The following is a 142,690-nucleotide window of genomic DNA, read 5'->3' on the forward strand; positions in this document are numbered from 1 at the left end:
GATCGAATCGAAGCTTATTCCGAAATTGTATGAAGTTCTATTTGTAGTTTTCTAACACATCGACCCTACAATACTAAGTTCAAAATATTCCCGATAAATACCTCTAATGAGGTCAAAGAGAAAAAATATCTAAAGTGCATATCTATACCTCTCGAAGAGTATGATATGATGATCAAACGTTCGACCATGTGCGACTTATAAAGATCATGCGTCTTTGGATCCGACTATCACATGTCGATCAGATCTAATTGACAGATGACTATTATGGTTGACCAATCAAGCACATGTGGCCACGTTTTAACTTGCGTCTTCATCATGTCAGCTTTCCCCAATCATATATATCAATCATCACTGTGGTGTGCGGTAACTAAAGAAAACGAGGGCTTCTTTTTTGTCGTTTTAATTACAATTAGGAACTCAATTATCGATCGTTACACCATTCGAGAACCTCCAATAATGGAGGAATTAATAAATGGTCGAGTAAATGACATGACTAATGGAGTAGAAAGTGTGAGAACCAAACAGCATGACAGCCACATAATGTCGGAACAAAACACTCTAAAAGAAGACTCGGTTGGTTCCCTTATTTGATTCAAGAAGCAAAAATCATGTTTCAGCTGATATATATGCGTTTGCAGTCCTGCTGCTGCTTCAGTGTTTGACAAATTCCATATACATATGGAATTTGCTGGAAGATGAGTGCTTCTTCGACCATTAATCTGTGGATGTGCATCACAACATATACTGGAAAGGAAGAACAGTTGCTTATATAGAAAGGAAAGCAGATTGATGCTGTGAAACACCAGGAAATAATGTACTTCCAAGAGTTCTTCTAAGCTGTTCATGTTTGCTAGTGCCTTGGGTACTTGGGCTTTGCAGCATCATTCTGCTATCCTTTGTCGTTTGCTGCCTACAGTTTTCCAACCACTAGGCAGAAAGATAGATTGGAAGAGAAAACCTTCAACAGAGTTCACGGTAGAACTAAGCAAGCAGCCATTGTTTGTTCTTGAGTGACACAGAAGGGAACTCTTGAATCAGGAAAGTGTTTGATACTGTTTCGCTTCCTTCATCCAGCTTTCTCGAGCTATCAACAGCTCATGTACGAAACAAATATAAGAGAACAAGAGATGAAAGGCAGTAAAGCAACAGATACGACACGGTTTCTTGTACCATTCCACATCTTTATCCATGTGTGGAGTTGCAGTCGAGCATCAAAAGCTGTGGTAGGCTCTTGCCCTTCACCCAAAGGCATCATTCTCCATCTTATTATTCACAAGACATCAGCTAAGATGGAGCTCTGAGTCATCGAGCTTAACAATGCGATACTCGCTAAAATCCTGGAGTTGGATATAAGAGGGCGAGGTTTTCTAAGAGCAAAAGCAGCAGGAGAAAGGCTGTCAGGTGTTGGAAGTGAGTGATGGGATCCAATGCATGACGTTGGTGTTTCTCGTTTTGGGGCGTGAGGTTGACAAGCTCCCAAGTAAAACCCTAAGCAACCCAAAGTCCAAAACCCTAGCCCTAGCCACAGTAGATTTGGACAAAGGTCACACTGCCACTGTAGTTCCACAGCCCTTCGAGTGACCACTCCCAGAGCTTCATGTCAGATGCCACACGTGCCATTAGCTTTATGTGTTTTCCCTTCAAACTCTAATTAATATTTTTCAAGCTGGAGACAAATAAGACTGTAATAATTGCATTAAGGATTTCTTACCATCGTTTAGAAGCCGAGTGTTATATATATATATATATTGTGTTGTTTGACACCCTTGCAGAATTGGCGTGATGATGGATCTACACATTGACGCAAGGAAATGTTCATGTAGCAACATTGCGATTAGGGTTAGATTATATATGCTACAATTCCAAATGCTTGTTTGTGTATTTATAGCTTTATCAGATCATGTGATATGTCAGTGGTCGTACTAAAGAGAAAAGAATTATATAGAAAGAGGATCATTTGCACTACAAATACTACATGTTGTGATTCTTGGAGACATCAGTTCGTGTTCGTGTTGTATCTAAATAGCCCATCAAATACTTTGTAGAAAACAATGGTCTAAGGACACCTATCAAGATCTAAAACTCCTGAAGACTACAAAAACCAGTAACTACTCAGAAAGCTTATGGATCATTTTGAGACCGCATGAGTAACCACATAATCTTCTTTAAGCGTCAGAATGAGCGCAGAAAGGAGAGGAAAGTGTTGCAGAAGGAAGATCTCGGAGGCAAAGTGGAAAGCGAATCAAAACAAAGTGATGGAAGATGCCACTTTAGATAGACCACCACGAGCAGTCTATGCTGACAAATTAACTCACATATTCATGTTTTAGAAGATGTGTATCAGAAGATACAGATCTTCTTGGGAAGATCTACAAGAATATAATGGTTGAATGTAGCAAAGGAAGGAACAAACATGATGGTATTCGTCAGAAAGAACATCAAGGAAGAAAAGAAAGATCACCTCCGAAGGCAATGACAAGGCAATGATGAAGCTCTTGTCCAACTTCCTCCTGTCAGAGAGAGAACGAAGTAAAGCTAGCAGAAGACAGACTGAAAGAAGAGTTGGTCAAAGCCCATATCACTACACCAATCTGCTTCTCCTTGCCTCCTCAGAAAGCAAAAAAGTAAAAGAAAGTGAAGAACACATCACAAGCCAGCAGAACTGTGCACGGATCTCAGAATCCTGCGGCTACCAGCCAAAGCAGTGTGTGATGTCGGAGTTCACCGAGATGGATGCATGGAAGCTGTGATTGGGGGGAATGAAGCCTGGTCCGAGATCTCGAAATATAAGAGAACATGTAAGATCTGTAAATCTCAAACTACTACAAATGCCTCGAGCCAGACAACATTCCCCTCAAAGGAAAAGCTTCCTTTCTCCTTCTTTCTCCCCCTGAAGTCTCGGCTTTCATTCTGAGGATGGCTGTGGGGAGATAAACCTGAGAGAGGGTGGTGATGATAGGTGATATGATTACATTAGAGAGAGAGAGAGAGAGAGAGAGAGAGAGAGAGTACCTGATGGCGTTTGGAAGGGGAAGATAAGTAGCAATAAAGGAGGATGTGAGGGGGTAAAGGAGAGTAAAGACAAAATAAATGGCCCAAACCTACAGCTGGGATTCAGAGCTGACCACGAGCTCAACTCCTCTCTGTCTCTCTCTGTCTCTCTGCACTCGGTATGTGATTAATGTGCTTCTTCCTAGGGATGTGGGACACCTGTTCATGGGCCGGAATTGGGCCAAATTGACGGCCCTTAATGAAGGTACCTTCAAACTTTTCTTTTGTGGCTCAGTATGTCTGGATCAAGAGGTCCTACAACTATGTTTGAGAAAGTAGAATATACTAATCAACCCAAGAAAACTTGCTCTGATTTGGAAATTAGAAAGCTATATTCTTTAGTATATATTATAGTCTAGAAATTAAAAGATTAGTCGAGTAAATGGAATAACCATTTATGGCATATCCAAACTATATATTTGGGAAAAATACTAAACTACATATAGCTGATAATTTGTCCCTTAATCTCATTTCAAATGATCATATAAGAGCAGAGTCAAGTAAAAAACATGATGAAAGGTGAGATGGATAACATAGTCATATCAGTGTCGCAAGTCGACGCTTCAGGTCTCATTCAACTTCAACTGCACTGGATTGGGAGACTTGGGAGATCACTAATGGGCTCGCATGTCTCTGCACATGAATACTATTCATGGATTAATGATTGATGTTTACCCTAAAAAAACTACAAGTCTCTTGCGTTGTTTAATAGAGATAATGTCTGTGGAGTTCATGCAGAAGTTTAATGCACATTAGTTGCTCGAGTACTTGGCACCTGACTTTGCATGGAACCATGCAGATAGAACAGCCTTCGACCTCAACCTGCATCAGATCATGAGTACACTTGTTTCGTTAGATTGCATAGAAGTTTTCATGCATGGCCATGCTTCTGCAGTCTTCACATATACATACAAATTTACCCCATCATGTTTTCAACATTAATTAGATCATACTTGATCTTTTTTGGCTAATGAACAATATGATTTCAGTTGCTGCAAAGTTTCACATGGCCATGAATCCTCTCTTTGCAACACATCCACCATCTAATGTCACATAATATGGTACTACTATAGGGTAGCAGTGTAGGTGAAGGGGACGTCCTTCTCTCTTGGTCTCTTATCCTCGGATGGGAATCCGAACCTACACCACTGTTCTTAGGAAAGCTTCCACCGATCAAGTCATCTCTACAAGGAGCCATTGTGCATACTTGGAGGAAAAGCTGTGGGGAGTAGTTGAAAAGGAGGGATTAATGTTATGTCTGAGGAAAGGGCCGATTGAGGAGTCAGCACTTACCATCACCCTGCGTGCCTTCAATGGCGTTGGCTTTTGGACGCACCGTTGCAGAGATATATTAATTTTGATGCCAACGACCAAGCGTTGCACCTGGAAAACGAGGCTTCTGTAGCACAACCAGAGTGAGAGAGAGAGAGAGAGAGAGAGAGAGAGAGAGAGAGAGATGATGCTGAGGCAGGTACAGATGTTGCGGGCGACTCGTTCAAGCCTGTGTAATCTTCCTTTATAATAAAGGTCTCAAACTTTTGTTCCAACATTCATGAATGCCGTGATTTGCCCACTTTGTTAGGTGCTGATGCAGACAAAAAGACACGGTGCGCTATGGTTATTATAGATCGATATATATATCCAGGATATTACCACAAATACTTGGCATCATAATCTTATCCTGTAGTACTGGAGTGAAAGAAACGAAGGCATGCAATGTGGCAAACACTCCATCGATCGATCTTTTCAGCAACGACATCAGCTTAATCTGTAAAATTTGGTCCTCTACCCAAAAGATCATAATTGTTGGTGACTGTGTCGTTGCCGCGGAGTTAGCACGGTTTGATCCACGGGTCGATGTCCGGAGTTCTCGATCGATCGGGAGAAGTGTTAGAGTCGACTGGATTGAGGGTCGGGTCGTCGATGTCATCTTCTGGGAAGGCGTCTCTCAGTTGTAGAAGTACTGAAGTCGACCGTATCAAGAGGATGGGACAATGACACCATCTTCTGGCAAGGCGTCTTTCGGTTGGGATGGCTGTGCCTCCGGGAGTGGCCGAGCTCCTGCACAAATGCCCTCATCGGGGGGTTCCTTACTTTGGCCCCTCGTAGATTAAGTTAGTGGTCGCTTTTTCCTCTTTTTTTCTCTGTCCCCTAGCTAGATGCCGGTCATGAGCTTTTATACTGTTGTGCGGGGATCGGTCATATGCGGATTTGGCATGGCGATCGATCCCTCGAGTGACGAGATGGTACCGTTGTGCGGCCGCCGCTTGATACGTACGGAATGCCGTCATGCGGCATCATCCTGAGCTTTCCGGGATGGGACTTACTAAGAGGGTGCCTCCTTGTACGGGTCTCAGCTCGGGGAGGGGAAGCACCCCCTCGTGCTGACTTGGCAGGGGCATGATGCGGTGCGGATCGTGACGTGATTGGAATCCAAAATATGCCTTATCAATTCTCCCCCTCCCCCCACCGAGGCATGCCACGGGGTCCTTATAAAAGGGCGAGGGGCATGCCTGGTTCGTAGAAGTACAACCTGTGAATCGGTTATTCGTGATGGGTGGGTAGACTGATCTGTCGTAGGGCGACCCGATGGACTGTGCTTTGCGTCTTGGGCAAGGCCGGACCCATTGGATGAACGTCCAAACTGGGACACGGGTGGAGCATCCGAGCAACTAAACTCGGGCAAGGATTGAGCTGGCGAGTCGCTGGTCAGCGGACCGAGTAGTGTGACTCAGGCAGAGACTGAACCTATTGGCTGAACAACTAGACTCGGGCTCGGGTTGGACTGGCGAGTCGTTGGTCTACGGAGCGAGCTGCGCGACTCGGGCAGAGACTGAACCTGTTGGCCGAACATTTGGACTCAGGCTCAAGTTGGACTGGCGAGTCGTTGGTTGGCGGACTGAGCTGCTTGACCCGGGCAAGCGTGAACCTGTTGGCCGAGCAACTGGACTCAGGCTCAGGTTGGACTGGCGAGTCGTTGGTCGGCAGACCGAGCTGTGTCACTCGGGAAGAGGCTGAACTTGTTGGCCGAGCAATTGGACTTGGGCTCAGGTAGGACTGGTGAGTTGATGATCGACAGACCAAGCTGTGCGACCCGGGCAAAGACAACCTGTTGGCCGAGCAATTGGACTCGGGCTCAGGTAGGATTGGCAAGTCATTAGTCGACTAACCAAGCTGTGCGACCCGGCCAGAGACTGAACCTTTTGGCCAAGCAACTAGACTCAAGCTCATGTAGGACTAGCGAGTCGCTAGTCGGCAGATCGAGCTATGCGACCCGGGCAAAGACTGAACCTGTTGGTCGAGCAACTGGACTTGATCTCAAGTAGGACTGGCTGGTCGAGTAGGCGGACCGAACTGTGCGACTCGAGCAAAGACAACCTATTGGTCGAGCAACTGGACTCGGGCTCAAGTAGGACTGGCGAGTCACTGGTCAACAGATTGAGCTTCGTGACCCGAGCAAAGACAACCTGTTGGCTGAGCAACTGGACTCGTGCTCAGGTAGGACTAGCGAGTCATTGGTCAACGGATCGAGCTGTGCGACCCGGGCAGAGACTGAACTTATTGGCCGAGCGATTGGACTCGAGCTCAGGTTGGACTGATTTGGGTGACGACCACCGACCGGCGCATCGAAACGCATGTGCAGTGATGCACGTGCAGTGGCACACGCACGTATCACAGCGCGTATGTGTCATAACGAGCGGGGCAACAGAGGTGCTGGTGGGAAATTTCCTATCACGAGCGGGCTTCTGGCGGGAAACTTCCTGTCATGAGCAGGCTTTTGGCGAGATCTTCAAAACTAGGGAATCTGAGGAGATCCAGGGAGTTATGGCGGGTTTAAATGCTATGATCATCTCTTCCCTCGGGGAGCCCAAATGTTGGCTTTAGGGTAGCGTGTTTCTTCTTTATAAACCCTTGACTGTGGAATGTGGTGGCATTGCTCAGTCATTGTTTTCCCTACTTATGCCTCGGATCGCTGCTCGTTGGTTTGAGGTCGGGATGTCTTCGTCTTCGTCTTCCCCCTCTCTCTTCGAGTCGATTGATTTCCGAGATCAACAGCTCGGGTTCCGGTAGTTCTAGGGTAGAGGTGATTAGTTCTTCGCCGGGTGGCTCAGTCCTAGTAGATTCGAAGGCCTTTGCGGCCCTGGCATGATGTTGACTCGGTGGTGCCCGAGAACCTATTATGTCCGATTCAGGATTGTTACAGTATCCCAAAGAATTATAGACTTCATGCTTCACGTCTTGGTCAGCATCCTTATGACCCATTTCCTAATGGATTCGGGCTGACCACGGATGCTTTAGAGGTGGGGTTGTGCTTCCCACTGCACCAGGTCATTGAAGAATGCCTCCACTGGTGGGGGATCTCACCGTCCCAGATGACATCGAACTCCTGGCATTATTTGGTGGTTTTTCTCGGGGAGTGTCAGGGGGTAGGGATCGAACCGACCCAAATCCTCTTCTTAGCATTCTTTCACCTATGCAAGGGGCGGGGCGGGTATTACCTGATCCCTAAAGTGGGTTTAAGATTAGCGGGGCACCCTCCAACAACAAGGGGTGGAAGGCCTGTCATTTCTTCATGAGTTATAGTCGAGGTAGGGGTTTTGCGTTGGGTGGACCTCCCGGGCTATTAACAACGTTCCCTCTTTTCTTTCGCACGAAGAGACCGAGGGCGTGGAGTGATTGAGAGAGATCTTGTCCTCCTCTCGGGCCATTAGGGGAATGACCAAGGAGTGGTTGGTTGAAGCAGGGTTAAGCCTAGCCAATAGGGGTAAGATCAGATTCGTGTCTGGGGTGCTCCCTTTTATTTTTTCTTTTTATGATGTCTTACTAATTGTACCTTTGTTTCACAAACATGGTGAACTTCTAGATTCTGAAGGGGATGCCTCGCACTTTGGCCGTGGTGCAGCCATCCCGAGAGTGCGAAGGATCCGACTCCGAGGTTCCTTCAAAAAAAGGGCACATCGACGTGTGGGTCGAAGTCACCTAGGGAGCCGGAGGCGGGTCAGCCGAAGAAGAAGGCTAAGGTCGACACCTGGAAGGTTTCGGAAGGTATGGCGAACTGTAGAGTAGCAACCCTGGGGATGGGTGAGTCGGGTGGCAGCCTCCAGGGGATGGGTGAGTCGGAAGGTTTGGACGATACCACCAGCCAGACTGACAGTACCGTCGCTTGACATAGTTTGAGAGATTATGTTTGTGCAGCATTATCGCTTGACACAGTTTGAGAGATTGAGTGTCATAGACTGGGCCAGCTATGGGTCACTGAATGAGCCTTCCACTTAGCTCAAAACAGCCCAAATTCAGGCCCAATTGGTCCCTAATTGAGTTAGCATTGTTTCACCCCAATACCAACTCAATTAGACATAAACTAACTCGATCTAAACATAATTAATTACAAACATGAATCCTATGTTGTCTAACATGTCATTGGTTCATCCGACGCTTCGTCCGATCTTTCAGTGCGTCATCCTCTCCTTCGGCGTATTGCCCAATCGGTATGTTGACTCCCGTAACTTTCGATCTCCTTGGCGCAATGTCCAATCCTTCGGCTTAATACCCGAACTCATGGCATGAATACCTTCTCCTATTACGTCGATCAATCCTCTAGCTCGACGTCCAATCTCTTGACATGTTCCACTCCGGCCCAACGTCCGATTCCTCCTACTTTAATCGATTTATCTTTTCTGATCGAAGTTAGTCCTACGTCACTGAAAATACACATTAGATCGTAAAATCATCAATTGATTTCATCATCAAAATCCGATATTCAACAATCTTCCCCCTTTTGATGATGACAATCAATTAATGATAGAGGTTAAACTAAACTCCCTTTATCAACATGCCAATTGAGATGAACCATAAATTCAAATTGAATTCAAGTAAAAATAATTTTAATCATGAACATTTCAACATTGCATGGATCAATAATTATAAGTTGAAGTATTGCATGTATAATACCAAATTATCATGTTAATTTTTAAAATATAAAATCATCATTACATATAAGATTTCAAATCATCATTTATAATTTTAAAATATCAAATTATATCATACCATGTATGATCATCATAACTTCTCATTGTATGCATTATCATAATATCATGAGTGTTTCATGCATAATTTCACATTATAACTTCTCCCCCTTTGTCATCAACAAAAAGGAGAAAAGTGCAACTAGTAAATTTTTTAAATATGTAATCTAGTAAGGTAGTAAGTTTTAAACATACAAACTAGCAAGTTTTAAAGATATGTAAGTTTAGCAATTCTTTACTTCCTGAGATAGACAAGATAACACTTTTGCTTCTCTTGAAATTGCAAGCTAACAATTCTTGCTTCTCTTTTGAGAAATGTAAGAGAGCATGCTTACTTTTCTTTACGATATTTAAGCTAGCAAGTATTCAAGCTAACAATTTAGTAAGATTTACATCACTTTAGATCATGCAAGCTAACACGTTAGCAAGTGTTACTTCTTTTTGAAGTATGAAGGCTAGCAATTTTTGCTTCTCTTGAGATAAGTAAGCTAATACTTTTCACTTGAGATGCCTAAGATAGCAAGTTTCTACTTCTTTGAAATATGCAACCTAGCAATTTTGCTTTTTTTGCAATGTGCAAATTAGTAATTTTTCCTTCCTTTTGCAAGCTAGTAAGTTTTCTTTCCTTGAAATTTGCAAGCTAGTAATTTTTTTTTTCTCCCCCTTTGTCATTGTCAAAAAGAAGGGAAGAATATAATGTTGTAATTTTTTTCCCTTTATATTAATTTTTAAATCATGACAAAAAGATAAATTTAAATCAAGAGTGATGAGGTATACAATTTATAAATATAATGGAGTATTATACATAAAATTCAAGTCATAAACCTTAAGAAGTCAAGTGACATATCATGGATAATTTGAATAACTATCCTCTTTAATAAACAACAAAAGAATCGTAGGAGAATAAATAATGAAAGATCTTGATTCATATAAAACTCTCAAGTTATAATTCCAAGAAATCAAAAGATAAATCATGATTCATTTGGATAATTCTCTTTAATAAAATAAAATAATCATAATGAATGATATAAAAATCTCAAGATCATGGTTTGTTTGCATAATTTTCCTCTTTAGTAAATAGTAAAAAAGAAGAAATCATAGAGGATAAAAAAGATTTTGATTCCCATAAAGATATAAGTCAAGAAATCAAGAGAAAGTTTATGATTCGGTTTGATAAATATGCTCTTTAGTAAATAATAAAAAGAAATATAGGAGATCAAATAAGAGATCTTTATTCACAAAAAAGTAAGTATTAATATCGAGAAATCAAGATCAAGTTCATGATTTGGTTGGAAAAATCTCATTCAAATTCAAATCATCAAAATTATTTTCATAGTATAAGATATTCATAAAATGACATAAATAGATTCATTAATCTCTTATTGAAAACTCGATAAGATTTTAAGGATAGAGACATTTTCAAGAATAATGCATTCCCCTTTTTTATGTGTTTCAATTTATGTGATTTATTTCATACAAGCATGCATTTGTATTTTATGTCAAACAAAAACATATATCATCCTTTAAAACCGAAAAATAAGATTTATCACAAGAGTCATCAAGATCAATAAACCATAAATCACAAAAAAATCATTACTTCAAATCATCATGCATCATTAAATCATCAAGCATGATTTCATTAAACATAAAATATTTTTAATCAAAATCATTTTATTTGTTATAGTAATGCATTTTCCTTCTTAAGTTAATCTAACTATTCATACTTAGTGGAAGGAGTTAATATGCAATCATCATGCTCAATTTTGATCCCCCCCCTCCCCCACAGCATTTTTTTCCATTTTATATACTAATTTAAAAACAACTCATAAAATGCATCAAGTAATTTCATAGAAAAGTAAAGAGGTTTTGGTTGAGTCACTTACCTCACTGCTAAAAGCCACCAAGGCGTAGTTTGCCACCTCTTATTTATCGACTTGCTCCTTGTCTTTGGATGCACTCGAATCGTCCTAAGTCGTTTTGAGTGCTTTCGTTTTTTTTTGTAGCTTCTTGTTCACTTTCGGATATTCGCTTTTGAAGTACCCGACCAACTGCATTTATAACAAGTTATTTTATCATTTTTAAGTTTATTTTATTCTTAGATTCTTGTTTTATGAACTTCTTTAATTTTATTGTAAGGAGTTCAAGGTCATCATCACTTGAGCTTTCGCTCGAGTGGACTTCTTTTGTTTTAAGTACCAAATCCTTCATATTTTTTGGAAGATTATTCTTAAGTTCATCATGTGCTATACATATCATTTTATAGGTCATCAAAGACCCGATAAGTTTTTTAAGCGGAAAGTTATTTAGGTCATTTGCTTCTTATATTGTCGTTACTTTAGGATCCTAACTTTTTGGAATAGATCTTAGAATCTTGTTTACAAGTTTAAGTTTAGAAAAACTTTTACCAAGTGCTTTTAGATCATTGACGACATCCATAAAACGAGTGTACATGTCTCCAATGGTCTCATTTGGTTTCATGTGAAACAACTCATAGTTATGAACCAAAAGATTAATTGTTTACTCTTTAATTCTACTTGTGCCTTCGTGTGTGTGACTTCGAGTGTGTGTAAATATCATGTGTTGTTTCGTATATAGAAATCTAATTAAATTCATTTTTATCAAGAGCACAAAACAAAGTATTCATTGCTTTAGCATTCAAGGAGAAAGTCTTCTTTTCCAAATCATTTCATTCATTCATTGGTTTGGAAGACTTCTCAAAACCGCTTTTAACAATGTTCCACAACTCAAAATCTATATAAAATAAAAAAATTATCATTCTAGTTTTTCAATACATGTAGTTCGTCTCATTGAACATAGGAGGACAAGTGATCGAAAGACTCTCTTGATTGCTAGTAAAAGCCATTTGTCTTAGGTGTTAAACCAAAAGAAAAAAACCTTGGCTATGATATCAATTGTTTGGATCGAAATCGACACTAAGAGGGGGGAGGGGGGAGGGGGTAAATTAGTGCTTTCATAAAACTTACGTCGATTCGAAAACTCATTCAACGTAGAAAAATCATTTCGATAAAGCCCAAATCAGAAAGTGTTTAAACTTGACTTAGAGCAAATATAAAGTGAAGTGAGCAGCTAAGTAAGCAATAAAAGTAAGTAGCAAAAGAAAAGAGCATACCAGATTTATAGTGGTTAGATTGTCTCAACCTACGTCCACTCTCAATTCCTCTTCACTTAATGCCACTGGCTTTCGCTACCAATTTCTTTCCGATGGGCGAAAATTAACTACCCTTACAACTCTTTCTCCTTTTGGTAGGCTCAAGAGAGAACCTTTATAAGTTTTACACCTCTCTTAGAATGAACTCTAAACTCTAAGAGGTGGAGGGGAACACTCAATACTTTTTAAGCTTTTTCAAATCTTTTTCATTAAGAATTCTTTTCCCCTTTTAACCCTTTTTTTCTTGCTTATCTAAGTAAGAAAGAGTGGGATATTTATACACTCCAAATAACTTCAAAAATTGAGTTAAAGATAGTCTCATCCCGTGTTTCCCGGGTCCTGGCGATACCATCGCCTGCAACATTGTCATTAGACGATACCATCGCTTGACATAGTCTAGGAGACTATGTCTGTGCAATACCATCGCCAAGTTTGACAGTGCCACTACTTGGGCCAACTATGGGGTATTGAATGAGCCTTCTACTTAGCCTAAAATATCCTCAATTTTTTATCGGTACGTCGACCGATCCTCCGGCTCGACATCCAATCTCTTAACATGTTTCACTCCGGCCCAACATCTGATTTCTCCTGCTTTAATCGATTTATTTTTTCTGATCGAAGTTAGTCCTATGTCACTCAAAACGTGATTAAATCGTAAACTCATCAATTAATTTTATCATTAAAATCTGAGATTCAATAAGTTTTGGATTTAGTAGTTGCATAAATAAAAAAAGATAAATAGTTTTATAGTATATTTACTATTACACATTAAGGATATACTTGTTGCACCCAGAAACTAAGTCTAAAATCAAGGATCTTAAGAATATGCTTACGAGAGAGTTTGAAACGAAGGACTTGGGTAATGAAAAAAAATCCTTGGCATAGAGAATCATCATGACAGAGCTACCATGAAGCTATATTTATCTCAAGAGATGTGTATAAAGACAGTGATGGAATGATTTAGTATATTATCTTCAAAGATCGTTCATATTTCATTGGCCACACACTTGTGACTACCAGAGTCTTTATATCCCTAATATAAGAAAAAATAAAAAAAATAATTTTTTTTTTTTGTACAAGTGTAACGAACAGTTTAAATTTAATATATGTCATGGTATGTACATGTCTTGTTCTTGCTCAAATAATCAGCGTAGTGAGTTGATACATGAAATTCGTGGGAAGAGCTCATTAAGAAATTATTAAATAGATTCTTCTGTATCTTTGGGAATCCAAAAAATATATTTAATTTTTAAGAAGAAATGAAAAAATAAGAAAAAATAAAAGAAATGAAAAAAGTATTTTTTACACAAGTGTAGCGGACAGTTTAAGTTTAATATATGCCATGGTCTGTACATGTCTTGATCTTGCTCAAATAGTCAGCGTAGTGAGCTGATACATGGAAATCATGGGAAGGGCTCACTGGGAAATTATTAAATAGATTCTTCTGTATCTTTAGGAATCCAAAAGAATATTTAATTTTTAAGGAGAACTAATATCAAAAGGAGTTTCATTACCACCTATGCATGACAGATAATTGAAAGCCACGAAGGAAACAATTTAGTTAGAAAATTTATTTAAGGAATTCACGAATCAGAAAGAAGACGTCATCATGCACAATGATAGTCAAAGCTCGATTTTTCTATCTAATGACAAAATCAAACATATTGATGATGCAACGTATCAGTTTATTCGTAAAGTAATCACTAAAAAAGAAAATTATTCTTCATAGAATCGTTACAACTCATAACCTTCATTTAGCTAAATTCGAGCTCTACTTGAATTTGATCAACCTATGGGACATTTTTGGGGGAAGAGAAGATGAATTTTCTAAACTAAACTATCACCAATTTTTCGTCCAAGGAGGAAAATTTGTGGGAATTGACTCAAACTAGAGTCAAAATTAAGGATGTTGACCTCGCATGGTCCTCACCTCGTGTTGAAACCAACAGTTGCTTGTGTTCCTCACTATAGATGTAATGAATGCATGGTCGATGAGGAACGAACGAGGAAGGCAATGAGACGTTGAGCCATCTTCCTCTTCACTCGTGACATGACGCCCTACGAGCCCTCTAATGGCCTACACGTTCTCTCTCTCCTGTAAATAAAGTTTCGGGGGAATGGCAGAGCAGTAAGCAAGTTTCTCATGAGAGATATCTCCCACTACCAAAGTTTCTCATCCTCGTCTCCGATGTCACATCTTCTCCGGTGTGACCTTTGGTCATCGATCCAGCATTGTGTTTATTGTAGCGATCGTACCGAAGAGAGGAACCGAAGTTAATTATGGCCAACATTCGTCAACTTTTGATCGATAAGGATAATTTTAGAATTATGATATTATTGTTACGTATTGGGACAAATTCTTTAGGTTTTCTCTGCATAGGATAGGAATGACGTTTGTGTCAAATCATATTAAAATACCTATGTTTGTTCTATGCCTTTCTAATATATATATTTTTATCAACTTGATCGTTATTTCACCACTCCACAGCCTACTAATCCTTCCTACAAGTTTCTTATCAGCAGAATGAAGCCCCCATGCAGTGAGTGATCTTGTTGGTTTGAATTTAGACTTCGTTCAGCTGATTTAGCCCCCATTACATTACATGTTATCCATCAACAACAAGTCGAAGAGGTTGTCCTTCAAAGCAGCCTATCAGCCATCACAACACTGATTCCCATATGTTCTCCTAATTTGAGCTTCTCGGTGTCAGTGGGAGTCCCCATATGTTCTCTAAATCGGAAGCACGTAGGTGCGTGCCAGGAATAAGTTCTTCTTGCTTTAAATTATTGTGCACGGGAGACAGGAATATGTTCTTCCTGTCTGTCGCGGACACCTCTCGTATAGCATCAATTAAAAAGTATCCACTGCTTCCTACCAGAAGAAAAATATCAACACCTTCCGAAACTTGTTACATCTATCTTTCTTATGTGTTTATTTTGATTTAGATATGTCTAAGCCATGAAAGTTGTATACGTAGATGCTATATACATTCATTTTTCTCCTTTGCATGCACCCCAAAAAATATTGTTTTTCTTTCGGATGAATAAAAAGAATTTGGTCATTTCTAATTCGACATCCCATTTTTCATGTCAAAAATCTATTTTAGACTATTAAACAAGTTATTATAAGAGTTGTACTATCAAAAAAGATTATTTTGATACTTAATAAATATCTCATGAGCAAAAATAATATTGTATGTCATGGACTTTCATTAGAAAAGATTTAGTATATCATATTTGATTCCAAGAATATTGGTTTTCTAATATGACAACATATATCAAGGAATTATTGAATATTTATGATTAGGATCTACGTATCATCGGTCTTTAATTGGCAGAGAAGATGCATGACACTCTACCCAAGAATGTTATTAGATTAGCATATCAATCTTCAATCTCCATTCGATACTGTGCACAAAATCTGATGTAATTATTAGGAATGGGATCTGCATTTGAACCTTACATTCTTCCTTGGCAGATCCGGATTCAAATCCAGGATTGATTAAGCCAATAGATATGGACATATATTCTAGTGATTGATTAATCACCCTAACAAGCTTTTTCTAGGAAGCATTGTTCGTATGGTACCTACCTCTTTAACATATCCAGGATGATAAATATATCTTCTCTGTTCTATAGGAAGCATGGAGCGTTGACTAGGTAGGTGCAGACAACATTTGTTTGACCACAAGGAAGACATGTTCTTTTGGCTGTTGACTCTACTCTGCAGACATCATCATCTTGTAAGAAATTAGACATTGTTTGCTGGTTTTATCGAAAGATTTCCACCTTCATATGCTCTCTGTCTACTATAATAAATATGCAGAGCTTCTCACTCTTGTTCATGTATGTTCTCTCAACTGCTCACATAAGGTTACAGATGCAGGGATTCATTCGATTGCACCAGTAGATTCGATCACACAGTCTTCCGATGAATAATGTACTGCATTTGCAGACACCTAATCGTTCGCTCCTTCCTTGGGAATGCAGAGGAAAGAACATTGAAGTACAAACCCTGCTCTCGTCTGCTGTCTCTTTGTACCAAAGAGTTTAAAGAAATGGCAGTGGTTGGACTGTGTTTCTTCGATGGATTCATTCCCTCACAGATTATTCGACATATAATATGTACTCAGACCTTATGCTGATTCCGGAATTGACGTTCAGATTCTGAATCTATAATTTTAATTATTATATTTTGATAATTATAATCCAACCCTATAAAGATTGATTTCGGAATCAGAATCAGAATCAGAATCAGAATAGTTTAAAATAATAATAAAAATTATATATATTAATTGTGAACCAAAGGTTTATAATTTGATTTGAAACCAATATAAATCATGCTATCGATTCGATTTTAATTCCAGCTTGCTTCTTTATGATTTGATTGTGATTGTGATTGTGATTGTTTGTTTCTAACTCTACAGCAAAAGTTGATCATCACTGAAAGATAATTATTCATCACATGAAGCTTTAATTATCGTCACCACTGCCCATCACTCTATCCTTCGTACCCTTCCCTCTCTCTCTCTTTCATTATTCCAATGTGACCACCATATCAATTCGATTGGATGAAGTGTGTAGCTCTCTATCAATATATATACTCCCACTGCCACTCTCCTCTATTACTCCCTCTCATCGGCCTCTTCTTTTGTGCCCTCTCTTCACGATGCATCTCGCCTTGCTCATAAGCCTCGTGTTGGCCGCCGTCTTCTCGTCTATTATCTTTCTTTCCTTCGCCTGCGTTAGGATGTTCCGCAGGTGGAGGATACCGCTCTGCTACTCGTGTTGCGACTTGGACGACTTGGAGCTCGGTCGCGTCGCCGACGGACCGGAGACCGAGACGGAGCAGGAGAAGGAGAAGGAAAAGGGGACGGCCGTTTGGCGGTTCGGGTGGGCGGAGATTGAGTCGCTCACCGGGAAGTTTGCGGCCGCCGCCGTGATCGGCGAGGGCGGGTCCAGCACCGTCTACCTCGCCCGCCTCGGGGACGCCTCCCTCGGCGCACTCAAGCTCCACCGCCCCAGCGAGCGCCTCTACCGGGCCTTCCGCCAGGAGCTCGACGTTCTTCTCCGCCTCCGCCACCCCCACATCGTTCGCCTCCTCGGTTACTGCGACGACCGCGGTTCGTGCCTCTGCCCGCCGCCCATCTCATCTTCTTCTCTCTCATTCTCTCGACGCTTTCAACGTGTTTGATGATTCGTTCATGGTTTCCCTTCCCAATCGCAGAAGAAGAAGGCGTGTTGGTGTTCGAGTACGTGCCCAACGGCAGTCTCCACGAGAAGCTCCACGGCGGCGGCGGGGAGGTGCTGCCGTGGGCGCGACGGATGACGATCGCGTACCAGGTGGCGCAGGCGCTCGACTACCTACACGAGGGGTGCGACCCCCAGGTCGTGCACGGCGACGTCAAGGCCGCGAACGTACTCCTCGACGGGCGGCTGCAGGCGAAGCTGTGCGACTTCGGGTCGGCCCGGGTGGGCTTCTCGGCGGCAGTGGCGCCGCCGCGCTCCGCCGACGCCATGGTGGTGGGCTCCCCCGGCTACGTCGATCCTTACTACCTCCGCTCCGGGATGGTCTCCAAGAAGAACGACGTGTACAGCTTCGGCGTGCTGCTGCTAGAACTGGTGACGGGCGCGGAGGCGTTCGACTCGGAGAGGGAGCGGCAGCGGCTGACGGCGGAGGTGGGCCCGGTGCTGCGGGACCCGGAGGGGCGGGCGGCGGAGGCTGTGGACGCCAGGCTGGGCAGCAAGTACGACGCCGGGGAGGCGAAGGCGGCGGCGGCGGTGGCGGCCATGTGCGTCGGAGACAACCCTGGCCTCCGCCCCTCGATGGCGGAGGTGGTCAGGATGCTGCGGGACGCGGCGTCGTCTTCCATCGCAGCCGTTGCGTCAAAATCCGACGGCAAGAGCGACATGTCGTAGAAGTCAAACAATAGAAAAGAAACGCCGTTCTGATTCGTGCCTTTCGTCGTCTCAACTTTATACAACGTCGTCTACACGTAGGAAATAGGTGGAAAAATTGTATGTATACTACGCAGTTGAAGTCAGCATATTCCCGTTTGACTTTTTTTGTCGTTTCTGTGCCTTCACTCGCCTCCTCTCTTCTCCTTGGAAATAACATGATGTGGCCTCCTCGTTGCCTCATTTCCTGTCGTTGTCGGCAATCACCACTGGTTGTAGTCAATTATGTATAAACGTCAATCTTGGATACCTATATGCTAATAAGTTCCTGTTATCGTATAATTAATTCACCATGGTGACATGATTATGGTGTACGAAGACATGATATGATTTCAGCTACGCTAAGTGATACTATGTTAAGGACATACACCATCATTCAAGAAGCTGGATTATAGGCGTACATGTAAAATATATCAGTCGATCGTATCCATAAAAGGAGGCATTATGGCTGCCATTTCTTCATCAGCTACACGAGAAATAAATGCAGGATGATGCCTGCTACGAGCTCCAATGACAAGTATTAATCTCCACCCATCAGGTGGATCTTTTTCCTCCGTTACACCTAAGAAACACGCTCATCGATCCCCTAAATGATCCATAGAGAGATCAAATAGCGGGCAGTGCTAAATAACAATAATCGCGATTGATGGGGGAGAACATCCCACGTTGGTTGCATGCTGACATCGGCTGTGGTACCTCTCAATACATTACCCTTGTGTCCATTGGCAGTAAGGGTACACTCTCGTGACTCACAAACATCTCTCACACTCGCAACAATGGCGGAGCAGGTGAAACGGGCATGATCGATTTCATGCTCCGTACCTCGGAACGACGACCTACATCTGATGCCTGTCACCAAAAATCCTAAAAGCTTGCTGGTTTTACTCCGAGAACGGACAGGAAACAAGCTACTTGGAGATTGAGAGACCCACCATTGACGACGGCTAAGCTCAAAGCACAGGAAGTCTTCCTCCTTTCCAGCTGCTCTTTCACAGCTGGAACACCGCGAAGCGTCGCTTTCCAACTTAAAACTCTCGGCGCCACCCTTGAGAAGTTATCTTCTTCATCTGTCCATGGGGAGGGAAGCTGATGCATGTGGCGTACATGCGAGCACATGGTTTTCTCTTCGGTTCCCATCCTTGAGCTTTAATAATGGTGCCACAGCAGAGGAAGCCAAGACTCGAGCAGTGTTCCACTCTTGCTCCTGCCATCTAATCACTCGGCCCACCTGTCATGTGATGTGTGGTATGACTTGCAGCTCACACGGCTCCAAAGCTCCCTGCTTTTAAAGGCTACGAAGATGATAAATGATGAGGAGCAAAAGCCATCTGCGTAACGTGGAAGGCTTCCGTCCGTAGTGAAAGTTCATGTGGGGTTTTCAACGATAAGCCACTGTCAGGATCAAAGGCATTCACGTGCTTCTTCCCCGCTTCGCATGCCATCACGAGACTGCTTCCTGCGCTGGATTTGCTTTATCATTTGGATCCATTTGCATTTGGCATATGAAGATGGATATGGAGGATGCCATCACGAGCTTTATCACTTGGATCCATTAGGCATATGAAGATGGATGTGGAGGGGTAGCCGAAATCCGACAGCGCCATCACCGCGTCGCCTTCCACGTTGCCCAAAAGGGTGACACATGAACGAGAACTCCACTGGAAGATGCTGCAAACCAAAGAGGAACAAATAGAAACAGTAAACCCTTGACATAAGCTGTTAAGAAACACCAAATCAAGTAACAGATACAGCAAACTTCACATACAAGATTGCTATCAGTTGCCATGGTATCAAAGAGTAGGGGAAGGTAACAATGAAGTGCCGAGCCTCTTTGCCCTGTGGGACCAACTGGTAGCACACTCTTGTCACCTTTGTCTTTCTACATCAGTGCTCTTCTTTGGTGCAATAACTCTCTCTTCTTGGTTAATGCCATTGCTATTTTGCTTGGTTTCTTCCTCGCAACTGACACAGTCAGATCATGTAACTCCAAAGCACATGTTTCAACTACTTGTATCTCTTTTTAATACGGCCGCCTTCCCGCGGAACAACTGTGTCCTAATTTCCTCATCTTGCAAAAGCACTAAGGACTAAAACCAGAAGAATTCATCAGTGCAAGGCCATCAATGCTGTTGAGCAACCTGAGAGTATCTAAAGACCGTCCATCTCATTTGTGCTGTCCCTTTGGTAAAGCCAGAGTTCCTAGAAGAAGAGTTTTTGATGGAAAATATTTCTTAAGAGTTTATTCTAGGTAAAAAAATCAGCTAAAAACAATCATCAATTAGTTGGCTAGAAACTCTAGGAGTTGTATGAAAAATTGAAAGAGTCTTTTGTTCTTTTTAGGTGCTAATCTTAGGACTCTATTTCTGTATCAAGTGCACCATTTTTCTTTTTCTCAGCTATAATAAATTAACTTAAAAATATTTAAATATATTAGGAGTCACATTTTGAGTTTTTAAAAGGCATACAAGTTTTTTAAGAGATTACTCATGGGAATCATTGTCTTCGTTGATTATACACTAAGGCTTCCAAACCCCTATAAATAATGGAGCTTGTCAATGCATGAGAGAAACACGAGGTAGACACCCTACAAACCAAACTAGCATATCACAGTGAATTACTAAGTTCTTGCCCAAGTGCCCAGGTGAGCTGAGACGAGACGAGGCCCGAGAACCCGTCTATTGGGTTGGATGGGCATCTTCACTCAGGCACGGTCCAAGCAATCACCTAGGCCCAGGTGCTGGGTGGGCCGAGCGATTGCCTGGTTCAACTTAGGCTAGGTCAAGCCTAAGTCAAACCAAGGTTTGATTGAACCAATTATCTATCGAGACTGAGTCGAACCAAACACAAGAAAACTAGTTTTGTTTGAACCAGTTATCTATCGCAGAAAGCCGAAAACCACGTGCCAGAAAGAACCCTAAGAGAAACTCTCTTTCCCACTACATTTTTGCATAGTGACAGAATTCCTCCCATTGGCGAATGAATGACAATAGCAGCCTTCTTCCCTGACAGTGTCTTCCTCTAACAACAATGGTAGCAAGAACGCCTTCCTCTAACGACATTGATAGCGTCTTCCTTCGATGATAGTGGCGGCGTCTTCCTCCGACAACAACGACGGTGGCTTCTTCCCGTCTCTCTCGATATATCTCTCTCTTTCTCCTCCTCCCTTGATCACTTGTACTAAAACTAATAACATAAATACACACAAGATCTAATTGCATCATGTCACCCAACATAATTAGAGCATTTCTTTTGCAAATGATGTGTTTGTCCAATACAAAACAAAACATTCAAAGCGCTTCACACAAGGAAAAGGAAACCCTTTACTCATTATTCATCCATTGAAAATACAAAAATATATAAAGCACCATATGCAACAAGAACATCTCTTTTGTGCATAATGCATCAGTTATACCCAATGTCACTAGCGCATCCTCATTATAAGTGATATGTCCATTTAAAGTAGAAAAGCATCCGACATGCCCAACATGACTAAATCCATTTAAAGTAGATACAACCCTCTTTATGGAACTCAGGCTATTCGGGCTATCTTGAGAAACTCGAAAAAAATAGCTCCATTAACTTCGAGGGTGCCTCCTCGCAAAGGGGGTCATAGTGACTAAGCCTAAGTGACTATTTATCCAAAACACATGTCTCCTCAAAGTCATAAGACCACATGTACGGGGGCTAGCAGTTGTCCAATCTTAAAAGGTCAAGGAAGTTGGTGACTTGATGACAAGAGAGTTCGCTACTAAAGCCCCGATGAATGATGATCTTCTTGTATATTCTTGATAAACTAATATTTATATATAGATGTAGGAGAATTTGTTTAGGAAATAATACTCCTTTAACGTCTATTTATCTGCGATGACTTTTCAACATGATAACAAAGAGACAGAAGGCTAATCTTTGAAAAATTTCTCTCTAATAAAGAACATGGTGTCTCGTCCATCATTTGCTCTATTACTCCGTATGGAACAACAAGATGAGCAGAGAAAGTGATGCTTGCCAAGTAAACTCATGGGGTCGGTGTAATATACAGATCATCACCACAAGCCTTCATTCCAATCCATGTCTTAGTCTACTCTGTTTCTTCTCCACCATGGAGTGAGCTGCTCAATTCAGCAACTCAGCCGTCCAAGTCTTTGTTTTCAGAATGGTGAAGAAACAAGTCTGATACTGTACAAGTTTTTAGGTGCTAAACTACAAACATAAATGAGATGGGAATTAATGGCGTGAAATGATATCTTTTGACTATGTTTTTGATGAGATGGGATTTGGTAAATGTGAAAATTTTCTGACCCAATCACTTGATCTTTCTCTCATATTGTATATGAAACTAGATATTATACATTAAAGAATACAAGGTGTATACAGACATATCTTATTTTCCAAGAATTGCCATGATATGGAAGCTAGAGAGAATATAATTTTTTTTTAAAAAAAGTAAAAAGAATAGGGTGGTAAAAATTTCTCAGAAGTAACATCCCTAGTCCTAACCATGAATCATTCAACTCATTCAATCACTAATTCTCAAACTAGTTTCTCTTCAATCCAATATTGCTACTATCATAATAGAAGCCATATGGCCTTTCATTGTCTTCAATGTACAATTACTTTAAAACAAGAACTAGAGAATCAAATCGAGGAAGTAGATCAAGTAGTTAAGCCCGAACCATACTCCGGTGATGAAAATGAATTAGAAATTGAAGAAGCCCATGTTAATGTTATCCGCATCATTCTCTCTACTGCTAGTGATTCCAATGAAAAAAATAGCACAAGTAGCTTCCATATTTTTATCCAAAGCGGGGAGAGAACTTACAAGTTTGTTATACATGGGGGTAGCACTATGAACGTAGTCTCAAAATATACTATCAAAAGACTAAACCTTAAGGTAGAGTCATATTGGACATCATTTAAAATAGCCTAAGCTGGCAAAATCACTTTACGCATGATTGAGAAATGCTTGTTACCAATCAAAATGGGTGATTACAAAGATGAGATTTACTATGATGTTCTACTAATAAATGTTGCCCAGATTCTTCTAGGTCGACCTTGGTTGTATGACTTTGATGTTACCAATCATGAGAGAGAAAACATTTGTCTTTCGGTACAAAGATAAAAACATTATCATGCAACCAACGAAACCATTGAAAAATGACAAATCAAGAACTCTCAAATCCCTTCCACAAGCCCTAACCACTAAGGATCTCCACTTATAGAGATCCCAAGTCTTTTAAAGTAGAGAGTTTAAATGACAAGTTTTATGTGGCCACCATTGCTACAAAAATTTCTAGTCCTTACACTACATTTGACCTAACTCATGAAGTTAAATGTTTGTTAAATGAATTTTTTGATGTCATATATTTGGAATTACCTCCTAAACTGCCACCCTTATAGAAAATCCAATCTACTATTGATGTTGTCCTAGAATTAGCTCACTCCTTCACTTAACATATCATAATAAGATTCAACATCAAATTGCTTTGAGCAATTCAAATTACAAACTTGTTGTCGATGCATATTATAAGAGTCAAGAGTTTCAAGTTGGTGATTATGTCTTGGTACACATTCACCCGGAAAGATTCCCCAAAAATTCACTTAAGAAGTTGTATGCCTGAGCCATTGATCCTTTCCCCATTATTTAAAAACTGAGATCTAATGCATATATGCTTGATTTGCCTTCTGACTTAAATATTAGTCCATTTCTCAATGTGGAGGATTGAATTCCATATCATGATAATTTTGAGCTTCCTTCTCTATCTACCAGTGTTCTTGTAAGCAACATTTTTTATTTCGCACCGTGCAACCCGATACGGGTGAGATGTACCGATCCGCCAGCCTATCGGCATGTGTACCGCTCGCTACCGATACGATTCTTCTTCCTAGATCTCGGAGTCAGGGTGCAGAACCCATCATTTCGATCATAAGAGAGGAGCAGGAGTAGGAGAGAGAGAGAGAGAGAGAGAGAGAGAGAGAGAGAGAGAGGAGAAAACAAGGGGGAGGGGTGGGATTGTGTGTCTTGAGGCTGGATAAGTGCGTGGGAGGGCAGCGGAGCTCGTTGGGAGGGATGCGGTGGCGACAAAGGAGGGCGACTAAGCGATGGGCTTCGACGCGAAAGGTGATGGGAGGATCGGGAGAGAGAGAGAGGGGTGGGGGGAAGGAGAAAGCGAGGGGGAGGGATGGGTTGTGCATCTCGAGGCCGGATAGGTGCGTAGGAGGGCAATGGAGCTCATTGGGAGGGAGATGGCGGCAACGAAGGAGGGCGACTAAGCGTTGGGCGTTGATGCGGAAGGTGATGGGAGGAGCGAGAGAGAGAGAGAGAGAGAGAGAGGAAAGGAGAAAGTGATGGAGAGGGATGGGGTTGTGCGTCTCGAGGCCGAACATGTGCGTGGGAGGGTGACGGAGTTCGCTGGGAGGGACGCGACGACGACGAAGGAGGGCAACCAAGCGGCAGACATCAACATGGAAGGTGATGGATGGAGAGGATCGACGAGGCCCAAGGGTTGGATGGGGCCGATCCCATGTCTTATACCACCTTGTGGGTCACGGGTCCTAACCGATTGCGTCAAGTCAACTAACCCGCATCTGATGGTCGCTATGGTTGAACCAACCCGCATCCGCTCACTAGAATCTTAGCATATCGCTCGGTACGCCTCGGCATACCACTTGGTACTCTGGTACCGTACTGTACCGTACCGAGCAAGGCTCGATACGTTAATATGGTACGAGATTAAAAACCTTTCTTGCAAGTGATAATCCTCCCAAAGTACCGACTCTCCCATGACACAAGGATAACATAGAGGTTATTCTTGATGACCACCTAGTTATGTCTGCTACTATCATCACACAACACTTTTGTCAAGTGACATGATTGTCCAGCTTCTTATGCTACTTGAATTACTTTGAAAGAACTTCGTGACTTTGTGCCAAACTTATTGGACCAGTATCTTGCAAGATCACTCGTCGGGATCGAGTTCTTTTCTACATGGAGAGAATGATGGAGAACCATATACCTTTATAAAGGATTTCATAACAGTTTATTCTACAGAAAGAAATCAACTAAAAAATTATTAATTAGTTGGCCTATAAACTCTAAGAGTTGTGTGAAAAATTAAAGAGTTTTTTGCTCTTTCTATGTGCTAACCTTGGAACTCTACATCTGTACTAAGTGCACTCTTTTTCTTCTCAGCTGTAATAAATTATCTTAAAGCTATTTAGGTCTCATCGAAATCACATTTTGAGTATCTAAGAGACATATAAGTTACCTAAGAGGTTACTCTTGGGAATCATTGCTTACATTGATTGTACTAATACTCCTAAACCCCTACTGGAGCTTGTCAATGAATAAGACACTTCAGATTTGAATGGAAAAAAATTATATCCTCTCTCTTCTAACTTCTTTCATTCCTCTCTAATCTCTAATCTCACTCCTCTCTTACTCTCTCTCTCTCTCTCTACGTCTCTCTTTCTGTTCTAAATCAACTTACTATGGTGGAAGGAGATTTCCTACTTTCGACATCTTAAACTAATCTCACTCCTCTCTCTCTCTCTCTCTCTCTCTCTCTCTCTCTCTACTTCTCTCTTTCTGTTCTAAATCAACTTGCTATGGTGGAAGGAGATTTCCTACTTCAGGTATCTTATGCTTGATGCATTAAATTCGTTCATGAATTTTATAAATGAGCCTGTGCCAGATGTTCAGGTGAAAGATAACTGGTTGAGATGTTCACAAGATGCAGCACATACTAAAGCAGAAGTTAGGATTGATAGAATCAGGACAGTTTAGAGCTTACTGCAATAACCAAGCAAGTTCATGCTGCTGTCCAAGTATACAACGATCCACTTGTTATCTCAATCAGAAACAGGTAACCGAAGCTCATTGATCAAGTCTTTATGACATCTGCAAGATCCTTAGGCTTAAGTTCTTTCAAGTTCGCTAGGATTTCTCAAAATATAGCAGTAGAAAAAGCATCCACTGTCCATCATGTAATTGATTCATATTAGTCCAACTGCTATTTGAATAAAATCTGTTCTTCAGAATTGCAAACATAAGCAAATATGACAATTAAAGTATCATCAGAACCATAGGTCTGCTTTTTTTTTATGAGGCGTATATGGCACTTGCCTTAGGCATATGCCTTCTCAAAGTCATTGAGGCTTAGTTTAGGTGAGGCAGAAGATTACAGCCTCAGTGGGCCTTGCACCTTAGGCATGTTCATCAGCATTGCCAATGGACTGAAAATCTCTATTTATGTTACCAGGGACCAACAAGCTTGATAGAGCAAAAATTTCAAGAAGCATTAATTTGAGCATTCCTTCAAGTCTAAATAAAATTTGAAATTCTCTAGTTGATAATAGCCTCCATCAACGTTGCTCCTACACCAATACCTTATATTTTTCAGACATTTGGCTGCCTTGCTTAGATTCTATGCCCAAGTAAAGCACCCGAAATAGTAACCTCATGTTATCTACTGCTAGAACAATGTCGACACTCGAAACTTGTTGATATTAGGCCATCTTTTCAAAATTTGCAAGCAATTCAAACCTAGGAGACCAAGATATATAAATTTATAAAGTGACAGTTCCAACAACTTTGGTGGATTTGCAAGTTTGGGCTAAATCCAGTTTTTAATGGTTTTGGCAATTTGAACTGGGACTGATAACTTTTAATTAAAAGATGCCACTAAATAATAAAAATTTTTAGTGGCAAAAAATAATCAGGATATATTTTGGTGCTCCCAGTGGTTTTTATTGTTTAAATCAATATGTACCAGTGATTCCCAATGGTTTTAACAAAAAATGTTCATCCTGGATATAACTGAAACTTAGATGATATCTGATTCTGGGACCTGATCCAAATGATCAATCTGTATTGGCAAGGACTGATACAAAAACCTCAATATATACCATTTGAAACTTAGAAGCCAATGGAAGACAAGTCCACTACATGAGCATATGGAGATCCTGGAGCACTCATATCATTTATCCTCCCTAATTACGACATCAATTGCAAGGCCACAACCTAATTAAATTAAATTGAGTTGGATGAAAGCCCTGACCATGCTAACACCTGAAACCCCCAAACTCACAAACTCCACCTGGTCTCATATTAGCCAACACTCAAAAATCCGATTTTGAGGACCGGGGTGTGTTAAGGATGGTCCGTTGATCATCCATAACCAAAATGTGATCTAGTCTATCACCGAGAGAAGCGCCTAATGATCACACGGAGCAATGAATCCCCAGAAAAACCCCATATTTCTAATCAATTTCCTCGCAATGAAATCTCGGATACCTTGATCAATCTATCCACGATTGCCGATCCACATTTCCACCGTAAGGAACAGATCCGCTGAACAGGTAAGACTCAAAGGCTTCCAAATTGAGGGCGAGAGTTTTCGTACCTGAGAAAGACGCAGCCGATTGGAAAGAAGCAGGAGAAGAGGATGGGGGTCGGCATCGAACCCTCACGATCAATCTCCACTACCCCACAAAACTCCTTTATGATCTGTGGAATTCGCAATCCGACGGCCCATAATTATTCTCTTGTTTGATAATGCTACTCCGTGGATCGGCTATTTAGCACAAACATAGAGAAGCCGAATATACCCAATAATTCAACAACACGTGGAATATTGGTATTAACGTCTGCCTTATGAAGCATTTCCATTGATGTATTATTGACCTTTTTTGTCAACTGATGCATTATTTCCACTACAGAAGTTTGTTTAGGATAAGAAATACTAACAAAATTGTATTAGTTTATGATATAACAATGTAGAATACATCCAATTAATTGAATCCAGTGTGACAACATCATTTGGTTCACTTTAGTTTGCTGCTCTTTCCACTTCCTTCTGTTCTTCCCTCCCCTCGAACTTAATATCTTTTTTTTTTTTTTTCTCTCTTTGGTGAATGCATCATTGTAGCTTTATCAACAGTGTTTTGTGACTCCTTAATGCCAACATAATAAGTTGAGGAAAGTGTTATTTAGATTTAAGTGTCCTGAGTGGACGACTTGCTTTGGACGATGGTGCATGCAATCATTGCAAGAGTCCACAGCCTCTCAATCTCTTGTGAGAGGAATATTGGCATTGCAGCAATGACTCGTACAGGGACGAGCAGAATACAGACAAAGGCAGTAAATGATACATCCTATTGGAGGATGAGGTTGCATATGTTCTTGATGTTTGCCGGTAAAGCATTCAATCGAAGTCTGTCACACTAAACTTAGATTTGGAGGAGCAAATACGAAAATAGTAATTATATCAAAAGAAAAGGAAAAGAAATTAATGGGAAACCAATACAAAGAAAAGGTGAACACCATCACCCACGCCGTACGCCATCTTTCGGCACATCAGCCTTTGTGTGACTCATAGCACACCTCCCTATGATCATTGCAGCTAGTAGAGCTGCGAGTTACTGAAGAGGAGAACACAGATATATATATATATATAGAACAAGCTGTAGCAAATGCGACGTCTAGGCTGTGCTACATCTCCATCATCAAAAGCAGTCGACAGGGAAGGGCCAAAAGAGCTCTTGGATCAGTGTGTTTTAGACGAATCATCCATCACCTGGTAAGCAGCAGGCAGTCTCGCTGTCCATTCGAAGCTTTTCAGGTAGAAGATGGTGGTAAGACCCCCCCACCTGCTGCTGCACATTGCTCGCCATCCAGGAATCATCATCACACCATGAGCTTTCCTCCGAGCTGCAGGTCATGCATCATCCTCTTCTGCTACACTCTGGTGGAGAAGCTGGGAATAGTTGAAGCACGCAAACAAATGTAATCCGGTGGAGAAGCTAGACGATGGAATCTGCGTCGGTCTGCAGTAAGGAGGTAATTTTAGAGTTACCGTGCTATCACATGCAAAATGAGTTGTGATATCATCTTTACTGCTCATGAGGTGACTCTTTTATGGTGGATTAATGAGCTCCAAATGAATTTTAACGTAGAAATTTTAGTTAATAGTTTCACCGTGTATAGCCCAATAAAAGGAAGAAAGATGCTAATAGTAAATCCAAAGCTACAGAAGCTAAAGAAACATACAACCCAAAGCAGCTAAACCGCTACCAATAAACAAGCCGTTACAGACAAACTATTACGGAAGTAGGAGTCCGACATATAGACTCGAACCGGAATCAGAAGGAAACCACGGGGGGCGCGGCCGCGGTGATGGGGTCCTCTTCCTTCTTCCGGCGCATCTCGAGGACCTTGCGGTGGCTGTTGGAGTGCATGTGGCTGACGAAAGTGGGGCTGCAAGCTGGTCGATACTCCGGGAGGAGGCGGCCGGACTTGAACCGGACGCCGCAGGCGTTGCACAGGGTCTTGGAGCCGAGGGGGCCGGCCCGCCACTGCGGCGTCTTCTGGGCACCGCAGTGGCTGCACCGCCGCTCGCCGATGGCGGCGGGTGCGGCGGACGGCGGGACCTTGGGCTTTCGGCCGCGCTTCTTCGGTGTCTGCTTCATGCGCGGCGGCGGGTGGTGGCCGTAAATGAGGAAGCTTTGGTCGAAGCCGCCAGCGGGCTGGTCGTGTATGAGGAGAGGGGAGGAGGATGAGGTAGAAGAGCAAGAGGCGGCGGAGGTGGTGGTACTGTTGTCGGCGGAGGAGAACGAGGAGGTGTCGGCGAAGGGGACAGGGCCGGATTTTGACCAGGCGGCGGTGGCGCTGCGCGAGCGCTTGCTCCGCTTGGCCTTCACTATGCCCATGGCTTCCGTAGAGAGGGCGCAGACGCTGGGGCCCAGAAGGAAGGGCCGTTGACATTGCGGTGCGGCGGTGCGGGGGTGCCGGTTCTCATGCCGGGCGAGGGGTGCAACCCCAGAGCACGGCGGGGGGAACTCCGTGATGGAGTCGTCTATGATGTAAGAAATCCATTCCAGCTCTTCAGCGTCATGCGCCTGCAGACGGCAAAACAGCAGCACTCAGAATGCATCAACAATCTGTCCCTCAATATAAAAATCCCAACTTTGAACCCTTCCGAAGGAGAAGACTCACTGGAAAGATATCTGAAAGAGGCGGCGGCGGCGGTAGCTCGAAGGAGAGAGCCGAAGAGGAGGAAGGAGGGGACGAATACGAGCTGCAGCGCTCCGGCTCCGTGTGCTGAGCTCCGGCTTCCGTTTCGAATTTCCCGCCCACTTCGGCTTCATCCGCTTTCATCTCGTCTTCCGCGAACTCTCCAAGGTTGAGGAGGTCGTCGACCGCGAAACCCTCGCCCAAATAGTTCCCCCGCTCGACAACCCAACATGCCTCTTCGCTCAAAACCCCTTGGTCCTGCAGCAGCTGCTGCGCTGCGTACATATTCTCCATCCTTAAACTAGGCTTCAGAGCTTCCATGTCGGTTCCCTCCTCTACCTGCAACCCACCAAACTTTCCTAAAACCTCCATTCTTAAACGCCGAAAAGAAGAATAAAACACGAGAGGTTCGGACTCTAGGATGAAATTTAGCAGAGATGGAAAATAAAAGAAGAAAGATTCCATCTTTACCATCAATTCCAGCAAAGATGAGATTTTTATCATGTTTCCTCCGGTTTCAACCTACCTGAGAGGAGTGGGAGCAAGCGGAGGGCGGGACAGGCGCGGGCCGGGGAGCGCGAAGGGGCAGCGTATCGAAGGAACAAGGGCCGAAGAAGAGAGACGAGGCCGCCTCGAAGCTGGATGAACAAGGGATGAGCGTTCGGCGGTGCATTGAATGGCTGCCACAAGTCCGTGGGCGGAACCAGTGCCCTGTTCCTCCTCGTCCCCGTTTACCCTTTCTACTACTACTTTTCTCTCAGTTCAATGGCCAACTCAAAATTCCAGGACGCGCTTGCTTCTTTATGTTTCACCCGCTCTTGCCTCAGAAACTACTGCTAATTCTAATGTTCCTATTGGAATCCAGTGACGAGCGGTGAGACTTGATTCAAATGTGAACTGTAGTTCATCAAGATTAGCGTTCGATGTTCAATTCTACCCATCCTTCTGCATCTAAACCACGGGAGTGCCACTGCCAATGGTGGATTGGTGTCATCTCCGAACCGTGTATATTATTATCCGGACAAAATAGGAGAGAGAAGGAATCAAATGCGGAAGCGAAGAAGAAGGCCAGCGTTGCGCCCCGAGGCTGTCTTCATCCTTTCGAGCGTCTGCTGCGGTGATGGGACTCCATTCGTACTCCTGCAGCTCTTCATTACCCCTACCTTGTTCTTTTCCACCCCACCCCCCCATCCAGTAATTTTGTTCCAATTTCGAGGGCATCGTAGTAAGGACATCTCGTTTCTCCTTTTTGAAACTTCTATACATGAATTTTCTTTTCTTTTTTGAATAAATCTCCTTCGATGACGCGTTTTGCTGGCGCGACGGCTGGCACTTTACTCGTCATATCGTTTTGACTCGGCTTTCCTCCAGTAATTTTACTCCATTGCCACTTCGCTTCGACGGAATTCCTCGTGGACGAGGGTCCTTTAGACGGGGCAGGCAGGTCATTTTGGATAAGAATGAGAATAACTTTGAACCGGGCGGCTTATGCCGAGTCAAACAAAGTGTCACGTGGTGGGCGGTCCGAGTCGATTTCGGAACCGGCGGCTCCATTTGGTCCACCCACGCCAGCGTCGACCCTCTCGAAGGACCGCAGGTGTTCGAAATTTAAACGTCATCAGCAGTAGGCTCACGTGTAGACACGTGCAGCGCCAGAAGATAATATTATCTTATTTTATTAATTTAGCTAATAAATATGTTAATAAATTCTCGTAAAATCTTGAGTTTAAATTTCATCATTATCATTTATCTCTTATCTAAAAAACAAACCACGTTTTGAAGTTCATCCTGCAAAATGGGCTTATAGTTTATCACCAATCTTGATGCGCCAAGCATCATCAGCGTCGCATCCTACGTCCGGTGACGTCGTGACTGGAGACGTAGACTCCACGCAACAGCCAGACACGTGTCTAGTCCGTTTAGTTACCCCGAGCTCGGGCCGAGCGCGCGTCACGCGACCGTTGCCCGGGCAGGTGGACCAGACGCCGCCCAAATTAGTGGCAAAGTGGCCCAATTCACGTGAGGGGCGGTGGATATTAAAATTGAACCAAACCCTAAACAAATATTGGAAAAAGGATTCAGAGACCAAATCTCACATGCACCTCTTCCCAACCCCTTTTCACATGTTCCCTCGTGTCAAGCTTTTCGCAATCGATTAAAATAGTAGCATATATTTAAGAGAAGGATATATTTGATGATTCACATATATATATATATATATATATATATATATATATATATATATATATATATATGTATGTTAATTTTGAAATAGTTTGGAAAAAAAAATCCTCGTAATATATAATATGTACAACGCCTAAATATAATCCGAAGGTTTGTGGACATGGAGCCTCTGCGCGGATCCAGATACCCGGAGCCGGGATCCGAAATATAACGGGTTTCGGATTCGGATCCGTTGGATGGTCGTTCAAATCCCACTCCGGGTCCAGTATCAAAATTATCCTCAGGCGCCGGCCTAGGGATTCCTCGCAACGCGCTCGGCGTCTTACCTTGCGCATCGCCGCCTCCCCTGGTCCTTCGGCATCAGCGCCAGGCCGTCAACTTCAGAAGCAGCCTCCCCTAGGTGCTTACTCTCCCTCTTCCAGCGCCGCTTTCGCCGTCGATGCCAAAGCGTATGCCTTTTGTTCGTCTTTGAAATCTCATTCTAGGACTTCTGTTACAGCAATTGGCAGATATGGTCGTGTCTTGTTTGTCTTCTAATCCGTCGAGGATTTCCTGTTGCGTGACGCCTATAAGAGCATCAAATTCCTTTTGTCGGTCAGCTTCACCATTGCCCTGCAATCTAAGATTTAAAGACAGGATTACACTTTTGTCCTCCAAGGACAGGTAATGCATGAATGATTTTCTATTTTTTGGGAGCCATTAATTTCAATTATTCGAGTAGATTTCTTAAAGATGCCATCTTTTGCGCCAGCAAGTATGGAACTTCTCTAACTCAAGTGTACATTTTGAGAAGGCCTCGCATAACCAAAAAATTGGTGCATGCATCTTTTGGTGATATGGCTGAAGATTCACCTTGTAAGATGTCTTTACCTTTCTTCCTTTGTTGCTTTACGGTTCCTTTTTGGCTTGAATTCGACATGTGGGAATATGTCATGAGTAATGCAGAAATCATTATGCTTGTCCTAAGTAGGCTTGTCTATTCTATCATGAATAGCTTGATATTTTTAATTTGTAATTCTTACTTTGTGAACATGAATTCCACATGGTGGCAGCATATTGCGAGTGACGCAGAAAACATCCAGCTTCTCATAAATGGTATCTTGTAATTGGTAGCCTTCCTGAATCTTTATGACTTTATCTGCTTAATTGTGAGTAGCTTTATGTGTGCTATCTTGTAATTGTTACTGTGTTGAAACAGTGTTAGATAACTGCTCTAACGCATTATCTGCTGTAGGATGATTTAACCAGCTGTGATTGTTCCATTTTATGCAAGTGTTGCCTAGTTTCCAATATGACTATATTGGACTATGTGGATATTTCATCGTTTTAAACACTACTATCAATCCTCTGTTCAATATGTAGTAGCTCGATTTTATTGAAGTAGTTAGGTTGCCTAGTTTCCAACGTGAACGTTATGGACAAGCCACAACAATGTGGATATTTGATTTGTTAACACCAGTATCAATCCCTTGGTCAGTATCTAGCATTGATAAAATAGGTGTGTAAAGCTTATTTTCCTTCCTAAAGCTTTCAAAGAAAGGAGACATTTGTAGCTGATATGGACTGTGAGAACCTGGTGCCAGAAGTATAAATCATAGATTTGTGGTCTATTATCTTGTGTACATCACTCATTTAATCTGTAGTTCCGGTTGAGTGGTCTTATGCTCTTTAACCAACGTCTAATTATCTCTTTCTGCAGCTGTCTTCCCTAGGATTCATGTAAAAGACCCATATAAGCGGCTGGGAATAAGCAGAGAAGCATCTGAAGAAGAAATTCAGGCTGCTAGAAACTTTTTAGTGAAAAAATATGCTGGACATAAGCCAAGTGTCGATGCAATTGAATCAGCCCATGACAGGATAATTATGCAGAGCTTATATGATAGAAGGAGTCCAAAAATAAATTTGAAGAAGAAAGTAAGGGAGGTTACACAATCACGTGTTGTCAAGGCTGTCACAAGTAGATTTGAAGCTCCATCCATGAAAATCATCTTGAAGACCGCGGCTGCATTCATTGTTCTTGGAGTACTCACTGTTCTCTTTCCAACGGAAGAAGGGCCAACACTTCAAGTGGCCATTTCGCTCATAGCATCCATATATTTCATATATGACAGGCTTAAGAACGGCTTGCGAGCATTCTTATATGGGTCTGTTTTCAGTTTCATTATTGAACTTTTGTGGATTCTGCATAGCATGATATATAATAGTCTTAAAAATCAACTGTTTGGTGACAGTCTCTTTAGTACCTTTCTTCTATCTATAACTTGTTCATAAACTTAGATGAGAAGATCTGTTTGTTTTTATGTTAGTTGCAGGAATTATATAGTGTTTCTGCTCTTGACTTTTTAGATTTGACATAGTAGTTTTGTGACACTTCATTATGTCACTCTTCAGCATGTATCCAATAGAGATGTCTATGTGCACTATCGTTTATTTGGAAAGAAATCTCTCTTGGCACATGCATTACCTTATAGATTGTTTTGGTGGTAAATCACCAGCTGAAATACTGAATATTATGGCTTAAACCTTTTATATATATCGAGTGTGACAAATTTATGACAAGTAAATGCATTGTTAAGTTTCAGTGTTAGGTACGCTATGATCTCTTGTCCATTTATTCGAGTAACAAGCTCTTTTTTCTTTTCCACTTTCTTGGAGGGATAATGTCTTTATGCGAGTGTTTAATAGGATATATTTCTATTATAAAAGCAAATATCAACATTTGCATTCAAAATGTTTGCTTTTAATAAAAACAATTTTCATCTTGCAGAAAGTTCCTTGTTCGATGTTTTTTGTTGAAAAAGCATTTTCTTTTGTACTAAATGGATCTGTTGATTAAATTATTAATATGACTCTCCGTAACATTTATTAGATGGTAAGTTAAGCATGGAGATGTGGATCGTGTAATATTTTGGACATCTGGAAAAAAATAGTGTTTTCTTGGGGAGAAATATGTAAAATCAAAGCACAAATTCTCCGTCATTATAGACACCATGGTTTGAAATATCGAGGTATTATTGGTAACCAGCTTATTATAAATAATTAATTTTCTTTTTGATGTATAAAGATGTGTTGTGCCATATGTATGTACTGGTCTGATAAGGATCTAGTATAGGTACTAGCAAAATATTTTAAACATTAAGAAGCATCCATTGTTGGTTTGTTTACTTCTTCATAGATATGTTGTGTAAATTGATTAACGTATAATAAATTAGTGATAGTTTGAAATATGCTTGTAGGCCTCTTCAAGTTGTATAGGTATAAGAGAAATTGACCTTTGGGTTTTTGAGGTAAACCTCCTTTGAAAAATTTTGCTCTCATAAGACATATCTTTCAGATGTGATGTTCTCCTATCTGTCCTCCCTTTTCCAAAATCTCTTTGCCATGCTGGAGGTTTAGACAAGTGTAATAATTCTATTATATGGTATATTCTCTATATATTGTTGTGTGGTGACATTTTTCTACTCAACTAGTGCTATCTGCCACATTTGTTGTAGACGTAACTTTCATGATATTGGATGTTTTGCACATTTATCCACCTACTAGTACAAAGTTTCTCTCTCCCATTAATGCTGACTGTTTTAGTCATGCAGGATTGGAGCTTTCTTTGCTTCATGGCTATTGGGCACATTCTTGATGGTCTCTGTAATGCCACCATTACTTCAGGGCCCTAGGAGTTTGGAGGTGAGCACTTCTCTGTTGAGTTATGTTCTTCTCTGGGTTTCTTCGACTTATCTCAGGTAATTATGTCATTGGCATCCTTTTACTCCTAGGGAAGTGAGTAAATATACCATCATGCGGTTCTGCACATGCAGTGTGCTCATTTAATTTTGGCTGTTTTGGCTATCTATAAATGTGGTTTTTGCTCCTAGCATACTCTTAAACATGATTAGCATGTCAGCTGTTTTTGTTGTAGTTGGTCTTAGATATGTACATTTACCTCCTTGTTTCTATGAGTTATCAAAATGCGTCCTCCATGCCTTTGCGTTACTGCCATAGGTATCCAACGACTTTGTTTCACTTTTGTTTCTCTTTCTGCATGGAAGAAGGAAATTAGAAAATGGTGTTCTCATCTTTAAGATGACCAATCTTCGTAAGTTCCTTAAAGACTGAAATATTTCGTAGTTTATCTGAGGGTTTGATTTGCTTGACTTAGTTTTGCCATAATTGAGCGACAGAAGTTTTCGGGTGCAAGCTATGATGAGGTTTCGTTTGTTTTCTCATGGTGGTGTTGGTTCCTTTGCTAGTAGATGAGTTCTGAAACTTAACTTGGATTTGTTTTGTGAAACTCTTCTGTCTCTTTTGAAATGTGTTATATATATATATATATATATTGTTGCCCTTATTTAATATTTGTCTTTGGAAGTTGATAATGGAAAAGAATCAAAAGCGTTGACTTTTAGCGGCTGTTGTGTGGCCTGAATTCACCCGCACGCTTCTCTATTTAAATAAATTATTTGTATATTAATTAATAAAGCTAGTCGAGAATCAATGAGGGAAAGGAATTTATTCTGTTATTTCTTATCCTAATGTTCAGTGAGAAAAGAACAATACCAAGTGCGGCAGCCGATGCCTTTCTTCTTCTTTGTTCCAGAGAGCCAGGTCTAATCGCTGACCACACCGCACGTGCAGCGCAAACGTATACTACTAAGCTTGGCTTGGCGCTGACCTCACGCCTCAGTTCATGCATTGGGATTTATCCGGAGTCTAAGACGCGGAAAAACCAACCGTTTTGACTTCGTAGGGGTCGGCTTCTCATCCCGTTGCCACCTCGACGCTTGGTGGCGAAGGAAACGAAGCCCTTCCTCTCCACCAAAACCACACGAGGAAGTATTCCTCTGCGTCCCCCCTTCTCTCTCTCCATCTTAAATACTCGTTAGCCTCTCTCTTTGCCGAGCAGCTGCAACAACGTCGTCATTCCTCCAAGTATTGTTGAACATCTGACTATGTCCAACGTTCCCAACTCTCTCCGTGATTCCTCCCTCACCCTCTTCCGCCTCGCCATCTCCAGCTCCGATCCTTGGCCCTTCTCCCTCTAGCCTTCGCTCGTCTCTCTTTCAGGGCAACACCAACTAGGAGATCAGAAGCCATCGCCGTCCTCGCTCGCTGGGCTTCCTGCAGCCTCGCATGCCGCGCCTCGGTGCTGCCAAGGTGAAGGCGGCCGCGGAGATGCCGCCCAAGGGGTGCATGGCGGTCAGGGTGGGGCAGGAGGGCGAGGAGCAGCGGCGATTCGTGGTGCCGGTGGCGTACCTCGACCACCCCCTCTTCGCGGAGCTCCTCGACACGGCGGCCCAGGAGTACGGATTCAACCAGAAGGGGCCCATCGCCATCCCCTGTGGCGTCGACCACTTCCGCCACGTGAGCGACGTCATACACAGCGATCAAGGCGGCGCCGCCGGCCGCCACCGTCACCGCCTTCGTCATTTCGCAGCGTGTTTTGGAGCTCGATGAAGGAAAATAAAATTTATTTTTGGGGGGATTAAATTTGTTTGCATATGCTTTTCAAGTTAACATTTTTACAAATATAATGACGTGCGTAAGATGGAGATAGATATGAACCTTAATCAATATATTTTCATTACATTAATTTATATATTAGATGTTATAAGATATTTTTAATCATTGAATGTCTCAATCCTATTAGGAAGGATAATATTTAGAAATATAAATCATGATAAAATTATAATAATATATTATTATAATTTTAAATTATTATCATGATTCTCACGAATTATGAGGATTGTAATCTCAACATAGTTTTCTTCATCATCTAAATATTTTAGATTTATTATTAATTAAAAATTATATAATTATCATATTTTATAATCTTTTATAAATTTATGTTCACTATTAATGAAAATTTAAGTTATTCATTTCTTTCTTATCATAGTTTTATGCTCTAACAAAATTTTCTTTCTTATAAGTATATATATATATATAATTTTTTGATATAATCGATAATATTTCCTCTATTAGTCGCTATCTTACGTCATTCCAAACTCTAAATGCTTTTGTCTTCGTTAACATTGGAACCCAAGCTCCTCTTAAAAGTTCACGCTCATAAATTACACCTCTTGGCATAATTAATTTTATTCTCTTCTAATCGGTTAGATGATCTTATGGATTATATAAATGATATTATCATTTGCCGTCCACCTACTATTAAAAAGAATAATCTTTAAGCTGTCAATCATAAATATATATTTTTTAATCCATTAATATCATATTTTGGCCTACTATCATTGTTCTATGTCTCCTCAAGTCATTCTATATGTTACCTCTATAAAGCACTCTCACGAATATAGTCAAAATTTGCAACAATATATGTTAATCAATTTATGACTATGAGTTGTACTTGTAATAGTTTTATATCCTTTAAAGAATTTATTAATATACCTTCATAAAAATCTAGGCGTATCTTAAGCGATGGTCACCATCTTCTAATATTGCTTTTATCATCATCGATTTTACTAATAAAATTAATTCTAATAATAAAAGAAAGATCCACAACTAGTAAAATAACTGTCCAAATAATCATTCTCAAGGTAACATGCAAGTCGATATTGCTAAAAAATATTGTCCTTATTATTCCATAGATATTTTAGCCTTAATATCCATCTTATTCTAAATATTCTTCTACATATCCTACTCAGTTTTTATTACTACCATCATGTGCTTACTCTACTCTATTGTTCAATTCTTTTCAACCCCATTAAATTGACTTTGTTGATTTTAAAGCTTGTTATGTTTGATTTGAATAATTTATCTAAAGATTATGATAGTTTAGATAATATCATCAGAGGTAATGATAAAAATTTCAAAATAAGTCATAATTGTTCTACAAACCTTACTCTTCCTTTTTAAGTCTTTTTGTACTTGATATAAAGAATATAATATTTATCTCTAAATTATGTTCTAATAATATTTTTATTAAGTTCTAACTCTTTACGAAGAATCTCAATATAAAGACACATCTCATGCAAGGGTTGAACAAAGATGAAATTTATAAGTGACCAATTATTGTACAATCTTTATCCAAATCCATCTTTACTTTAATCCCCATCAAGGATCCGTTTCAAGAATGACATAATCGATTAGGACATCCTTCCTTTTTAAGGTTTTAAATCATATTGTTCATTTTTATATTTTACTTTTATTATTATCCTCTTGTTATCCATTTTCATATCATTCACATAAATATAATAAAATATATAAAATTTTATTTTTTATATAATCTCTTATTATCTCTCACAAGTAATTCACCTTTTGAACTTATATATTCTAATATATAGGGTCCTTCACCAATATAATCTAATGATTCATTTAACTACTTCCATTTCATAAATTATATGTAATTATTTTCCATGAAGGAAAAATCTAAAGTATTTTTTTTCTAAATTCAAGCTTATTATTGAAAAGTTCTTTGAATGATCTATTATTTCTTTTTTTTTCGATAACGATGGTGAATTTCAAATGCTTCATAATTTTCTTGAAACCAATAAAATCTTTTATTTTCTCACCCCTCAAGATACTCCTGATTGTAATGGGATTATAGAATGTCATCATTAATATATCATCCAAACACGTCTCATACTCCTTACTCAAGTTTATTTATATCTTCAATTTTAGTTTCATATATTTGTTACATCAACTTATAAAATTAATCAAATGCTCACTCTAATTCTTAATATGGTTTTACTATTTTATAAACTATTTGGATATAGTTTTACTATAGTAAATTATGTATTATTAAGTATATATGTTATCGATGATTAAAACAATAATAAACTGTCATATCAAAATCATGTGTTTTTCTTGGATTTTAACTAATCAAAGTGTCTTTAAATGTTTTGATCCATCAACTAAAACAATTTTTATGTGTTGTCATGTTGATTTTGTTAAATATAATTTTCCTTATAAATCACTTTAGTCTTCTGTATTACCATCCAACAATTTTATTGATTAGGTTCCCTAAATTCATAAGCCACTTTATATTATTATTCGTTAAAATATCAATCCCACCTATAAATCTATATATTTTATCCATAAGAACGAGTCGGTACTAACAAGAGGGGGGGGGGGGGGTGAATTAGTATAACGGTAAAAATTATATCAATTGAGATTTGAAACCATACAGAAAAGTATAGTGGATGTAAAACAAGTAAAGAATGTCAGTTTGTAGTAAATATAAATTGTAAGAAGTGAATACAAACCGAGTTATAGTGGTTCAGTCGTTATGAACTATATTTACTCCAATGATTCCTCTTCTATCGAGGCCACCGACATCCATTAACGATATTCTTTTAATAGACGAAGATCAACATCCTTAAAACTCTATTCTCCTTTTGCAAGCTCACGAGAAAACTTTTTACACCCCCTTTTTACAAAGCTTCCCTCACACTCTCCTTTAGAATGTTCTTTAAACTTTAGGATGAGGGACTTTATACTTTACAAGAGATTTCAACTCTAAAAACATAGAGTTTTTCTTCACTTTTCCTATTACTCTATGCAGGAATAGCTGGGGTATTTATAGACCCCAAATGACTTCAAATCTTAGAGCCAAAATTCAAATCCCTGAAATTTCAGGGTATGAGCGATATCACCGCCTGCACTAGGCTGTACCACAGCCTAGAAGACTGTGTCTGGGAGGTATCACCACCCAGACTAGTAGTACCACCGTTTGACATAGTCTCAGAGGCTATGCCACGATGGTGCCACCTGTTCGAGCCTTTAACTTGGCCTAACATAACCTAAATTTAGGCCTAACTGACCCTTAATTTGGTTGGCTCAAATTTTTTCTAATTATGTACTAACTATGAAATTTAAGACATATAATAAGCTAAATAAGTCCGGTAAGTCTATGTTTCTTCCGGTGATCTTCCGACGAACTTCTAACGATCTCTCGGCAATGTTCTGATGGACTCTCAACAAGCTCTTGGACTTTACAGTGAACTTCTTGGCAAGTTTAGACAAGCTTTTTTGGCAAGCTCCTGGACTTCACGGTCAATTCTAGCAGAACTTTCAACGAACATCCGGACTTCCGACGAACTCTTGAACTCCCAACGAAATCTCGTTCTCGACTCCGAGACTTCATTTTGCTTTATGCCTTGATCGCTATCATAGTTAATCCTGCACAATTAAAACCTACTTCGATCTTAGACAATTATTACAAAGCTTGAATCATGTTGTCCGACATGTCATTGGTTCATCGACGCTTCGTTCGATTCTTCGACGCATCGTCCTATCTTGCGGCCTATTGCCAAATCGGCTAGTTGACCTCCGCAACTCCGATTTTCTTAGTGCAATTTCCGATCTTCTTGTCCCGATCCCCGAACCCATGGCCCGAAGCCTTTTGTCGATACATCGACCGATCGTTCAACTCGATATTCAATCTTCTGACATGGTTTTCTCCGACCCAACATGATTTTTTCTACTTTAATTGTCTCTCCCTGATCGAAACTACATGCGTCACTCAAAATGCAGATCAAATCATAAACACTATTAATTGGTTTCATCTTCAAAATTCAAGATTTAACACCGAGAACCCACTAATTTGGGTTCTATTTACTCTCTTTAGCTTAGGTCCTTCCTCAACTGTGCTTGATCAATCATAAATTATCTCATACATCTAACTTCTGCATTTGAGTGTCACACATCGAGAGTACTCATACTAAGGCTTGATTTCAGTATCCCTTTTCTAAATTTTTCATGTCCAATATGTTCTAGAGATTCACTATCCCTACACCAATATCTTATATTTACTAGATCCAAAAATCAAGTTTTCAAATAAAATAAATATTTTTTCTTTACATAAAGCATTTGTAGAAATTTATTTTTGAGCCTTCTATTGTTAACCATGCCTTAAAAAAATCTTAAATGATGAGCAGTAATATCTAAATAATATAATGTATTGTTACAAAATTATACATGAGACTTAGTCTAGTGTCATTCAAATCAAAACCTTATTGAGTGCAAATAATTTTTTTTGCATCAAACAAAATCCCTATTGGTCCTTTAATAAGTATAAAGTAAAACTTGTTACAAAATGATTTCATCAATATTATGTCCAATACTAACCTAATTCGGTTATAAGAAGATTAGTTGGTGCATTAATTAATATTTTTTTATAGATCTATATATTTTTTATTCAAAAATAATATATTTATCATTATCAAACTTATCTTCATCTTAACAATCCTCTAGCTCTCACTCCCCATACTATGCTATCTTTAAACAAAATTATAATTTTTTTATGACACAAATGCCCAGTACAAAATAGGATAGAGTTCAAAATAAGCATCTTATAATATGTTAAATCAATATCAACAATGAGTAGATTATTAATGAAGGATATTTATAGATTATACTCACAATAAATGATTCATAATTATTTGATCATAAGTTGATGCCAAAAAAAATCAATCATATCAATCATACATAACACATAATTATTCAAACATTTATTCTAATTACATGTCAAAATGTCAAATAATAAAGAACACATCATATTATTGCTCATCACATAAGAAGGGTCAAATTCATATCACACATCATGCTTTCTTTTTTTTTTTTATTCCATCTTCTTTTTATATCACATGTCATATTATATATATATATATATATATATATATATATATATATATAGTAATAATAATAATAATAATTTTTATTTATTTAAAAAATAAAATACTTACGAAACTCAAAAGACATGTTAAACTAACCCCACCTTATGGATAACATTTTTGATGGATTTAAATATTATTTCACATGTCGAGTCACGAGTTTACTATGCAAAGGATATATTTCTCACAAAATGATAGCACATTAATTTTCACATAATATTAATGAAACTAAAACTATTTTAGCAAAAAATATTTTTTTCTAATTCTCTTACAAAGGCTACTACCAGATAAAACATGTTATTGTATTGTCTTCGTCTCGATGTACTTAAAACGTCACTCCTTCGTTGATCTAAAAGTTTGTCCTTCTTGAAATCCATAATAGCGTATACGCATATGATAAAAGAATTATCAAGAACTTAATTTAAAATTAAAATGATATATAATAAATATAAATGCTCAATCACATATGTCTCATGTCAGCAATGTATTATTATACATCTATAAGGAAACCAAAAACATGATTCATAATTTTTGATACAAGAAATAAAATTAAATAATTAATTATTTGACTATATCTCATAACACAAGTCATATAAAATAAAATTCATCGTAGGACGTGTCAAATAAAATAAAATTTATACTTTAAATATACGATACATCATACTCAAATAACTCAATAAATGTATGTCTAGTAAAAAATAAAAATTAAAAAGACACTAAATCATAACTTATGTTTGCATAATATTAAATTAATAATTAACCACAGTAGATTTTATAACACATGAAATATGAATATTTTATTATTTTATAAAAGAAAATTAATATTTCAAACATAAAAAATAATTTCTATGTATGGCTCAAACTTAGTCATTGAATGTCACTCAAACCCATATTTCTTATTTCAATTAGTCAAAACAAGCTCATACGACAACGACATGCGTATAAAGCTATATAATGGAACACATTTATACGTACACATGTAAGTGTGTACATTCAATTATACACAGACGTGCATATGCAAGGAATCAAATTTCAATTACATCAGTAGATACAAACAGGTATTCGTCGATCCAATTTAGTTGTCAATATTTAATTTATTATTATTATTTTTTTCTCTGTGATACTTGCACTGCATCAGTATTATCTTAGTCTCCTCCGTAATTAGAGCACGCTTTCTTTACCTACGATGTATTTAGTTGTCACATCCTGAATTTTTTTTTTGTTTGACTTCAAGAGTCATCCAAGTGGCTCTACCTAGCGGTAGAGGAAGATCTGCTCTCCACTGGAATCTGATTTAGTACTAGAGAGAGGCTGCTCTGAAAATAAAAAACAAAGAAAATTCAGCAACGCTGAGTAGGAACCCCAAAAGTCAAATCAAGATGAATACATGATCAAAATTCAATCAATCATCCCATTGGCATATATCAAATACCCGAAGGAGCACTCCCCCAACTACGGATGGAGAGGTTTTATCCTACGGGATGAGTTTGTATTCTCCCAACAGCGAATGGAGGCAAACTCATATCACACTCCCAACAGCGGATGGAGTGGTGTCCCACACCCGCCAAAGTGGGGACACGTTCCTCCCAATAGCGGATGGAGTGGTGTCCCACACCCGCCAAAGTGGGGACACGTTCCTCCCAACAGCGGATGGAGGAACCGTCCAGCCGCCACGTCTAACGGCCCGCTAATCCCCGAAGGGAATCGCCCTACCTGCTCTCGGCAGGAAAATAATATAATCTCACACTGGTCATGTCCATTTCGGGATGAAATAACATATTTAAAACATCTCTTTCAAATATCATCAATATCAAATAATATAAATTAGCCCTCAATTGACTTGAACTCTAGTTTAATCGATTCAATTGAACTCGATTTACTAGAGCCTAACTGAACTGATCTCTAATCCTTATTTAACTGGTCTGGAACCACCCTAGACTAGTATAATTTAGACTAGATTAAATTCAATTTAGGTTAAACTAACTTGAATAAGTCAATCAATTCGGAATCACCCTGAATTGATATAGACTAATCAAGTCTAGTTTAGTTCAATCAATATTTGGGCTTAAGTTTAACAATAATATTGGGTTAGATTGAGCCAGTCCATCTACTAGTCATGTGCATTATACATGATTGAGCATGCATTACATAAAACTGGCCCAGCCTTGGCCCATGGACTAGTCATAGCATATACCCATTAACAATATAAATAAAAACATAATAATGCATTAAAAGATAGATGAGGAGAAAAGCTTTAATACAAAGAAATAACATTCTCAATTTGACTAGAAATCATAAGACATTAAAAGAGGGACTAGGAGATAAGTTTTAATACAAGGAAATAGCTTTCTAAATTCAAATAAAAATCATGTTTTCAACACATAAAATTTCAACATATTCTAGTCATATTTTAAATCATTCAGAATAATATATTTTAAATTTCAGATCAAAGAATATCAAAAAAAGTGATTTTTGATAACATATTTTAGTTTAACAAGATTTTAATCCAGATAAGATTAAAGATAAATTGTAATACAGAAAATATATCATATAAAACATATACCTTTTTAACATATTTAATTCTATAATAAAAACCTTAATCATGGGTCAAAGAATATTTTGAAAACTTTAACTGATTACTTAAATACAAAAAAATTTGACATTTAAAGAATTGATACATATTTTTCAAACTATAAAACTTTCAAAATCAAAATAAAAGCTAAAACTTTTAAGAAAGGTAGGGAAACCTACCTCTTGTCAATAGGGTGTAACTCCTCGTTCTCTTGTCAACAGGTGTAACTCCTCGTTCCTCCCTCTGCCAGGCTCGACTAGGTGAGGAACGAATGAGAGAGATCCCTCCCCTTTAAATAGGAGGAGGTGAGCCTCAATTAAGGAAAATAAATTTTAATTTTCGTATTTATTTAATATAAATTATTTTTATTTAATATACTAACAAATATGATATCATCATATTTGGAATACTTACTAGTTATTTCCTTAATTCATATCAACAAACAAGGAAGTAGATTAAGATTTCCTTAAATTATAATAACAAGTAAGGAAAGAAAATCAATTCCTAACTTAAATATTTGATGTGATTACATTAGTTTTTCATGGTTCTTTATAATTGAATAAAATCTATAATATAACTAATTAGATTCTGTTGAAATATTTTAGCCAAGTTATACTCAAGTTATACTCGATCATAAATTCTACCCAAAAATATCATATTTCAAAAATTAATCATCCTAAATTCATAAAAAATAAAAAATAATATTGAACATACTATCATTTCACCCTAGTAATTTTAGAAAAATTTAGATAGATTTGATAAAAAAAAAATTTAACAAGTTACACGTGATCACCGATTCAATTGAAAAATATCCTATTTAAAAATTTATTCACCCTAAAATCATAAAAAAAATACTAAATCTCTTAGAATCATGTGTTAGTAGTTCTGGAAAAGTTTGAATCAGTTTGATGAAAATGCTTTGATTATACTCTAGTTACACTCATATTACACTCATTCATAAATTCATCAAAGTTTGACTCAATCCATTGTGATCAAATTGAAAGTTTGACTCAATCCGATCCGATTTGACTTGACCTAACCCGAACCATGATGCTTAGACCGGACTAAACCAGCCCCGTGGATCTATGCTTGAAAAATGATGCAAAATATCTTATAATAATATGCTAATAAGTCTAAAAAAATTTAGATTAGCTTGATGAAAATTAACTCGAACTATACTCGAGTTATACTCGATCATAGTTTCAGCACATAAATATCTTATTTAAAACATTAATCATCATAAATTCATACAAAAATAGAAAAAAAACGATACTAAACATATTAATATCTCACTCTAGTAGTTCTAGACAACTTTAAATATATTTAATGAAAATTCAAAAGATTATACTTGAGTTACACTTGATTATAACTTCAACCCAAAAATATTTTACTTTAAAAATTAATTATTTTAAATTTATATAAAGATAAAAAAAATTATACTAAACATATTATTATTTTATTGTAGTAGTTTGGAAGAAATTTGGATAGATTGATAAAAAAATTAATAAGTTATACTTATCACCAATTCAACCCAAAAATACCCTATATAAAAATTTATTCATCCTAAAATCATAAGAAGTTAAAAAATGATACTAAATAACCTAGAATCATGTGCTAATAGTGAAGAAGTTTCGATTGACTTTACACTTGTATTACACTTAGGTTATATTCATTCATAAATTCAATAAGGTTTGACTTGATCGATTGCTTCCAGACTTGACTTGAGATAATCTAATTCAAACCACGATACCCAAATCGAATCAGATCAACCTATAGATCTGTGGCTTGGAAACAAGAATTTTCTTGAAGATGGTCTATTTCTTTTTCAATATAAGTATATTCATGACCTTTTTAATCATACCAAAATACGTAAGATCAATATTATCACTATGCTAATATCTATAAGTATTCCACTTACCTCATTTGATGGAGCTAATTCTAATAACACTATTTAGTATCATCGAGTTGTTGGTAGTCTATAGTATTCGATATTCACTCGTTCAAACATTATATAATATAATAAATAAGTTATCTTAATTTATACATAAGTCTACTTTCAATCATTGGATAGCTATCGAGCTCTTCTTGGGTATTTAAAGGGCATTATTGATTATAACTTATTTCTTCAAAAAGACTTTCTCTATTATTTTTTTTTTTTATGTCAATTGAGTAGGTAATAAAGATGACATAACATTTATAAGTATTTATGCTATATTTTATTTTGTGACAATTTAATCTTTTAGAGTTTCAAGAAAAATGCTCTATTACGAGATCTTTTATGAATGTTAAATATTGGGTCATTGTTTTTATAATTATTGAATTTTGTTGGATTAAATGATTGCTATAGAAATCATTTGTTAGTTCATATATATATATATATAATATTTCACTCTCAAATGAAACATATAATTTTTAATTTTTATTTTGTTCATAATAAGAGTCAACTATGCATCTCTCATGTCTTATCTTTTAATCAATTTATAAATATTATTATCAAGTATTTTTCTTACTAGTAATTTTTTTTACTCAGCCCAAGATCGATATTTCTAACGAGAGCATCATCTAACGTGATATATCAAGAAGAACAATATTGAGAAGTATAAATTTATGGACTTATGAATGAAGATCGATATTACTCCATGCTATGATGAGTTCTCGAATCCATCCACGGATAGTTTTTTCTTACTCGAGCCCTTTCACCCTGTCCAAGTGCTAGGTCAGTTCTGAATTTCATATCAAACAGATAGATGGTAAAATGAGATTCCAAACATAATATGATCCATCCATTTCTGAATGACAATCAAACATAATCTAGAATTAATCCTGCACTGCTATGAATTAATCCTGTGGGCTGTGGTGCACTGCTCCGAGTTAAAAGTGGAGACCGAAGGCAACTGCAGAGGACCACCACGAATAGAAATGGAAGAAGCTTCCATCGGCACTGAAGAGAGCAACAGCGCACGAACGCACGCACCAACGCAAGCCTTCCTAAAACGAGAAGCCGGAGATGATCATCCTCCATGTGCAGAGAGAGAGCACAGTCCATTGATGCTGCCATCTCTCTTTTCTTTCCGCAACAAAACAGAGAGCGGAGTTACATCTCGGAGAACTTTTGTGGCCCTTTCTGAACAAGGCAGCTTCCTTCACGGATCTCACCAACAGAGACGTAGACGACGCACATCCCGATGCGTGGGAACGGATGTACGTTTTGACATGCACTTGATGCATTGTCATGTGTCGCAGTGCTCGACACGATGCGTGTCCTCATCCTATATATAGTTGTCCCCACCAAACCAATTACCTGCTCGTCTCTCTCCAATTCACCATGTCTTCTCCGGTGCAGAATCGCACCGCCACCACTCTTTCTCCTCCTCCTCTCCCCCCACCACCTCCGCCGCCTAACAATTGGGGGCCGTACTCTGGCGCCAAGGACTTCGACGCCAACATGGCTAGCATCCTCGTCGTGCTCGTGTGCGCCGCGGCGCTCTCCTTTGCCCTCCACGCCGCCTTCCGCCTCCTGCGCCGCCGCTGCCTCCCCCGGTCTGCGGCCCAAGCGGACAAGCCCGGGACGGCAACGGCCGCACCGCAGCAGCTCCTCCCGGGGCCCGTGGTGTTCTCCGTGAGGGCGACTGCGGTGGCGGGCGCGCCGGAGTGCGCCATCTGCCTTGCGGAGCTGGTGGAGGGCGACCGCGTCCACGTTCTGCCGGCCTGCAACCACGGGTTCCACGCGCAGTGCGTCGAGACGTGGTTCGTCGGCCGCTCCTCCTGCCCCACCTGCCGGACCGAGTGCCGTCCGCCGCCGCCGCCGGAACCGTGAGATGGCCACACATGCACAGATCGAGATCGGGCATGCAGTAGCTTTTATGTATCACGACCGAGTGCTCCATCAATTAGAAGGAGTTTTATATGCTGTTTAATGTAATCGGCGTTTAGCACGGAAACCAACTCTGAAATGAATCATAAACAGCATCATCATCATCATCATCATCTCTTCTCTCCTGCAGCATCAAACCACACAGGCACTTACTTTTCCAGGCAGGGGGAAGGTCAGTGGGTACGCAGCGAGGAATTCATGAAGGATGGAGGAAGGCATCAACTTTTTGTGATCTTTTACTGCAAGTCAACTCTTTTGGGCCTTTGGATGGTGGGAAAAGGTTTCCGCATGCTCCCCCATCAAACCAACTCTGGTTCTTGATATAGCCAGCCAAAAGCAGACTAAAGAAAGAGAAGGAGAAGACACCTTGTGAGGCCGGTTCCACATCTCAGTCACCCACATCGCCACTCTCCCATGGAAAGATAGTAGCCATTAATTGTGACTGTAAAGCGTGCATGTCGGTGATCGTCTTTCTTCAACCCATCGACGCACCAAACTCGAAACCTCGTGTAGCTTTCTCGGTTGATCAGCTAGCTAATGGGAAGAACAATTCCTCTAATCACACACATTATTCTCCTCCTCAGCTTTTATCTAATATTCATGTCAATCTTAGATATTTCAAGGGCCATAAGGGTATAAGATCCAATATCACCCTATTTGTATATCCTCAACGTGTATTTTGTTTAATGATATGATGCTTGTAATAATAATAATAAAACAACTCATTCAAAATAAATATAAAATTTTACTCATAAACATCTTATTGACATCTTCCAACTTGACCAATCAAAAAATTAATGTTAGAAAATCTTTAAAAAATATCAATCAAGGAGAGGCATTTTCCACTTAAGCACTTTGGTGCTATGATTTGATTACTTATGAAACAAACATTCAATAAGCTCATAATCAACATAGCTTCCCCCATTTACTCACAAAGGGAATGCTGAAATTTAGTCTACTAAATGTGCTCTACATGCTAAAAGAATGCATTCATGTCCCATTAAAAGTGGGAGTTTATGAACTAATATGGTTGTAGCTAAGTATGCTTTTTGTTTCTCTTTGCAACATTCCTAATAATAATAATAATAAAAAGAAAGGTTAGGAGTCGGTGATTATTTCTTCGTGCTATGAGCAACCATGCTAGTGGATTTACTCATATCATAGCCTCTAGTGCTCCATTAACATATTTTTTTTGTTGGATAGTTGACTTTTTGATGTTCCACAATCTTTAAAACCCACATTTTTCAAAATGAGATCTTCTCTTGATCCACATAATGTTTATAATTTTATTTTGTATGGTAATTATAATTTATATTTATTACGACATGCTTTTGGTAATGACAGTATTTATTTGGTAATCTGATAAGAAAGAACAACCATCAACCAAGGTATTTTGTTCACTAAGAATTGTGGCTCTGTTGCTATGTCTAATCTTTCGCATGAATTTTGATAGATTCTTACTACTCTTAGAGTGGCCCTTTTGCTAATGGAAACTTATTCTTATTCTGTCCGTGGAGATAATTTAGATATTATTCAATTATTTCTTTGATATGAGAATGACTTTTAACCTCAATGAAAAAGGGGTTATTTGATTAAGAAATAGAGGATTAGCATAGTAAATAAGTGTCCAATAAATATATATATATATATATATATATATATATATATATATATATATAATTTAAATGTACTCGTTGTGTCGATAGTGGATCATCGAGCCTAACATACAAAAATAGAGGACCAGCAGAAGAAGAATATACCACTTTCTTGACATTGGGGTTTGGTTTATGGATAATAATGCCAAAGAATTTTGGATATCGAACAGTAAATTGGGATCAAATGACATTAAATCCGCACACTAATTAAGGGGACAAATTTCATTATCCGGTCTTATAGATAATCGGATTCGAGTTGGAAACCGTCTGCTTGAATCCGACCCGATAACACGACTCACACACCAATCAATCATTCCATGCATTGCCAATCAAATTTGGGGGCCAATCAAACGATAGATTAGACTCCAAATCAGTCTTCCCCTCCTCTCTTCTCTGTTCCTTTGTATTCAGCTAAATTAATATGGTTTCCAACATATTATACGCACATGTATAAATCACGTACACGACGCTTCCACCCGATTCCCATTACTCCATCATCCTCATCTCCTTCTCTCTTCTTCTTCTCCTCCTCCTGTTACTAGTATTGCTATAATTATGCGGTCCTCCTGGCGCTGCCCCCCCGCGGCTGCGCCGTTACCCGATGACCGAATCTTGACCGCCGGCCCCCTCCCGGATGACCTAATCTTGGCCTGAAACGCCGTCGCCGTTCCCTCTTCATGGCGTCGCCGTCCGAATCCGATCGGAAGATCATCACCAGGTTCCTCCACAAAACCCTCCACGCCGTCGTCGCCTCCCGCGTCCCCCGCCTCCACCACGCCGCCGCCGGCCCCGCCTCCCCCAAAAACGACCGGTGGTTCCACCTCGCCCTCGATGACCACTCCTCTCCCGCCGATCACCATGGCGCCGTCGTGGACCCCTTGGTCTTCGACATCCTCCTCACCCGGCGCGGCTGCTCCGATGTCATCGTCGAGCGCTGGACCGCTCGGTGCGTCCCCCCGGCCCCCTGGTCCGCCGCGTCCCCGCACCACCCCCACGATGGCTCGTTCCTCCGCAGGACCTATAAGAAGTGCACAATTCTGCTCAGATCCATCTATACGCTGCTCCGGCTCCTCCCGGTGCACCGGATCTTCCGCCTGCTGTGCTCCTCCAGTCAACCTTCCAACTATGACCTCTGCCACAAGGTCTTATCCTTTGCGGCGCCCTTCTCCAGGGCGCAAGAGGCGGAGTTGAAACAATACAGCTTCGCGCCGGTGGAAACCATGTTAGGCCACCTCGTCGTGTCGGTGCAGTACCGGCCGAGCCTCACCAACTTCAATCTAGAGGTCTCCTTGCCGACACCGCCGCTGATCATCACGGATTACGTCGGTAGCCCGGCTGCCGATCCCATGAGACCTTTCCCTTCTTCCCTGCCCGATCGGATGTCCCACCCGATCGTGTATCAGTACCCGCCGAGAGGCATCCGGACGGTGGCGGCTCCATCATTCGACCGCCCGCATAGCTGGAACAGTGCGTCGATGGTGCACCATCCTCTGAGCTCGGCTCCTGGGCCTCCGGATTCTGAACTACTGCCTGGGCATTATGGGCATCTGGTGCCAAACCAGCGGTCATCGATGGAGAGGAAGGGAAGTTCAGGTTTTGGCGAGTTTAAGCTCTCCCCACCGTGCTCGACGTCGCCCTCCCCTTCTCCTCCAACACGTGTTGGTAATTCCCAGCTGTCTAGACTGCATTCGGAGACATCACCAGTGAGCATACCATTGCCAGCGACAGAGAACAACCAGATGCACCGCAGTCCCAACTTCTCAGATCCATTCAAGAGCCTTTTCCCTCCTCCATCTCCAAGGAGCACAAGGACGGATCTCTCTTTTCGGGAGTCTCCTTCTAAGAGTATATCCTTCAGAAAACCTGACGTGTTTAGTCTAGGAGATATCCACTCAAACTTGCATATGCATGCTGCTTATAAGGTACATGCTACCTTCAAATGTTTTACATTGTTTCTATGACGTGTTTTTCAAATTTAATGGAAGTTTATTACCTGAAGTTGCTGAATCTCTCTCTTTAGATTATGCACAGAAAGATGCTTGAAATTTTAGCGACCACTAATGGAGGGTTCTCTCGATTTTCTATTATTTAGATGCTATAAATTGTCAAACAATAAAACCAAGAAGATAAGGCACTCCCTTCTATTATTTCTTTCTCATTCAGAATGGTAAAACTTGGAGCAGTGTTTGTTCAAGTTCAATTTAGGAAAATAATTATAGTTTTGCTTTGTTGAATTGCATGGAAATGGGTTAGAAATTCAGACTTCATAGAATTTCTGAAGCAATTGATGTCCGTTGACAATTATTCATACTCTAAGGTCAATAGGTTTGATTGATGTTGATATTACAGCGCAAGGGGACTCCTAAGTTGGTCTAAATACTAGGGTGTTCCTATCCTTGACCCTAAATCTTGGAATTGGCTATTATGATGTATGTAATGGTGGAGTTAGCTGGCGCTATTCCAGGAATAGGTGCTACCGCTCCTTCCTAGCCTCTAATTAGCTTTTTAGAACAATCAATTTCTTTCGTTCCAAGTCTAACATTTCTTGAGCCTTCTACGCCTTCTTGAGGAAATTGTATGTTATCAGGACTGGCAAATTTATTGGGAATTGACTGAGAGATCACTACCTATTCCAGGAATAGGTGCTACTGCTACCTACCTTTCTGGTTTCTAATTTATTGGGCATTGACTGAGAGATCACAACCTATTCCAAGAATGGGTGCTGCTGCTCCTTCCTAGCTTCTAATTAGCTTTTTAGAACAATCAATTTCTTTCGTTCCGAGTCTAATGTTTCTTGAGCCTTCTACCCGTTGAGGAAATTGTATGTTACCAGGACTGGCAAATTTATTGGGCATTTACTGAGAGATCACTACCTATTCCAGGAATAGGTGCTACTGCTACCTTTCTAGTTTCTAATTAGAACGATCAATTTCATTCAATCTAAGTCTAACATTTCTACAAAAGTTTCCACCTATTCTTTAGGAAATTGTATGTTATCAGAACTGGCAATTTTATTGAGCCTTGACCGAGAGATCACTGACTGATTGCCGTCTGAAGGATATAAGATCATACTTAAGCAGCGCTTTCCTAGTCAATCAATAATACTTCTCAAAGTGTTCTTGTAACTTCTAAAGTTGAAGAGAGTTGTGAGATACTTGTGCTGGTCCAAGGTACCCAAAACAATTTTTAGAAATGAATTTTACATTGGAGGCACCATTTAATATCATGTTCTAATTTGACTTTCACCACATTATATGCTACAATAAATCATGTTACTGAGATTCAGTTTTATCATTGTAATGTATGGCATTTACCAGATTAAACCACTTCTACCATGGGCCTAATGTTTACATTATATTGCAAATATGTATACCATATGCTGGCACACAATGACTCAATTCCTCTTCTCCTTTTTAGCCAAAACCATCAACTTTGGGCAAAGGCCAAAATACAACGAACAGAGGAACATAAGAAAGATTGATTTGAACATAATTTACCTCATTGATTCCTTCTACGAGCATAAGATCTTGACCATAATTTTTTAGTATCTAGCTGGCGGATCACATGATGTTGTTGTTTGATGGCAGTATTCTCTTTGAGGATTAAATGATAGGATGACTGGGGGCTGAGATTGTGGGGTTCCATTGTGTCATCGACGAGGAACTTATAGAGCTAAAGGCAAATACATCTTGAATCTCAATATTTGTGTCTGTATGCATATTTTAATTCGTGGAAGCCATGTCTTTACACTAGAATCATACTTTTATCTTATAGCTTTTAACAAGTCCTAGGTATCTGTTATTTTATATCACATCTTTTACTAAAACTTTCGGTACAACGGTGCACAATTGCACAGAAAATTGTACTATGCTTTAGTATGTCTTTATCAAGCTCATCAAGTTATACACAGATTCTCTCAGATTTCTTGATGAAAGCTATGTGATCTAGATATGAATTTATTTCAGCAGCAGATATACCATTGGGCAGGATTAGTTGTAGTGGCAATGCTTTTGTCAGCAAAAGGTTCTACCTGAAACCATCATTTTAGTGCAATATTTTAAGCTCTATATGAAATTGCTAGAGAAAGATTCAAAATACCCCAGGAAATTGCATGGATACAATGATACATGTCTATTGTGCATAAACTGAGAGCAGTAAGGTGATAGTTTGATATAAAATATCTATTATCTCAGTAGAATCATAGGCTATCGACCCAACTTCCTCTAACAATTTAGCAGACTAACATTTAGAACATCCCTAACAAAAGATGCATCTTTTGTCTTTGATAGCCAAATTTTCCTATTGTGACTTGAGCATTACCCCAAATTTGTTGACTACCTTATTATAAATGGGCTTGTAATTGTTACTCCTTGAAGATTCTGGTCTGTAATATTTTGTACCCTCGTAAATTTGATTGAATGTACTCAGCCTAGAATTACTTGAGTTAGATAGTTTGTTAAGTTTAAATATTTATTTATTTTAAATTTGTTTGTCTCCTTTTAGGTAATCAAGGATGGTCGGGATGATTCTGGAAGGTTCTCTGCTTTGTCTTCTGGTGGTTCACCTGGGTATGGTTTTTCAAGTTCAAGCCGACAGTCAATTCAGGATGATCTTGATGATGAAGATTTCTCTTATCCGTTTGCTTTTGACGATGTTGACACATCAGATTCTCAAACAAGGTACATCTCTATTGTTGTTTCTGATTTGTTTGTTATGGTGATTTAGCCTATCTGAAGTAGACAGATTATGAGTCATTTTATTGACTATTGCATCCTAATAGACTAACTTTTCCTTATCTTTTGATTTGATGCCCATAGCAAATATAAACTGGTGAAAATGTTCTCTATAGATTGATTGGGATGTTTCAGGGATACTGCATCATCATGAAATTATTAAAAGGGAGAAAAAAAGTTGTTCTGCTGTATCAGAGGGCTAGTAGTTTTGGTTATCTAAAAAACTCAATCTAACACAAGACCGATAGAATATATAGAACTAGAGTCATCTGATGTTTAGTTTTAGTATCAGCTGTTCTGAGCTTTTATGGGAGGCAAGAGTGTTGTATCCGTTTACTAGGTTCTTTCCAATTTTGCTTCCTTAATGATTCAAGAAGATTTTGAACTAGATATTTCTACGATGGTACCTTCTCATACAATGCCTATAACGCTATGAATTTTTGAAATTGGTTGACTTTAGAGTTATATATTTATGTAGAAGTTCTTATTAGCTGTTTTGGCCTATTTGTTAAAAGAGCAATTGATTTGGTCAGTTGAACCACTGATAAACTTCTGCTCAACGTTTTAGATTTAACACTGTGGAATCCTCAGTCCAATTTTGTGATATGAGGCACAACAAGTGTTGTAGTTGACTTCCTTTTCCTTCTGCGCAACTTCTGCTGATTATAGTTAGATATGCAGAAGAAATAATATGCAAAATTAGCAACATATTTTTTAATCAAATGTTAATGATTCTTTACTGATAATTAATCTATTTTGTACACAATAAAAACTGAAGTTAGTGAACAAAAATATGCTATTATTAATGGTTCAGTGTGACCTTATTTAGGCTACCAATTTGTTGATGTGCAGTTGCATCAACGGGGGATCAAACTCAGAAGGGGAGAGGCATCCCTTCTGGCTGGGTTATGTGGGATTGTAGATGGCTTCTAAGTTGTTACCTTTGCTTTTTCTGCCATATGATTTTTGTCCCATACTATTAACGTCTTCTTATGGAATTTCACTATATTCCCTCTTCCATCCAGAAGTTGATAATTATGTGAATATTCATTCGGTGAGTTAGGTTCTGTGTTTAAACCAATGTCTGTGAGACAGTGAACTGTTTCTTGATAGTTACAACTTACAATATGATCCCTACCTTCTGAAACCTGCCTTGGAGCTTGAGTTCTTTCTGCATAACATGAAAAGAAGTTGACATGGAGTTAGAAATTTTACTTGGGTGTGTAACATACTGTGCAAATTGGAAAGCTTTGAGCTTGTTTAATGAGAGCAAAATCAAGTCTGGAACTTTAGTGAAGAAAATTTTTTTAGTATTATGTAATGCTGTCTCTCCACCTCTGCAGTACTTTGTGCATTTTGACACGAGCATACTTGTGTGCTTATATATATCTGAGGATGATTAGTGGTTGCCAGATGCCAAATTAGTAGATAAACGGAACACATAGCTGAACTGTGCAAATAACCATATGGGAATGTGCAAATATCCATTAGATTATTGAATGCAGGTCCAGGGCAGATGACGAAACTGTACGATGAATCATGTAGGAATGTTGCAAATATCCATTAGATCATTTGAACTAAAGTGCTGCATATAGTTTCTTGAACCCGAATAAGAGACCCAGAAATCACTGATACCTTGAATCACCCATTTGACATCATGGAAATGAATAGGAGAGGCAAGACACATGGTGTTTAAAAACCTTGGCTATATATAACTCGAGGACTGGGAGGGGAAGGTAGACAAACAAGGACCTACCGAATGCAGTGCGCCAAAGTCACTACAAGTTGGGATACTTTTCATAATTTAACCAGCCACTTTGTAGAATAGAGTTGTCGCACAGGCTGATAAATCCACATGTTTGTATCTACTGGCTATGGCATGTCTGTATTATAATTTCAATAGAGAGATATTTTTCGTGCATTAACTTGTTAATTATTTTTTACATTTATTGAAACTTGAGTAATTAAATTTGACCTAGCATTGGAGAACTTGGTGGCAATTCATAATCAATGACAATATTACATTTGCCTTGAGTGGATGGATAGACGGCCTGTCATCTTCTTGCATCTTATGTCTTGTAGATTTAGCAGAAAACTGATCCAAGATCTGTGTTCTTTATGCGTTAGGCAAGAATCTTCAGGTGGTTGTACATTTGATCCTTGCCATTACTTCCGTTCATGTTTGATCCTTGCTATTATCTCATATGCTGACCTTTGCCCTATGGCTTTGTGTGCAATATTTCTACTTGCTGATAATCCAGTTTTTATAAAAGTTCATTTTCTTTTCACTGACAGGAGTCTTGATGGTAAGGAAGCATCAGAAAATTCTGGTTCTCATAAATCACAAGAGGCAGCTGTTGGCATTCTCGTCCACATGTTGAAAACCGCAGCACCACTGCGCCAAGATCAGAGTTGCTCGATGCAGTCTTTGGAACCAAATGGAGAAGCTAGCATTAGCAGTTCTGTGATGTCGAGGAAAGCATGTGATGCGTTGGAGGAGCTCCAAAGCTACAAGGAGATGAAAAACTTGCTACTTTCTAAGAGTGGAGCTAAATTACAGGACTCTGTAAAACAAAGAAAAGAGAGTAGTGAAACCTTATCCTAAACTAAGATCGATAGACAAACAGTTGCTGATCATACATAGGTGCAAAGTCGCAGGCACAGTGATCATTATCAGAGGCTCCAACCTTGTACATAACAGTCGAGTCTCGGTTGCCTTGCCTTCTTAACGGAATCACAGGCTTGCATCAGATATATCTCCTAGAGACTCTTCCTTCCTCTCACATAACAGAAGATTATTCTCTATCTGTAAATAGACCGTCTCATGCCGAATGGTATGTGTTCATTTGTGTAACTTAAAAAAACTTCCAGTTTGTCATCACCATCATACCTACCTAACCCCGCGAGCATACTTGCTTCATAATGTTCCCGTCGCTGAAACTTGTGGCAGGAAGTGTGTATGTGTGTGTGTGTGTTATATATTATAGCAAACGGTATGATTGCTTGAGAATACTGATGTGTTCCATTGTGATGGCTGATAGTGGTGGTTACCTGTTGGCATGGTCTTTCCCTTGCTGTTCCTTTATTTCGATTGCTAGAATTTTTGTTCTCGTAGTGCTTGCTATGTTTGCCGATGCCGATGGGTGAAATCAGTTCAGCTCGTGTATGAGCATTCCTCGGTATTCTCTTCTTCTATAATAATGCTAGTACACAAAGAAACGTTACATATCGTAACGTGCCATACTGTAATAATTCATCGTGTGCATATTCTCCTATAAATGCTATACCATGTCATATCCGGCTACGTCTGTCGGTACCATACCCTACATAAATCTTTTTGTACTTAAATAACGAGTTCTGTGGCTTTGGTGTTACGTTTCACCGCCATCAATCACTCTACGCATATTGAATCAGTTTTTTGCGGTCTCGCCCTTAAAACGTTTTCGTACATTATTAGCTGATTCCGCAGCCACATTTTCTCTCCGAACGAGTGGTATTTTTTCCTGGACAAAAAAATCATGTGGTCCGTCAGACAAACGAAACACGATAGACGGGAAGGAAACATTGAACCCGAAAAGTCCATGAGGGTAGGAAAAGTATTTAACTCTATTTAGTGTATATTTTGTTTTTGTGTTTAGGTTGCAGACTTTGAACATCACCTGAAGATGGGATTAATCTCAAGCCAGACATGACTTGAAAACCAATTCAGATGATCAACAAGGAAAAGAAACAGAGTAAGTTGTTTCAGCTCCTGAATTCCACGAAACAAATAAGTAGCCGTAGTCTAGTCGTTACGAGTTTACCTTTCATTTGATCAGAACAATCTGGCGGAGGTGAAGGCCACTTGCAGGAGTGCTGCCTTACACCACCCAACGAAGAAGAATTCAGCCTTGCACACATGGGGTGACTTAGCAGCCAAGCCAAGCAAAGATGACAACGAACAACATAGAATCATAATGCTGCTAGGAAAGAAACCAGATCAGATCACTGCAGCATTGACCACCACATCGGAATAGGGTTTAGGGGGGTTTATACAGGTTGACTTGCAGGCACCTGCCCAAGAAAACAAACACAAAGCAATTGGAGAAATACTTAAAACACTTGTATGGATTAAACTGGCCATGTATCAACAAAGAAAATGCAATAGGTTTTAGCAAATTCCTGAGCCAAAAAACAAAAAAAACAATAGTATTGCTACAAGTTACTGCTAGAAAAACCAATAATTATTATGTTTTGCCCTACCCTGATTCTGTCTGGTACAAGATGAGATGTAAGTCACAACAAAACTTTACAACTGGATTAGTTCCAGCCACTGAATCCAATGATCCAGCGGAGTTGCAGACCGACAATTTGACCCCAGACCAAAAGGTTTATAACCAAAATAAAGTAAAATAAAATCCCCCCTTTCTACAACAAAAGGAAAAATATTATGGCAATACCTCAACTAAGGGACCTAAAGCAGGAGCCCCAAGGAATTTGACATTGGATGCTATTATACCAAACACAACGAGTTCACCTTTGTTCTGCCAGCCCATACGCTTAACGGCCCTCCATTGTTCTCTATACATAAAGATTTGCTGGGGCTAAAAAAATTCTATTCTAAATGAACAACAATAAATTAAAAAAAGAAAAAGAAAAACAGATGGTACAGCTTAAGATCTCATAGTAATCCTGCAAGCATAGCACCAGGATCATTATATGCTACAGGTGTAACCGGTGATTGTGGTTGTGATGGTGCCACAACTGCAGATGGTGTTTGGGTGGGGATGTTGACCAAATATTCCTTGATACGCTCCTTTAACCTATTAAATGAAATACCAATCTTAGACCACTAAATTGAGACCAAAGCAGGCAAAACATGAGAGACATACTCAAACGTTAATGTTGGATCCCCTGATGCTATAGTTATCCGAAGCTGGGTTCTGTCTGATGGATCTGTTTCAACTCTAATCTGAAAAATGTAAAAAACAAAAATCAGACCAAACAGTGAATGTATGGAATATGAAATAAGTAGAGCAACGAAACTAAGGTACAAACAGCTAAGAAAATGGAATTGACCTCTAAATAGAAAAGAAAATTAAATATTAAAAGAAAATGAAGGAAAGGGCCAGATTTAGATGAAGTCTGCCAATTAAATCAGCTTGAGAAACAAAAGTAATAGTAATGGAGTTTTTATATTCTGTTCAACTTTATATAATTGGAAGATAAGAGGCATGATAACATCAGATGGGGCTTCTCAGAGAATCATGGGTCTGACCGGAATGCAGTGATGAGGCAAATAGACTGAATAGTTGTTTCTGAACTTTTGGATGTTCTACTTCTAAAAAGTTTCAGATATTATGGAGCATCGCCAGTAATAATAATACAGAATTAATCAAAGAGACTTTCAGCTTTCCAGCATTTGTTTTATGAACAAAAAAACAAGAGATAACAAGTAATAAAATATCAATCTGAATGGTATTATTTCCAGAGCTAGGTTAAGGTATCCTGTTATTAATTTAGTGTCGCAAAGAAGTTGAATTAGAGCAACAAAGGTGGATGGAAAAGTGAAGCGACAGAAATCCAAAAGACAAGAATACATAAGAAACATCATTGCAACGTATATCATCAGGCCTCGAAAAGGTAGACTGAGTTAGACAATGGCAAAATACAAAGACTAACATGTCCGTAACATGACACATACAACAAACAGCAGCTCACCGCAAGAAACTGTTAAATGGCCTAAGACAAAACTGTAAGAACTAGATAATCTCAAAGCAAAAAATTTCCGTATAAAGTATTTGATTCAAATTTACTGCAACCAAAGGAGCAGACTTCACACTCATGTATAGAGCTTTGTTCAAAAAATGACATGGGTTCCAATATTAACAAAACAAAAAACCATCATCCTTACCAAGCAAAGCGTGGCCCTGGTGCTCTCTGAATAGAAGGTAGTGCAGGCGATCAGATTATTTGGATTTGTATCCTGAAGAGGGAGGCAACAAAATTTTATTATCTTGAATATACAAATGAAATTGAAGATACAAAAGAAAGGAGACAACTTACAATTCCAGGGTTGACTGCCAAATGAAGGCTGGTAAACAAGTTTGCCATTTCAGGAAGAGATAAAGGTTTTACACCTCTAAGCTGCACAAAAGCTCCAAAGATTTTCATCATAGTACACGTATCTAACAACCGCCATCTCAATGTATAATTTAGAAAGAAGGGAAAGAGAAAAATCACATAAAAAATCTTGCATGAAAAGGAAGTCACTAATCTTTCCTGCCTCAATTGCTTGGTTTTGCTATCAGAAAAGTTTATAATCTACTGAGGACTCACTTCAAACGGTACTATCATGCTTGACAATCTGCTAAAAGCTAATGAGGCAATATATCAGAAGCTAATAACCATCCGTGTACAGAAAAGCATTTCATATAAATCAATCAGGCCAGGCACATCAGTGGCCATTATTAAATACCAAGGAACAATGATCTTTGTCGCAAATCACAATCATAATATGGATCAGTAATGTGCTAGATTAATAATAATGGCATTATCATTTCGGTAGTAAGGATTGATCAAACTTGAAACTTAATATATGTTTACATTTCCGCATGTAAGGTGATTGATGTGTTTTGCTTTGATTAGTTTTCTTTAACAGATGTTTTAGTTGATTGTCAGTTAAACAAAATGACTGCCTATACAATAAGCAATTTCATAAATCAAGATACTGTATCATCAAACCTTTACAAAACTTTGCATATAAATGATTTCATTCCATAGTCTGCAAATGTTCAGAATGGCTTAACCAGAGTTATCAGAAACTTCATAGTCGACAAATTGGGACCCTTGCTCAAGTGGTATGATCAGTTAATATTTAGCCAAATTAGGAATCTTTTTAAATTCAAGAACTAACATGATTATCTTTTACACCATACTAGTGATCCTTACCAGCATTTACACCTCACTTTCTTTTCAGATTACTTTGCTTCGTAAGATTAAAGTATGTTCTTGAGGACTTCTTGGCCCTCATAATTGCATATTAACATAAAGTCATCATAAGTCAGAATGGAAAAGAGTCTAACTATACAAAGATATCTCCCACCCGGTTTTAGATGGAATAATTTAAATGTAAAGAGGGCCATGTAAATTCTAAAGTTGTCTGCTCTGTTAGTTCCTCTCTCTCTCTCTCTCTCTCTCTCTCTCTCTCTCTCTCTCTCTCTTTCCCATTGTACATCCATTAGTTCCTCAGCTTTCTTCCATCTTTTTCTTATATCCATTAGCTAGCCCTCTTCCACATTTCTTTCTTTTTTCCTTTTCTAAATATCTGTCTTTGCAAAACTTTTCTACATCACATAGGTCTTGGCTGCCCATTCAGATTGCTGAATGTATGTATTTATCTTTCTTATCACGACCTTGGTATAATAACTTTATAAATTCAGGTATTCACCTAGATCTAATAGTGACTGATAAAGGCGACTCACTTTGTTTGAGGTTAACCACAAGCATCTTTATTCACTATCTATTACACAAATTACAAAATATCACCCTGTTTCCTGTGGCTGGACAGCATGGTGCTACCAGTGAAGTCTGTGTAATGCAGCACAGTACCGCAAACTTGCTGTTTATGTATCATTGGCATGGTACATGATGAGTACTTACATCCTGTGCTTGTAACATGCCAGCAACATGGCGTAGGATGCATGCACAATCATTGATTTCTGTCAAGTACTTATGTCAAACAGAATGAAGTATGAGCATGCACCCATGTCAGATAATTAGTGAAGTCTTGATTTGGCATTTGTGTACCCAACCACGAGCATGCAAGTCAAGTTGAGCACCTTACAGTAAAATTGGGTCACAAAGAATTAATACAATTTCAAGTGCAAGCATACCACTTCTTGAAGTTTCAAAGGTGGTCCTGACAATGATTTCCACTGGGCAAAAAATTCTTCAGCAGTGACTGAAATAGGTTGCAAAAATTTGTTTATCACAGCCGGAAGTCGTAGTTTGACATAAACCTGAAATGAAAATTAGAAATGGGTTATAATATACTAACTCTTGAAGAAAGTATTGTCTTGTCAGGAATACCAAAAAAAGCAGAAATTCAAGGTGAGAAATCAGACCATTGCAGTTCCAAATTTATAAGAGAAATCAAGGACAGCAACATCTCTGCTTGCTCGAAGGTTCACAAATTCAAGTGGGCATTGCACCTGAAACAACCAAGAGAAAATAAGAAACATGAAGCTCTATTACTTTAAGAATGGATACTAAACTACTTCAGACCTGAGCTCGTGGAGGGACAGTCTCAGGTACCAAGGAAAGTTCCATCTTTAAATGGGTTGGGGGCAAAATCAGAGCTTGCACTGACACAAGAGGTGAAGTGTTTTTGTTTCCCAAGAAAAGTACAATATGCCCATGATGAGCTTGCCACTCCGCTTTTATTCCGATCTAAGATTAAAAAAAAAGGCAGAAGTTATAAAAATGTAAAAAGGGGAAAACACGAAAAACAATTGAGCACAAATAATTTGCAAGACTGCATTGTCTAAAATATATAAGGCACAAACAAGAGCTCATTGGAGCTTATGACCATTTGCAAGTCAAACTAATTATCCACTTGCTTGATGTGCGAATGTACAAGCAAGTCTGTTAAGGTTCACCCTGTCAGGCTAGAATTAATCACTTGTTCAACATTTAGCTACTCAATGCCGGGAAGTACAGGCTTTTCTCATTATAAAGCTGAGATATTTTTTTTTTACTTCAAATAAGGAGTTCATAGTTATGGAGCCAAGCAAATGATTCCCACAAAAAAAAATTACTTTACTTCTAGCCCTGGATATATTCTTGACATCTCAATTTTAAGTTGTTAGCAGGAAACCTGTATGTGCGGGTCCTCGTACAGTACTCCGCTGTCTTTCAAGCACAGTTCATTGAACCTTTCAGCAATGTTCACAATTGGCTGCAGAAACACATTAACAGTTACAAGATGAGCACAAGAAAACAAAGAAAATGCTTGTTTAGACCTAGTTATGAATTAACTATTCATGTAATTGAATTCTGTGGAAGCTGTCGTATGAAGCAAAAACTTTAAATCCCAAACTGATACTGGTTTCAGTATCCAGACAAGCGATACAATATCAGAACATTGAATAGTACATTGACATATGCCACCTTGTATCAATGAGAAGAAAATTAATAAGTACCAAGTAGTACAGAGTCAGACCAATATGATTTGATACAGGTCCCCGGTTGGACCCCAATGCGTAACAACAGGTATTTACCAGTCTGATTGGTATTTAAAACCTTGCTTTGAAGAGAGTAAGTGATGACAAGGTTGCTCTATGGTACCTGAATTGAGTTTGGCTGATTGTCAACAGTGGTTAGTGCCAAGGATCCAGCTGCTTCGGGAGTTGCCTCCACTACTGACAATAGATTTTGGTTCCTTTGCTCTACTGGAACAGCAGTGGCTGGAGAACCATTTATTGCAAGAGGACCCAAAAGATCTCCAAGGAGATCTGCCGGTGGGACATCTTGAGGAACAACTTCAGTGATAACCCCATTCTCCTTGGTCATTCCTTGGTCTTGAAAACTGGTTTGATCCTGAGTACTAGCTTCCTGAATATGTTGCCAACACTTATTGAAGCTCTATTTATCATAAATGACTAATAAAGAAAGGTGCATTCTGACCATCTTTCCACTTGGCATCCTAACAACGCCAAGCTGGCTGACTGGCAGGGATCCTTCAGTAGGGCGTTGATCAGTTACAACCAGAGCATTTGATGTCTGTTGTTGACTTCTTATTCTAATTGCACTTTGCTCTGCAGTGTCGACTTCAGCAACCTCAGCCTTTTTTAGCAAAGCAGACTAGTTTGGACAAATGTAAAAGGACATTAGTCCGGAAAGTGATGGTCAGTGGATCTTCTGGTTAAAAAAGAAACAGAATACTATTGACTTCTGGTTCAAGCAATCATATGCAAATCACTAGAGTCTACACCTCTACCTGGCGTTCTGGAAACTTGGGCATTTCAGCCAATACATCCACCAAAGCTGCCCCCTTATTACAAAGTGCAATATATTCAACAGCTCTTTGCTGGATTTCAACATCAATATAACTCTCATATCTTGCCAAAATGGTCAACATGGTAAATTTTCAGTTCATGGTGATGACAAAGTAAAATTACAGGAAAAATAAATTTATAAAAAACAAATAATGCATGCCATAAGAAAAGGATCATTCTCACTTTCTGAATATTGACCAAATTTGTTCTTGTAGTTCTGGGTCAGGAGGATGGTTGTGCATCAGGATTTTGGCATATGTCGAAAGAAGAATGGCAACAGTACTTGTCCTGAAATGACAGAAATCTTACTTTTGTAAAACAATATGAGATTGACATCAATAGTTAACAACAACAAAATCAGTGAGCTTACGTTACTGTCGGAAGCTTCTCATTAATAATAATGAAGATTTCCTTTGGAGTACAGCCAGTTCTTCGAGCCAAAAGGTGGTTGTACTCTCCAAGAAGATAAGCACTAACCTGATGCATGAAAAGTTGGCCAAGAATTATGCAAATAGTATACCATGCTTCCGGTAACTTTACAATAGCCATCTAATTTGATAACTTGCATATAAATATCACATCCAGGAATTTAGATACATTGATATACTGTCGGAAGCTTCTCATTAATAATAATGAAGATTTCTTTTGGAGTACAGCCAGTTCTTCAAGCCAAAAGATGGCTGTACTCTCCAAGAAAATAAGCACTAACCTGATGCATGAAAAGTTGGCCAAGAATTATGCAAATAGTATACCATGCTTCCGGTAACTTTACAATAGCCATCTAATTTGATAACTTGCATATGAATATCACATCCAGGAATTTAGATACATTGATATGGTCTCAGGTCATGAAAAAGAATCTGATCATGTCATAATGTCCCATTCTAATTAGCCAACACATTCATGTAATGAACTAAAGCTCACTCTAAACAAGGTAGGTCGGTGAAGAAAGATGTGTCTCAACAGATTAGTGATACCAGAGAATTAGAGGAAGACAAAGGAGGGCTTTGTTCAAACAATAACAGAGGATTTGATACCCACTGGTTTAAGTAATGATACTGCCATTAGCAGCTCTCAATAGAAGAAAAGGATTTGTGTAGCTGACTTCAGATAATTAGTAACAATAGCTTCTTTTACAGTATTATCCACTCTCTCAAATCAAATAGATACTTCAATTGTTTTGATTCCTATCCCTTACTGCAAGGATAAAACAATGGTATAAAGCATATAAAAAAAACAAGTATACTTGTAACAGATTTGTTGAATACGAAGCACGTTATGGTAAATAAAATCATCAAGATGTTTCCCATGTGGAAGAAGCTTTTATAAGTCAAGTTAGGTAGCTTGAAATTATTCTAATTCCTTGAATTTTTATAGTAACACTATAGCTAACATGATTATAAGTCATCAATAAAGACCAATTTTTTCCAACAAAATGCTGTCGGTTCTTCTTTTGAACTTCTAGATTAGGATTGAAAACACAAATCAGAACAAGACAAACACCTTGACCATTGTCTCGTGCAAAACTGGCTTCTCAAGATACTCTCTTGCTTTTGTTGCTGCATAGGGCTGTAACGTATCACAATATAAGAGACGTAAATGAGAATACAAAAAAAGGTCTATCAAGAGAAATCATCAGCACCAGTGAGAAATAGTGTAAAACCTGTAGGTCCTCATTGTTGGTGACAAACTGAACCACACGATACCATATATCATCACTAACAAAGTCTCCTGCTTTATCAATCAACTGAAGAATAACATCAACATACCTACAAGAAAAGAAGGATTAGAAACTAGAGATACCGCCAACATGTCTGGAATTTGAGAAAAAACTGAGATTATGGTGAATTGTTACTTCTATATTTTTCAATAAACTTTTACTGCAATTATCTCTCATGGACACTAAGAATAAGACAAAGTTATGAAGAAAAACATAGAAATTAGGAGTTTGCTACTTCCAGGACAGTAGAGAACCACCGGATACCAAACAAGATGATCTTTTAAGCACAACAGAAGATCTCTATAGACATGAACTGATATGCCAAATCTTTTAAAGGATTGAAGCCTGCTCCTTGCCATTAGAAGTACCTTATTGAAGTGAAAATTTTCTCTCTTGCAACTTATATCTTGTCTCACAAACCTTTTCTATTGACAAAATTTATTTCTTGCAACTTATATCTTGTCTCATAAACCTTTTCTATGTACAAAATTTCTTTCTTGCAACTTATATCCCGTATCATAAACCTTCTTCTATAAAGAAAATTATGCCAACCTTTTCTCATGTTTTTTTTGAAAACTTGGAAGGATTATTTTGTATGCACTCTAGCGAATTCCTCTCTAATCAATTTACCAAACTTTCATCAAAGATGAAGCCTTCTCTTTGTAATGCAAAATACCATATAGTGTCTTATGGAATCTTTGTTCTTGCAACTTAAATATAAAGTCTCACAAACATTCTAAACAAAATTATGTATGACATTTTTAAACAGTAATATTTATGTTGAATCTAAAATGCAAAGACCGCATGCATAAAGAACCCTGATGCTGCTGCTCCTAGAGTCTACTACTAAATATGATTTAGTTTTTTAAGTGAATAGAAAGAGAGGTAAGATGTATCCTGAAATATTATGTTGAATTAGGATTGGTACTGCAGATTGCAGTATACATCGAAAGTACTGAAGCCATCCTACAATGCAAGATAAGAAAACTACACACATGTCATCAGAACTAGTTCACCAAATGCAGGCAGGTGAGCAAATGCATTGACTGAATAAGTATGATAATGGTCGGAGTGGAGTTAATGCTGTCAAACAGAATTGCTGTTCAAGAAAGCAAATTTAGCTATATCAGAGGAGGCTTCCTCATGACTACCAATCGTAATGAAGAAATTTTAAATTTCTCAAATAGCTTGCAAAAGCCAGAATCAGCAGCTTGACTAAGAAGACAGAAATACTTCCCGATTTTCCAAGTAATAGAATATGAATAATATATTGTAGTATTGCAACAACTTTTTACCCTATGGTACGTTAACAAAAAAGAACATATGTGCTTAAGCATAATCTTTGTGAAAACTCAATGCAAGAACAAAAGCAAGCTGACCCTTTCAGGTAAGATGGGCACTGGCTGAATCAGAAATCCAAAGAGCCCTTCATTTAATCCAACTTTTGTAATTGCATACTTTTTAAGCCACATTATATCATATGAACAATGCTTCAACTGAAAATGATATATCCTTTATGTTCGGAGAGAAAAATGCTCAAACTAGTTTCTTGGTCAAAATTACAAGATAAGGTTGAACAATTAATATGGTTACTGATAACAACATATGCTCTGTATTCTCTATTCTTGATGCCTCACCTCTATATTTAACTGCTTGTTAATCCAAACTGTATCAGTTATGTTTCATATATTTGTGTCACATTATTAGACCCAAAAATAGAATATAAAACTATGTATTCTCTATTCTTGATGCCTCACCTCTATATTTAACTGCTTGTCAAACCAAACTGCATCAGTTATGTTTCAAATATTTGTGTCACGTTATTGGACCCAAAAATAGAATATAAAACTATGTCAAAATTATAAAGATCTGATAAGAATCAGCAACCATACAGTGCTTCAGTGATACCTCATTTGGAGTTCTAAATATCTTATTGCGTTAATACATGTTCACATTTGAAAAATGTCACTACAAATGATGTGAAATTGATGTAGAAGCTGATAAGAATACCATGATAGATCTGGAGCAAATTTCTCTGCTAGAATTGCAGCCTTGAGTGCCAGTTCTTCTCGCATAGCAAAATCTGCTGTGTTAAGATACTGAAGAAAGATGATAAACAACTTATTAGAATTCATGATTGAGTTTGTCCTTGTTAGTGCAAGATATTAAAGGTCTGAAATCACAAGATTCACTTGTACCTGCAATAACTCTTCAACTATATCCTTAGCATTTGTTACATCGCACATACCATATAGTAGATCAAGAGCACGTCTTCTAATACTGGAATAATTGCAGACATATGAGGAATTCATAGTGATCACCAATAACCATAATCAAACTAACACAACCACTTTTATAAAGGAAAATATTATATCCGTAGAAAATTTAACTGCTCAAACAGCAAGAAACAGAATAACCAAGAAACAGAACATGCTCATGCAATATATAAGAAGGAAAAGACCCTAAAAGAAGAGTCACTTTCAAACAGAAACCCAAATGCACTACTTAGAACACATTCCAAAATCTTACGATCAAAATGTGGCTTGTGTTGCTATTGGCTTCTGAACTGCAACACATAATGATTTATTTGGGGCAAGTAAAATTTTATTTCTTAGCTGAACTACAAAAAATATACAAGAGATACAAATAGACCATTTGTTCTCTTTCTCAGTATCTTAAACTGGAGTATTTGTTCTATATGGTTACAACTGATATACTCTTGCTAGCTAATTAAGTCATCTATTCTTCCCCTAACACACCTATCTTACTGCTTCGGCAATCCAGTTGCAGTTTCTCCATGAAAGAAATGAAACAGAAGCCTTATTAGCCCACTGGTGTGGTTGGACATAGGAATCACCATTTAGCTCTAAGATGGGCTTCATTTACATATCTAGAATGCCATGCATTTACATAACTAGATCCATGTGGAGAAAACAACATAATTCCAGATTACTTCCGGATGCATATAGAAAAAATACTTATGATTGATTTCAGGTCTTGTCTTTGGGTACTTCAGTCCTCATCCCAGACCAGAAATGAATGAATTTTTATTAAGAAGAAAATCTCAAGATTTTTCCAAAATTCCAAACTCAAAAGGACCAACATCAGCTGTGTTTCTTCTGCCTTAAGATGTAGACGTGGCAATGAAGTTGTCGATAATGTAGTCTTCATTATATTCCTTATTCAGTTTCACTATGGTCCATATTGAAACCTTCCAGTCTGCTACTTCAAACACTGTCGAATATATTCCATAGTAAACTTGCAAGAACAAGTGTCACTTAGGGGTCCCAGTGGCTTGACTCTGATCCAGTAAGATCCAGCTAATCTGATTCAGTTCATATCCAGAGTGACCTGGCAATGCTATCTATCTACCTCTATCTCTATATCTCACCCATCATCTTCAACTCTGTCCTACCCCTTCTAAACCTTCCAGATGGCCCAAAATCACCAACTCATTTATCCTTTTCCAAATGCTCCACCCCCACATCTCCTCCCCCTCTTTTTCCTCATAGCTCCTCCCTCCTTGTCAAGCAACATCATATGTGCATCCACCTCCCCCTCTCCACCACTCAGTCTCAGCCTATCTCCATTCAACGGATGCAATGACCATGACATGGTTGCAGCATCTAAGGCGAACTGAAGGAGAGCACCGTCATCAATTCCTCAAATCTCGAGGAACCCCCCATATTGCTCTCAACCTCTCCCTTTGTCCTCTCCTCCCTCTATATCTTCCACGCCCTTCTTCTAGGTTTTGAGCACAGCCCACTTCCTCTTTGTCTCGTATTGACAGACCAGTTCAGAGCTTCGAATCTCACCTGCATAGGACATGCATTAAAATTTTGATCCAGCAACTTCTTACTATTATCCGGCTAGCTGTCAGATCAGAGCCCAGTCTAGGTCCAACACATTTAAGCTAGCTGTCAGATCAGAGCCTGTTCCAGATCCAACACATATAGTCCTAGTGTGACTCAATTATCTTAAAAGATTAGTAGAGGACAAAGCATAATCATGAGTCATATTAAAACAGGCCAAAGTTTCCATCAGCATCAGACATGAATCAAGGTATCATATTGATGAAATAGTACTAAATGGTTATCACCCAGATACGAATTACATGACATATCAGTTTCAACTTTAATAGTAAACTTAGAATGTTTCGTTTCTCAATAACATGAGGGATGAAGCCCTACATAGACATTAATCTAGGTCAAATGCTTGTGCACCACCACAGCAATTATTTGAACTAGAACTTCTATCAGGATAGGTCAAATGTCAAATGTCTATGTAGGGATGAACCCCTACATAGACATTAATCTAGGTCAAATGCTTGTGCACCACCGTAGACATTAATCCCCGAACACGACGTTACCTGATATCAGGATCTTTCAGTGAAATAATTATTTGTGCTTGATGGCTTTTGATAATATCCTGCACATCTGAGACCAACAGCATCCTCGTCATGTTCTCCTGTGCCAAATATTAAGACGTTCTCTGAGAGAATGTAATCAAGTTTTATTAAATAACCAACAGTTGAGTATGTTCCGCATGCATATAAAAGAGGAGGTTTAGTTCTCATGGCCCTCACTATTGAAGGTCTATGACACTGAACAATCTATGAAGTTCCATCATACATCACTAATTATACAAGAGCGACCATCAACTCAATTAATCTTAATAGAACTACTCCAAACACCTACCAGACCAAGATATCGAATGTTTGGTTCACGAACAGCAACAAATTTTCCAAGCAAAGCCACACACTGAGACATCATCTCCTTTTCAGCATCAAGATGCACAACCTGTAATATGGACCAAGAGGGTAGTGATATTACTACTGGATTGCCACATCAAATATATCTAGTATTGCAATTATTAGATCATATTACCATAAAACATACACTGAGAACTGCTCAAAGATGCTCGAATCATGTAATCTTTGATAAAAGAAACATAGGTTTATATATAAAGAGTGAAGCTTATAAAAATGAAGCTAATTAAACTATAAAAAAAAGCTGAAGCAAGAAACAAGGAGTAATAAACTTAAGCTAAAGACAACAGTAACTGGTGCGAATAATTCACCAACCATCTGAACATCTGAAGCAAAGTTTGAAATATCGTATCATACCAACGTTTCGATATTCGCTCGGTACGGTACGATACTGTATACTGAACGGTATACCATTCGGTATAACGCTCAGTATAACACACACACACACACACACACACACATATATATATATATATATATATATATATCGTGTATCGATCAATTGATGGACCAGTACAGGCGGTATTATTCGAAACTATATGCCTTGATTTGGAGTACCAGATCACACAGATTACAGTCGAAAATATCTAACTACATACACAAAGTCCAATACATGATTAATACATCACATCTATAAGTGAAATAGCCACGACAAGTGTATCTCTAAGCAGTTGTTTAGAGATTGCAGTTCCAGAGCAAAAAAGAAAAGCAAGCATTATCATTGTAGACTTATGTGAGATAATAAACATCTTAATTGACAATTTATAGGTCTTTGGATTTATGTAATTCAAGAAAGCTTTTTTACAACTAAAGATCATTGAAGATGCAAAAGTTATCAATGGAAATAAGAACAGTTATCTCATAAAAATAATGTAAAATAACTTGAGAGATGCTGAACTCTATCTTGTAGATAACGTATGATCATATGGTATGCTACTTGCATTAAATTTAAATTATGAACAATGTCAATCATCCACTTCACAACATTTGCATTAAATTTTAAGAAGAAAACTCACAAGAGCTAAGGCTTCAAAAAGAATGGCATGTGCTGCATTGTTTTTGTTGACATTTTTTACAACATCAGTGCCCATTAGAATACGTTGAAGAACCTACACAGAACAAACTGAATCATCAGAAAACAACATTAATTGAACATGTCACATCATGCCCTATGCCAAAAGCAGTCATACTTCAAACAAAGCTCTTCTGGTATTTGGGTCCTCAATGGTTGGAAAATACTGAAGAGCCCTCATTGTCTTAACCTGCATCACATGAAGATTGGTCAAAAGAATAATGGCATGTTGACATCTAAGTTTTCCTAGACAAAGCACTTCTTAAATGGCCATAAATAATTTTCCTTTTACACATTAAACAAAGCTCTTCTTCAGAAATTCCTTTTACTTTTCTTAGATGGCCATAAATAATTTGATCAAATCATCTCCAGCACTTGATCAATTAAAACTTAAAATTATTGCCATCATTGACATCTAAGTTTTCCTCCCACTGATGCTGAATTTGAACTCATTCTCTAATCAGTAATTTAATATTTGTACAGTTTGGCAAACGAATTAGAGAACTGATCTACGCAGTATGCAAATCAAGAAAAAACAAAGCCCTTTGATGGTCTTCTTAAAACACAAAGCTCTTTGATCTTATACAAACTATAAGTTTAGACAATCCTTCATTGCAAAGATATTTTCAAAATACAAATAAAACAGGGATATGAGAGTATGATTAACCAATATGAAGAAAACTAATCCTTATTTATATTTTGTTTATCTCCCTTAAAGAACAAGAATAAAACCAAAGAGGTGTGTGCTTGGTGGACAGGTGGCAATCCTGATGCGCTTTTTATTTTACATAACAGAATATAGTAGTGCGGCATGATACATAAAGACATCTTAAAATATATTATGATGCACTAATGAACAGTTGATGATTTCAGTATGCCTAGAGCCATTTGTTTGTGAATTCACACTAGGATTGTCAACTTTCAATTTTCAGCATAGAATTGAGGACTGACATATGTTGGCTTGCCTAGAATCAACAGGTCTGCCTCATGCTTGACGTAGTTCTTGGCGGGTTGAATCCACTTTGTTTGGATCCATCCAAATAGGATCCAATAGCTTCAAGATCAAATGCAAGATTAATTAACAATGAAGGTTCAGTTTAACATAGTTTGCCTTACTAGTCCGTACCAGTATATCTACTGACCGTCGGTACAGTATGTACCTACACAATACAATGGAGTATACCAACAGACTAGTATGTACCGCTCATACCGATCTCCTATTGGACTAGTACATACCGCCCGGTACCAGGCTGTAACGGACAAACTTCTAAACAAGATGTTGGATGTAATGCTTATGTCTGTCCGTTGTCTTTTGGCATGTTCATGCCTTGTATAGCAGGTAGAGGGGCGGCCGAAGGCTTATAAGTCCCATTTTAGTTGGGTTGGTGGCCTCTTTAGGCTTGTAAATAAAGGTTGTGTCATGTGGACACGTTCGAGAGCTTTTCGGTCTGTAATGGACCATTTTACCCTTTGTTGTGCAACTATTCAGAGCTTGTAAAGTCTGTTTGTAACTTGCATTGTCTATGAAGTGTTTTTCGGACATGTTTGCTTGTGGATCCCGATTGAGGCGTTCTTTTTAACCCGTTCTCTCTTTTGTTTGTCCTAAGGGACAATGGGAGGCTTCGGGGAGGCTGACCTTTGCGGACGGACGCGCGAGGGTGCCGCACGCCTTAGGCAAAACCAGCTAAGGTCGTGACAATTATGGTATCAGAGCGGGACAAGCACTCATAGAAACACTTGACATGCAAATGTGGGGGACCTTGCGGGGCTGCGTTGAGGGCAGTCAGCAACGCGCGACCGTTTGAGGGAAAACGGGCATGGAGATGTAGGGAAAAGAGTCGCTCAGAGGAGCGGGCATCTAACAGTGGCATTCAGTGGAATGGCCAACCCTTCGCGCAAGAGGCACCACGAGAACAGGCAAGCTTGGAAGAATTCGGAGCGCACAAAGGTTGGGATGGCTGAGTTTGAGCTACGGCTCAACGTTGACAACTATACTTGATGGTGCTCTAGGCAAGCGAGGCGCTTGGCAAGAATGAGACCATCCAAGGTGGAATGAGTTGCTCAACGACCAAAAGAGTTTTGCAAAGCTCACAGAGGTGAGGGGAATTGCTAACTCGAAGAATTTGGTACTCATGCATGGGCTTGTATGCGGACGATGGAATGTTCGTGGCCATCCCAAGGCGGCCGAGACTCGGCGCCAATGGAGCATTAAAACTTTCTCTTCGGCATGCAAAGGATACGTCCGTAGAAGGCTGAAGTGTGCAACGAGTTCAGCATGTTGCTAGGCCTTGAGGGGTGCAGTGGTGGCTGTATTGACGTGGAGGCGCAATCTAGCAAGTGCGTTTGCAAGAGGCAGAACAATGCACAGTTTGTTCAGCAAATCGGAGTAGTCCAAGGGGATGGTGGTCTCCAAAACGAAGAGAGATGTTGCTCCAACGGGACAGTTATCCAGGAGGGATAAGTCTCGGCTCTCCAGAGGGAGAATCATGGGAGATGGAACTCACAAACAACAACTTCACGAAGCTCGATGGACCGAGCAAGTGGCGAGGAGTTGTCGCTTGATCTCGCTCGAGAGAAAGCATTGGTGGATGCATTGCGAGATCAAGTGGGGGAGCGACCTGAAGCAACTTAAATGAAGGCACACTTAGAGTCGATATGGAGATCGGACTCAAGGGAGGGTTGACCCGTGGAATGGTGGGCGCGAGGGCCACCATCGACTCAATGCAAAAACGAGGAGCGGAGTAACTTGGGTGTAACTTGGCGAAGTACCCAAGCCGCCTGAAGGGAGCCAGCAGAGAAGTTGGAACATGGAGCAGAAGCACAGTGCTTTCCTTAGACAGAGGTCAAAGACATGAACTCTTGCAGAGGCAAGGGTAGGATCATGTTGTTCCATGGGTCCTTCATCCTGACGGAGCGGACTCATCTTGCATGGTGCCAAAGACGAAGGGAGCTTCGCGGCACATGCACCTTAACTCGGAAGAGCATTTGATGGAGGAACTAAGGCGACTCAACTTGCGGAGGCGAAGTTGGGTTCAGAAGGCCTTAGCACGGGGCAAGAGGACGCAGAGGCGGGTACTCTTGAAGAATATGCCATAGTGTTGCCATTCAAGTTGCTATGAAGGAAGCAGTGCGCAGCAGTGATTGTGCTGGTAGGGGCAGAGGCCCAGGATCCAGACAATGGTGCACAGATTACAAATGAAGTCGGTGGACTTCGAGAGCTACTAGGCGACGGACTGTCCTAGAGCGGTGCTTCATCTAGGTGTGACCCAAGAGTGGGTGGATGAAGGTCGATTGCCAGAGGAGCGAACAAAATCGAAGGTGGAAGGGACCCTGCAATGTATTGGCAGAGGCCACACATGGAGGGTTCACAACTTGGAGGTTATTCCACAAGGATCAGAATGCAATGGAGATGTCACCAGGAGGCGACATGGTGCAGCGGATCGTGGTGGAACAGTTCGTGGCAATGCGATACACACAATCCGTCCCGTGAGGGATGAGATCATATGGAGGTATGATCGGGAGTTACTGGGAGCTCCGCTTTGGTGAACAACACGACGGCAAGAAGGGCTATGGATTCAAGGAGTGAAGGCCATGGTACCGCGGAGGCGGGTCTTCCGGGCGTGCACCGAATTTTGCATCGGATGAAAACCTTGGTCATCAGCATATGGGGGCTGGGTTCCACCAAGGGAAAAGTTCGAATGCAAGTACCAGTGAGTTCCATGGGAGGGACTTGATCATACAGAGGTATGATCGAAGCAGCTGGAGAGTTGGACTGCTCCAGAGCTCATATTCGCTTAAGGGAGCCCGACAAGTCAGAGGACAAGGTCGAGTAAGCGAACGTTGCTACCAAGGAAGCTAAGGAGAACAGAATCGGTGCAAACTCTACAACGTGATGGCAGAGGCCATGCATGGGAGTTGCAGTCTGTCTTTCCATCAACCAAACAGACTGCTTGGAGAACACAGAGGTGTTGAAGCAGGGGGTCGAAAGGGGCGAGGAAGCGACGACGAGTCCAGAGGGACTTAGCTACCCAAAATCAAGCATCAGTCAGAATGGAGGTGGACTTAGAGGAGTGCCACAGAGTCATTTCTACTGATCATGTAGAAAAGGGATACAGAGGCGAGGCGACGGATAGTAGGGCCATGGGCATGCCAGCGCCATGGTACCGCAGAGGCGGGACTTCCGTGCAAGTCATTGATCCCTTGCTCTCATGGAGGGAGAGCGCTTGGTCGTAAAAGGGGCCGAGGAGGTGGAGCATGCAGAGGCAATCTCCAAGTACCGAGACAAGGCTGAAGGGCAGAGGCCAAGAAACTTCGTAAGACCGGTGTCAACAAGTTTCTCATCAAGATAGCCGTAAGTGAAGGACTTCGGGTCAAGCAAGAGTGCACGACCAAGGAACGAAGCAGGCAGTACGCGGTGCTGTACCTTTGCTACTCGGTGGAGTAGGCGGCAGGGTTGATGGAGAAGACGGTACAATCCCAAAGGCGACCTCATCTATCAGAGAATTACTCCACGTTGGGGTGAAAACTTCCCGCATTCCAGAAGTTCGATGGCATTGAGAAGGTGAATCACAGTAGCCAACTCAACGCAAGGAGTGCAAACACTTCAAGTGCTTCAGAAGTGTGAGCAAAGAGCAGGCGAAGACTAGTAACCAGCTCGATGCATGAAGTACAACCTCGAGGAGGTGGGCGAAGTCAAAGTAACCTTTGCCTTCTCAACTCTTAAGAGAATGGGCGAAACCGAGTACCCCAGTTCTCTTATCTATCCAGCAGAGGAGCTCTGCACAAGTTCAAAGACCCTTCGAAGATAATGGAAGACAATAGTTGTCAAATCCTCACCAACGGTGATCAGTGCTACTGAGAGTAGATCGTCCGCTTCATTTCCCAACGAAATGCCAATCGAAAGCGGAAGTGATGCGAACCTACTTGGATGTGACAACTAACTGAAAGAAGAGTCAATGAGCAAATTTTGTGGAGGAAGGACCCAAAACTTCATAAGTTTGCGAGGCGATGCTCGTTAAAGCTCCAACAAGCATCCACCCAGTTCAAGCAGCATGTGGAAATTTTGAGAGACTGGCGCAGAAAAGATGGTCTTTTCCTTCATTTGGTGGATCCGCAAGAATCAACAAGGATCAACACAACTCAGCCAACCCCCCCAACAGAGTCAGAGTCATTGGTGAGTTGTAGCAGCATGGCGGATTAAAGGGTCGACTACTCAAAAACAGCAGCGTAGAGCAGCTGGAAGCCAGGAGGCGCATTGCAGCTGGAGCGGAAGATTGAAGACTCAGCAAAGGCGAAGAGTTGCAGTGTTCACAAAGGCTTCGACGAGGACGTCGAAGGGATAAGTGGGGGAGAATGTAACGGACAAACTTCTAAACAAGATGTTGGATGTAATGCTTATGTCTGTCCGTTGTCTTTTGGCATGTTCATGCCTTGTATAGCAGGTAGAGGGGCGGCCGAAGGCTTATAAGTCTCATTTTAGTTGGGTTGGTGGCCTCTTTAGGCTTGTAAATAAATGTTGTGTCATGTGGACACGTTCGAGAGCTTTTCGGTCTGTAATGGACCATTTTACCCTTTGTTGTGCAACTATTCAGAGCTTGTAAAGTCTGTTTGTAACTTGCATTGTCTATGAAGTGTTTTTCGGACATGTTTGCTTGTGGATCCCGATTGAGGCGTTCTTTTTAACCCGTTCTCTCTTTTGTTTGTCCTAAGGGACAATGGGAGGCTTCGGGGAGGCTGACCTTTGCGGACGGACGCGCGAGGGTGCCGCACGCCTTAGGCAAAACCAGCTAAGGTCGTGACAAGACGGTATGCCGTGATATAGTGAACCTTGCAGTTTAACAGTCACACAATACATCATTCACAGGTTCATCTAAGGATCAGGTCTAACAGTCTAACTTGATCAGCTACTGATTTATCGCAACAGCAAACCAGTTTTCAGGCATCACTGACACGAACACAAATTCTCAAATGAACTTGAAAGAAAGGATGATGTCAAAATAATAATACATCTCATGTTTAAGACTCAACAAGTGTGTTAAGAGGTGAACAGAATAATTGTGGCAAAGAAGCAGAAATATAATTGAAAAGCAATATAGTAGGCATCAGACTTGTGAATTTCAATCATATTAATGAAATAGTCGGACAACAGGTCTCAACCATTTTACAGAACAAGTAATAGGAAACTTCAAAAAAGGAAAGGATGCATGTCACAATTAAATAGCTGATATAAAAAACAAAAACTGCATGAACAGACTATACCTGAATCCATGGAGATGGGATTCCATGATAGGTGTATTCTTGTGGAACATCTTGGTTTCTACCCAACCGCTCCAGTATTTTAACACACTTTGGAAGACAATTCCAATAAGCTTCAATGTTATTTGAGACTAAAGCAACAAAAAGGCTCATAACAGATGTCAATACTCCCAAGTCACGTTCATCCAGAAGCTGTGACATTCGATCAGACCTAAAAATGAATGTGAATGTAAAAAAACTCAAAAGAATACATTCCTACAAACATGTGGAAGTATGTGCATGTGTAGACATGGGTTCGTATATAAATGGATCATATGAATGAAGTCATGTATGTATTAACAATGACCAACACAAGCTTACCAGCCATCAATATTAACAACATCAGGGTTCTTCCTATAAAGACGTAGAAGGCATAGTGCAGCCTTTTTCCTGACTAGAGGTCTGCAGCTGCTTGAAACCTAATGAACAATACAGCAGCAATATTAATCATACTTTAATAACAAAAGTATGGGGAAATTCCAATAATCTTACCAGCAGCTTTTGGACATCAGTTGCCAGAGATTCAGAAAACTCCTTCCCACCAATATTTCCTACCTAGAATGAATAATATGCAAAAATTAGATGAATGTATGTATGTATATAAATATACATACATACATATATATATATATACATATATACATATATATATATACATATATACATATATATATATATACATATATACATATATATATATATACATATATACATATATATATATATATATATATATATATATATATATATATAACTTAATCATTTCATTTCATTTCATAAAGCTAATACCAAATACCACTATTTAGCTTAGAACAAATGCAACGAGCATACTATTGCAATAGGGCTCATAATTGGGAGTATGTTAGGACTCTAGCTAGGAGAGTCCTAATTGAGAGGGACATTCATGTAAAACCTACCTAAGCCGACCCCTATTAAAGAGGTGAAGAGGCCGGCTAGGGTTAGGAAGTTGTTTCTTAGAGAAGAATTATGAGTTATAAAGGAATAGGAATCTTGAGTAGGAGTCCTATTAGGAGTTGGTTAGAAGTATGAGTCCTAATAGGAGTTAGGGTTTAGAAGCCCTATAAATAGTCATGTATTCCTCCTCTTTTCAAAAGCGATAGATGAATCTTTTCTGTAGCCTTTGAGCAGCAACTTGGAGGGAGGAACCCCTATAGAGTTCCAAGGAGGTCGATCCCCAAAAGAGATCAACCCCAAGTTTAGAATCTGCAAGGGTTCTAACACCTGGTCTCAAAGCAAGAGGTCAACCATTCAATTCTGAGCATGGCCTTATGATCATCAAGAGGGAGGAGAAAGAAAATAGAAATTGAAGATCAAAATCTCGCCCAATTGCTTGCTGAATTTGCCGACATTTTTGCTGAGCCGCGCGGTCTTCCTCCTACGCGGCAACATGACCATCGGATTCTAATCCTTCCGGGCAAGCCACCAGTGAACACTCGGCCGTACCGATATCCTCACCTCCAAAAGAATGAAATTGAAAAGATCGTAAAGGAAATACTTGAAACAGGGGTGGTTCGGCCAAGTTGCAGCCCCTATTCCTCATCAGTGTTATTTGTACGTAAGAAGGATGGAACTTGGTGTATGTGCATCGACTACAGAGCTTTAAATGACATCACCGTAAAGGACAAATACCCTATTCCAGTAGTAGATGAATTGCTGGATGAAAGGGAGCACGAATCTTCACAAAGCTGGACCTTCGATCCGGGTATCATCAAATACTACTGTGCGAAGAAGACATACCGAAAACCACCTTTCAAATACACAACGACCACTACGAATTTTTGCTTTCTTCAACAGAATGTGGAATATCTTGGGCATATCATATCAGAGGAAGGTGTGGCGGTAGACCCCTCCATAATTGAAGCAATGCAAAACTGGCCGACCCCGAGGAACATAAAATTGCTACATGGCTTTCTGGGTTTAATAGGCTACTACTGTAAGTTCGTGAAAAACTATGAAAAGATCAATGCACCCCTTACTACCTTGCTGAAAAAAGATGATTTCCAATGGTCGGACAAAGCCACCACCACCTTCGACGAACTTAAGGTCGCAAGGACGACAACACCCATACTAGCGCTACCCGACTTCGACAAGACTTTTGTTATTGAAGCCGATGCCTCCGGAGTCGGAATTGGTGCTGTACTAGTGCAAGATGGCCGCCCCCTCACTTATATCAGTAAGGCATTATCTCCTTCCCATCTCAAGATGACTATTTACGACAAGGAGATGCTCACGATTGTGCATGCGATGGCCAAATGGAGATCGTACTTGATCGAGCGACACTTTCAAAGCAAGATCGACCATAAAAGCCTAAAATATTTCTTAGAGCAGAAGATATCTTCCCCCAAGCAACAAAAATAGGTAACAAAGCTTCTTGGATATGATTATGAAATAACTTATAAAAAGATGAAATAGAATGTTGTTGCAGATGCGCTTTTACGGCTACCCAAGCAAGCAGAATTTTCGGTCATTTCACTTTCGACTAGCAACTTCCCTAAGGATATTAAGAGGGAATGGCAGGAAGATCCGAAGACTAGTAAGATCATAAAAAAATTGAAGGAAGCACCAAGCTCCGTGGCTCATTACAATTGGGACTCAAAAGAGGATAGATGGAAACTGTTAAAGCATTGAGTGCATGTTTTTGTGGGCACTCCCTCACCATGTGCAGCCCTCCGTACAAGAAGCATCCGCTAGGTTTCAGGGCCTTGCCTTTTGAGCTTGGCCCTCTGTGGGAACTCTTCTTCCTTTGTTCGCCTCCGGGCTCCTTCCCTCGAGAATATTTTGAAGGGCGATTTCCTGAAGATTGTTTCCTTTTTCCCAGGTCCTCAGAGGAAACAAAGTCGGTGAGCCTTTCTGCGGCAGCAAGTGCTCCGATCACATCAGTGACATTCTTTCGATGCAGTTCTTGTTGAGCCTATGACTTCAGACCGTCGAGGAAGCTGAACAAATTATCCTTTTCGGACATGTCCTGTATGTTCAGCATTAGTGTAGAAAATTGCTTCACATAGTCTCGAATGAAAGTATTTTGGCGGAGTTGTCTCAACTTCCTTCTTACGACGAACTTTGTGTTCTCCGGTAGGAACTAAGTTCTCAACTCCCGCTTCAAGTCCTCCCATGTGTCCACTCGACACCGACCTTGTTGGATCTCCTCCCAACCACCACCAAAGTTTTGCATCTCCGCATGGTTGTTATAGAAACTTTGGTTTCTTCATAATCAGGCCTCATAGCTCGAAAGTATTGTTCCATATCAAACAGGAAATTCTCGAGCTCTTTAGCATCTTTGGCACCTCCGTAACAATGCGGCTCGGGTGCCCTCAAGTTTTGTGGCGGCGCAACGCGGGTGTTGCTTCCTCCTGCATTCAGTGCCCTTATGAGCATGGTCACCCTAGAAGTGAGTTCTGCCATGACTTCCTGCAGATGTTACACGGAGTCTTTGGTGTCGTCCGACAGTCGATTGACTAGTGCCTCGACTTTGTCGATTCGGGATTCGACTTCTTCTTGCGAGCTCTCTATCCCAAGAAGCCTTCGTTGGCCTTGGTAGAGTTCCTCCAAGCTCGCTTCAAGAACGTCCAAGCGAGTTTCCACCGGTGTGAGTCTCTCCTTATAGCTCTTTTTTCCCGATTGGCGCTTCAGATTGCGCCTCATCCACTCGCGGAGAGTAGCCAACTTCTCGCTCATTATGCTCACTGCCACAATACTCCAAAGCGGCTCCAACAACATGAGAGTGAGTTTGCACTTGCAGCCCACCTGCGACTACTTGGGGCAAAGGCCCGGCTTGCCCCGCCTTGCATAATTCGCCACGATGCTTTGCTATGGCGAAATTGCGAAGTTCCTTCGCTGCTTGCTCGAATTGCTTGCCCGCTCTGATACCACAATGTTACGGACTTAACTGGAATTACCTAAGTCATGAGGCACCCTTGCGACCAAGACGCGAACTTAGCTTGGTTTTAGTGATTTAAAAAGGCGCTCGGGCGCTCGCCTAGGCGCTCGGGCGAGGCAAGGCGAGGCGAGGCTCGAGCGCCTCGCTTCACTTCCAGGTGGCGCACTTCAAAGAGGCGCCGCCTCGGCACTCGCCCGAGCCCAGGCGCTATGCGCTTCGGGCGAGCGCCTAGGTTAAACTAGGCGACCGAACCAGGATTTTAGGTCTGGTTCGGTCTCCAATGGTTAGTTGATTCAATCGAACCAACTAAAATCGATATCAGCTATCGCTGCCCAACCTTAACCCTACTCGTTGCCGATGCCGCTCCCGCTGCTCGCCGCTGTCGCTGCTCACTACCGCTGTCGCCGCTCCTGCTCCCGCTCCCACTGTCGCCGCTCCCGCTGCCGCTTCCTCTTTTCTCAGTCAGCACCTCCTTACACTCCTCTTCCTTCTTCTCCTTCTATATACTGTTAACAGTATACTAATAATAGTATTTATATTTATTAGATTAATAATATATTATTTTAATTTTAATATTGTTAATTTTCTTAATTTAATAGCATATTTTTATTTAAAATTTTAAATAATTATATTTATTAATTCTAGTATATATTTTTATATTTTAGTACCTCGCTTCGCTCGGGCGAGTGCCTAGCGCCTCGGGCGTTTTTGGACCTTAGTGCATTTTGGCGCCTAGCGCTTTTTAAATCACTGCTTGGGTTGCCTAAGTCACGAAGCACCCTTGCGCCAACTTCTCGGACTTAGCTGGGATTGCCTAAGTCATGAGGTGCCCTTGCGACATATGCGTCCGCAAAGGGTCAGCCTACTTGCAACCTCGTAAAGGTCCCGATGGACCTGTAAAACAGAAAGTTGATTAGGTTGAAAATGAGCAACGGACAAGTCCCGACGTCTCGCAAAGAGGGAAGCTTTATAAGCAATTCAGCAAGCACCTTGTGTGCACAGGAGAAAAGAGAGGAAGGAGGAAAACAATGACTTTAGAAGGTAGAACGAACAGTTGCAAGTCCACAAACAATGCTCACCGGGTGCCAGGCATGAAAAAAAGTTCCCGCCAAGTTAACATGCGAACTTATAAAGAGTTTTTCAATGCCCAACAATATACTGAAGCCCCATCCAGCCCTGTGCCACCCGGGGGGTTCCAGGGTGTTGAGATGGCTGACGTTTCGCGCGCAACTACGACTTGTAGAAAACAAGCCGTGGCACGCGAAAACAGAGTTGTTTTGAGCAATTCGGCCTGACACAGCGAGCGATCAGGCTGCAGCGCTGCAACCTGTTCGAATATGCATTTTTATAAGCAAAAACACACAAAACTAAGGCAAAATATGTTGCCATGTCTCGGTACAAGCATGCAAAAGCGACGAACGATTCGTTTAACGAAGTTGTTGTGGGTGCACGAAGACCGTTCGTGACAGATCGGTGGACCCAAGGTTCACAATTTCAGTCCATAGTGATATACCGAGCCTTTCTCGATACGATACGTACCGAGGCATACCGACGGTATGCCCAAAATGAGCTAAAAACCAAGGTTTTTAATATCGTTCCATACCGCCCAGTACGGGCGGTACTTACCGATCCGCTAGTTGACTAGCACGTGGGCCGCCCGCTACCGGATCGGTATCAAGCATTTGGCTGCGGTGAGGCGGGGAGAGGAAGAAGAGGGAAAAGCATTGAATAAGAGGAAGAAGCATCGAGAAAGAGGGAGAAGCATCGAGAAAGAGGATCACGGAGTCACCGATGCGCCGTCACCAACGTCTCGATGAACCTGAGCCCGTCGAACCTCGGCGCGAACTTGTCTTCCACGCCCTTTCTTGATCCCGATCCGGCACCGCCCTCCCTCGATGATCCCAATCCAGGAGATAACAGCAAGGAGAGTTGTACCTCTTTAGAGGAGCTGTAGGTGCAAGGATCAAGGGAGGCGATAGTGAGAGCAACGGAAGAGGCAACCGTGAGGAAGGCAACGAAGACCTCGACCTTCTTCATCTCCGAAGTTCCGAACGATCTCCTTCATCCACTACCGCCGCACGGAGAACCTTCCAATGTCGCCTTTCTTCTCCCCACCTCCTTGACGTCGAAGGCCGCAGCCAAGACGACGAGGAGAAGGACGAGGAAAAGGAGGAGGCGACAACGACGAGGCTAAAATTGATTTTTATATTTTTTTAGGCATATCGCTCGGTACCATACCAAGCAAAGCTCGGTACACCGACACGGTACGAGATTAAAAACATGGCTGAAAACCCTCCAAAAAATTATGAGAAATAGAAAAAAAATTAGGATAGGGTTTTTAAGTTAAAAATAAATATACATTTAGTATAGTTTTAACAAAAATAATGTAAATTAGGTAAGAATAGTGCCACATATCTTTTTCGAGCTCTTAGGAGTTGCCTTGTGCAAGGTTCACAATTTTGATCTGTTCCGGATATATCTTTTGATTTAAAAGTTCTTCCTCTTAATCTTTCCAAAATAACCTCCTAAATTTGATCCAATCCATAAATCGTTGCTTTATTGAGTTTAGAAGAATGAAAATATGAGAATAAGAGAGATATTATTAATGAAAAAGAGTTTAAGAGAGTTTAAGAGATTGTGAGAGTGAAATGAATTGAAAGAGGAGGGAGGAAAGGGTTTAGAAACCCTTTAGGTTGCCTCCAACAGTCAATTTGGTCTTTTGAAACCTAATACAGGTCGGTAACGATCGATTTCGACCATTACCACCCAATACAGCACCGTATTGCCCAATACGGGGTTAAAACTTTGGTACCGCTTGATAGCGGGCAATCCGCATGCCAAGAAGCTCTCAGATCGATACATACCACCCATACCAGGCAGTACACATCGAAATTAAAAACCTTGGGTGGACCTCTCTTTAGTGGACTCCCATCCTAACCAAGAATTAACTCGTAATAGAATATATTAAGTCCCAACTAACTCTAACTTAAAAGTATCATGATAATCCTCCCAAAATACATGAAAGATAGTAAAAGTAGCATCAGAAGTATATAATAGGATCCTAAGTCTAAGTTGGATTCAGTAGACTTATCATTAACTGGCAACTAACCTAAATCCAGGTTACATTAGTAGCCTAATAATTATCCAGTACCAAGGGCTGACAAATTTACTACAAGAAAGTCAGATATACAAGGTATGATATTTATTGCACATATGTATAACCATGCAGGTCTTCAAAAGACAAGTCTAAAGCAAGCATGATTTTTGAAACAGTGCATCACAAAGAAAATATCTATACATGTAGATATATCTAGGGAACAAAAAGTCATTACACTCTTCTATCAATATCTACTATGGTTAATGAGTATCGCATGCCTGAATGTGTTCCCTTTGTAGTTCTTATGGTAGATTAGGAATATAATTACTTACATTTCATAGAATATTCTTGTGGATGCAGTTCATTTTGATACATTACATTTTGCCAAGGGAACTATTTCCTGAGTCTATCATTACTCATCATGTAGTTCTGTGTCGTTAACAATCTAGTTCCCCTACTACATCATCAAAATCTCTCGGTAGCCCATCAATCTATCACTTGATACAAAAATAATAAGTCAAAGTGAATCTGGATATTGTTTAGACCTCGAACAATGTATAAATGTTTACTTGAATTGGCCTCCAAGTCATAATTACCTCTATCCTCTATGAATATATAAGAGCAAACTAGAATTTAAGCTTCCCCTGACACCAAAAAAAATGCAGTTCAAAACTTCAAATAACAAGCTTGAATTGTCAATGGGAACTGACAATGTGTCAATTGGCCTTGCTCATATATGCTACTCAGAACAGGAACTAATAGTATCAAAAAAGAAAACCCACCCTAAAGCCCCCAGAAAGAGAGAGAGAGAGAGAGAGAGAGAGAGAGAGAGAGAAAGAGAGGAATAGAAAAACATATATAATCCTCCCTCCACCACCGTAGCCACCCCCACCCCCCCGCCACTCTCTCAGCGACCAGCAGCTCACTTCACTCAGGTGAGCACCTTGGGCATTTTGGCACCTAGCATCTTTAACTACGCTAGTAAATAGTCCTAATTAAGCTTGTTTAAGTAAATATCTTGCTGCACGCAACATCAGTGGATGCCTTTCATCTCCCAAAATGCCTATAGGAATGACCAAAATATGCTTGCATGACAAAAGAAGCACAATTTAACTTTGTTGATAGATACACACCAAAAATATCACATGTACAACATTTCAACAATAAAATCATTGTATCAATTCCTTGTCAGTAACATCAGTAGAATGTTAAGAAAAGAGAAGTAGATTATAAGTGTTCAATAAATACACACAATTGAACCATGACTTTAATACATGAAAGATAGATGTACATGGAAGATTAAGCAATAAATGAAAGAAATTCAATTTATTATAAATAAATAGTCATATCATGGTACTTGCAGCATAAATGAATGTGCCTTATAGTGAATGCTAAGGTCATACCATCGTCAGTGCCAAACACTGAAAGGTTTCATTTCGACCGATTATGTCATTTCGCACTGTATTTATGACCATTCTTAGGAACTCATGGTTCTCAGTAAGCAAGCAAGATGTCACTATGTATCCAACCTGCAGCAATATTCGCAATGTACGATAAAGGATCAAATGACAAAATTTGGTAATATAATGCCAAAGAAAAACACAGGTCAAATGCAAACAAATAATGGTCTTATCACCAAATGATTAATTAACTAACATGATAAGAACATAAAGCTCAAAAAGAATATATGGAATCTACTAAATCAATGACAATTTAGTGTGGAGCTCTAAAGCCAAAAATAATAATATCTTAGCTTCTTTTTATACTTTTTGTCACTTAACATTGTCAAGGACTATGTAGTTCACTAAACAGAGGGCCATTTTTTTTTCTCACCACTCCAATCCATGTCTGATCTATGCACAACTAAAACCAAAAAGTATAACAATGCATTTTAGAGTTTCAAATACTTATTGGACTAGTATGTAACAACTGATATTACCAGTACGACCAAGGGCCATATAAGTCGGTACCGGTGAATATTTAATTTTTTTGCTATTTCTTCCAGTGACATTGGGCAGTATAGATTGGTACACTGCCTAATACACTAGTACTATATCGGTCCAACCGCTTGGCAAAACCAATGTCAGATAGGTACTTAAAACCTTGCTGCAGCAATCATGTAAAACATAAATTACCTGCTTTTCTGGATACTTTGGAGCAGATATTAAAGAAACAGCTTCCATGTGTCCAAAATCAACATCATAGCCTAGCATATAAATGTAGAGCATTTTCCACACATATTTCTTTTTCTTATAATGTGTCAAAGCCTGTCAAAGAAGGAAACATTTGTATTATTATTCTATACTTGTTTCAATTGTCTAAGTACGAAAGCAATCAGCATTTGCAAACACTAGAAAATAAGTAGGAGGAGATACTGTGTTACATGACAGTTGTGTTTCATTATTGTAAGAAATTGAAAATATTAGAAGTCTATAAAAAACTTTAGAAGAGAAGGTGCATTTCTAGTGTTATCATAATACTTGATACTTTAAATCTACTATAACAAAGGTGTCCAACACATGAATCTATATCCAAGATAACATATGGGGAGTACACCAGTGCAGGTCATACTGGTGATGTGCACATAAATAACCAAAAAAAAAGAATAAACAAGAATAAAAAAAGACAAATCTATGGCCAAGATAATCATGACGGTGGTGCAGCAAACACATACTCCACTCATAATATCAAGCATTCATTTATATACCATTTTAATTACTTTACAGCAGCTAGCAGCTACCAGCTAGCAAGGCTATCAGCCAGCACCTCAGCATTCAACTGCAATTCACTGAAGGATGCAAAATGAGAGTTCCAATGATGGGTTCCATGTGTCCCAATCTCCAATATCACTCATTGCTTTCAGTAAGTCCTGTTTTCCTCTTATTAATGGTTCATTGCTATCAGTAAGTCCTGTTTTCCTCCTAGTAATGGTTGTCTTCTTTTTTTTTTCTTCTCTTGGATATATTCTCTTTTACAAATCTCTTATGTAAAGCAAATGGTCTCTATTACATTGGCTGGTTCTGAAAGGCTAGCTTTTTCTTAATCTGCAATGTTTATTTTTTTGCTATCCAAATTAGCTGACATGTAAACCCTTCCTGAAAGCAGTTCAAATCTTGATGCCATACATCTAAATTTGATCTCTGGTTGTTTTATTCCTAGCAAGAGTAACACGGCACATCTACTTCTATCATTGAGTAAATTTCTATCCTCGTAAGCTTATAGATGTTTTACTCTCCAAATGGTAAATCCAACAGGCAGAATGGCATGTCAGGATTATATACTATGCAAAATTTACAAATAAAACAATTTATATTGCTTAAAATACTAAGACTAGATGGTGAAAGAAGAAAGTAATTTCCCTAATCATTAAATGTACTCTTAACTGCTATGTAGCATATTCTCTAAATTTGGTTCAGGGTTCATTTTTAATTTGTGTTTCTTTAATATCATTGACCTTACAGCTTTTCAGTATCTTTCCAGCTAAAGAACAGAACAGGAGCTGAAACTTTAAAAACCACGTTCTCGTTGCTTAAAGCAAGGGTCACTACCAAGATGGCTTACCCAACGAAATCGGTTGCTTTCTGTGATAAAAGCATCAACTGAAATGACCATGATATTCTTCAAAGATGAAGCAGGCACAACTTGGAAGCAGTAATCCAAAATCTAGTCGTTATTGGAACCACCTAACGAGGAGTTTTCTTGGAATTGACAAATATTAAGAAGAAAGAGGCAGGGGAGAAATGACCTTCTCGTTCTTGAACCGGGTCCGGATGTTGCCCAGCTCCTTGTCGACCCGGAGACGCTCCTGCTCCTTGTTCTGGCAATTCCGGACATCGCTGATGAAGACGGAGAGCCCTCGCATCCCGGTCAATGCCATGGCCGCCGCCAATACGCGCTCCCCCCGGGCGGATCCGGTCGCCGGCACCTCAGATCCACGGGTTTTCGCACGAGATCCACGGCGGAAACGCCACCCTCCTCCTCGATTCGGGAACCAGATGAAGAAGGTCGATCCTGCAGACCGTAATGATGGAGAAAGAAAGAAATGAACTGATGACGATTTGGAGTGAAGAAAAACAAGCCGACGACGACGACTAATATATATATATATATATATATATATATATATATATATTTATTTATTTATTTATATTTATTTATTTATTTATAATAGATAGTAGCTAAGATTGCTTTGATTTGCTAAGGATTTCTTTTTCTATTCCCCTCCCATATGGATTTCAATTTATTTTTGCTTTTTGAGCAATTTGATTTAATATAACAATAAAATGGAAGCTAAAAATTGTATAGCTTGGATGTTTCCCATCGCGTCGGGGGAGGGGAGAGAGAGAGAGAGAGAGAGAGAGAGAGAGAGGGACTATGGTGGCCAAACGTCCGATGCATCCCCTAGTAAGCGCGCATCTTGATGCCCCCAATCGAATCCTTGTGCACATCTCAAAGCGTACACCGAGGCACAGTACTGTTTGATGCCTAGGCATGGTTCATAAGTGAAATCCTCGACAGTATCAGCACACTGTTTACCCTACCTATCTCAGCTACCTGGGTTGTGATTTCAGCATAGAAGGGCCCCTTGTTCCAGCTGGTCAGGTACTACGACGACCAGGACTCGTTGGATTCATGCGAGCCTGTGGGAAAAAATCACCTATCTTTTCTTGCCTATGGTTAGAGCGATCGACCGTGGGCTCCATCGTTGCCACCGATCAGAAGGCAGGTAAATCGTCGGGTGAATCACCATCCAACTTTTTATTTTTATTTCTGTAATTTGGATTACTTGACTTGAAGACAGATTTAAATCGAACCTCAACTAAGCACCACTATTAATTTTGCCTCGTTTTCCCCTTTTGCTATCTAATAATAATAATAATAATAATAATATAATATTTCATTACCGATCCTAACGTGGCCTCATATGGGGACGTACTCGACAAGTCATTATTTTGATAACATGTGGAATCTCCCAATGTGCTTTCGACAGAAACCATCATCTTCCTATAGTTTTGTAATTATGGTATCGTTATGTACAAATTGTTAGGAAGAAACGGAATAATTCTTTTCCCTCTTTGTGTATCAAAATTGGTTCCTCATTAAAATACCAACTTGATATCAAAATGCTAATATCAATCAGCACAGCATAAACAATAGAGCAATAAATCAATCACACAGTGAGACCAAATCTTTTTAACGTGGAAAACCCAATGTGGGAAAAACCACGGGACCGTAGTCCACCTCAAACTTTCACTATCAATAATAATGATAACAGGTTTATAATAGGTCTTTTCTAGAATAACTAGAGGATCAGAATAACATCAAGAACATAGATCTTGGCTCAAGAATAGCATATCTTCAGCACATAGGTGGATCTCCTCCAAAGAGAATTCTAGGTCTCACAAAATAGATATCATAGGAAAGTACCTTAGAGAGGGTAAACTGCAGATCAACACTGTTAGGATTGTAGAGTTTGCTGCAAGGATTCTCCACATAAAATTTGGGCCGAAACTGACAACGATTGGCCACCGATCGTCAAGCAGAAAAACTCAGAAACCTTACTTTCTCTCTTTGTTTCTCTCTCCTCTTTTCTCTGCACGCCGTCGCATGCTGCACGCTCTTACTCTAATCTCACCCTAATTTCATTCTCTCTAATCTCCAATTAGTTGATTTGGGCTTATGGCCCAAACTGTCCAAGCCCACATATGGACTGGACCCAATAATTCTCCCCCTCCAGCTCATATGATGGGCTATACCAAGCCCGCTCTTCGCCTACATGCTTCAAGCTTCTCCTTAGGCAAAGACCTTGTCAACATATCTGAACCATTATCATTGGTATGCACCTTTTTCAACTGTAATTCTTTCATCTCAAGCACATCACGAATCCAGTGATATCTCACATCAATATGCTTGGATCTAGAATGGTATGTTGAATTCTTAGAGAGGTAAATAGCGCTCTGACTGTCACAGTAAACAGTATATCCTTCCTGTTTCAAGCCCAATTCCTGTAGAAACTTTTTCATCCATAAAGCTTCCTTGCAGGCTTCAGTAACTGCTATGTATTCTGCTTCTGTGGTTGATAGAGCAACACACTTCTGTAACTTAGACTGTCAAGAGACTGCTCCTCCTGCAAATGTCATCAAGAATCCCGAAGTGGACTTCCTGGAATCAGTATCACCTACCATGTCTGCATCTGTGTACCCTTCTAACACAGGTTCATCATCACCAAAACATAAACACAACCTGGAAGTACCTCTTAGATATCTTAATATCCATTTCACTACTGTCCAATATTCCTTTCCAGGATTTGAGATAAATCGGTTAACAACTCCAACTGCATGAGCTATATCTGGCCTAGTACAAACCATAGCATACATCAAACTGCCTACTGCAGATGAGTAAGGCACTCTGGATATTTCTTCTTTTTCTTTCTCACTTGTAGGACATTGTTTTGAACTCAGTTTGAAATGACCTGCAAGTGGAGAACAAACTGCTTTGGCTTTACTCATATTGAATCTTTCAAGAACCTTTTCAATGTAAGTCTCCTGAGATAGCCAAATCTTCCTTTTCTTCCTATCACGAAGAATCTTCATGCCAAGTATTTGTCTCACCGATCCTAAGTCTTTCATGGCAAAAGACTTAACTCTCTTTTAAGCTTTTCAATTTTTCCAACATCATGACCAACAATCAACATATCATCAACATATAGCAGTAAAATAATAAAATCATCATCTGAAAATTTCTTCATAAACACACAATGATCAGATGTGGTTTTATCATACCATTGGCTCATCATAAAGGAATCAAACTTCTTGTACCACTGTCTAAGTGCCTGTTTGAGTCCATATAAGCTTTTCCTAAGCTTACATATCATATTTTCTTTTCCCTTGACTTTGAAACCTTCTAGTTGCTCTATGTAAATTTCTTCTTCTAAGTCACCATGAAGAAATGCTGTTTTTACATCAAGTTGCTCAACTTCTAAATTCAAGCGGGCAGCCAAACCAAGAACAACTCGGATATAGGACATTTTTACAACCGGAGAAAATATTTCTTCAAAGTCAATACCTTTCTTCTGACTGAATCCTTTCACAACTAGTCGTGCCTTGTATCTTTATTATGAGCTATTATTTTCAGTCTTCAATTTATAAACCCACTTATTCTCGAGAGCTTTCTTCTCTTTCAGTAGCTTTACCAAGTCATAGGTGTGGTTCTCAAGCAAGGATCTCATCTCTTCTTGCATGGCTTTAACCCACTCACTCTTATTCTCATGTAGAATAGCTTCTTGGTAGGTTTTTGGCTCTCCCCCATCAGTAAGCATAACATACTCATGTGGAGGATATCTGGTAGAGGGTTGTCGCTCTCTAGTGGATCTTCTCAATGGAATCTCAACTGGTGGTAGAGGTGTCTGTTCATTTGGTTCAGCATCATCAACTGTAGGTGTATCATGACTAGTATTCACACCACAATCTTCTTGTTCATCTCCCCCATGATCATCATGAACTACAGGTGAAGGAACTGGACCCAAACTCCAAGGAATATAAACAGAGGTTTCTGGCTTCTCAACATTATCACCATCATCAAACAATTGATCTTCAAGAAACACAACATCTCTTCTTCTAATAATCTTCTTGTTCATTGGATCCCATAATCTGTACCCAAACTCTTCATGACCATATCCCAAGAAGATACATGCTTTTGCCTTATTATCAAGCTTGGACCTCTCATCTTTGGGAATATGAACAAATGCTTTACACCCAAAGACTCTCAAATGATTATAAGATATATCTTTTCCTCTACGTACTCTCTTTGGAACATCACCTTGCAGAGGAACTGATGGAGAAAGATTTATCAGGTCAACTGTAGTTCTCATAGCCTCCCCCCAAAATGACTATGGTAACTTGGCGTGGGAAAGCATACACCTAATCCTTTCTTCAATGGTTATGTTCATCCTTTTTGCCACACAGTTCTGCTGAGGAGTTTTAGGAACTGTTTTCTCAAGCCTGATACCATGGAACCTACAATAATTCTCAAAAGGACCCCTGTACTCGCCACCATTATCTGATCGAACACACTTTAGCTTTCTGTCAGTTTCTCTTTCAACATTGACATGAAACTCCTTGAAAGCATCGAGTACCTGGTCTTTAGATTTCAAAGCAAAAGCTCAAACTTTTCTAGAATGGTCATCAATAAAAGTAACAAAATAAAGAGCACCTCCAAGAGTTCTAGTTTACATAGTACAAACATCAGTATGAACTAAATCAATAACATCAGATCTTCTAGATGATGGATATGTCTGAAATGCAACTCTATGTGTTTTTCCAACTAAGCAATGATCACAAGATTTAAGAGATGTACCTTGCAACTCTGGTAAGAACTGCTTTCTAGCAAGAGTTTGAAGTCCCTTCTCGCTGATATGTCCAAGCCTCTTATGCCAAAGATCTATACTTTCACCTTTTCGAATTGCATTAATCTCTCCTTTATGTAGCTTAGCTTCCATGATATAAAAATAATTAATCTTCTTTCCTTTTGCCACAATTAGAGAACCTTTAGTGAGTTTCCATTTATTTTCACCAAAATAATGTGCAAAGCCCTCATCATCAAGTCTACCTGTAAATATCAAGTTAAGACGAATATCTGGAACATGCCTTACATCTTTGAGTATCAATTTGCTCCCAATACTGGTCTCCAAGCAAATATCTCCAATACCCACAATCTTAGATGTACCATTATTTCCCATTCTGACGTTACCAAAATCACCAGCATTGTAAGATCTAAAGAAATCACCATGAGAAGTAACATGAAATGAAGCACCAGAGTCAATTACCTAATTACTGTCCTGGGCTACAAGGCTAACACAACCTTCATCACAGACAATAGTGATATTACCTTCAACAGCAACTATATTGATCTCTTTCTCATTTTTCTTCATTTCATTCTGTTCTCGCTTCCAAAACCTACACTCTTTCTTCATGTGACCTGGCCTATTACAGTGAAAACATTTGATATCTCTTATAGACTTGGATCTTCCTCTATAACCATATGGTTTAACCATATCTATGGTTAGAGTCCCCTCTGACGTGGAGTTACAAATAGTCACCACATACGTTTCCCAACTTTCTAGTAAAGAGTTGAGAAGTAATAATCCTGGCATCTCATCATCTATATTCATTTTCATAGCAACCAACTTGTTTGCAATACTCTGAAATAGGCTTATGTGCTCAACAATGTTACCACCATCTTTATACTTTAAATTTACAAACCTTCTGAGGAGAGAAATTCTATTTCCCATTGTCTTTTTCGCAAAGAGATTTTCTAACCTTTGCCAAACAACATCAGCTCTGATTTCATCTGAAATATGCTCATGCAAATTTATATCCATCCATCTTCTAATATAGGTAATAGCTTTTCTATGTTGAACTTCCCATTCTTCATCATCCATAATAGAAGGTTTATCTTTAACCTTGATAGGCTTATACAAATCTTTGCAATAGAGCAAATCTTCCATCAGACGCCTCCAAGTGGAATAATTTGATTAATTTGATGAGTTCAATTTAATCATATCATTTGACTACTCCATTTTAATCACACAAGAAAACTAGCACCAAACAACCTGATGCTCTGATACCACTTGTTGGGAAGAAACATGTTAATGCGGAATAATTCTTTTCCCTCTTTGTGTATCAAAATTGGTTCCTCATCAAAATACCAACTTGATATCAAAATGCTAATATCAATCAGCACAGCATAAACAATAGAGCAATAAATCAATCATACAGTGAGACCAAATCTTTTTAACGTGGAAAACCTGATGTGGGAAAAACCACGAGACCGTAGTCCACCTCAAACTTCCACTATCAATAATAATGATAACAGGTTTACAGTAGGTCTTCTCTAGAATAACTAGAGGATCAGAATAACATCAAGAACATAAATCTTGGCTCAAGAATAGCATATCTTCAGCAGGTGGATCTCCTCTAAAGAGAATTCTAGGTCTCACAAAGTGGATATCACAAGAAAGTACTTTAGAGAGGGTAAACTGCATATCAACACCGTTAGGATTGTAAAGTTTGTTACAATGATTCTGCACGTAAAATTTGGACCGAAACTAACAACATTTGGCCACCAATCGTCGAAAATCTTATTTTCTCTCTCCTCTTTTCTCCGCACGCCGCCCCACGCTGTACGCTGTACGTTCTCTCTAATATATAATTAGTTGATTTGGATTTATGACCCAAATTGTCCATGCAGGACCCAACACAAATGAACAGTGAGAAGACGTCGAGAATAATGGAGTACAGGAAGAGAGAGATTCCCATCAGGACCAAAGGGAAACCGGGCTCCTTCTGTGAAGCCTCTTGCCGGCGTCGGCAATGCGTGTCCTGACGCGCTCGAACTCGGCGGCGGCGCAGGGGATGGTAATGCCGCCGGGGTGGTGGAACCCGAACTCCACGTCCGCCTCCCGCAGCAGCTCCCTGAGCAGGGGGTGGTTGAAGTACACCACCGGCACCAGGTACCTCCGCGGCAGACCGCCCTCCCTCTCCCCGCCGACGTACACCGGCAGGTGCCCCTTCGGCGGCGGCCGCGTCCTCCACCCTCGCCCACCCTCACCGTCCAGCAGCGGCGCTTCCGCACCGAACTCCCCGGGACTGCCATGAGGTCCCCGGCGGAGTCGGCGGGCGAAGTGGTGGCCCCAGCGGAAGAGCCTCGTCGTCTTCGTCTTACAAGTATTGGGAAGGTTGGGTTTTGACGTGGGGTATTCGGTGGCAGTGTCGAGGCGGAGGTAGCGTCCGGAAGAAGAAGAAGAAGAAGAAGCGACGAGGTAAGCATCAAAGAAACAAGAGATGGTGGACCTCTCTTCCATGAATCCGCTCTGCTCTGGAGAAATATGCAAGTAGTCATCATTCATTGTTGTGTGACCAATCATGCATGCAAATGCAGTAGAAGGGTCCAGCAGAAAGATGTACAAATTACAAAAGGAAGACAGACAAATAATAGTAGTGATCGAATCAACTAATATTCCATTTTTCTTCTATTATCATTACATGAACCCACCCCAGCATTCTCATAGGATAGGATGATTAAAGATGTACCCTTTCTACTGTAAGACACCAAAACTCCAACCTAGTCACGATCGATTGTACGGCATCACTCATGCTGAACTGCTCAGCTTCTTTCTGCAAACCATATCTCTCTGTTAGGAAAAGGACAAGTTCAAATGGAATACTGGCAAATAGCATCTAGCTAAAATAATAAAGCTAAAAATCAAAGATAACTAAGATAATAACATCAGCATTTTAACATGATAAGACTCTTAATTAGTTGAGAAAAATATGCATGAGCAATCTTTAAGAAATTTACTACCAAAATGAAAGTATAATTTTTTTCTCTCTTATAAAAGGAAAACTGAGGAATTAAAATGAGGAGAATTTTTTTACCTTTCCTTTCTCTCTCTTGCTACGTGATTTCTCTTCTATTATCTAATGCCTTGTATAAGTATTAGAGTCCTACGTGCACACATCGCATAGGAGATCGGATCGAGGTGAGATATCTTAACTTCTCACATCGTACCAATGCTTGGAAGGCTGCAACCTCACTCATCCCACGAGTGCAATCGTGTGGGAGGTATTGCAACCCTCTCTTCTTCTCTTTTTTTTTTATTTTTATTATTTTATATTTTTAATTAAAATAAAAAATAAAATGGAGTCCTATTGTTTATGTCTCTAGTGAGCGGATTTACTCCTTGTAAATATATGGATATTGATTGACTTTGTTATGATATCCGCTAGGTAATCCATTGTATTGATTTTCTATATATGTATAGTATCATCTTTCGCTATGTATAGTATTATCCTAGAATGAAAGGCTTCGGAAAAATACTATAATTGTCATAATATAAGAGAATATTCTCCTAATTTTTTTCATTAATGTTCTAATCCAAATTACCTCCTTGCAAGCTTGTATAGTTGTTAAGTGCTCTGCTTATGTAATAGATAGAGCTATGATAGTAAACTTTGAAACCCAACTCACTACTCCTCTTGCAAGTGTATACTTATGGTTTGTGGTAGATTTTCTTTTGTCAACATCACCTATAAAATTAGAATCAACATATACTTTAATAATAAAAATATGATCCTCCATGACAAAATACAATATTTGAGGTCTCTAAGATATATCTCAAAATCCTCTTAACTATATTTCAATACTCTTACCAAAATTTGCCATGAACTGATTGATCATGGCAACAGCTTGTGTAATATCTAGCCTAGTATATATCATAACAAATATCAAGCTTCTGATCCATACAGTACTTGAGACATCTTTATTCTCTTTGTTTCACAATACATATTTGAAGATAATTTAAAATTCACAAGAAGTAGGATAGAAATTGATATGTAATCTTGCATGTTGAAATGTCGGAAGATCATATCTTTCTTTTATTTTTGTTAAGATGAATTTACATCCCTTCGTATTAAACTTTTTAGCCAACTATGTCTTTAATTCTTTGGCTTGATCTTTGCTACAGTCTCTCACAAACATATTGTTAACATTAAAAAATTAAATAAAATTTTCATCATTAAATCCTTTATAGTGGACATAATAGTCTGAACTTCGCCTATTGTATCAAAAACTAGAAAAATAGATTAGATTGTAGAAAGATTTATTTTACCTGCAAACTAAGTTATTTTTTTCTTTTTCAACAAAATCCTATAATTGGAGCATATAGACCTCCAATTAAGTCTTTTTTTTTTAGCATGAAGAAATACAATTTTCAAATCTAACTAGTCTAAATTTAAGTCAAATGTAACATACAAAGTTTGAACTATACTAAGTCGAATAATATTAAAAAAATTATTAAAATTAATATCTTTTTTCTTATCATATCCTTTCACCATTAGTCAAGCATGATACCATTCCACTTGATCATTACTATCTCTCTTAATTTTGTAGTAGACTTATCAAATTTTGATAGTTTTTCTTCCTTACGAAAGTGGTACAAGGTTTTCATGTCCTATTTTTATGTCAGAATCTGAGTCTGATAAGTCAATTGACCAATAACTTCAATTTGATCCTTCAACCAGAACCAAAATGTTTAAGCAAGAGATAACATAATATAATCATCAGGCTCATATAAGTCAATCATACTCATTGTTCGCATCTTGAAAAGCTGATTACTCTTCATTCTTTGTTAGAAGATAATACGCAATATTACTCTCCAAAACATACTCCTTATGCTAAGCCAATGATACCCTCTTACAAGTTGGACTTTAGAACTTCTCCGGGATTATTGGTACTTATTCATTGTTCAAAAAGATCTTCTTTCACGTATTCTTTTATATATTTTTTTTTATAAAGATAACATCTCCACTAATGATTTTCTTATGTTTGGTGGGGTCCATTAGTGATATTTGTTCACTTCATCAACATAGCATAAGAATATACATTTTCTAGACTTAGGATCAAGCTTTATTATTTTCTGGGTATTATACACTACATATGCACAACAATAAAAAAATATATAAGAAAAATAATTAGTTGGCTTACCATTCCACATCCTCAAGGGTTTCTTCAACTCGATTATTGTGGAAGGAGACCGATTAATAGTACAACAGGTGGTTCTTACTACTTGTACTCAAAATAATTTAGTCACATCTCCAGTACTTAGTAATACTCTTGGTTTTCTCCAAAAGAGTCATATTTATCACACTATTTTGTTGAGGATTGTATGACACTATAACCTGTCTCTCAAAACACTTTGATCCTTTCTCTTTTGGACTTTGACTTTCTTCTAGCTTGCTCATGGTAAAAGCTTTCAAGTTAAACTGTCACACCATTTTATTGAAGACTGTATGGTTGTAAACAGTCTCACAAACACTTGATCCTTACTCTAGAACAAATATAATATGACATCAACATCTTCTTTACGAAAAAATTTTGCTACCTCCACATTGGATGATGTTGGTATTAACTCCGACATAAAAACCAGCATGATGCTTACTTAACAAAGTCAAAGCTTAAATTCACAAAGGTCCACGCCCTCAAATTTTAGTTTTTAGTAAGAAACCCATTAGATGAATAAGATTGTAATCCCCTAAATTTATTAAATTTGGAATGAGTCCAAATATAATTGAAAAAAATATTCCACCTTATATGGAACATTTTATTTGGTTGATTTGGTGGTATCTATATAATCTAATCAATCACTTATATTAGATAATTAATGTGATTCATTAGTCTTAAAATATTATTTTAATTTTTTTTATTTAATCCTCGATCTAATGAAATTCCTCTCACACCTCTATATAATGACCCATGGCGTCGTCCCTATTATTTAGGGTGGAGCGAGACCTCGATTTGAGCAGGGAGTTATGAGGTGGACGTCGTAGAATTAAGTTTCCTGACTCTCCACTTTTATTATTATGTAAATCATGTGTTTCATAGTTACGATAGATATAGTCCTTTTAGATCATTTGGTAAGTTTTTATAAAATTTTAAATTTATTTTATTATTGTATTATACCCATCCATGTGTAAAACCCTATTTAATCTAGATAAAAAATTTAGTTTTGATTATTTGAAAATTTTGTTGTGTTCTCTATGCCTTGAGAATAATTCTCCACCAACTTATGTAAATGATAAGATGTTTAATTAAATTTATTGAGTTGCATCAAATTAATTCATGACAAATTGGTTTTATATCTTGTAAAACCATCTCTATTTTAAATAGTTCGTAATCCATTATAATAACACTAATATATTAGTTTTGTAATTTTTAGAATTATTATGAATTTTAAATATTCTATAAAAAAGATAATATAGATCAATTAAACCTAGCTCAGCTGGACCAGAACTTGGGCTCAGTTGAACTTAGTCGCATGCTCGACTCAAATCTCTACCTAGACCACGACTCGGTTGGGCTTTGCATAGAGCCGAGGGCATGGATCCAATAGAGGTCCAAAGGTCAATGTGAGCCACTCTACTTGGCGAGTCATTTTCGTAGCCTAATTCGGGGAGGTCCAGCTTGGTTTACACGTTATGGCTTGGTGAGGATTATCGTAACCCAATGCTTATGGTTGATGCGTAGTATGACATTTGTAGCATCGCTTAGTATCGTTCCTCCCTTCCGATATACATGTATGTTGAGAGGGCACGAGTAATTTCAAACCAATAAATCAAAGGTAATCATAATTTTAGAATCTTCTATACATCATTTCAAAACATATATAAAAGTAACGGTGTAACATATGCAAAACCATAAATCAAATTTAATCACGAATTATAAGGTTATAAGTCTAAAAAACTAAGTCTTGATAGCATAAACTAGAATAAGAATCAGTATTAAATCTTATATCAAATCTCGAACACATGGTGTAGGTCAAACACTAAATTGAGTATCCTTCTAAAAGCGAATAGAGATGCAAGCATACTCCCAAGTCGATTGGCTCACGTCAGCCTTCGGACCTATGATGGACCCACTTCGACTTCGTAGGCTCCGAGATAAGCCCAAGGGAGCTGAGATCTATGTGAATCCGCATTATATTCTTAAAGAATAACCCTTCTCATGAGAAGGGGTGAGATTGATAAGAATCATTTATTTTATTAAACAAAAGATCTTGATAATACTGCAACAAACAAGGGATGGGTGTCTCTACATCTTGAATTAAGTGGGAGTGTTATTTCTTTGAAAGAAATATTATTACAAGATCAATCATTACGTAGAAGTAATCATTAGAGTATACCTCGGCGTCATTTCGAAATTGAGAGAGGTTGCTTTTATAATTTCTCAAAGTAATAATAATAATCCTAAAAATATAAATGAGATTCTCTGATGATGTTGTAAACAAGAAAAATGGATTAAAGCAATGAAGGAAGGGACCGAGTCTATGATAATAACCCTGAAAACATAGTTGAACTCCCAGCAAATCGTCAGGCCATTGGGAATTTATGGATTCTCAAAATAAAAAGAAAAAGTTATACCCAATAGGAATATATAGATTCCTATGAGACTTTTTCTCTAGCAGTGAGGTTTGCCTTAATATGATTAATCCAAACTTTGAGCTTGATTAGAATTAAACCAAATGAACATTAAGATGGCTTTTATCATTGGAGAATGGAATGAAGATATCAATATAGAACAACCACCTGTAGGTTTCATATCTAAAGAAAGTGAATACAAAGTGTCCAAACTCAAGAGGTCCATTTTGGGCTTAAATAGTTATCTTGGCAATGATATTTAAGATTTCAACGTGTTGTAATCACCTATGAGTTTACATGGAATAAGATCACTATGTGTATGTTAAACAATTAAGAGAAATTTTTTAATATTATCTTTGTAAATAGACAATATTCTACTTGTCGAGAATGACAAAGTGTGTTTTTACTATCCGATGGTTGTCCTTCAATTTTGAGATGAAGTACATGCGAGAAGTTGGATATATACTTAAATTTAAAATTAAGTTGTCCTCCAACATTATTAGCTCTCTCACAAGACACTTATATATATATATAAAAAAATCCTTGAATGATTCAATATGCAAAATTGTAATCCCATACATAATATTCATATAAATTGACTTTCGAATAATCATTTCTTCTGAATAATGATGTTATCTCCTACCTATAATAGTAAGAAACAAATGTGTGTTACTTTATTTATTATGTAAGTCTGAGTTTATAGTATGCACTACTAAATTACCGGAGATTGTTTGGCTAGAGAAGTTTCTAAGAGTTTAGAAATTATGAATAAAATATCTAATCTAGTGACTATGTTTAGTGACAATCAAGCGACACTTCAAATGCCTATTCGAAGGATCCAAAGTATCATGGCATAACGAAGAAATATAATAGCACGAAAGGAAGTAATCCTAGATCACATCTCTATTCATTCTATGATAGCATATCCTTTTACTAAACACATCATTGGAGATGTGTATATGACACACTTACTTAGGTTTACATAGGGCTTAGCTTTTTATGTTGTATAATAGATTTCTTTGTATACTTGTTATAATCATAATTCTTGACTACTAACATGAACACACAAATGATGGATGGGTTACCTCTAAGTTAAGATTCATGTAAATAGTTTAAGACATGCTCTTTAGATAAAGAAAGACGATCACAACATGTAATTAATACTACATGTGCTCGACCAACGAGGAATGTGGATGATTAATCCCTATGTCATCGCGATGTGAGTTCCTCGAGGCAAACAGCCAAAATTTATGCCCTTTTTTATTACTTTACCTATGTTTTTGAGGTGGCAGATCAATATTTATTACTTTAGCAATGTTTCTACCGATGATGTAATAATTTAACCTTTGGGAATATGTCTAAGAAAATAGTTAATATAAAACTTAAAGATAATTTGGATTGTATAAGTAGATGATGAAAATCGATAGATCGAACATAGCTTCGAGCAATTAGGTATGTCGATCTAATGCAATCAAATATGTCTTCGGCATAGCAAAACATTAAAAAAAGGATTGAGCTATAGTATGTGATCCCAAACAAGCTTATAGCAAGGCTCTTAAGTGGCACAACTCATTTTGCTACGTATAAATTCATAGATTACTAGTGGTGAGTTAAGGTCTATTATGTGTGAGTGGGAGATGAAAGTAGGGTAGTCCAAATCCAATGAGTCGAGTTAATTTGGTCAACCATAAGTAATGATTAAAATTTTAAATAGAAGAGTTACAAAGAATAACTTCTCATCGAGTAACTCCTTATCTTTCTTTATCGGAGGTGTTACAATCACCATGGAGTTACAATCATTCTTTATTATAGAAGTTATAAAGAATAATTATCTTTCTTCCTCGGAGGAGTTAGAAAGATTAAATTCTTAAATAAATGAGCATAATTCATGAGAGGTAATTTTGATATTGTAAATGAGGTTACTATTTGCAACCTATTCTTTACTATTTATAATCTCTTTTTCTTTTTTTTTTAAACTACCCCTTAATAAATAAATAAAAATATCCTCCTCTTCTTCTTTCTCTTAAAAGGATAGTGTCAAAGGAACGACGACCAACGTCGGAAGAGGTCGATGATGATAACATCGATAGTGACGGAGGAGGAAGTGACAAGGCGATAGGGAGTGTAGAATAGGGGATTGTTGATAAAGTATAGTGTAACAGAAGGCATAGGAGCGGGGAGCATCAATGAAGTTTGGGGCAATAATTGCTAGAGGAGAGAGCATCGACGAAGCATAAGACAATAAAGAATGCAAGTTAGGGGAGCGTCCAGAGCAAGATACACATGGTGATGATCGTAAACGTTGTGGGAAAAGGAAAAAAAAAATGTAAAATTGATATTAGTGAATTATAAATAATAAAATATTATTTTATTACTTTTTAAGGGCTTATCAATGGTAAAAAGAGACTCTAAATGGTAAGCTTATTATGTGCTTTTAAGGTATTTAAGTGATGAAATAGATAGTGGCCCTTCTACAGGGGTGGCCGGCCGATGGTTCTCCCTCGGGGAGAGCTCCTACGATATGACCCTCCTTCTAGCGCCAAATATGTTGATGAACAAATGCACCATGGCTGATGAGTTAACACAACTTGGTTCATAGGTCGATGTCGGGAGTCTTCAATCGTCTGAACTGGTTGCCGAGGTCGGGGAGCTGGTTGTGGCTCTTGCTCGACACGTTGGTTGATGGCTCTCCACCGGGATGCTGGTCGGTGCATTGGGGGGAGGCGATCTCTCTAGATCGAGATGATCTTGCTTTGAGGATGACCGCTCTCCTGCACAGAAGGCCCCATCGGGTGGTTATTGACTGTGGCCCCTCGACGAGTAAGTCAGTGTGGGATTCTGCTTTCTCTTTTTTCTCTCCTAGGGTTAGATGCCCGCTAGGGGCTTTTATATTACTGTACGAGAGTCGATCGTATGCTGGTTTGGCGTAGTGGCTGATCCTTGAGGGGTGAGATGGTACCTTAGTGCGGCCGTCGTCCCGGGACGTGTAGAACGGTGCCATGCGGCACTATCCCGGACTTACCGAGATGGGACATACCGAGCGGCGTCTTGGTACGGTTGCTGGCTCGGCGTGTGGGGGTGCTTCTCTTGCTGACTTGGTTGTAGTGTAACGTGGCATCAATTGTGACGTGGCTTAGGCCCGAAATATACCTTATCACTTTTCACACCCGCCCCCCCCCATCGAGGCGTGTTGTGAGGTCCTTGAGGGGGCAAGAGGTGCGCCTGGGTTGGAATGCCACGGTTGCATTGATTGCTCGTGGGGGAAGCTGGATTGGTTTGTCGTGAGGCAGTTCGAGGGTGACGCCCTGTGCTTTGGGAATGATTTTGCACTGTCGGTCGAGAGGCTGGGCCCATGCAGGATGATGCTGGCGATTCGTTGGTCAGGAGACCGAGCTATGTGAGCTAGGAGGAGATGGCTTGTTGGCCGAGTAACTGATCTCGGATTTAGGATTGTGGTTGGTGAGTCGCAAGTCAGGAACCGATCTGGAGCGACTTAGGCAAGGATTGAACCTGTGGGCCGAGTGACTGAGCTCGAATTTAGGATTGTGGCTGGCGAGTGACAAGTCGGGAACCAATCTAGAGCGACTCGGGCAAGGACTATGGGCCGAGTGATTGATCTCGGATTTAGGTTTGGTACCGGCAAGTCGTAAGTCGGGAATCGATCTGGAGCGACCCGGGCAAGAATTGGACCTGTGGGCCGAGTGACTGATCCCAAGCTCAGGTTTGGTGCCGGCGAGTCGCAAGTCGAGAACCGATCTGGAGCGACCCGGGCAAGGACTGGACCTATGGGCCGAGTGACTGATCTCGGGCTCCGGTTTGGTGTCGGCAAGTCGCAAGTCGGGAACCGATCTGGAGTGACCCGGGCAAGGATTGGACCTGTGGGTAATCTCTGGCTCAGGTTTGGTGCCGACGAGTCATAAGTCAGGAACCGATCTGGAGTGACCCGGGCAAGGATTGGACCTATGGGATGAGTGACTAATCTCGGGCTTAGGTTTGGTGCCGACGAGTCGCAAGTCAGGAACTGATCTGGAGCGACCCGGGCAAAGACTGGACCTATGGGCTAAGTGACTGATCTCGGGCTCAGGTTTGGTGCCGACGAGTCACAAGTTGAGAACCGATCTGGAGCCACCTGGGCAAGGATTGGACCTATGGGCCAAGTGACTGATCTCAGGCTTAGGTTTGGTGCCAACGAGTAGCAAGTCGGGAACTGATCTGGAGTGACCCGGGTAAGGATTGGACCTGTGGGCCAAGTGACTGATCTCGGGCTCAGGTTTGGTGTCGGTGAGTCATAAGTCAGGAATCAATCTGGAGCGACTAGGATGAAGGCTAGGGGGCATCGTTGGGCGACGCATCAGATTTTGCCTGGGTGCCACCGCGCCATGTGGTGGGCCGAGTGGAGCGGCGCGGGGCCTGGCGGGAAACTTCTTATTTCGAATGGGTTCTGGCGGGAGATTTTGGGTGATAAGGCACCTCTAGCGCGAGCTCCGAGATTGGCGAATCTGAGGAGTTATGACCAGTTTTAAATGCTGCAACCAACTCTCTCCTCGGGAAGCCCAATCATCGTCTCGCGGTGGATCAGCCTGCCCTTTATAAGCTTCTTTTAGAGTAGTTGCCCTTTACTTTGCTCATCTGCCATTACCTTGCCCGGCTACCATTGTCCTGCTTGGTCCTTCTTCTTCGTCTTCTTCTTCCTTGTCTTCTTCTTCTTCATCTTCTTCTTCCTTGTCTTCTTCTTTTGGGGGTCCAGGGGTTGAGGTTCTCAGTTTGGGATCGCTATTATATCCCAGAGTGCTATGCCGTTTTCGCCCCTCGGCTTGGTCAGCGACCGTATGATCAGTTTCCCGATGGGTTCGGGCTGACCGTGGGTGCCCTTGAGGCTGGACTACAGTTCCTGCTGCATCCTGTCATCGAGGCGTGCCTCCGCAAGTGAGAGATATCGTCGTCCCACATGACACCGAACTCTTGGCGCTATCTAGTGGCTTTCCTCGGGGAGTGTCAGGGGGCAAGGATAGAGCTGTCCGTGACCCTTTTCCTGGCCTACTTTTGTTTGTGTAGGGGGCGAGGTGGGTTACCTGATCACCCGTAGCGGTTTTAAGATTAGCGGTGCTCCTTCCAACAACAAAGGTTGGAAGAGTCGCTTCTTCTTCGTCAATTGTAGTTAGGGGTGGGGTTTTAGTACTGGATGGACTTCCCAAACCATCGACAACGTCCCCCTGTTGCTTTTTGTCGGAGAGATAGCGGACGTGAACTAGCTGAGGGGTATCTTGTCCTCTTCTCGGGCAATCCGGGAGATGACTGAGGAGTGGCTAGTCAAAGCGGGACTGAGCCCAGCCACTAGGGGTATGATTATTCGAATATTATGGATCATCCGCTTGTCCCGAGCTATCTGACCGATTGGGCTTTTCATTGCAGAGATGGTGGATCTTTAGTCTGTGAAGAGGATGCCTCATGCCAAGGCAACCGCGCCACCATCTTGGCGTGGCGAGGGTTTCGGAGCTGGGGTACCTTGCAGAAGGGCACCGCGAGGAGGGTGTCGGGGTCCCCAGAGGCGAGTCAGCCTCAGAAGAAGGCGAAGACTCTGGCTCAAAAGACATCTGCGAGCTTGGTTGCTCACGAGAGTGATGTCCCGTGGTCGTCCGGGGCTACTCCCCAAGGTGAGGGCTCGGGGAGCACGAAAGGAAAGGGGGTGACCAGATCGTCCGACGATGACCCCTCAAAGAGGGCATCGATGCGCTTGAAGTCGATGTGGGACTTGTGTCGCGTCCACTCTCGGGGTGAAGGCAAGAAGTACCAGGCCCTAAGCATGGCCGACCTTCCTACTAGGGAGCCGAGAACCCCCTACATCCCTCAGTGGGCGAGCCTCAAGGCTGACAGTCGTATATGGGCTGACGGGCCAACTGCCCAAGAGTTCACCCGAGGGGTACTTCACCCGGCCATGGCCATGGAGCTTTACTGCTCCTCCTTGGAGGTACTGGCGGATCGGGCGGCCAAGTCGTTGGTCTAGGTAAGTGGTGGTGCTCCTTCTCTCTTTGATTCTTCCTTCTTTGCATGGGTCTTGACGTCAATTTTGGTGCAGGGCCAACACCACACCATGGCGCTGATCGACCGGGTCCTCGACGTCGGGCAAGTGATCGAGCGCCAGTTGGATGTCTATGCTGCTCTTCGCCTCAAGAACCTAGAGCTAAGGAGTGGATTTAGCCCAGAGGCCATGGCTGCAACTGAGCAGCGTGCCTCAGCTTTGGATGAGGAGGTGAATCGTCTGAAGGTCGAGCTGGAGGAAAGCTGGTCCCGCATCCGGACGCTGGATGACAAGTTGCTGACCTTCTCCCACGACGTCGAGCCCGCTAGATCTTTGGCTTGGGCCACCGAAGAGGTCCTAAAGGAGGAGCGGCTGGCACTGCCCGACAAGATCAAGGGGGCGATCGCTGAATACAAGGCATCCGTCGGGTTTGAGCATGACCTGGTGAGGTCGAGGCAGGTGACATACGAGTTCGAGTATCGAATGGCCTATGCTCATTTTTGAGTGAGGTACCCGGACCTGGAATTGGAGTCGGACCCGTTTGTCGATTAGTCAAAGGATTAGAACGTTGACATGCTGACGAGCATCCCCTTTTATGATGGACCCGAGACTCCTCCAAACTAAGGACTTGTATTTGTCTTTTCTTTTGCTTTGGTCTGGTCGAATTTTGAAACTATATCACCCGATCACAACGTGTATTTCTTTTTCATCAATAAAGAAACTCTTGTTTTGGAACTCTAACTTGTCTTTTCTGGTTGTAGATGTGCATGCTCCTTAATAATACATGTCTTTTCAGCACCTCGACTTGCGTCCTTTACGAGTAGAACTTCTTTAAATTCGTCGCGTTCCACGTCCTTGGCAGAGGGTTTCCTTCCATAGTCTCGAGTCGGTAGATCCCTTTTCGGACTACGTCGTGGACCCGATAGGGGCCTTCCCAGTTGGGCGTGAGTTTTCCTCTTGCTCGGGTCAGGTCGCTCACCTCCGCCTTTCAAAGGACGAGGTCCCTGACCTTGATCGGTCGTGGATGAAACTTGTGATTATACATCTGAGTCGTAGCCTTTTTGTACACCAAGGTACGTAGGTGTGCCTTGGCTCTTCTTTCTTTGAGGAGATCTAGGTTTACTCGTAGGCCCTCCTCGAAATCTTTTCGTTTGTAGTTGGAGGTGCGTAGGGTCGAGAACACCATCTCAGGTGGGAGGACCACTTCGGTCCCGAACGCCAAGCTAAACGATGACTCTCCTGAAGCAGTTTTGGGAGTCGTTCGCATCACCCACAGGACGCTAGGGAGCTCATCCACCCAGGCTCTATGCGCGCCTGAGACCCTCTTCTTGAGGCCCTCCAGAATCCCCCGAATCCTTACTTCAGTCTGGCCATTAGTTTGGGGGTGTGCAACTGAGCTGAACTTCAACTGTATCCCATATGATTGGCAATAGGCTTTGAACTTAGCGTTGTTGAATTGAGCTCCGTTGTCGGTGATGATAGCTCTCGGGATTCCGAACCGGGTGATAATGTTCTTCCATATGAAGCTTTGAACTTGTTTCTCAGTGATGGAGGCTAAGGGTTCGGCTTCAACCCACTTCGTAAAGTAGTCGACCCCCACTATAAGGAAGTGTTGTTGTCCCGAAGCTGGAGGAAAAGGTTCAAGGAGATCAAGCACCCATTGGGCGAAGGGCCAGGCCGCGTCCATCGGGGTAAGGGGGACCGCTAGCTGGTGTTGTAGTTGGACGTGCCTTTAACACTGTTGGCACCGCTGCATGTATGATATGGCGTCTTGGCACATGGTCGGCCAGTAGTACCCTTGCCTGAGAGTCTTGAAGGCCAAGGTTCATCCTCCAATGTGCTCCCCACAAATCCTCTCGTAGAGTTCGGCGAGGATCGTTTCAGCTTATGATGGTGCGAGGTAGCGTAAGAGAGGTTTGTGAATAGATGCACCGTGGTTGATGAGTCAGCACGGCTTGGTTCATGGGTAGATGTTGGGAGTCTTCAGTTGTCTGAGATGGTTGCCGAGGTCAAAGAGCTAGTTGTGGCTCTTGCTCGAGACGTTGGTTGATGGCTCTCCGCCGGGATGCTGGTCGGTGCCTCAAGGGGAGGCGATCTCTCTTGATCGAGATGATCTTGCTTTGGGGATGATCGCTCTGCTGCACAGAAGGCCCCGTCGGGTGGTTACCGACTATGGCCCATCGACGAGTAAGTCAGTGTGGGGTTCTGCTTTATCTTTTTTCTCCCTAGGGCCGGATGCCGACCATGAGCTTTTATACTACTATATGAGAATCGGTCGTACGCGGGTTTGGTGTGGCGGCCGATCCTTGAGGGGTGAGATGGTACCTTTGTGCGGTCGCCGTCCCAAGACATGCGGAACGGCGTCATGCTGTGCCGTCCCGGGCTTATCGGGATGGGACATACCGAGCGGCGTCTTGGTACGGTTGCTAGCTCGGCGCGTGGGGGTGCTTCTCTTGCTGACTTGGTTGTAGCGTGGTGTGGCATCGATTGTGACGTGGCATGAGCCCGAAATATACTTTATCGGGACATAAATTCATTAAAAGAGAAGAAATCTAAAAGTTAATTTTCATACTAGTTTTGAGATTTTGTATTCCAACAAAATTTGATGATGTTATTCATGCTCGCGGCATCAGTGGGCTCAGTATGATCGATTCCGTCTGCTCGACCACAATTTGACCCCCATCAATTGTGAATGCACAACTCATACATGCTGTCAATGCAGCTTCTAGTTTGTGCAGGCATGGAGGCACAGCCACTCTCGCCTGCTTCTATGAGGCCCTTTCATGTGTCGTGATCTGTGAAGGGCTCCACTCCATGGCTTAGTTGCTGCATGCGGACCACCTAAGAACCTGCTATGCTCCAAGAAGACGAGTGGCGTTCATGATGCTGTAGGCCTTCTTCTCTGTTGTATGTCGTTCTTGGAGACCCAAACCTTGTATTTTATGTCACCGAGGAAGACAGATCCGTGACGTGCATACAAGACTTGAGTCCCATCTCAGCCAGAGATGAATTGTCTCCCATCGGCACACCATCTCACAGAAGCTCGGAAACAGCTTCTCCTCCACTGGAGATGGACCCTAACCTACCTCGTCGATGCAGGCAAGACTGGAGTTCACTCACATGGACCCACGGTGAGTAGCAGCAAGAGCTTGTCCTGAAGATTTCGCGTTAGCTACACCATAATTTAATTGATTATGATTTATGATATCATCTTATTATAAGGATGGTGGGTGGGTGGGAAAATGAGGTATAAGTGTCACAATAATGAGCTTCTCTCCAGTGTAAGATGAGTTCTCGGTTACTCTGTCAGTCACCGGCGGTGATCGTACAAGCCGATCCTCTTCCTCCTCCTTGCGACGTGCAAACAAGTCTCTCCGTTTCGTCTTCCCGAGAGAGTTGACTCGTCCGTCGAGTTTTGACTCTTTCGTCGCGGTACGCCTCGGTTCCTCGTCAGCTCCGAGTCAAATGTGGGGGGGGGGGGGTGGGGAGGACGTCGATGGCTGCGTCGCGATGACAGAGTTCTTCCGGTAGGAAGCTTCGCGGGAAGAAGTGGAGGGGAAGCGGGAAAGGCCTACAGAGCGCCACGTCGGCTGCGGTTCTCGTTGTCGCCAACCGTTACCCGACGAAGGCGCCTTCGTAGATCCACCGCTACATCATGTCGTCATAAATTGACATCATGAAAGAACCTTCGAATTCCTATAACAAAAATAATAATAATAATAATAAAAGAAAACATGGGAGACTTTTTTGACGTTTAAGTTAGTCGATCATTCGAGATGAATAAATGAAGTGAATCTAAAGTCCAAAAGAGAAAAATCATACATGGAAGACATGTTCTATATTACCTAAATCAAATCCATTTCGGAAGGTCAAAAGATTGAGTGATCGAGAGTTAATGATAACATGAATATTGATGGAGCACCGACTAGATTTAGCGTCGGAGTATCCACCCACGTATTGTTAAATCCATATTAGAAACTTGTTAGGCAAAAGTATGATTTTGACAAATATGAACCTTATGCCCTTTGTGTGAACACATTTTGGGCCCAATAAAATTCAAAGACACAGTAGTAGGGAACACATTCCACACCAAAACAATGTGCATAATAATTTAAATGGAAGATTCGATTCAATTATTTGAAGTCAAGTCCATAGTAAATAGTTAGCTGTCCGGTGGCGGTGCCTTGTCGAATGCTCCTCCTTTGATGCCTAATTTTTCTCACAAGCTTACGATCGCAACATTGATCCTATTATGTCAGTGTGTGGCCCAAACACCTAACTTTGCCATCTCCTTCTCTGCACAACCCCTTGTTTATGTTGGTCTACAACAAGACAGTTCAGCACGTAGGACTCCGATAGCTGATTACGAGAATCTGCATTTACTGTATTTTATCATCTCGTCACATTAGAATCTTTTATACAATTATTTTCCTGCATCATGCAATCTCAACCTACTGAGTTTAATATAGAACAAAAATAAAATGCTGAGATAACGCTACTCAGCTCGAAACAGACATTTATGCAAGAGTAATTATTTGTATTGTACATGACCGACCACTCTCTTCCAACCACCCTAATCGGTGCTCTTCCAAATGATCCGAGGAAAACATAAGTAATGCTGCTGAAAAAGCGACTGAGATAGAGAGGGAGAGAGGAAAGACGTACTTTTTAAGATTTTGGCGTCATCGACTGAGAAGTCAAAAGTCTTCGCAAGCAATTGCCTATCATCTTCACCGCATTAAATTGACGAACTCGCCGTCGGTGAACTGAACTTCCGTGAAAATTCTGCGTGGCTGTAACGACCAGCGCTTTGACCGAGCTACATTACATACTTAGCGGAGAAGACAAAAGGCGGTGATGAAGAAACTTGTGGCATCGGAAGAATTGGCGGGAGGCCCCACGCGGAGACTTTTGCTTGGGTGTGGCAGTTGGTCTGTTGTTTGGTAGTTTAATGTCTTTGTTCTTCGTGGGGGGCGACTTATGGGAGCGATGTGAGGGTCAACGCCGTTCCGGAGAAGAGACCCGGGATTAATGCTGATTGGTTGATGGATTCGTTAAAGTGACCGGGGGGTATCCGACTCGTGCCAGCTGGTCGCGCACCCCGCGCTCTGTGCTGGAGGTGATTGGTCGCTCCGCGCACGTGAGCCGACTCGGATGGAACGCTTTCCCTGGATGCGCCCGAAGAGTTGACCCACTCAGCCCATTGGACGGAGGCCTCGGGTGAGCTTCGCGGGTGCGTTTCGTGGCCGCTTCGAGGGTTAGTTAGTGGGAGGACAGCTACGGCGAAGGCGAGGCGGGGCCCACGTCCGACTCGTTGACACGTGGCCACGTCGCGGCACGTACGGATCAGCTAACGCCTAACCGTGTAGGGCGGTTCGAGGGAAAGGACACTCTACATGGCGGGGCCCACAGCGGCTCGGTTCTTTTTGCGAGATGGTGAACCCCGCGGGTCGGTAGATTGGGTACGTATAGAGGGATCTGGAAAATGTATTTTATGGAAATACTTGCCAAATACTACGAAAAAGACATAATTCTACGACCGTAGTTTGGCTTCTGGAGCACGTCTCGGCCTTCGGCGAGGAACTCTATAAATATGGCGCCATACCCGAGCGACACCTCTTCTCTTCTCACCGATCTCCCCACCGGTTATTTAGGGTTCGTTGCGATCCTCCCGGGACTTTCCTCGGAGGTCGATCCCTGGTTTAGCTCCCTCGATTCGCTTTTGGAGTTTCGATTTCGGCCTTGGCGCGCCCGGTCGATCGGTGCTGCGGCATTGCATAATCGATCGCGTCTGACCTCATTAGCAGGTAAGTGAACCGTCTCTTCTTCCTCGCTTCCCAGCAGCAATGCGTTCTTCTCTTATGGTCATCCTTTCCTTGTGTTGCGAGAGAAGAAGAAGAAGAATAAAAAAATCCCAGCTTTCTTTTCTGCTCGTGTTGACCGGACTGAAACGATGGAAGATGTTTTGGTTAATCGTTCCCTTTGTTTTTGGTCAGTTTTGATCGTGTTTCTACATGTCGAAGCGATCTTTTTTTTTTTCCTCGCTATAGTTTTCTTGGATTCGATTCTTTCTCGTTGTTCGGTCGTGTGATTCGTATCGGAGCCTCTATTGCGCATGGAGACAGCGACGATATGAGAAATTTGGGCGCCATCTCTTGGTTGATGGGGGTGTTTCTGTCGCGTTTCTCCGACTTGTTGTATGATTTTGCCCGTTGTTTCAGACTTTGTCTTTTAGCAAAATTAGGGGTGCCCATCTTCCTCTCCCGCTGCAGCTTCCCGGGTACGGATCATATCAATAAAAAATGAGACTTAAATGCAAAAGAAGCTTTCTGTAAGCTTTGTCTCCCTTAAAACAAGTACGACAGTTTTGGATGCCACCTGAACTAGTACGAGTGGTGGATTGCCCATTACCTTTTGTCAACTTCTCCACATCAAAATTATCATGTCCACTTGCTCGCACAATAGCCGTCGTCTTTTAAATGTTAATAATCGCTCTCGATGGTCCTATCTTTACATCTCAACAATGGGTTATGGGTCAAAGGAAAACCCCATCGATTTTATCTTTTCAACAATGGGGAATTTTTGACATGGTTTAGGCTTAAGACATGATGTATGGTCCATTGAGTTTAGATTTTACCAGTCCTAGGTTAACAAAGAAGAAATTGTAAAAGTTGAATCTCGTCCCAGTTCAAAAAACTCTTTATCTTGCAACTGTAAAAGTTTGACATTTGTTAGGTCTCTATCAACCATTTCAATTTCAATTTTACAATGTTGATTTTGTGATGTGTGTTTTGTGTTGCACCTTGTTTGTGGCTTTGATTATGTTTTCAAAATTTTCCTATCTTGTACTTCTTATACATTCAAAAATAAGTTCACATAATTGCCACCATGGATGGTGCATAGCCTGAGATACCTAAAAGGGATTGTCACTGAAATGCATTGGATTGCTATCATTACATCTTGAATCTGTTAGCTGCAGATGAAGCTTCTGCGGTGTTTAATTAGTATTCATCTAGTGCAACATCATTGCACCAATTGTTATGACTGGATTTTTTATATGTTGATTGGGTAGGTACGATTAACGTGCTCGGGACCTACTCTTACAAAAAGTGGTCATGATTTTGGATTTTTTTTATAAGTTTTTATTATGTGGAATTAAGCTTTCTTTATCCTTTCTCATAGTTGTTTCTTTCTAGTAGATTCCATGGAATAAAATAAAATAAAAATCCTTCTCTGATGAGAGAGAACATGTCACATAATTTGAAGCCTTTTTGCCAACAATAACTGATTTCAAAATGCTTTCTGGTGCAAAATGTGGGAATATTTCAGTGTACCATTCATTTTCGACTTCACCATATTGCTACTATTCAGCGCCTGGATTCTTTTTGCTTTTCTTCGTATCATAAATTCTACGTTTGTGCCCATTATGACACTAATATTTCTATTAACTTTTACCTCACAAAAAATTCCATTGTAAATTTATCTTTCAAGTCATTTCATAATTTTGATGTGTTTTCCTGTTTATACAGCTAGTAGTGTTATCGGGTTAAAGTGATAAGCAGTTGATTTCTCTAAAGAACATACAATCTCAAATGATCAATTTTTTGGTGTGAGTGCTTAGTAATTCTTACAACGATACGGTATCGGCAACCTTCTTTTTTAATTTATAGAATGTTTTGTTCTTTTTCTCCTTTATCTTACAATTGGCTAATTCTCAGTTGTCAGGAGGCCTCTGATTGCTGAACTGCAAGCACAATTGCAGACAACAAGACATTGAAGAGGTGGTCTTACATCAACAGAAGCATCAGATAAATACAAGGATAAAGTAGCTGATTTATCATTTGAGATCTGGCTGTCAGATATCATAACACTTCTGAACATAATTTTGTCAGTGATCAGGAACCTATGGATTTGAAGTCAAACCATAGTTCCCCTGTTTTCACCGATCCTGTACATTTGAGCAAGTCAAGGTTGGGCTTGCCTTCTAACATAGCACCATATTCTACAGCAGCACAACCGTATTCGTCTTCTGGTTTGTGTCTACAGATTCCCAGAAGAAAAGTGGGTAAACTAGATGATGTCCGTGCTAGTGGTTGGCTGGATGCCATGAAATCCTCATCACCTCCTCGCAAAAAGCTAAGCAAGGACTTGATCTCTGAATCTCAGTCAGATGAAACTGATGCTGCATATCTCACATGGATGGTAAGTTTATGATACTGTTTGATTACCAAAACTGGTGATGTTTGAAATATTTGAATAGTATCCATAAAAAATTTGAACTATCTCTTTGTTTACTCTCTGCAGATAAGCTGTCCATCTGCTTTAAACTCGTTTCACATAATCACAACCTATGCCAAGTGCAAGAGTGTTGTATTGTTTTTGGACTATGACGGAACTCTTTCACCTATAGTGGACAACCCTGATGCTGCATTTATGTCCACTGCTGTAAGTTCATTTCCTTTTTGCAGGAACATATTTTACCTACTAAGAAACTTACAGTAATCATTAAATTTTGTCTTCTATTAGTGTGCAATTTTTCACCATTATTATTTGTTTCAGATGCGAGCTGCTGTGAAAATAGCTGCTAAGTGCTTCCCAACTGCAATTATTAGTGGAAGGTCCCGTGATAAGGTATTGCTCTTCATTATGTCCTACAGTGTGAAAGTTGAAGATGACTGTATGTAGAAATAGCTTCAACATGTTGATTAATGATACTACAAAATACATATTCGCCAGGTGTATGAGTTTGTGAGGTTATCGGAACTGTGCTATGCTGGTAGTCATGGGATGGACATAATGGGCCCACTAAGAGAATCTGAGTATGTCGGTGACCATCCGGACTGTATCAGGACAACTGATGAGCAGGTAAAAACATCCTGTTACCACCATTTGGCTTGAAGTGCTCCTGGTAGTCAATTTTGTATTGAAACTTCTGATCTAAAAACTGAATGATGTTTTCTTTTTTTGGGTGTCAATGAACAAACTAGATATTTCTTTGAGGTCTTGAAATTGTGTTCAAATGGGCATGTTCTCATGTTTCTTGACCAGAGAGGATCATTGATATAGTCAAAGTCCAATGTATTAAAAAAAAAAATTCTAAATCCAATTGTATTCTTATGATGCCATTTCATTACTGTTGTTTGGTAACAGGGTAAAGAGGTACATCTTTTCCAGCCTGCAAGTGAGTTTGTACCAATGATCAATGAGGTATTTTGCCTCGGATGTCATCTTCTGCTACTATGAATTCCAATCATTCATCTTATTCTGGAATAATTCCATATGGCAGGTTTACAAATCCCTCTTAGATATCACTAAAAATATCATTGGTGTCAAAGTTGAGAACAACAAGTTTTGTGTCTCCGTACATTATCGCAATGTTGATGAAAAGGTAAACACCAAATCCAAGTGTTGAATACCATCATTGTTTGGCCTTATTGTTTTATTATCTAACTTAATAAAGAACCTTTATCTTGTGTAATTTATATTTTTAGATGTGGGAAGAAGTTGGAAAGCATGTGTTTGACCTTTTGAAGGACTTTTCCCGTTTGCAAGTTACACATGGGCGTAAGGTAAACCCAAAACCTATCTGCTAGTGAAGTTGACAGTTGCAAAATATCATATTCTTTAAATTCTTTTACGATGCAGGTTTTAGAAGTTCGTCCTGTTATTGACTGGAACAAGGGCAAAGCCGTCGAGTTTCTGCTTGAATCCCTCGGGCTTAGCCATCGTGATGACATACTCCCAATTTACATTGGAGATGACCGTACTGATGAGGATGCATTCAAGGTATAAGAGGAAACTTAATATATGAAAGTCATACTAGTTGTTATGTTATATCTTCATGTTGTAATTTGAAAATTCTCAGGTATTGAGAGATTGTAACCGTGGATTTGGTATTCTAGTCTCGACCGTGCCAAAAGAAACTAATGCCTTCTACTCTCTGAGAGACCCATCTGAGGTGAAACTTTAGGCCTCCTGTCACATCTTTTACTTGCATGTTTATGTGGTATGCAAACATAATATTCTCTAATCTCTCAGGTACAAGAATTTCTCAAGTCCCTGGTGAGATGGAAGAATTCCGCATCATCACAAACTGAAGGCTCTACAGCCACAGTATAAATGCTATGGAAAGCATACTTTGGAATAGACAAGTAGTCAGAGAAATAAAAGTCTAGCTTAAGGACTCCAATGTTGGGTCAGTTTTTTATTTTTGTATTTGTTAATTGTTTCTTTAAGTTCAAGGGCCGTGTTTCTCAATGTTGTAATCTCTCTTGTTTCTTTCCTAAATTGTTATCCAATCTTCTATGCAATAGCAATTTTTTTTCTTTCATTACTTACCACATTGTAACAAATAGTTACATATATTGTAATCAATTTTCAAGTATGTCAGTTTTTTATTTGTGTTAGTCGTAAGAAGAAATAGGAATTTTAATTGTTGAAATAATAAATTTTTTATTTTATTAATTTTTTTTAACAAAAGATAAATAAAAAAAGACCAGATTTGAACTCAGAATCTTATGATATTTAATACTTTCATCTTTAATTCATTTTTCTTAAAATGTTATAGATCCCTATTTTTGTTTAATTAACATGCCCGAATATATTTTATTTAACAAAATTATTTTCTTCAAGATGAGATTGCCGTTACCGCCTCCATAACAGATTCAGAAAAGCCGAGATAAATATTTGCTCGTTATGAAGCAGTCGATAACCAAAATCATGATCTCGTCCTCTTCTAAAACCAGCGCGGAGATGCAAAGATTCGAAGCTCTCCCGCCGGCCCGGCGAACGCTTCCTTTGAGGAGCAAGGCGAGAGCCCGCACCACGATCCTCAACCGGCCCTTTGTTCTCAATGTCCTCGCCGCCAATACGGTATGCTTTCTTCATGCTGTTGTGGTGTTCGACCTTTTGCTCGACCGAAAATGAAGTCAGGTGTTACGGTTTCTATAGGCAATCGGTTAAAGAAGATTTACGAACATTGGGTTTATCATGATGAAGGTCTAATGGGTTTTCTAGGTGCAAGAAATTTGTGTGTACGTTATTAAAATCGAAATTCGAATGTGGTTTTCATCTTCTGAAGGCAGCACCCGAGCATTTTGTGCCGGTGGTGATGTTGTCACCTTCTGTTGCACAGTGAAGGTATTCTCTTCATTGGATCTTTTAAGAACAGGCCCTGTAAGGATTTACTTTACTTTGGATGCCTTAGTGATCGCTGGTCGTCGTGGAATGATATCAAAGTGAAAACAAAAGGACTTCTTATCTTTAACCGTGACATCTACTAAGTTATTTTACTAGCAAGATGAATTATGTTTATCATTGATGTATATATTGTCTTCAAAGCACCTCATGGTCAGCCATCTTTCGGTTGTGTTTCTAATTATAGGCGTCTTGCATATCCACATCATTTGGAAAGTACATGATTCATTGCTTAGCTACTAATTTGTAGTTGCCAGCGATCTACAATGTATAAACCATATTACTTTGCCTCAGGTTTGGCAAAAGAATGTTTTGTTTTAAATGTTGTTTGTGGTGATCGTTCTGTTTTCCTTGCATAATCCTCTGCATCTGCAACATGAACAGTATTCGAGTTACTGTATTTTGTACGAAGTTGATTTTCTGTGCTTTCCTTGCTCAGGACGGAGGCAATAGCTAAATGCTTTGTCCATGATGCAGTTGAGGTAGCTGTGGTGAGCTTCCTGTTTCTTCGTGTCATCACGATCCAGTTTATTAGGGAACTGAAGAGGGAAAAGAAGATCATATGTCGTAAGATCAAACTTGTTTCGTTAGCCTGACTCGTTTATCAATGTTCACTGTTTTCCATGATGCAATCTCTCGTCTTCAACTTTCAAACTATGATATCTTAATTTTTAATCAGTGCATTGCTTGCTTCCTGTGTCTATTGGGATATTCTGATCATATTTTTCTATTTACAATGTTAGCTATTACGTGAAGTGGAACTATTTTGATATTTTTAAGGTCATGCAAGTAGGACATGAAATTTTACCCTAAGTTGCAGTTAAAATAGCAGTCTGTCATGTAGAAGAACCCTGCTTAATCCATGATATGAAAAATCAAGGATTAAAACAGTTGTATCTACAACCTGTGATTTATTTGAGCAAAGAATAGGGACTTATTTCTTCCCTTTATTATATTGAGGGTTGAACAGGGGCTAAGAGACTTAAGCACACCTTTTTCATGCTTTTTACATTTAATTCCAAATCCTGTACAGGAAGTCCAATTAGTTCGTTAATCTCTTTGCAGACATCCAATCCATCATAGTATACAATATGACAATCATGAATAGCTGAAAATTCATACATGTATCTTTGTGTCATTGGCCTGCACAGATATCTCATACCAATTCCTTAGGATTGACAACGCCAGCACTTAAGCTCCTGGAACTACACCCGAATTCATTGTTGGTGTAGTCATGCCTTCTCTTCTGACATGTCTTTAAAAGCACATTTAGTGAAAGGCTGCACGCATCTCTTGCATGAGATGTTTGGAACATGGATCAAGTTTTTGGATTTGCAGACAGTATGCAAATCTGCAGATAACTTCATTAGTCATGAACAGATAGTCACCATCTTACATATCTCCAACTAAATCAACAATATAGGACAAGTATGGATCAAAGGTGGCGTCTCTTATTAACATGAGGTGATTGACCATGTGGTGTTTCACATCTAGTTGAGTTCATTACTAGATGTCAAATCAACAAAGTTACTGAAGACAACTTGCAAATATCATTGATCGAGTCCAGTTAAGGGTGAGAAGGGCTATTTGATGGTTGGATATCACCAATTCACCAATCCCTTCCCTAAATAAGTCATACAAATAAATCTCAAGTGTTTCTGGAATCAATTGAGTAATAGTTCATTAATATACGATATATCTAACTTATTTATACTAGATTTAAAGTGTAAAATTTTAATTTATAAATTTATGTAACTAAAACATTAATGATGTATCTTACTTATCAGATATTGAGATTTGAAATCTTCATCGTATAAAAATTTGTTTTCTTGATGTTCTCCAGCCTAGCTGAAGAACATCTGGACCCTGAATAAAATATCATCAAGATGAACTCTGGTGCTGAAAATTCGATGGCAATGTGCTCTAGCTCAAATTCCGCCAGTCAGAAGAGAAAGAACTCAGCAGAGGCAATGATTTCAAAAGCGCAAAAGACTGTTCCTGGAAACTTTTTACTGTCAACATGGGAGACATGATTATGCTCATTTAATGTCCCAGTGCACTGACTGTAGATATCTTAATGTTTTCCTTTTACAAAGGGTAAACAGTGTAGTTGCTTGTTGAATGAACAAGCATTGAATTTCAAAGTACTGAAGTGATATTGAAGAGTTCTCATCCAGATATTAACTTTGGATTGCAAAGGAAAAATACTAGCCTGCCTCACATGGATTTCGGGAACATTTGAGGAAATCCTACATGTTGATATCTGGATGCACAGAAGTAAACTCTATACACCAAACCTACAAGTTGTTTTATGGAAATTTTTGGCTACTCAAGTACTCCATCTACCCAAGAAAAAGACGGTTTGAGCATTGTAGGCAGCCTGCCTCAAATAAATGGGTCAGAAGTTGGATTCAGAGGTGAATGGTTGAATGTTGGACAGCAAAAGCAGTGGTTGGTGAGACCCAAATGCTCACCTAATAAATAACATGAACATAAATGAATTAGCAAAGTAATAGGTCTCCAACAGTGACTAGCAGTAAAGAGAGAGCCTGGTTGATAAATTTCTCAAGCCTCAGCCCATCATTCATATCTCAGATACTGTAGTAGATCTTGTTGTTGAGTCCATCGTAGAGCATGTGCTTGACAGGTTCAAAGGATTCAGCTATTTCCTTCAAAGAAGAAAATAATGAGGAAGTATTTCTTTTTCTTGTGTCTGATCTTTGACTTCATAATTGGATGGACAGAAGTCCCTGCTGATGCATTGAAAGCTTCTTTTTCCATTGTGCTCTTTTTTAGCAGCCTACAACAAGAAAAGCACTTTTTTTTTTCCTTTGGTTGCTGCTTGTTTTGCAGTTGCAGTATGTTTCAGGTATTTTACTCTCTTAGGAATCAAAGTTCTTAGCGCAGCTCTTGTTGAATATTGCAATTAGTTTATAATATCAAGTGGTTAATGGGAGAGCCTGTATCTTAAAGAATACAGTTTATTGTCAATGTCTTCTTATGACCCCCTTTTTTTTTTTCGAGTTCCTATGACATGTTTACTGTCAATGTCTCCCTTGCTACAGCAGAGATCATAAGAGTTGTTTTGACGGTGATTTGTTTCAGGTCAGAAGAGCTAGAAATGAGGCAAACCCAGAAAGACTTTGGTCAAGGACAAAACTCTGGCTTAAAGGAGAAGATAAGATAAAAAGAAGGCAGAGATTGCGTACAAATCTTAGAGCAGCTCAGGAGTAAACAATGTTGGAAATCGGAGGCACCAACATGGTGCTTTGATGCAGTTCCAAGTCATTACCTAATTCTCCTCGATGCATTCTGCATTGTCCTCAAGCTGAATCAGGTGTCTCCATTTCACAGAATGGATGTTCTTGGATTGCATCAATCATCAATCTAGCTTACTGTGGACAAGGAAGAGCAAAGGTTTTATGCCCAATGACTTGTCAGGTACCTCTGTTCCAAAACTGTGTGTGACAAACTTGCTTAGCTTCCAACTGGTGTTCCCTAACTAGAATTTCTTTAGCACTTCAACCTTGACCCATCCTGCTCTGGCACAGATACAGGCTATGAACTACTGATTGAGTTGTTTGCCATCAAGGGAATCTTAGTAGTAACCAAACCAAGAATGCATCTGACGGACCAATGTTAATCGAAAGGAACTACCAGCTTCAGTACTGAGATCTGAGGCCAGTGTCAAAGTCGTTCTTCAAGATGGTGATCTATTCATCACAGCGATACCACTGCATGGTGCCTGTACCACAAGATGAATAAGAGAATGAATGGATGTTGCAAGCACCGATGGCTACCAGTGGACCTTGGATCCTTCTTTCTCCTGGATTTTATCTCTCCCTATGAAGACAAAGAACACTCCCACCATTTGCCCATACACGTTTTAATGCTTTGTATCACACCAAATAAATCCAACAAAAAGGCGACACGTTTCATACAACAAGGACAAGGAAACCCAGAACAAGCAGACAAATGTAGAAGACAACAGAAGGTAGAGGAAGAAAGGTTAATTCTATACCCATTGGAACGGGAAAGGAGAAGCTTTTACACCACCAAACACGCTTTGGTCAGTTGGGACCGCCGACTCGGTAAACCGAGTTGGAGAATCGCCACAAGAAAAGAAGAAACTTTTTGAGGACAAAGAAAGAGGAATGGTCGCTGTGAGCTTAGAGCTTGTAGATGATGAGGAAACAAGGGAGCACCGCCATGGGATCGAATACCACGAGCTCCCCGTCCCCTAGGCTCACCGACTCGACCTGTGACTCGGTGTCTGACTCGGCCCTGACCCGGCCCGCGATGACTCGGCACACCAGCATCGCCCTCCGCCCCGCCCCGCCGCCCCCGCTAGCGTGCGCGCCGCCGCTCCCCGCGAAGGTCCGGACGCCCACCAGCTTCTTCCCCGCTGACCGCATCACGCTGCACGCCACCCCGGCGTCGTACACGACTCCCCCGCCGACCCCGCAGTGGAACCGCATCATCTCATTGCCGTCGGCGGCGCACCGGGCGTCGTCGGACCGGGAGGCCCCCGCGCGGACGGCCGCCCGGTGCTCCTCGAAACGGGCCACCGTCCGCACCGGGTTGTGGACCCGGAACAGCATCTCGATCTCGCCCGGGAACGCGGCGGCGGCACCGGACGAGGAGGAGGACCAGCTCGAGCTGAAGATGATCTCCACCACCCGTCGCGAGGAGTGGCCGGCGGGCAGCTCCGCCAGTGTCGGGAAGGGGTCTGAGCGGGCGGGCCCGACGAGCCCCGCCGCGGGCGAGGCGGCTGGGTGAGCAAGCCCCGGTTTGGGCTTGCGCCCCGTCTTAGGCCGGCGCTTCTTAGGGAGCGAGGAGGAGGAGGGGCATTTAGGAAAAGGGAAGACGTCCTTAACGGCGTGGGAGGTGTGGCCGCAGTAGACGGAGGAAAGCAGCGGCTTCTTAGCAGAAGACGAAGACGGCGTCCGGGGGTAGACGACGTCGTCCACGGCGTTGGACTTGCAGTGCAGCGACTTAACCCACCCCGTCGCCATGACGGCGACGGCCAAACACAGAAGAAATAAAGCCAACCAACCGAGAGTGGAGAGAAGCCTTAGTGTGGATGGGGTATTTTTGAGGGGTGGGAGGAGGAAGAGGTGGTTTTTATTGCTGGGTTTGCTTGAAGGTGTAGTATGTAATTTCGCAATGCAAGTGTTGGTGTTGGGTTGGATTTTGTGATGAGAAGCTTTGGATGGTGTGCAGGCTTTCCTGGTGTAAGGTGTTGTTTTGCTCCTTGTTACTGCAGATAGCCGTGTCCTCCTCCTCGACTGTTTCTCCAGTGACTGAACACATCTCTTCCTTTCAATTTGTATTCTCGTTTGTAGAAGGTCGACCTTGTCCTGCGTTACAGTGATCTCACTCCACTCTGTAACATCACCTCTATTAGTTTATGCATCATCATCAACTATTGTTATGTGTCTGCGAGAGAGAGAGAGTAGCAGTTCAGATGATTTCAGTATTCCACCTAACGAGGGAGGGAAGGGATGAAATCTCACTCGGTACTGTTGTTGCTTAACATGGCTGTTTATACCATGTCAACACTGATCTGATCCGCCATGCAAAATGCCTTTGTTTTAGTCTCAGAAATGGCACATGTAGCAACTATTTCATGGAATAAGGTGGAATTATGTTATCTGCGTCAATTAGATTGGTGTCACACTGCTTGCCACAATCATATGAATCAGTGTGCAGGTGAGAGAGTAAAATTTTCTAATGCGAGGTGGACTAACACAGCATAATCCTTCGACTAAAATAATAATCCAATCTGTAGACTCCTTTTCTTCTGTCTAGTCTTCACATTCCAATCCCACCAATCCATAATTTTCCATGACAGTACAATGTGACGTGCAGGAAGATGGTGGTATTCCACTCCACTCCTCAAGAACACGAATCAGTTTAGGGTTAGCACATGACATGAACAAGACAACGCCCATCTCCTTAGGATTTAATAAGATATCCGAAACAAGAAATGGACAAGAAGGAATTGGCATGCGGAATAGAGTATGGCCATGGGATTCCTTCCAAGTCATTTCTTTGGTTGTCTGTCATCACAAATGGGTAAATCGTTTGTATAATCACCTCAGCTGACCTGCCCAAACTTTCTGCATGAAATCTGTAGGTAGAGATTGGCTTTTCTATGCGGAAGAAATCTCCATTACAGTCTTGTTGATGTGGCAGATAGTTCATTACCACTTCGAATGATGTCAAAAGTGCTCCAGAATGCTGTAATCTGTGTGGTTCTACAACCTTGATGCTCTGGCAAAGTCATCACCTAACTTCGGTTAGCTACTGTTCCTTGGTTTTGCTTTGCAGCCAAGAAAAACCACTGCAGTTACTTCTTCTATGTGTGTTCACGCGTGTCTCAGTGGTTTCCGGGTCATCGTCCATGGCAAAGGAAGCTCGACACGGAAGAAGAGGGTGAAGAAGCGGAAGAGGAAGAGAAGGTCCGACTCTTTTATTTTCTTTAGTGAGCTCGTGGGGGACAGAGCCATGGGAAAGACGACGGCTTGCAGCTTTTGGCATGATGAAGCGAAAGGGGTGGCGGTGGGGGAGGGAAACGTCAAGGTAATGGAACCGGAGCAAGTGAAGCCTGTGTGAGGAATTGAACGCAGTGCGGAGTTCGAGATCACCCACTTCAAACGAGGTGGTGAATCCTTTATTCTCTCACGCCCACTACAGATCGCAGCCCCCAAAACAAACAAACAAAAATATTTTTGTTTTATTGTTTTGGAATGTCAATGGCTTCATGTTTTGATTCTAAATTATTAGTTCTTATTACTGTAAACAGTGATTCAACTATACTGATCTACATATAAGAAAGACATTTAGATCAGTATCATTGAATCTTATCAAAGATATTTTATACTTTTTTTTTTAAATTAAACTCATGTAAATATAAAGATATATATATATATATATAAATTAATAGAATCTCTATTAATTATACTTTTAAAAATTAATTATATTAGAATCTCTATACTATTTACGAAAATTAAATATTTAACTCTATTTTTTCTTATGTAGTTAATTCTATTGACGAAAACATCACACACGTTCAATAATAAATCAAAATTTGATAAAATCAGACATAGTGATAAATTCTATGATATTTTTATTAGCATAATCGATATGATTAAATGTTTCACTTTTATTAGTATAAAGATTCAATAATAATTTTTAAAATATAAAAATTAAGATGTTAAAGATAATTAATTATAGGAATAATATGTAATTAGCCCTAATAGATATGCCAATTTGTTGATAATTAATTCTAGAGATTCTATTCAAATTGTTTGTGTATCGGTAACAAAATAAACACTGATTTTACTAAAAAAAAATAAAAATACAATATATTTTTATTTTTATAATATATATTAGATAATTTATTTCATTTTATTATAATCTATTATGGCTTTGTGAGAATGATTATGATGGTTTGAATTCTTGGGAAGGGTTCAGATGGGCTGCAGAGATGCAACAGAGACAAAGAAGCCTTTCGTTCCACGGGGCATTTTGTTGAGGTCGCAGGCAGGGGTTTTGTTTCAGCAGGAAGACCTTTTTCGCATTATACGAGATTATTTCTCGAAATTCCACATGAGGAACTCGAGCCTGATGATGATTCAAAAGCAATCATGGTTGACGGTAGATACTATTTGATGATTGTTGGGAAGAAACGGAATAATTCTTTTCCCTCTTTCTGTATCAAAATAGGTTTCTCATCAAAATACCAACTTGATATCAAAATGCTAATATCAATCAGCACAACATAAACAATAGAGCAATAAATCAATCACACAGTGAGACCAAATCTTTTTAACGTAAAAAACTCAATGTGGGAAAAACCACGGGACCACAGTCCACCTCAAACTTCCACTATCAATAATAATGATAACAGGTTTACAGTAGGTCTTCTCTAGAATAACTAGAGGATCAGAATAACATTAAGATCATAGATCTTGGCTCAAGAATAGCATATCTTTATCACATATGATGGATCTCTTCAAAAGAGAATTCTAGGTCTCACGGAGTGGATATCGTAGGAAAGTACCTTAGAGAGGGTAAACTGTAGATCAACACAGTTAGGATTGTAGAGTTTACTGCAAGGATTCTCCACATAAAATTTGGACCGAAATTGACAACGTTTGGCCACAGATCGTCAAGCAGAAAACTCAGAAACCTAATCTTTCTCTCCCTGTTTCTCTCTCCTCTTTTCTCTCCACGCTAACTGTGCACACTGCACTCTCACTCAATTTTGCCCTTTCTCTCTTGATTTCTTTGATTTGGGCTGATGGCCCAAATTTGTCCAAGCCCATATATGGGCTGGACCCAACAATTCTCTCCCTCCAGCTCATATGCTGGGCTGTACCAAGCCCGCTCTTCGCCTACATGCTTCAAGCTTCTCCTTAGGCAAAGACTTTGTCAACATATCTGAACCATTATCATTGGTATGCACCTTTTCCAACTGTAATTCTTTCATCTCAAGCACATCACGAATCCAGTAATATCTCACATCAATATGCTTGGATCTAGAATGGTATGTTGAATTCTTGGAGAGGTGAATGACGCTCTGACTGTCACAGTAAACAGTATATACTTCCTGTTTTAAGCTCAATTCCTGTAGAAACTTTTTCATCCATAAAGTTTCCTTACAGGCTTCAGTAACTGCTATGTATTCTGCTTCTGTGGTTGATAGAGCAACACACTTCTGTAACTTAGACTGCCAAGAGACTGCTCCTCCTGCAAATGTCATCAAGAATCCTGAAGTGGACTTCCTGGAATCAGTATCACCTGCCATGTCTGCATCTGTGTAGCCTTCTAACACAGGTTCATCACTGCCAAAACATAAACACAACCTGGAAGTACCTCTTAGATATCTTAATATTCATTTCACTGCTGCCCAATGTTCCTTTCCAGGATTAGAGAGAAATCGGCTGACAACTCCAACTGCATGAGCTATATCTGGCCTAGTACAAACCATAACATACATCAAACTGCCTACTGCAGATGAGTAAGGCACTTTGGACATTTCTTCTTTTTCTTTCTCACTTGTAGGACATTGTTTCGAACTCAGTTTGAAATGACCTGCAAGTGGAGAACAAACTGCTTTAGCTTTACTCATATTGAATCTTTCAAGAACCTTTTCAATGTAAGTCTCCTGAGATAGCCAAATCTTCATTTTCTTCCTATCACGAAGAATCTTCATGCCAAGTATTTGTTTCACCGATCCTAAGTCTTTCATGGCAAAAGACTTACTTAGCTCTCTTTTAAGCTTTCCAATTTTTCCAACATCATGGCCAACAATCAGCATATCATCAACATATAGCAGTAAAATAATAAAATCATCATCTGAAAATTTCTTCATAAACACACAATGATCAGATGTGGTTCTATCATACCCTTGCTCATCATAAAGGAATCAAACTTCTTGTACCACTGTCTAGGTGCCTGTTTGAGTCCATATAAGCTTTTCCTAAGCTTACATACCAGATTTTCTTTTCCCTTGACTTTGAAACCTTCTGGTTGCTCCATGTAAATTTCTTCTTCTAAGTCACCATGAAGAAATGTTGTTTTTACATCAAGTTGCTCAACTTCTAAATTCAAGCGGGTAGCCAAACCAAGAACAACTCGGATAGAGGACATTTTTACAACCGGAGAAAATATTTCTTCAAAGTCAATACCTTTCTTCTGACTGAATCCTTTCACAACTAGTCGTGCCTTGTATCTTTGTTGTGAGCTATTATTTTCAGTCTTCAATTTATAAATCCACTTATTCTTGAGAGCTTTCTTCTTTTTCGGCAGCTTTACCAAGTCATAGGTGTGGTTCTCAAGCAAGGATCTCATCTCTTCTTGCATGGCTTTAACCCACTCACTCTTATTCTCATGTAGAATAGCTTCTTGGTAAGTTTATGGCTTTCCCCCGTCAGTAAGCATAACATACTCATGTGGAGGATATCTGGTAGAGGGTTGTCACTCTCTAGTGGATCTTCTCAATGAAATCTCAACTGGTGGTGGAGGTAGCTGTTCGGTTGGTTCAGAATCATCAACTGTAGGTGTATCATCACTAGTATTCTCACCACAATCTTCTTGTTCATCTCCCCCATGATCATCATGAACTACAGGTGAAGGAACTGGACCCAAACTCCAAGGAATATAAACAAAGGTTTCTGGCTTCTCAACATTATCACCATCATCAAACAATTGGTCTTCAAGAAACACAACATCTCTGCTTCTAATAATCTTATTGTTCACTGGATCCCATAATCTGTACCCAAACTCTTGATGACCATATCCCAAGAAGATACATGCTTTTGCCTTATTATCAAGCTTGGACCTCTCATCTTTGGGAATATGAACAAATGCTTTACACCCAAAGACTCTCAAATGATTATAAGATATATCTTTTCCTCTCCATACTCTCTCTGGAACATCACCTTGCAGAGGAACTGATGGAGAAAGATTTATCAGGTCAACTGTAGTTCTCATAGCCTCCCCCCAAAATGACTTCGGTAACTTGGCGTGAGAAAGCATACACCTAATCTTTTCTTCAATGGTTCTGTTCATCCTTTCTGCCACACCGTTCTGCTGAGGAGTTTTAGGAACTGTTTTCTCAAGCCTGATACCATGGAACCTGCAATAATTCTCAAAAGGACCCTTGTACTCGCCACCATTATCTGATCGAACACACTTTAGCTTTCTATCAGTTTCTCTTTCAACATTGACATGAAACTCCTTGAAAGCATCGAGTACCTGGTCTTTAGATTTCAAAGCAAAAGCCCAAACTTTTCTAGAATGGTCATCAATAAAAGTAACAAAATAAAGAGCACCTCCAAGAGTTCTAGTTTGCATAGTACAAACATCAGTATGAACTAAATCAATAACATCAGATCTTCTAGATGATGGATATGTCTGAAATGCAACTCTATGTGTTTTTCCAGCTAAGCAATGATCACAAGATTTAAGAGATGTACCTTGCAACTCTGGTAAGAACTGCTTTCTAGCAAGAGTTTGAAGTCCCTTCTCGCTGATATGTCCAAGCCTCTTATGCCAAAGATCTATACTTTCACCTTTTCGAATTACATTAATCTCTCCTTTGTGTAGCTTAGCTTCTATGACATAAAAAGAGTTAATCTTCTTTCCTTTTGCCACAATTAGAGAACCTTTAGTGAGTTTCTATTTACTTTCACCAAAATAATGTGCAAAGCCCTCATCATCAAGTCTACCTGTAGATATCAAGTTAAGACGAATATCTGGAACATGCCTTACATCTTTGAGTATTAATTTGCTCCCAATACTGGTCTCCAAGCAAATATCTCCAATACCCACAATCTTAGATGTACCATTGTTTCCCATTCTAACATTACCAAAATCACCAACAGTGTAAGATCTAAAGAAATCACCATTAGAAGTAACATGAAATGAAGCACCAGAGTCAATTACCCAGTTACTGTCCTGAGCTATAAGACTAACACAACCTTCATCACAAACAATAGTGATATTACCTTCAGCAGCAACTGTATTGGTCTCTTTTTCATTTTTCTTCATTTCATTCTGTTCTCGCTTCCAAAACCTACACTCTTTCTTCATGTGACCTGGCCTATTATAGTGAAAACATTTGATATCTCTTCTAGACTTAGATCTTCCTCTATAACCATATGGATTTCTACTATGACTTCTTCCACGTCTTTCTTGTTTTTCAGTAACAAATGCACCAGAAGAAGATTCACCCTGTTCTTTCCTTCTTGCATCTTCATTTAGCAAACTATCTTTAACCATATCTATGGTTAGAGTCCCCTCTGGCGTGGAGTTACAAATAGTCACCACATACGTTTCCCAACTTTCTGGTAAAGAGCTGAGAAGTAATAATCCCTGCATCTCATCATCTATATTCATTTTCATAGCAACCAACTTGTTTGCAAGACTCTGAAATAGGCTTATGTGCTCAACAATGTTACCACCACCATTTTTATACTTCAAATTTACAAGCCTTTTGAGGAGAGAAATTCTATTTCCCACTGTCTTTTTCGCAAAGAAATTTTCTAACCTTTGCCAAACAACATCAGCTTTGATTTCATCTGAAATATGCTCATGCAAGTTTATATCCATCCATCTTCTAATATAGGCAATAGCTTTTCTATGTTGAACTTCTCATTCTTCATCGTCCATAGTAGAAGGTTTATCTTTAACCTTGATAGGCTTATATAAATCTTTGCAATAGAGCAATTCTTCCATCAGACGCCTCCAAGTGGAATAATTTGATGAGTTCAATTTAATTATACCTTCTGACTCCATTTCAATCACACAAGAAAACTAGCACCAAACAACCTGATGCTCTGATACCACTTGTTGGGAAGAAACCTGTTAATGCGGAATAATTCTTTTCCCTCTTTGTGTATCAAAATAGGTTCCTCATCAAAATACCAACTTGATATCAAAATGCTAATATCAATCAGCACAACATAAACAATAGAGCAATAAATCAATCACATAGTGAGACCAAATCTTTTTAACGTGGAAAACCCAATGTGGGAAAAACCACGGGACCGCAGTCTACCTCAAACTTCCACTATCAATAATAATGATAACAGGTTTACAGTAGGTCTTCTCTAGAATAACTAGAGGATCAGAATAACATCAAGATCATAGATCTTGGCTCAAGAATAGCGTATCTTCATCACATTAGGATGGATCTCATCAAAAAAGAATTCTAGGTCTCACGAAATGGATATCATAGGAAAGTACCTTAGAGATGGTAAACTGTAGATCAACACCGTTAGGATTGTAGAGTTTGCTGCAAGGATTCTCCACATAAAATTTGGGCCGAAACTGACAACGTTTGGCCACAGATCGTCAAGCAGAAAACTCAGAAACTTAATCTTTCTCTTCCTATTTCTCTCTCCTCTTTTCTCTGCACGCTGCACTCTCACTCAATTTTGTCCATTCTCTCTTGATTTGTTTGATTTGGGCTGATGATCCAAATTTATCCAGCTGGACCAACAATAATCTCACATGATTCTTCCCTACGTTTTGATGATTACGTTTTGGGAGGAGGAAAGCTATCGATGTGCAGATACTATTTGTCGAAATCAAACATCCCAAGAAGAAACTACCACAATTATGCTACAATTTTCTAGTGTTTTAATTGTTTTCTCATAAACCAATTATGGTAGAATAACAAGCCAAGTATTCGAGCATCCTCCACTCTCATCAGCTACAACAATCATGGAGGCAGCAGAACAATGGCTTGGGAAGAGTGAAGAGCTGCTGCACATTGATTTCTGAGTCTTCATATTAGTAATGATGAATGACAGATGCTCCCAAATTCTTGATGGAAAATAAGAGGAAAAAGCGAAACAAAATAAGGAGAACATGAAACAAAGAGGTATAATTAATGACAGGCATAAGCAAACAAAGTCGAGTCCGATGACCCCATTGTTCTGTCAACACTTGGCTGCCGCCAGCTGAGCTGATTCAGATCTCTGAAGTGTGATCTGCTTTCTGAACTTGGCTATGAACTCATCCGCCTTCTTGTCCACTTCGTTCTCATTTGCTCCTCTCGGTTGTGCTGCCGAGCTGAAGGCATGTTCCTTGGCAGATGACTCAGCAGCAGCAGCAGCAGAATCAGCAGGAGGAACCACCACTTTCTCAGCTTCGTGGCCTAAAAACTGATCCGAGTCTATCTTTGTTGCAGGATCTACCGTCGTTCTCAAACATCTTCCAACAGAAGAGCCGTCGACGCTGTTCTTTGGTTTTGTTGCTGACTCGAAGAGATCGAAGACGATGTCGGTGCTTGCTTGGCCACCTGTCCTCACCCTCCTGCTCAAGTCCTCCAGTTCATCTTTGAAGGTCTTTCTTATGATCTCTTTGTGTGCAGTGGATGGACATCCATGGCTGGTAAATGGCGGTGGGGGTGGGGGTGGGGGTGGGGGTGGGGGTGGAGGGGGCGGAGAGAACTTGTAGAAGGCCATCGTGTTCCTCATTTCCTCACCGCTTTTGGCCCTCAGTTGCGGCGAAAGAGAGGACCTATTCGGCGAGGGGGTCTTGGACGATCGGAAAGATGGAGTCTTGGAAAGATTTGGATGGTCGTCCAAGTATGGAGGTGGCAGAGACGAAGAGGAACAAGGTGGGACGACCATACCTGTGCTAGACCCCGGTTCATCCATCATCTCCATCCTTCCCGAGCTCGATCTCCATGAAACGGGCGAGGGAACGACGCCAGCCTCGCCAGCCTCCACGGTTTCGTCGGTCCCATCGATTGACACAGAGGGAGCATCCATGTCGTCCTGGATGTGCGACTTCAAGCTCCGCACCGGCAAGAAGAGCGGCCTGCCGGTGGCATGGCTGCTCTCGGTGCTTTCATTTGCGATGACAACCACCGGCTCATTTCGGCGGTACTGCGAACTCCAAGTCCGCGTCTTGGTCTCGCCGAGGATTTCTTGCATGCCGTAGAACTCATCGTCGTCGAACACCGACGAACCATGCAGCACATGAGACAAGTAGGAATCGTGGTTCTCCGCCTTCACCAAGGTCTCCTTCCCCGCGTCAAAGTCAGCATTCCGGCGGCTGAACAGGCCGTAGGATATGGCGATCCCCACGAAGAGAAGGTGGAGGAGCTCCCAGGTCCTCGAGAGGATGCTCTGGTTCACGAACTCGGGCGCCCGGGACGGGAAGAGGGAGACGAGTGCGATGATCACGGAGAAGAAAACGGCCTTGTGAAGGTAACTGGAATTGAATTTTCGTGAGAGGTGCTGAGTCATTGACGTTGGAGTGCTCAGAGCTTGAGGTGGAAGCTTGGAGAGGTGGCGAGGAGAGTTAGGGTCAGCCATTGGATGCAGACGCAAGAAGAAACGCCTGTTCCACTCTATCCTGTGCTTGTTCCGCTCTTCCGTATAGGCTTTTTTGGGGTGCAGGGACAAGTGATGAGGGAGAAGATAAGGGAAGAAGGAGAGTGAATTGCAAGACTTCCTGAGGAAACAAAAGGAGGGAAGGAAAGCAAAAGATGGAGTGATGCTGCTGCTGTTCTTTTGCAAAAGCAATGGCAGTCTCTTCCACTGTAAAAATGCCTTGATGCACTTTACTCTCTCTCTCTCTCTCTCACATCTGTTCTCATGCTCTCATTTGGTCTTATGAAGACATTTGGATTGTCAACATAGCATGCCTTGAGAGAGAAGGGAGGTAATCGAAGAGCAAGACTACAAGTAGCTACGACCATGTCACGAGAAGAACACAGCACAAAGAAAGGAATTACAGAGGAGCTTCAGAGAAAGGCCATGGCCGATGCAGTGTTAAGGTGGTGGCCTTGAGTTCCTCTCTCGCCTCACTTTCCTTCCACCACTGGTTATCCATTGCTTGTTTCATAGGATTGGTGTCCTCTTGGAATTGCATGCCGATGATTACCAAGAGAAATGGAACTGTGATCCACACAAAAGAGATGGAGGAATAAGCCTCGCTCACACTCTGCCAATATGCTCACCAAATGTCGTTACGTAAACACGATTGCTTCTCTTACCTCCCTCAAGTAATCCAAAGCTTATAGATGTATTATTATTCCTAAGTGGGCTAAACAGATCATGGACCGGTCAATAAATATATTTGGGCCAGAATAGGCCCACAATGACTTTTAATTCTATTTCAGGTGATATTATAACAAAAAAGAAGAAGATGGTATTGTATTTCAATCGGTGTTAAATAATTGAGAAATGTTTTGTACATCTAATTGTAAAATACTTCTCTAATTTTCTCTTTTTTCCCCCCCTAAACACCTTCTCAACCCATTGGTATTGCACTAAATACTTATCAAATTCTCTTGTCAATGGTATTGCACTAAGGAGGATACCCTAAAATATGTAAAATTCTCATTCAAAAGGTTTTGGTGTTATAATCTATCCAATATGCCAAAATAGAACATCTACTAATTGTGCATTCACCATATAATTTCTCTTTTATCCCAAATTAACTAATGCTAGTTTTATTTTCTTTTTTATTTTTATTCTTTGTGGTGTTAATGAATATTTTTTGAAATAAAATATATTAAAATTCCCCCTGTCTGTATTCTGAGTGAGATTAGAAGCAGTGATTAAGCTTATCCTTTTATCTACTCATACTGTTTTGTGATTCCTCTGAGATAGTAGTTTGACTTTTCAGTCAAGAAACAAATGTAGGAAGCAGACGCGGATAAAGGATCGACGTTTTTCCTACTCGTAGACGATGTACCCCGATCGTCGTAGTCGTGTGTCTTCCTTGTGGGCCCCGCATTTTAGCGTAATTTTATCCAGTGATGACGAGGGTACGATACGGGGACTATGGTGCGTGGGCAAGTCCACAGGGCAGTGGTGGTATATGGACGCGACAGTATGAGCCACGTGGGTGGTGCTGCCTGCTGATATCGCTTTATTATCGGGGAAACAAGTTTTCTACCCGGTTAATGTACGCGTGTCACCTGGGTGCGGGGGCCACAAGTGATTCTCTAACCACAACCTAAAAAAGTTAGAGAAGTAATGCGGGTGAAAAGGGAACGAGTATATAAGTATTTTAGCTCTTTATCCCATTTCCAATATTTTCTTGTCCCCCTTCGCTGCTTCTTCCGTGACCCACTCGCGCTCCTCCTCCCTCGCGATCTCCCGATCCCACTACTCCCTGTTCTGTGGCTCTAAATTCCCAATTCCAACCCTAATTTTCCTCCTCGGGATCGGCGGGGAGATTCGGAGATCGAGCTCCGAAGACAGAGGAGGAGGACACGGCGGGCGCCGGGAAGATGACGCGGCGCTGCTCCCACTGCAGCCACAATGGCCACAACTCCCGGACGTGCCCTAACCGTGGCGTCAAGCTCTTCGGGGTGCGGCTCACCGATGGATCCGTCCGGAAGAGCGCCAGCATGGGGAACCTCTCCCTCCTTGCCGGATCCAGCGGCGGCGCGTCGCCCGAGCCCGGAGGCGGCGCCGCGGCGGACGGATACGCGTCGGAGGATTTCGTCAAGGGGTCGTCTTCCAGCTGCCGCGAGCGAAAGAAGGGTGAATCTCTCTTGATCTCTCGTCACTCTCGCTTGCGTCGTTTCTTGATTTTGGTAAAAGATTTGTCCTCTCAGCTGAAGGAGATTCTCTGTCATATCGCCATAGAAGGAGATTCTCTGTCATATTGACATAAATTTCTCTGATAGTTGTAAGATTTACTTGCTCCTTACGCCTTTCATTGAAATGATTAGCAGAGGCACAATAAAAACCTGGATTTGGTTCTAATTCGTAGAATCGAAATGGAATGCGCGACGTACCCGTCTGTCCTGCTTTCTGAACTTGGCATGTGTTCATGTCGTGTAGAATCCACACTTTTTATGCCATGTTGTAGGTTTTCTTACACGGTTGTCATTCTTGTAGGTTCAAGTGCATGTTAGCATTGCATCCGGCAGTGATTAAGTTTGGCTTTATCTAGGACTGATAAGGGCTGCAATTGTTCTGTTACGACTTAGTGACATTCTTGAGGAAAAAAATTTTCTTTACCTGCTTTCATGATGCGGTAGGTGTCTTTGTGCACTAGTTATGATAGAAGAACAATCCATTTGTTCCTGAGAGCAGTACGGAGAAGTTGAGTAGTGAAAGAATGAAAAAGAAACTATTGGCAGACTGCCCACATCTTCCTTTTGTGGAATGCATTGGGTTGGATGTTTTTCTTCTGGATTCAACTAGTGCCATTAACCATGTCAGTGTGAATTATGAAACGCCACAAATGGATTCTAGGAGGAGGCTCTCAGAACATATAACTTTAACCATTTGTATACCTTATAAGAAATTATTAAATTCCTATGTTATATGTTCGAGAGATAGATGACATTCAAATCTTATATGCTATGCACACTAAAATCATATATTATATGCACAAGAGAGAGATTCAATAAGAAAATGAAATTGAATTCTGCGCATCAGTAATAGAGAAGTTCTGAATCCCTATACTATATGTACATCAGTGAAATTCAACAAGCAACGTACTGTTGCGCTAACAGGAAGGGGGTTGTCGAAATGAATTCTTTTTCTTTGTTTGACTATACTGCCCTACAGCGCAGTTAATGCGATACGAACTGTTTAAGTCACTTCAACCTATATCATATACCCTGAAGTTGCTAATCTGATGTATCCAGAGGTTCTAACATTTGCTTTAGCTAAACAGACTTTTTATTACCCAAATATGGTTTGCCATCAATCAGTTCAGGGGTCTGTGTAGCTTTTTCTGTGCCAAAGAAGAAGAGCCAAACTGCTGAAAATTTGACAGGAACCAAACTAGAAGGAAGAGGTACAATTATAAGCAAATGAACGAGACAGTTTTTGTATTTTGGTTTGGCTGATTTGTCTGACTCATTTTAGAAATAAGTAAAGAAATTGAAATAAAGTGCTGATATTTTGAAGTCTTGGGAACAAAGAGCATAGGTTTTGTGGATTAATTAAGGTTCAAGAAGAAAAAAAATATTTTTCCTTAGTTGAGCTTTCTGAGCATGCTAATGACAAAAAGGAGACTTGCAGAAGGGAATATGTACTTAGGGAAATAGTGAAGGCATGGAGATGAACCAAGAACTATGTATTCTACAAGTCATCCGAAACAATGAAGAGGAGAAGAAAAAAGCGATGCTTACAATGATAAGTTAACTTTGTTGGTGCGGTGAAAAAGAGCCATTGCATCATCAACATGCCATTGCAATTCATGTAAATTAGCAGCCTCTTCTGCCTCACCTTCATTCATTGGCACCGCACGATGTAGCCCTAAGCTGTGGGTTCCTCAGGGGATCGCCATCAAGCCATCGGCAGACTTCACTTCCACTAATGCAATGTTGAAGCAAAGTTCTATATATATATATATATGGTGAAAAACAAAGAGAATAAAGTGAAGTTGAAAATAAGAAAATACTAGAGGCATTTAAACAGAAGTAGAACAACAATATCGAACATGTTCATGTATAAAAGGATTGCTCACTTGTACTAGAATATAGATCTCAAAGTTTGTTTTGGTGACACATGTATTTTTTATATTTCGTTTGGTGGTTATCACCATCGGGTGTGGCATTTCATTTTAAGGTGGTTCTATGGGTTTTTGTTGTTGATATTTGCAGGTACTCCATGGACTGAAGAGGAGCATAGAATGTTTTTACTTGGTTTGCAGAAGCTTGGCAAAGGTGATTGGCGTGGCATATCACGTAACTATGTGGTATCAAGGACACCGACTCAAGTAGCCAGCCATGCACAGAAGTATTTTATTCGTAAAGCCAATATGACAAGAAGAAAGAGAAGATCAAGCCTCTTTGATATGGTTCCTGATGAGGTTTCTTTCTCTCTCTCTCTCTCTCTCTCTCCCTCTTTTGCTTGCCTGGTCACCATAATCAGAAGATGTTTGAATGCCTTTTTATGGACAATTGTTTATGTTCATGATTGAGACTTGCATAATTCAACATGATGATAATGCAATTGGATTTGGACATGTTCTTCACTATATATCAACCAACATATTCTTACCTAACTTTATTACTTAAGGTAGTACACTGCCCCTTTCTTTGATTTATCAGCTACTGACAGCCAACAATCTGCTTTATTTCAATGTGGTTCATTATTGATGTAGCCTTTTTATTCTAGAGATCATTGAACCATCCACTGTTGTCTTTCCTCCATAATTTTGGGCAAAAATGAAATAGTTTATGCAGAGAGGGAGGGTATTTACCTAACCTATCAACAAACAGCAAAGATTGACAGACGTAGCAATATCTTTTCTGTACCTCTGGAATTTGAGCTAGATGTTCAGCTGGATAGAGATTAAAGGTTTTGAAAGAAAAACAAGAATATGTGAATCTCTATATGTGGAACCACCATGTTAAGAGTTGTTTAGGAAAGAGATTTATAAAACCTTTATGCCAAAGAAGATGATGAAATTTTTTACACCTAAGCGGCCTCCAACAACCTGTTCAACGGAACCCTGTAAACCAAAGTTCAGTTTTTAGGTTTTTGTTCTAACTAAAACATGTAGTTCCTGGACTGTGGTAATGTGGTCTCATATAGTGGCTAATGTAACCTACTTTTTATTAATAAAGAAATTGAGGAAAATAGAATTTCTTGACAAGGCTTGGAAGGACAGATCCATTTGAAGAACATGGATAATTCGTCTTAAAATTCATCTTATGAATTTTTTTTTTTTGTCAGTCCCTTGAATTTGAGCAGTTTCCAGTGAATTTCAAAGACTCAGAAACACAAATTAAGAATCTACCTTTGATACCTCCAACTCTGAATGAGGAATGTGAATCCATGGACTCTAATGACTCAATGACCGGAGAAGCAGGTGCCCCACAGCCAGAAGCTCCACAGTGCAGTTATCCTGTGATACTTCCAGCTTATTATTCACCATTTCTACAATTTTCATACCCTTATTGGTCGGGATACAAAGCAGATGCTTCAGAGCAGCAGACACATGAAATTATTAAGCCAACAGCAGTACATTCAAAGAACCCCATAAATGTTGATGAGCTTGTGGGTATGTCCAAACTGAGTATAGGAGAGTCTGGTGGAGAAACCACATCTTCACTGGACTTACTTGGAGGGTCGAGGAGGCAATCTGCTTTTCATGCTAATCCATCCACAAAGGCTCAGGCATGATCCAACTATCCAGATGGTCAACAAGTCCAGGTACGCCATTTGATAGCCAGCCTTGCCTCCTCCTCGTTAGATTATTATGAAAGTTACTGCATTCCTGGACGATTTCCTTATACTGCAGCTTATATTCATACTGCTCTGGCATATTAGCACTTTATCGGATGGCTATAGCTCTGCCTATTTTTCTAGTAAGTAAGTATATATATCTACAGTTTTTGGTTTAAGACTTCAATAATTGGCATAATGGTTTATATCATTGGCAAAAGTTCTATTAATTGCCTGTAGAGGATAAGAGACGAGTAAAATGAGTAACTTTATGAGTACATTGGTCCATGAATCACTTGATATATTCTTGCAGGATTACTGTGCAACTGATAACATAAAATTCAAATGTTTGGAAATTTTGTGATTTTTAAGGGCAGTTGTTTCTAGTGTTCCATGAGATCGATATATAATTTCCTTCCTGTTACATCCATGATGTTCTGAGCATGTTTACCTTGACCTAATTAAGGTGCTCTGCTGTTGCGAGTGCTATCATGGGCTCCAGAAGGCCTTGATCTTCGAGTCAGCAAACATTTGGATCCATGTGTGTCTAGTCGTCTGCTACTGATAACCATATCAGCCACTCGATAGCTCTTAGGGTTAATAATGTACAGCTTCAAGTGCTTAAAGTAGATATTCAAAGGGAGGTCAATGCAAGGCACTCGACAAACTTGGAAGATCAAGTTATATGTACAATATTCTTTAACAATATGCTAGCATATCAGATGCATCGTTGAGCGGTTGTCATCATTGTCAAATATCAATATTCAGCTGAGCGGAATCTCATATTTTGTGCTGAAGACAGTCGTTAGCAGTATCAAAATGCAGGTTTTTTTTACTCATTCATGTTTACTGGCAACTACTTCCGTGTTCATTTTGTTTGCCTGTTCGGATGCCTTGTTTTCCTGACTCAGATGATCAGGATGCTTCACTTCATACGAAGAGATTTGTTTTTGCTCTTTCATATATTTAGGATGCATTAGCATATCAATCATCCAACGATAACGATGCTGCTTCATCATGTATTTTTGATCTCTGAAGGAAGCACGATTGGTCATTGGCTTGATGGATGCATCATATTTCTCCTATCACTTTCGTTGATGTTTTGACCAATAAATGTACAGGTTTTGTTCTCTTTGATCCTATTGCAGTGAATAATGATACATGATACAAGCAGTTAAGAAGTCGAAAGATGAGAGAGGAAAGCTTGAGGTAACTCGAGTCATTTTTCTATAGTAAATTACCGAGAGACGTCTCCATCTTCTCGCCACCTTTCTGATGAACAAAAGTCAATCGTTTGGATTGTTGTGTAACCCACGGATCAGGTTAATTACAATGGTATGTGGGAGTTAATCGCAGGCTTTAGTTACACAATCATGTATGGCCGTAACTCATCGTCAATCTTTTGGATTGTTGTTTTGGAGCTTCAGCATAAGCCCACCATTGACGGGATCGAAGACACCACCACCGCTCACCACAAGGTTTGCTTGCAGGCTTTAGTTAGATTGTGATGAGTCCCACTCTCAATTTGCTCAAACTCTTATCTCGATGTAGGGACTGAACACCCTGGAATTCTGTACTATTTGTACCAGAAGAAAGAAAAACATAACAATAAAGCAGTGAACCAATCCAATGCTGAGAAGCAGACGAGAAGGTACTCCTCCTGTACTTGGAAAGAGTCAGATGACAGGAGGACGGAGAAGGCCAGCTTATTTTGTCCTTCTCTGGGTAGAGTGGGAAAAATCTAATATAACATAAAATAAATGACATGTTTTATTGGTCATAAAAATAATAATATTATTATTATTACAATACATGAAATGATTAATTTATTAATCTTGACAAGTCAGTCATCGTCTCTTTGAGTTGGTTTTTTTTGTTTTTGGATGGATGAATGGAATTAGGACGTCGATGAAGGGTGGTAGAAGAACGAGCGAAGGGATTAGCGAATCCCTCGTGATGACAGTGCGTAGAACGACAGCTCGCCCGCCGTGAGTTATGGACGGGGGAACGAGATGACGATGCCAACAGGGTGAGAGACCTCGTGGTGGGTGATGAGCCAGCCACACATGGCCTCCAGCGTTTTATGGTG

The 142,690-nt window shown here is 40.2% G+C and overlaps 10 protein-coding genes and 1 long non-coding RNA gene across 23 annotated transcripts; 6 read left to right on the forward strand and 5 right to left on the reverse strand.

Annotated features, from left to right (window-relative positions):
- Window positions 1–16,859: 16,859 nt before the first annotated feature.
- On the forward strand, window positions 16,860–18,395 carry LOC135674986 (salt tolerance receptor-like cytoplasmic kinase 1). Its single transcript, XM_065185245.1, has 2 exons — window positions 16,860–17,369; window positions 17,474–18,395. Exons 1-2 carry the CDS (start codon window positions 16,916–16,918, stop codon window positions 18,163–18,165), a joined length of 1,146 nt encoding a protein of 381 aa, XP_065041317.1. The 5' UTR covers window positions 16,860–16,915; the 3' UTR covers window positions 18,166–18,395.
- Window positions 18,396–18,628: 233 nt separating this feature from the next.
- LOC135673799 (uncharacterized) lies at window positions 18,629–27,688 on the reverse strand. Of its 2 annotated transcripts, XR_010513450.1 has the most exons (4): window positions 27,606–27,683; window positions 25,995–26,101; window positions 19,970–20,403; window positions 18,629–19,872 (listed from the first exon to the last, which is right to left on the reverse strand). It is a non-coding gene; the product is annotated as an uncharacterized LOC135673799 (long non-coding RNA). The 2 variants fall into 2 exon arrangements; XR_010513449.1 differs by lacking the exon at window positions 25,995–26,101 and having other exon boundaries at window positions 27,606–27,688.
- Window positions 27,689–28,829: 1,141 nt separating this feature from the next.
- Window positions 28,830–31,011, reverse strand: LOC103985001 (GATA transcription factor 6). 2 transcript variants are annotated; one of them, XM_065183111.1, is made up of 4 exons: window positions 30,737–31,011; window positions 30,197–30,549; window positions 29,339–30,099; window positions 28,830–29,028 (listed from the first exon to the last, which is right to left on the reverse strand). In XM_065183111.1, exons 1-3 carry the CDS (start codon window positions 30,885–30,887, stop codon window positions 29,344–29,346), a joined length of 1,260 nt encoding a protein of 419 aa, XP_065039183.1. In that variant the 5' UTR covers window positions 30,888–31,011; the 3' UTR covers window positions 28,830–29,028; window positions 29,339–29,343. The 2 variants fall into 2 exon arrangements, with proteins under 2 accessions (XP_065039183.1, XP_065039182.1); XM_065183110.1 differs by lacking the exon at window positions 28,830–29,028 and having other exon boundaries at window positions 29,184–30,099; window positions 30,737–31,010.
- A 1,628-nt stretch (window positions 31,012–32,639) lies between these two features.
- LOC135673800 (protein CHAPERONE-LIKE PROTEIN OF POR1, chloroplastic-like) lies at window positions 32,640–36,385 on the forward strand. The gene is made up of 5 exons (XM_065183112.1): window positions 32,640–32,798; window positions 32,898–33,061; window positions 33,150–33,253; window positions 34,098–34,542; window positions 35,989–36,385. The coding sequence occupies exons 2-5, from the start codon at window positions 32,910–32,912 to the stop codon at window positions 36,137–36,139; spliced, it is 852 nt and encodes a 283-aa protein (XP_065039184.1). The 5' UTR covers window positions 32,640–32,798; window positions 32,898–32,909; the 3' UTR covers window positions 36,140–36,385.
- Window positions 36,386–48,872: 12,487 nt separating this feature from the next.
- LOC135673801 (RING-H2 finger protein ATL74-like) lies at window positions 48,873–49,570 on the forward strand. The gene has a single exon (XM_065183113.1). It carries the CDS (start codon window positions 48,915–48,917, stop codon window positions 49,404–49,406), a length of 492 nt encoding a protein of 163 aa, XP_065039185.1. The 5' UTR covers window positions 48,873–48,914; the 3' UTR covers window positions 49,407–49,570.
- A 2,020-nt stretch (window positions 49,571–51,590) lies between these two features.
- LOC103985004 (autophagy-related protein 13a) lies at window positions 51,591–58,861 on the forward strand. The gene is made up of 3 exons (XM_009402608.3): window positions 51,591–53,040; window positions 55,622–55,797; window positions 58,147–58,861. The coding sequence occupies exons 1-3, from the start codon at window positions 51,796–51,798 to the stop codon at window positions 58,454–58,456; spliced, it is 1,731 nt and encodes a 576-aa protein (XP_009400883.2). The 5' UTR covers window positions 51,591–51,795; the 3' UTR covers window positions 58,457–58,861.
- A 1,191-nt stretch (window positions 58,862–60,052) lies between these two features.
- On the reverse strand, window positions 60,053–90,828 carry LOC103985005 (AP-2 complex subunit alpha-1). Of its 4 annotated transcripts, none has more exons than XM_009402610.3 (27): window positions 90,483–90,828; window positions 88,873–89,004; window positions 88,141–88,266; window positions 80,235–80,297; window positions 80,064–80,161; window positions 79,707–79,914; window positions 73,567–73,638; window positions 73,393–73,485; window positions 72,306–72,407; window positions 71,978–72,075; window positions 69,807–69,888; window positions 69,619–69,707; window positions 67,552–67,657; window positions 67,392–67,457; window positions 66,259–66,365; window positions 66,072–66,176; window positions 65,831–65,951; window positions 65,518–65,694; window positions 65,179–65,430; window positions 64,709–64,789; window positions 64,117–64,281; window positions 63,957–64,043; window positions 63,726–63,851; window positions 61,897–61,977; window positions 61,745–61,816; window positions 60,723–60,802; window positions 60,053–60,653 (listed from the first exon to the last, which is right to left on the reverse strand). In XM_009402610.3, exons 1-27 carry the CDS (start codon window positions 90,612–90,614, stop codon window positions 60,512–60,514), a joined length of 3,063 nt encoding a protein of 1,020 aa, XP_009400885.2. In that variant the 5' UTR covers window positions 90,615–90,828; the 3' UTR covers window positions 60,053–60,511. The 4 variants fall into 4 exon arrangements, with proteins under 4 accessions (XP_009400885.2, XP_009400884.2, XP_065039186.1 ...); XM_009402609.3 differs by having other exon boundaries at window positions 65,179–65,445; window positions 90,483–90,827; XM_065183114.1 differs by lacking the exons at window positions 79,707–79,914; window positions 80,064–80,161; window positions 80,235–80,297 and having other exon boundaries at window positions 65,179–65,445; window positions 90,483–90,826.
- A 23,512-nt stretch (window positions 90,829–114,340) lies between these two features.
- LOC103985007 (probable trehalose-phosphate phosphatase G) lies at window positions 114,341–120,624 on the forward strand. Of its 4 annotated transcripts, none has more exons than XM_065183117.1 (13): window positions 114,341–114,534; window positions 116,257–116,367; window positions 116,446–116,929; window positions 117,032–117,172; window positions 117,287–117,358; window positions 117,464–117,592; window positions 117,878–117,934; window positions 118,014–118,115; window positions 118,219–118,296; window positions 118,373–118,513; window positions 118,593–118,685; window positions 118,766–119,599; window positions 120,363–120,624. In XM_065183117.1, the coding sequence occupies exons 3-12, from the start codon at window positions 116,633–116,635 to the stop codon at window positions 118,844–118,846; spliced, it is 1,191 nt and encodes a 396-aa protein (XP_065039189.1). In that variant the 5' UTR covers window positions 114,341–114,534; window positions 116,257–116,367; window positions 116,446–116,632; the 3' UTR covers window positions 118,847–119,599; window positions 120,363–120,624. The 4 variants fall into 4 exon arrangements, with proteins under 4 accessions (XP_065039189.1, XP_065039190.1, XP_065039191.1 ...); XM_065183118.1 differs by having other exon boundaries at window positions 116,257–116,336; XM_065183119.1 differs by lacking the exon at window positions 116,257–116,367 and having other exon boundaries at window positions 116,446–116,697; window positions 116,774–116,929.
- A 3,294-nt stretch (window positions 120,625–123,918) lies between these two features.
- LOC135673802 (uncharacterized) lies at window positions 123,919–125,134 on the reverse strand. The gene has a single exon (XM_065183120.1). It carries the CDS (start codon window positions 124,936–124,938, stop codon window positions 124,093–124,095), a length of 846 nt encoding a protein of 281 aa, XP_065039192.1. The 5' UTR covers window positions 124,939–125,134; the 3' UTR covers window positions 123,919–124,092.
- Window positions 125,135–133,380: 8,246 nt separating this feature from the next.
- On the reverse strand, window positions 133,381–134,766 carry LOC135673892 (uncharacterized). The gene has a single exon (XM_065183292.1). It carries the CDS (start codon window positions 134,764–134,766, stop codon window positions 133,381–133,383), a length of 1,386 nt encoding a protein of 461 aa, XP_065039364.1.
- Window positions 134,767–136,508: 1,742 nt separating this feature from the next.
- On the forward strand, window positions 136,509–141,899 carry LOC135673803 (transcription factor MYBS3-like). 5 transcript variants are annotated; one of them, XM_065183125.1, is made up of 4 exons: window positions 136,509–136,950; window positions 139,032–139,240; window positions 140,110–140,589; window positions 141,750–141,899. In XM_065183125.1, the coding sequence occupies exons 1-3, from the start codon at window positions 136,695–136,697 to the stop codon at window positions 140,557–140,559; spliced, it is 915 nt and encodes a 304-aa protein (XP_065039197.1). In that variant the 5' UTR covers window positions 136,509–136,694; the 3' UTR covers window positions 140,560–140,589; window positions 141,750–141,899. The 5 variants fall into 5 exon arrangements, with proteins under 5 accessions (XP_065039197.1, XP_065039196.1, XP_065039194.1 ...); XM_065183124.1 differs by lacking the exon at window positions 141,750–141,899 and adding an exon at window positions 141,723–141,741; XM_065183122.1 differs by lacking the exon at window positions 141,750–141,899 and adding an exon at window positions 140,678–141,444.
- The last annotated feature ends 791 nt before the right edge of the window (window positions 141,900–142,690 follow it).

Source organism: Musa acuminata, chromosome BXJ1-5 (assembly GCF_036884655.1).
Source record: "Musa acuminata AAA Group cultivar baxijiao chromosome BXJ1-5, Cavendish_Baxijiao_AAA, whole genome shotgun sequence".
In the NCBI taxonomy this organism is placed as follows: Eukaryota; Viridiplantae; Streptophyta; class Magnoliopsida; order Zingiberales; family Musaceae; genus Musa; species Musa acuminata.

What these genes read in the sequence shown, in the direction of transcription:
- LOC135674986 (XM_065185245.1), top strand. Translation starts at nt 16,916, where the DNA reads ATGCATCTCGCCTTGCTCATAAGCCTCGTGTTGGCCGCCGTCTTCTCG. An exon ending in CGGTTACTGCGACGACCGCG is followed by an intron (nt 17,370 to 17,473) that starts GTTCGTGCCTCT and finishes TCCCAATCGCAG; the next exon opens with AAGAAGAAGGCGTGTTGGTG.
- LOC103985001 (XM_065183111.1), bottom strand. Translation starts at nt 30,887, where the DNA reads ATGCACCGCCGAACGCTCATCCCTTGTTCATCCAGCTTCGAGGCGGCC. An exon ending in CTCCCACTCCTCTCAGGTAG is followed by an intron (nt 30,550 to 30,736) that starts GTTGAAACCGGA and finishes GGTTGCAGGTAG; the next exon opens with AGGAGGGAACCGACATGGAA. An exon ending in CTCTTTCAGATATCTTTCCA is followed by an intron (nt 30,100 to 30,196) that starts GTGAGTCTTCTC and finishes TGCCGTCTGCAG; the next exon opens with GCGCATGACGCTGAAGAGCT.
- LOC135673800 (XM_065183112.1), top strand. Translation starts at nt 32,910, where the DNA reads ATGGTCGTGTCTTGTTTGTCTTCTAATCCGTCGAGGATTTCCTGTTGC. An exon ending in CTTTTGTCCTCCAAGGACAG is followed by an intron (nt 33,062 to 33,149) that starts GTAATGCATGAA and finishes CTTTTGCGCCAG; the next exon opens with CAAGTATGGAACTTCTCTAA. An exon ending in TTGCGAGCATTCTTATATGG is followed by an intron (nt 34,543 to 35,988) that starts GTCTGTTTTCAG and finishes TTAGTCATGCAG; the next exon opens with GATTGGAGCTTTCTTTGCTT.
- LOC135673801 (XM_065183113.1), top strand. Translation starts at nt 48,915, where the DNA reads ATGTCTTCTCCGGTGCAGAATCGCACCGCCACCACTCTTTCTCCTCCT.
- LOC103985004 (XM_009402608.3), top strand. Translation starts at nt 51,796, where the DNA reads ATGGCGTCGCCGTCCGAATCCGATCGGAAGATCATCACCAGGTTCCTC. An exon ending in ATATGCATGCTGCTTATAAG is followed by an intron (nt 53,041 to 55,621) that starts GTACATGCTACC and finishes GTCTCCTTTTAG; the next exon opens with GTAATCAAGGATGGTCGGGA. An exon ending in ACATCAGATTCTCAAACAAG is followed by an intron (nt 55,798 to 58,146) that starts GTACATCTCTAT and finishes TTTCACTGACAG; the next exon opens with GAGTCTTGATGGTAAGGAAG.
- LOC103985005 (XM_009402609.3), bottom strand. Translation starts at nt 90,614, where the DNA reads ATGGCATTGACCGGGATGCGAGGGCTCTCCGTCTTCATCAGCGATGTC. An exon ending in TAGTTGAAGAGTTATTGCAG is followed by an intron (nt 69,708 to 69,806) that starts GTACAAGTGAAT and finishes ATCTTTCTTCAG; the next exon opens with TATCTTAACACAGCAGATTT. An exon ending in CCAGGGCCACGCTTTGCTTG is followed by an intron (nt 60,803 to 61,744) that starts GTAAGGATGATG and finishes TACATTTTTCAG; the next exon opens with ATTAGAGTTGAAACAGATCC.
- LOC103985007 (XM_065183117.1), top strand. Translation starts at nt 116,633, where the DNA reads ATGGATTTGAAGTCAAACCATAGTTCCCCTGTTTTCACCGATCCTGTA. An exon ending in CTGATGAGGATGCATTCAAG is followed by an intron (nt 118,514 to 118,592) that starts GTATAAGAGGAA and finishes GAAAATTCTCAG; the next exon opens with GTATTGAGAGATTGTAACCG. An exon ending in CTCTGAGAGACCCATCTGAG is followed by an intron (nt 118,686 to 118,765) that starts GTGAAACTTTAG and finishes CTAATCTCTCAG; the next exon opens with GTACAAGAATTTCTCAAGTC.
- LOC135673802 (XM_065183120.1), bottom strand. Translation starts at nt 124,938, where the DNA reads ATGGCGACGGGGTGGGTTAAGTCGCTGCACTGCAAGTCCAACGCCGTG.
- LOC135673892 (XM_065183292.1), bottom strand. Translation starts at nt 134,766, where the DNA reads ATGGCTGACCCTAACTCTCCTCGCCACCTCTCCAAGCTTCCACCTCAA.
- LOC135673803 (XM_065183125.1), top strand. Translation starts at nt 136,695, where the DNA reads ATGACGCGGCGCTGCTCCCACTGCAGCCACAATGGCCACAACTCCCGG. An exon ending in CTGCCGCGAGCGAAAGAAGG is followed by an intron (nt 136,951 to 139,031) that starts GTGAATCTCTCT and finishes TGATATTTGCAG; the next exon opens with GTACTCCATGGACTGAAGAG. An exon ending in TTGATATGGTTCCTGATGAG is followed by an intron (nt 139,241 to 140,109) that starts GTTTCTTTCTCT and finishes TTTTTTTGTCAG; the next exon opens with TCCCTTGAATTTGAGCAGTT.